At 38.7% G+C, this 133641-nt stretch overlaps 1 protein-coding gene across 1 annotated transcript; it reads left to right on the forward strand.

Annotated features, from left to right (window-relative positions):
* Positions 1–14572: 14572 nt before the first annotated feature.
* Positions 14573–105553, forward strand: LOC127227038 (E3 ubiquitin-protein ligase HECW1-like). The gene is given in 25 exon segments (XM_051191274.1): positions 14573–14645; positions 28781–28923; positions 32692–32792; positions 34214–34686; positions 34688–35558; positions 39660–39761; positions 44787–44937; positions 49999–50135; positions 51372–51493; positions 53778–53963; positions 61089–61223; positions 66790–66895; positions 69295–69391; positions 73621–73704; positions 74049–74158; positions 75939–76059; positions 76793–76906; positions 77947–78099; positions 90520–90618; positions 91153–91282; positions 92848–92994; positions 94427–94541; positions 96975–97150; positions 97152–97174; positions 105322–105553. Coding segments are annotated over 25 exon segments (4059 nt in total). The 5' UTR covers positions 14573–14594; the 3' UTR covers positions 105434–105553.
* The last annotated feature ends 28088 nt before the right edge of the window (positions 105554–133641 follow it).

Below are 133641 nucleotides of genomic sequence, written 5' to 3' on the forward strand. Positions count from 1 at the left end.
GAATTGATGACAGATCAAAGTAACCATTCTAATGAAGTCAACTTGACAATAAATAAGTTTATTGGGGTCACTTAAAAGAGCATGCACAGCTCACAGGCAGCTGCATCACTGTAAAGCCTACCATGTCATGGGTGACAACTCAAAGACAGCTGCATTTTTACAGAGCCCTCAGCAGGGTGCCCAGAGCAGCACAAGTTGGAGGTGCCTAAGGCTCACTGGGCAGAATTCTCTTCTCAGCAATTGTTTTCCGTGTCTATGATCTCTAGGTGGGAGCTTGTGGTTCATATGCGTTTCAACCTTGCAGGACTTGCAAGGATTTACTTCTAAGTGTCAGCTTCCTCCTCCTTCAGGAGGGAATGTTTCAATTGGAGGAAATTGATGAACATCCAAGAGTAAGTTACTTTTTAGTGTTTGTGACTCTATGGTAGTTCTGCAATATGTTGACAATGAGAAAACTAGGTAGGAATTATAGGAAATATTTGCCTTCTTTTCAGAACTCTTTTGTCAGCCTGAAATTACTCTGTCATTCAAAATGTAAAGGATATTGAAGTGTAAAGCGATACACAAAACTTCACACAATTCATCCAATTAAGTCATCTTCAAGAAAAACACAATGGCATAAAACCCAAATTCTACTGACCACAACTAGAAAACTGTGACCTTAGCTTATCAAACCAATGTTCCACACCATCTGTGTCATGGATCAGAGGTCTCATGAGCCTTTAAGGGAGAGTGAATTATCACCTGTGTGTGTGTGTGTGTGTGTGTGTGTGTGTGTGTGTGTGTATTCTTATTTTACATACTGATCCCAGTATCCTCTCCCACCACTCTCTCCCATGCCCCCAACCACCTCTCATCCCACCCACCCCCACTCCCACAGGGAGGGGATGATGCAGTCTAGGAGGGATCAACAAAATCTGTCAAGTCATCTGGAGTAGGAACTAGGCCCTCCCTTCTGCCTCTAGGTCACCTGTGTTTTTCTAGGTTGAAGTGCTCCGAATACAGCATCCCAAATATTGTCATGTGTCAATTCTAGATGGGAGGTAGGAGGAGAGGGAGGAAAATACAATAATTTTTATTAACCAGGGTAAAAGCTTGCAATGGTTACCATTTTCATGTTTCTACTGAAATGCTCAAGAAATAACATTTTCTGTCCTTATTTTCAAAAACAGTAGATATAAGAAATACCACACAAGAATTTGCCAGAAACCCAAAAGTCATTTTCTCTAACCAAAGCTCCTGTGGTTTCTTGGAAATCCCAGAAGGAGGTGGCTGGAGAGAGGGACAACATCTCTGTCCCTTAGTTCTCATTTGTCTTCCATGCAGATATAGGCCCTTAAACTTATACCAAAAAAAAATTCTCCATATGACTCAAATAAGGTGTTCTAGGTTGAATCATCTCCTGTTGCCCACAGTACATAACTTAATTATTCAGGATAACAGTTTCAAGCAATGAAATGTAACTGGGCTATAAACTCAGCAGCTAAGAAGGAAGCCTGAAAAGGTGACAGGTACATAATATTCAGCTTTAAGACATGCCTATGTTCATTTAACTCACTGTATCTGTCCATAATAAACATAAATACTATGCTAAGAAGAGGGCTCAGTGGGTAAAGATGCTTGATAGTAGGCCCAACTGTCTGATTCATGGATGGAGAAAACCAACCCCACAAGTTTCACTGTAACCTCCATACATATACCAGCTCATCACAGAGAGAGAGAGAGAGAGAGAGAGAGAGAGAGAGAGAGAGAGAAGAAAATGAAGGAAGGAAGGAAGGGTGGATGGAAGGAAGGAAGGAAGGAAGGAAGGAAGGAAGGAAGGAAGGAAGGGAGAAAAATAAAGAAATAAGAAAGTAAATACCAATGGAAATATCAAAATATACTCTGTGCCTTAAAAATAAGCAAGAGAAAGGTCACCTAATCCCTAACTAAAGGTGATGGTTAGTTTCTATTGACTTGGCATTGACTAGAGTCACCTTGGAAGAAGGATTCTCAATTGAAGAACTGCCTCCTTCAGACTGGCCTTTGGCCATGCCTTGGAAATATTTGTTGCTAGTTGATATGTGGTGAGTGATGCCATCCCTGGGCTAAGAAATCAAGCTGATCAAGCAATGGTTAACAGGCTAGCAAGCAGCTTCCCTCCATGGTTCCTGCCTCTGCTACCACTTGAGTTCCTGCCTTGACTTCTCCAGTAATGGACCATGATAAGGACATGGTGTTGGTGATCCATGTTTTAAAATTGCAACAGAGAAGCAAACAAGAACACTAATCAAAGCACTCAGAGTATCATGAAGCTGACCAAGATAGAAGATGGTTCTGAGTATAAAATAAGAGTCAAGGATTCTAACAAAACAGCCAGACAGCATTGAGATTGAGAAACACAAGGATGACAGACTTTTTCATGAAGAAATAATAGAAATTTTGACTTGAAGGATATGTAGAAAAAAAAAAAAAACCCCAAGAACAATTGAAGAGCTGTGTGTTCAAAGTAATCCTCCTTCTACAATATGAAATTACTTGTAATCAGTCATCTTAAGTTAGACAGGTCGATTGTCAAGGTCTCCTCTTCCTGACCCCATGGTTTCTCAAAACTCTGATCACTGATAAGTGCCTACCTCCATGGAGGCTGTGCTTACTTTTCTTCCATGGTTCTCTGCCCTTCCAAACCCTTTTTCTATTTATCCTTACTCGGTGAAATCACATTTATTGTAAAACTACTGCCCTTGGTTTTCATATGTCTTTATCTTGAGAAAAAACTTTATATCTTTGATCTAGCACATTTCCAGTTAGTTTTCTTCTGTGTCCATCATCCCCTTCCTCTTAATCCTTTTGTGGCGCACCAGCAATCCAGTCTAGTCAGGGCCAATGACCTGGACCAATGGTCCTCTCATAAAAAATAAAGTGTTCACAATACCAGTTGAATTGACATATGACAAGAGTTTATTTCCAAATACAACTTAACATATACCAGGAAATGTTCCAAAATAATTCTATGTATATACTCATCAGTCCTTGTTTGTAATAAGATGGAAAAATAGTCTAAACACTGTATAAAGTGTTCCCATGTATATCAGTTATTTTTCTGTTGCTGTAATAAATGACATTACCAAAAGCAACTTACAGGAGAGATATTTTAAATTTATGGTTCCAGAAGGAAAAGAGTCCATTGTGGCATGGAGGAATGGCAGCAGGTGGCTAGATCAGAAGCTGAGAGTACATCCTTCACAGTAGCACCAAGCACAGGCTAAGCTGAAAGTAGGGTGAGGCCATGAACTCTGGAAGCCTGCCCCACGTAACATCTTGCACCTCCCAAAGCCTGCCCAAACAGAGTACACCAACTGGGGACACACATTTAAAATATCTGAAACTATGGGGGACATTTCCAATTTAAAACACTGTATCATATCTTGGATTATTTGTTCTTGCCGAGGACCTGCACATACTCAACCTCACTGAAACATACTTAAATAAAATGTCATTTATTTTATAGATTTCCAGGCCATGGGGTTGAAGAAAGGGATGTTTTCAGCCCAGACCCTTATCTGAAGATCTCCATTCAGCCTGGGAAACATAACATCTTTCCTGCCCTCCCTCATCATGGACAGGGAAGAAGGTCCTCCATCAGAGGCAACACTGTGAACCCCATCGGCAGGCAGGGGGTGAGCATTAGGGAGTGGAGATGCTGAAGAAACAAGTGGTGGTGACCCACCCGTGCTTGTCTTCTTGTGAAGCATAGATTCTGTTCTTAAAATCATGGCCATGAGACTCAGGCCTTTGTAGGGAGTCATGTTCTCTGGGGGCTTCAACTCCAGGGTGCCTGGAATTATCATCCTAGTCAGCATCAGGTAATGCTCTGTGTGCTTCTCTGAGTGTAGTGGAAGAGATACCGTCCCTCCAACCCCAAAATTCAATTCAGGCATCCAGAGATTTAAAAAGAACAGGAGAGGGAAAGGGGAGGAGAGGGGGAGGGAGGGATGGAAGGAGAGAGGAGAGAGAGGAGATGGGAATCTTTTCTAATGCATGACTGGGGTCCTAGTCAATGCTCAACAGGGACGAGCCTTTATCTGTGCTTTTCACGGTTTTATACAAGAGTGTTATAATCTTATAGAGCTTTTATCTGCAGGTGATTTAGGTTCCTGCCAAAAGTTGCATTTTCTGAGCAATTATCAATGGACATTTTTCTACTAACAAAGCCATTTACTTATTCAAAGAGCTCGGAAATCAGCTCAAGACCTATAGCTGAGGATAACTGGCCCTTCCCCAGGGGCTGTCTGGCAAATGTTTACCTCTCCAGATGAGAGCAAGCAGCTTTGATGAGCAGCTGAGGTAAAGCAGAACTCAGCAGACCTTATCCAAGCTTAAGTCAAAAGTGTAACTTTAATTCATTTATCATCTTTTCTCTGTTGTCCAGGAGAAACTGGTTGGTGCATTACCTATCTTAAACTTATATCTGAGAAACAATTGAGGCAGAACCTTTCAGCTAAATTTCTTATGTCAATGTAACTTAATGTTACCTAAGCAAGCTTATTAGTAAATCCCTTTCAATCACACTTAATAGAGTTAGAACTTGTCATTTCTTCTGCCATATCACAAGTGGTTTCTTTCTGATTCAGAACAGGTGCCTGCAAACAGGAAAAGCACATTTAACATGATTAATGCCATTTCTCCACAGTTCTCCCGTGTAGTCATCACTGAGAGCTCCAACTATAAATGTAGTCCTCTGGGTGGCTTCCAGAGATATTAGAGTCATCAGCTTCCTTGTGCAGATAAACCAATGTCTCTAGGATGTTCCTGAATTGGTTACACGGTGCTCTTTAAATAGATTGTCAACTCCACCTTGGTGGTTTGAACAATGATATGCAGCTTGCTTACAGCACTTCATTGTGTCTGTAAAGGACCTTCTCTACTTGAGAGTGTCTCCTCTATAAGCCAGGAGTTGGGAGTTCTTCAACAAAGCATTATGATGATGGGTCTCACAGTAACTTCCTCTTCTAGAGAACATGCAGAGTCTTGTCTCAGCCTGTTTGGCTCCTTGACTTTCAGCTGGTCACTTGAGAACACAATCTGACAACTGTGGAGATGGAGGTGAATGAGCTGTAATGTGGAGGTGAACGTGTGAGCTCAACAGACACACAACTTGGTTCAAAGCCCATCTTGGCCTGTTAATAATTCTGTAATTTTGAGTCGTCAGTTATCTTTGCCTTGTAATATCCTCTCCCATCTACTTATGTCCACCTGTAATTGATGAATGTGTGCTCAATTTAAGGCACTTACATTAGATATATTTTTCTTTATTATTCAGAATAGACCATTCTTATCACTGGTATGTAATTTTCAAACATTGTAGACAAGTTGATATAGTTAGATATTTGGAACCAAACCTATTTCTCTCAAGTTGTACCACCTCCTTGCTAAATTCAATCACACCTTTCCAGGCTTCCCAGAAAGACATTTTAGAAATAGAAACCGGGAATTTTGAAATAGAAAATGGAGTTACACTTGAATTACTATAAACAGTCATGGACAGATTCTAAATCATTGAAAAATATCACTATTATAGAGTATTGAAGTTACAGTGACATGTCCTTCAATCCCAGATATTCTTACCAGTAATTTCTGAACTACTTTTGAATTCCTGGAGATAGCACAAATGCCACAGCAATTAGGTTGTATCTGAAAAAAAAAAATGAGCAAGCTTGCCTAATACACTGTTCCCAAAAGATACTATAGTCTTAGAAAACATTTTTTAAATCACACTATAAAAAATGTTTTGTTACTAAATATGTCAACTAGCTTTTCCTTAACACTATGAAATGTATGCATCTTAGCTTGAAATCACTTTTTCTCTGGCAATACATTGACAAATGTTCTTATTCTCTGTCCCCGGGTTTATGCATTGCATTTAAAGTGCCACAGCTGAAACAGTTCAATAAATCTCATCCAAGAGCATTAGCTTAGAAAGACATCACTCACCTATATCTGAGGCCTTGTGTTCTATTCCCAGTACCATGAAACATAACAAAATGAAACATAATTCCACAAAGCACCTGGCAACTTAATGCCAGCAGAATACTGCTTCTGCACCCATAGAAATCCTCAGTCATGGCAACCAATGCCAAATGGCACACAACATATAGATATATCCTGCTGTAACACATCTGTGCTTGTAAGACTCAGATAGAGGTAAAAATCTAGATACTGGCTGGCGCGAGATTTTATTCTCGTTTTTTTAAAAAAAAATTAATTCTTTGAGAATTTTAAACAATTCATTGGAGCATATTCACTTCCATCCCCAACTAGTCTCACCTTTTGCAACCCACAAGACTTGGTGGCCTTCTTTTCTTATTCCTGTCGAATACAATTTGTGCTGTTTTTATAGAGTTAGATGTGTTGCCATCCTCCCTGGAGGTGTGGTTGATTTATTAGGGACTTCATTCTTAAAGAAAAACTGATTCTCCCTCTCCCAGCAGCTACCATTGACAATAGTTCCTTGACTAGGGGTAAAATTTTTGTGCCTCACTCCCCTTCACCATGATAAGGTTTATTCTAGCTTGAACTGGAATAGGTCTCATGCTCATGCATAGTGTCATAACTGCTGTGAGTTCATATGTGCAACTCCCCACTGTGTTCAGAAGACCCTGTTTCCTCGTATTCACCCACCGCTCCATGTCTTCCACATGGAACCCTGAGGCTTGAAAGGAGGGGTTGATACAGATTCCCCATTTAAGCTAAGCCCTCCATGGTCTCTTGCTCTCCCCACCTTGACCAGTTGTGGGTGTATGTGTTAATCTCTACCTACTACTAGAAGAATCTGCTCTGATAAGGGTTGAGAGATACCCTGATCTATGGGAATAATGATAAGTTATTAGGAATTGATTAAATACTATGTCCCTTGAGCAAAGTAGTAGTATTAGGTTCCCTGATAGGGCCCATAGCCTTTCTAGCCACAAATTATTGGCCCACTAGTGCCAGATACGGGTTTCAACTTGTGGAACAGGCCTGAAATCTAATCTGAAAGCAGTTGGTTACCCTATGATGTTTATACCACTATTGTGCTACTGTCCAATTGCCATTGTAGCTTATAGGGTTCAAGGAGAGTGAGATGGTGATTGATTCTTTGCTCTGATAGCATGCATAACACCTTCCAGTACATGAAAGCTATTGAGAAAGGATGAAGCTTCCAAGTCAGTACCAGCCTGACTTCTCCATGTTTTACGATTCAAGTGTTTTATCTTAAACAATATGTTCAATGTTACGTTTTTTAAAATTTTCTCCACCAAAGAAATCAGTCCATTACCAAAGGAATTAGTCCATTCTTTTAACTTAGCCTCAATCATGATCTTAGATCATAGGCAGAGGGTAGCCATGTTTGCCAAAATATCACAAAGATGGCCTCTAACCCAGTTATTACTATTGTTCCCTTCTGAATTCCCTTTAGATGTCTGTCCAAAACCCACATTGTTTTCAACACTACTATCATTAAGGCTTCTACTAGAATAAAATGGCCCTTTAAATTCTGCATCCAGCAGCTTTTTTACTCCAAATTTTCATACTCTCTCTATGTTCAAAAACAAAAAACACAAACAAAATCACCGTGGTCAGGTGGTCAGTTTCTTAACAGAAATAGCCCACTCTCTGCTGCTACCTGATGGGAGATGTCATTCTGTATATGTTTCTCATACTGGTTAATAAATAGAGCACTGTTGGCCAATAGGAAAGGAAGATAGGAGGGACTAGGAGACAAGGAGGAAAAAGGAAGTAGGAAGGAGAAGTCAAGATGAGGAGTCTGGAGAGAGCTGGATGCCAGCTGCCTCCCCGGTAAGAGAAGGCAATGTGAAAATACATAGATCAGCAGAAATGGGTTAATACTTAAGACAGAGCTAGCCAATAAGAAACTAGTATCTGGCCAACAGTATAATATCAAATACAGAGTCTCTGTGTATTATTTGGGGCTGGCGTGGCAGCGGGACAAGACCAGCGGCAGGAGGAAAAGCCGTACACCTTACAGCTACCAACTTCTGTATCCATTTTAGATTACTGTGATAAAATGCCATTACAGGCAATTCAGAAAAAGAAGACATTATTGGGCTTATGGGTCCAGAAGGAGAGTCAATAATGGCAAAGGAGGCATGCCTGCAGGAAGCTCAGAGATTGTATCTTAAACTACCTAACACGAAGCAGAGGATGATAACTGGAAGTGAAGCCAGGTTTTGCCTCTCAAACCGTATTCCTAGTGACATACTTCCTCCCTCAAGATTGCACCATCCCAAACCCTGCTCTAACAGCAACACCAACTAGGGACCTAGTTTTCAAATGCCAGAACCTATAGAGTGTATTTATAATTCAAATCACCATAATTATTACCTAAATATATGCTCTGTATTGTCCTCAACCAAATTATGAATGATGGGGCAAAGAATGAGCTATGTTTTCAGCTAAAATTACATCAAAATGCAATACAAGCACAAGTGAAATTTTCAAGAAAAAATAATTTCTAAAGATGGAATTATTCCCCTCCAAAGATTATATTAAATAATACTAAATAGAAAGACTAAATAGAAAAACTAAATAGACATAGACTATTGCACATAAATAAAAATAATTTCAATGCTGTTTAAGATTTTGGGTGTTAATGTAATTAAGAATGCATTATTTTTCTTTTGAGGGCAAGTCATCTACACCAAAATTGGTTGTGAGTTACTTGATAGGATTCATTCTATTTCTTCAGATTCTTTGCACATGTAGAACATGACATCATAGGCCCTAGTTCTTCACAGACAAAAACATGTCTCCACAGACATGTTTAGGTGAACTTTGACATGGACTGCATAGGATCACTAATGGAACAACTATATTTCACAGTAACTTTCCTTGCTTTATGACAAGAAATTTATCTGACCAAAAAAAAAAAAAACAATTCAGGGGGTGATTATTTATAATGGCTCATTGAGAAAAATATAGTCTGTGGTGATATATTACTTCCCAGATTTGTTAAAGCTTACCTGAGGATTCAGAAAGCAAAGTCAGCCTCAAGCTATAGAGATCAGGCAGTGGCAGTACACATCTTTAATGCCAGGACTCAGAATTAAGAGGTACATCTCTGTTAGTTCAAAGCTACCACGGCCTACACAGAATGAAGAGTAACAGAGCTCATGCCCTTGATCCCAGCATCTTGGATCACACACCTTTAATCCCAGAAGGTATATAAGACAGGTATATAAGAAGGGAGGTATATCAGACAAGAGCAAGGTCTCAGAGCTGGCATTCATTCTCTAGCCACATTGAGAATAGGAAGACACTGAAGTCTCAGGATTCTCCAGCCATGCTGAAGAGAGGTTTGGTGGAGCCAGGGTTGTCTTTCATTCTGAGGTACAGTAAAAGGTAGTGGATTAGTAATCCAAGACTGTGTACTAAAATATGGCTGGTTTTAGCACTCTAGCCCAGTCCCAGTGGCTCTACATTTGGCATCATGTGCAGAAGTTTGCACAACCTCCCAAAACTGAGCCACCAACTGAGGATGATGGATTCAAACACATGAACCAGTGAGGGACATTGCAATCTTATCTGTAACACATATTTCTCTTTGTCTTGTTTCTTCCTTTTTCACTCTGATGTTTACTTAGACACTACAGGCAATGGTGCTAAAAGTAGATAGGAGTGAGTTGTCTTCATTTCTGTGTATGTAATTGGTAGCTTACATGACTTTCATCATTTTTTTTTCAGTGTGACTCTGGAATCATTTGCTGTATTTTTTTGTTTGTTTTGATTTTCTAGTCAGAAACATCAAATCACTTTCCCTTTTTGTTTCCTTTTGTTTCTATTTGGTTTTCAGGATTACCTTTTACTTTAAATTTAAAAACTGAAATAAAATGAAAAATACAAAACAAGGATACAGAGAAAGATAAATATATGATTTCTTCCTTGTTCTTCCCTCCAACCTCCTGATGTTTCCTCTTATTCCCTCTCAAATTCACAGCCTTTTTTGTTTTATCAATCTTGTTATGTATATGTGAATAAATATAAATAATACAATCTGCTAAGTCCATTTAAATTTGCATGTATGTGCATGATTTCAAAGATGATCATGTGGTACTGTTTAACTAATTAGGGGTTTTAATCTTGGGAACACAAAATCTTCCTCTCAGAAGTCATTTGTTACCCATAGTTCATGAAGCCAGTTTTCAGGGAAGGGCCTGACATCTTGCAAAATGAAATTGTGAGGCATAATTTGGTTGCATATAGTGCATTTTCAAACAGTCATCTAAGGGTATTTATTCTATGACTTTCTTTAAATGAATCATTTCCCCTTTCTGCAGCCTGTTAACACATCTTTACCTCATCTTCCTCATCTTCCTCACTCAGCAGCTACCAGCTGAAAATAGCTCCTTGTCTCAAGTTGAACTTCATTCCTACCTCCCTGTTCATTCCAGGACTTGATGTGGCTTGATCTTGCACAGTTCTTGTGTATCCTATGAGTTCATATGTACAGCTACCCTGCACATATGTCTGAAAGATGCTATTTCTTTGAAGTCATCCATTGCCTCTTGTGTTCTTCCTGCCTCCTCTTCCACAAAACCCCTGAGCCTTGGGGAAGGGGTGTGACATAGATGTACTACTGGGGACTGAGAATTCCAGAGTATCTCTGTGGGTCCCTGCATTAGTCAACATGTACTACAAATAGAAGCTTCTTTAATGAGGGTGAAAGGTGCATTAATCTGTGAGTACAAGGGCATGTCACTAAGAGTTCATATAATACTATATTATACTGTGTCTATTTAGCAGAATAATAGCTTCAAGTTCTTCACTAAGGGCTATGACTAGCTTATTTAACCAAAGATTCTTGGCCTGAGAATGGTACCAGGTATGGGCTTCATCTCGTGGAATGGGACTTAAATCCAAATAGAAAGTTGTTGGCTACTCCCATTTTTTTTCATACCACTATTGTTGCAGTGAGTATGTCTTGCCAGTCTAGTCATTATTTTCACTCAGTGTTCAGTTGGTTAAGATTGATGGTTACCTTTCATGTCTGGTAGTATACATATCACCTTTCAGACTATGAAAATTAGCCAATAGGGATGAAGCTTCTAGACCAATACCAGCTTTATTTCTCAATCATCAGTGACTAAAGTATATGACTTTCAGAAATAGTGTCTTATTCTCAACTCTAAAAGGTAACCAGTAGCATTGTCAATAACCTGTAAAGCTTGGATATCTATAGGATGTCGTTGTCCAAAAGAGGTAACTATTTCTAGCACTGGAATTGTAGTTTGTTAGCCTATAATGTTTCACTGTAACTGCCTTTTAACTATGTATGTATGTATAGTTCAAGAAACAGCCACATTAGCAAGTTTTCATATGACTTGTTTGAAAAGTCTTTTGGGTGATTATATGGCCCCATATTCCTTCCTCTATGCTGCCATAGAGGCATCCAATTCATCCAATTCAATTTAACTCTTCTTATTCCATAATTCTTCTTTGATCTCCCTTTCCTTGAAATCCCTGTTTCTCATTCCTATTGTACCAATATATCTTACAGGCTGGTCACTATTGTAAGTATCAAGGATTGTAGCTGGATGATATTGATTATTATTTTCCTCCTCTGATAATTAATCATCACAGTAACTTCTAGTACCACAAGGTTACTAATCATAGAAGTTGCTGGTCAGTAGAGCTAAAGCTTCTAGTTAGGCACCTGCTTGATCTTTTTTTTTTTTTTAATTTGAAACAACCTTGTTTTACATGTCAATCCCAGTTATTGCATCCTCCCATCCTCCCCTGTTCCCCCACCAATCCCCATCTCATCCCCTTTCTGCTCCCTAGGGAGAGGCCTTCCATGGAGAGTCTTCAAAGTCTGTCATATCATTTGGGGCAGGGCCTAGGCCCTCCCCCATATGTCTGGGCTGAGGGAGTATCTCTCTATGTAGAGTGGACTCCCAAAGGCCATTTTTATATTAGGGATAAATACTGATCCATTACCAGAGGCTCCAAAGACTGCCTAGTCCTCCTAACTAACACTCACATTCAGGGGGCGGGGGTTCTGGGTCTGTCCTATGCTGGTTTCCCAGCTGTCAGACTGGAGTCCATGAGCTCCTCTGTGTTCAGGTCATGTTCAATGATATAAGTCAGTGTTGTCTTTAGCAATGGGGTCTTGCCATCAAGTTGTGGAAAGCAACCAATAACTTTGTAAATAGCCTGTGATGGTTAGGGGTTCCATGGAACCTCTTTAGCCAAAGATTCAACAAGATGTGGCAAATTCCCAGTATTGAACGTTTTACTTGGTAACAAAAGATGTCTAGATGGGATATTGTCTTCCCGTATTATTTGATGACTTCATCTATATTATTTTAATATTTGTATATGTTTTATAAGCTTCTACAATAATAGGTTTTCATGTGGTTTTTTAAAATGCACTTTAGTATTAGCTGTCCCTCACTATATAAATCCTCCTTCACCCTTCTCTTCCATACCTTTCCTTATTTATCTTCATACTCTAGTTTCCTATTTGTCTTTCCATAACAATATATTCTATTTCCCATTCCTTGGGAGATCTTCTTTTTACTCCTTAGTCCCTTACTGGTACCTAACTTCTGTGGTTATTCAAATTATAGCACACATATTAAAAGCTTTAAAAGCTAATATCCACATATAAGAAAAACATGCATTTGTCTTTTGGGGTCTGGGTTACCTCACCTCAGATGACTTTTTCTAGCTCCATCCATTTACCTCTAAATTTCATAATTTTATTTTTAATAGTTTAATATTATCCCACTGTGTAAATGTATCACATTTTTTATTCTCCATTCATCAATTGATACACATCTAGGCTGTTTCCAATTTTGAGCTATTATTGACAGAGCGGCAGTAAAAATGAGAAAGCATCTCTGCAGTAAAATGTATCTGCCCAAGAGTGGTATAGCTGGATCTTGAAGTAAATTGATCCCCATCTTCCTGTTAAATCACCACACTGATTTCCCATAATAATTGTATCAGTTTACAGTCCCACCAGCCCCAAATAAACGTTCCCTTTTCCATGCATTCTTTCCAGCATGACTGACACTTGTTTTATTTATCTTGGACATTCTGACTGCAATCAGATGAAATCTCAAAGTAGTTTTAATTTGAATTTCCCTGATGGTTAAAGATGCTGAAAATTTCTTTGTTGCCAGCCATTTGTGTCTTATCTTTATTTCTGTATCCCATTTTTAGTTGAGTTTCCTATTTTCTTGAAGATCAGCCTTTTTAGTTCTTTTTTATATTCTAGATAATAGATGTATACTTGGTAAGGACCATTTCCTATTCTGTAACCTACAGATGATGTTCTTTTTCAGGGTTCAAGGTCCCATGAAAAAATTGTTGGTCATAGTTCCTGGCTATCAGTGTCATCTTCAGAAAGTCCTTCCTCTGCCTAAGAGTTAAGATCATTCCCTAACTTCCTCTAATATCACACTCTTATGATGAGGTCTTTGATCCATTTGGAGTTGAATTTTGTGCAGGGTGAATATATTTGCATTCTTCTATATGTAGCCATCCAATTTGATCAGTTGGAGTTGAATTTTGTGCAGGGTGAATATATTTGCATTCTCCTATATGTAGCCATCCAATTTGATCAGCACCATTTGTTGATGATGCTGTCTCTTCTCCAGTGTGTATTTTTGGCTTCTTTGTCAAAAATCAAGTGTTCATGAGTGTGTGAATTTATGTCTGGATCTTCAGTTCAATTCCATTGATCAAGATATTGACTTTCATATCAATATCATGCTGTTTTTATTACTATAGTTTTGAAATACAACTTAAATTCTGGAGATGGTGATAACTTTAGCAATTCTTTTCTTATTCGGGATTATTTTAGATAGCCTGGAATATAAAGTTGAGATTGTTTTTTCAATTTCTATGAAGAATTATATTAAAATTTGATAGGGATTGCAGTGAATCTATAGATTGTTTCTGATAGCTTCTTCAATTTCTTTCTTTACTGTATTGGTGTTCATATAATACAAGTTTTTCACTTGTTTGGTTAGAGGTAAACTAGGATTTTCTTTTTTTGAGGCTATTGTGAAAAGTATTATTTCTCTGATTTCTTTCTCAGTGTGTTTGTAGTTTGGACATAAGAAAGCAACTGATTTTTTTATGAGTTAATTTTGTATCCTGCTAATTTGATGAAGGTGTTTATTACCTGTAGAAGTTTCCCTAGTGGAATTTTTAGTGTCACTTATGTACACTATGGTGTCATGTGCAAACAAACTTCTTCCCTTCCTATTTGTGTCTTCTTGATCTCCTTCAGTTGTCTCATTGCCTCTAGCTAAGACTTCAAGTACAGTATTAAATGTGTATGGAGAGAAGAGGCACTCTTGTCTTGTTCTTGATTTTAGTGGAAATACTTTGAGTTTCTCTCTGTTTAGGGTGATGTTGGCTATGGGTTGGCTGTAAATTGCCTTAATAATATTGAGGTGTGTCCTTTGTATATGTAGTCCCTCCATGACTTCTATCATGAAGGGATGTTGGACTTTGACAAAGACGTTTTCTACATCTAATGAGATGATCATGTGGTTTTTATCTTTCAGTCTGTTTATGTGGTGGATTACATTTGTTGATTTATGAATTTTGAACCATCCCTGCATCTCTGGGATGAAGCCAACTTGATCATGGTGGGTAATATTTTTGTTGTCCTCTTGGATTCAGTTTGCAAGTATTTTATTGAAGATTTTTGTATCTATGCTCATAAAGGATATTGGTCTATAATTTTCTCTCTCTCTCTCTCTCTCTCTCTCTCTCTCTCTCTCTCTCTCTCTCTCTTTTGGTTGGATCTTTGTGTGTTTTTGTGTCAAAGTAAGAGTGGCCTCTTAAAAACAATGAGGAAATGTTCCTTTACTGTGGAATATTTTGAGGAATATCGGCATTAATTCTTCTCTGAAGGTGTTAATAGAAATCTGCCCTGGATCCATCTGACCCTATGATTTGGGGAGGCTTTTTCTTTAATTACTGCTTGATTTCTATAGGAGTTATGGGTCTGTTTAAATTGCTTACTTGACCTTGATTTAACTTTAGTAGACCATATATATCAAGAAACTCATCCATTTCTTTTAGGTTCACCAGTTTTGTGGCATACAAATTTTTTAATTATGTCCTAAAGATTCTCTGAATTTCCTCAGTGTGTGTTATGAAGTACCCTTTTTGTCTGTAATTTATTAAATTGGAACTTCTTTCTTATATATAATTTAACCAATGGATTATTAATCTTATTGATTTTCTCAGAGAACCAACCCTTCATTTCATTGATTGTTTGCATTGTTTTTGTTGTTGCTTCTATTTTGTTGACTTCAGAACTAAGCTTGATTATTTCTTTGATTATTTGATTATTTGCCATCTACTTTGTTACTTCTTTTTGTTCTAGAGCTTTCAGGTTTATCATTTTGTCCCATAAATTTGGGTATGCTGTGTTTTCATTTTTATTCAATTCTAAAATGCTTTGAATTTCCTTCCTGATTTCTGCTTTGGCCCATTTTTCATTATGTAGTGAGTTATTTAGTTTCCATGAATTTGAAAGCTTTCTGTTGTTCTGTTGTTGGTATCTAGCTTTAATCTGTGGTGTTCAGATATGATCCAATGTGTTATTTCAATTTTATTGTGTCTGTAAAACATACTGTTTTGAGAAAGTTGCATGAGCTTCTGAGAAGGAATATTCTTTTGTGTTTGAGTGAAAACTTCTATAAATAGTTGTTAGGTCCAGTTGCTTTGTGATGTCTTTTAGCTCCTGCATTTCTCCATTTAGTTTTTGTCTGGATTACCTACCTGCCTTTTTGTTAGAGTGAGGTATTGAAGTTATAAATATGTGATTTTAACTGTGGTAGTGTTTCCTTTATGAAATTGGTTGTCCTTGTATTTATTGCATAGATGTTAAGAATTGCAATATCCTCTTGGTGAATATTTCTTTTGATGAGAATATAGTGTTCTTCCCTCTATCTTCTTATTAATTTTGGTTTGAAGTCTCTTTTCTCAGATATTAAAATAGCTATACCTGCTTGCTACTTGGGTCCGTTTGCCTGAAATATCATTCTTCCATCCTTTCTCCCTGATGTGATGTCCATTCTTGATGATGAGGTGTGTTTCTTAGATGAACAGAAATATAAATCCTGTTTTATAATCCAGTCAGTGTGTGTGTGTGTGTGTGTGTGTGTGTGTGTGTTAAACTGGGGAATTGAGACCACTAATGTTGAAAGTTGTCAATGGGCAGTGTTTTTTTCATTCCTGTTATTTTGTTATGATGCCCCCTCCATTTTGATTTACTCATCTGGGATTATTTATTCCTTGTGTCATTTGTGTGTGCTTAGTCTATTCAGAGTGAAGATTTCCTTCTAGTGTTTTCTGTTTGTAGGGCTGGGTTGGTAGATGTAAGTTGCTTGAGTTTAGTTTATCATATGGTTTTCTTTCTTTATTGCTATGATTGATAGTTTTGCCGGGTATAACAGTCTGGGCTGGTATTTGTTTTCTTTCTTTTTTTTTTTTTTTTTGTTTTTTTGTTCGTTTGTTTGTTTTTTGTTTTTTTGTTTTTTTGTTTGTTTGTTTGTTTGCTTGCTTGCTTTTTTGGATTTTTTATTATTTTTCATATTTTTTATTTATTTTATATAACCAAGTCTATTTAAATGAAAACAAACATTTATAAACAATATTTGGGAATTTGGGTGTCATTCTTTCCAAACTACTTCCTGCTGGTAAGGGGCACTTACCATGGGGGATTCGAAGAAGATGCAGAAATCCTGGCTGTAATCTGTAAGGCTGCTTTGTCCAGCTGTTTTGAATGTAGGATCACCTGGTACTCTGTTTCAGGTGGTCTGGCTTGATCAAACCCAAATTAGTCTGGAAGGAATCCACATCTTTTCATTTCCTGTGGAAACAAAAATAGAAATCCTTTTCCCCAGTAACTTGTCCTTGAACTTAAATTTTGGAGTCAAAGCATTTTTTTAATTTAATATTTTACATGTCGATCCCAGTTCCCTCTGCCTCCCTTCTTTCTTCCCTCCCTCCCTCCCTTTTACCCTCTCTGCCCTCTCACATGCACTCTAACCACCTTCCCCTCCCATCTCCCCATCGAGTTGGGGTCATGTAGATCTGACAGGTCATGTGAAGTAGGGACTAGGGCTTCTCTCCTGTCTCTAGATTAAGGCAGTTATCCCTCCATGGGGGATGTGTTCACAAAGTCCTTTTGTGCGCCAGGGATACATCCTGGCTCCACTGTCTGAGATCCCTTAGACTGCTCAGTCCTTCTGGCTGAGACTCATATTCAGGGGGGCCTGAGTCAGTCCCATGCTGGCTTCCCAGCTATCAGTCTGGTGGCCCATTAGCTCCTCCTTGTTTAGGTAAGCTGTCTCTATGTGTTTATGCCGCCTGGTCTTGTCCTCTGGTATTTGTTTTCTATATGAGTTTCTAGAACATCTATTCAGGCCATTTTAGCTTTCATAATTTTTCACTGAGAAATCAGGTATTATTCTAATGGTTCTGATTTAATGTTGTCATCTTTTTCCCTTGGAGAGTTTTAATATTTTTTCTTTGTTCCATACCTTTAGTGCTTTGGTTGTTATGTATTGTGGGTAATTCTTTTTTCTGGTCCTGTCTATTTGCTATTCTACATGCTCTATGTACCTTTATAGATACCTCCTACTTAAGGTTTTCTTCTATGATTCTGTTAAAAATATTTTCTGTAACTTGGGTTTCTTCTTCCCCTTCTTCTATCCCTATTATTTGTAGGTTTGGTCTTTTCATAGTATCCCAGATTTCCTGGATATTTTGTGCCTGTACTCTCTCTCTCTCTCTCTCTCTCTCTCTCTCTCTCTCTCTCTCTCTCTCTCTCTCTGCCTCTTTGTCTTCTTTCTTCCTTTCTTTTTAGGTTTAACATTTTTCTTTGAATGTGATATTCATTTCTCCTACCTTATCTTTAATATCTAAGATTATCTCTTTCCTGTCTTGTAGTCTGTTGGTGAGGCTGACACCTACCTCTGAGGTTTTTGTTTGCCATCCTAAATGTTTTATTTCAGTTGGGATTTTCTTTAGTGATTATATTTCTTTATTAAATATTTTTAACTTTTTTATTACTTCATTCAACTGTTGTGTGTTTATGCTCTTCGTTGATACATTTATTCGTGTACATTTAAGGTCTTTGGATATATTCATAATTGCTATTTTGAAGTTCCGTCTTATGCTTCAGCAAAATTGCATTTTGCTAAAGGGCCTATTGCGATGGGGTTAATGAGTTCTAAAGAAGGCATATTATCTTGGCTATTTATGTTTGTGTTTTTGTGCTGGATCTAATCTAGACATCCAGAGTTTTAGTGTTTGAGGTGTTTCTTAGTGCTAAGATCTGGTCTTGCCTATGTTGGGTGTGTGTGCCATTCTTTGATTTATGTCACCTATTCTGTGTCCTAAGCCAGCATTGTAGTTATTGAGTCCCTGGTACAGAGTGCTCCTACAGGTCGAGAGGTGACAGAATAGAGTGGAAGTAAGCTAGGGGGAAAGGCTGAGGGGATCTGCAGGAAACCAGCATCCCCACCAGGAGGTAGAGTCCTCGGGAACAGAGGTAGGGTAAACGAAGCTGCACCAAAAAGTAATGTCCAGGGAATTGAAGTGGGAGGGAAGTAAGGTCTCCTGCCATCAGGCTGCTACAGGACTAAGAATAAGTCTGAAGAGATCTAAATGGCTGCTGGTAGAAAATGTTTCTGCATATTGACAGCTGACAGAGTCACCAGGGAATAGAGCCCATTTTTTAGAGTGTTTCCTAGACATTTTCTTTTCTTTCTTTTTTAAAGCATTTTCTATTCATTTCCAGGAGCTATTTTTAAATTGTGTTATTTATTTAATGTTTGAGTTTCTGTGTTCTTTCTGTATTGTAAACATTAATACTTGTTGAATATATAGCTAGCAAAGACTTTCTTCCATTCAATGGGTCTCAACCTATATATAAAGAACTAAGGAACCCTAGATGTTCGACTAAGGAATACTGTAAGTGGAGATGTAGTCTTCCAGAGGTGAAAGCACACCATCGGTTACTCAATACCAAATGGTCAGCCCTGAAAACATACATATAAGAAGTAACATTATACAGGCTAAGGTGGTTTCATTTATCTATATGAGGAATATATGTGTGTACACTATATGTATGTGAGGAATATAAACAAATATATATAAACAATTAATGAAAAAAGAGGTCATGACATTGAAAAGAAGGAAAGAGGGTATATGGAAAAATTTAGAGTGAGGAAAGGGAAGGTGAAAATGATGTAATTATATTATAATCTTAAAAAGGGGAAATATTTTATAATAATAATAACTTTTTTTAGGTTTGAATTTTAATATGAATGAGCACATTTTTATTTTATCACGGTCTGCTGAATTCCATTGCAGGAGCTCAGTTTAAAACCGTGATCACATATAGTTTTGATTTAAGAATTGGAACCAATTTTATTGCAAATCATGATTATTTAATGTAATTGGTATTCTTACATGGTAGCTAAAATCCTCTACTTCTGTTTATTCCTACCACTTGCAAATCCTCATTTGTGCACCATCCACCCGAGGCCTTCCTGAGGACTATGTGTGCCACACCTTCTACTCCCTCTTTCAGCTCCCCTATCTTCAGTAGGGATTCTAGCCTCTCCTTGTCAACTTCTGGCTCCCACTGCCTGAGATGTCCTGAGTCCTACCAGATTCCTGAAGATTGGTTTGAGATTCTTCTAATTTTTTCCCTTTTTTTTAATTTTTTTTATTTTACATATAGGTCCCAGTTCCATCTCCCTCCCTCACTCCCATACACCCCACCACCACCCTCCCATCCCACACACACCCCCACTCCACAGGCAGGGTGATGCTTTCCAGGAGGAGTCATCTAAATCTGTCAAGTCATTTGGAGTAGGGACTCTCACAAGCCTCACCTGCTCTCCATGACTGTTTCATACCCTCAAAACCGGTGCCACCTGGGAGACTCTTAAACACTACCAAGTTCAGCTGTTAGCATTAGGTACAGCTGTCATCCCCTCTATACCAAGGCTTCTGTGTGCTGACTCTTAGGAAGTATTCCCAGTGGATTGCATTTCAGGGATGCTAGTCTTTTCTAAATTGTCACTAATTTCTCAGCTCAGCTAACCAGCATCAACTCTCCCAATACAGAAAAGGTTTTACTTCAATAGTTCTTGTCTCTTTTTAATCACAGTTAACCCTTCAGCTCCAGGAGACCATAAACTGAAAAATATCACACTAAGAGCCTTAGTCAACCCTTTGCTTTCCTTTCTGAAACTTAACCCTCCAGGCCTGAAACACTAAAGAACACACATTCTTCACATGGGACTTTCTCCAAAAGAGACCACTTAGTAGGATAAAAATAAAGTCTCAACAAATATAGGAAAAATTAAGTCACATCTTAAATTCCATCTGACTACAGTGGAATAAAACTTAATATCATAACAACAGAAACCACAGAAAGTATACAGTCTTGTGGAAACTAAACAACACACTATTGAAGGCAGTTGAGTGAAAGAAGAAATGAAGAATGAAGTTTAAAAGTTCCTTTAATGGATCTGGGCAGTGTTGGTGCACACCATTAATTCTAGGACTTGGGAGGCAGAGGCAGGCGGATCTCTACAAGTTCAAGACCACTCTTGAACTTTACAAAGCAAGTTCCAGGACAGCTAGTGCATTACACAGAGAAACCCTGTCTCAAATTTTTTTAAAAGAAAAATATCCTTCAAATTAATGAAAATGAAAGCACAACATATCAAAATCTATTGGTTACAATACAGGAAACTTTATAGCACTGTGTGCCTATATAAAAAGTTGAGATCTTTCAAATTAAGAAAAAAAATGATGCACCTAAAGACCTTGGGAAAACAAAAACAAACACCAAAAGAAGTGGACTGGAATAAGTGATCACAATTGTGGCTGAAATTAAGTATATAAAAATTTAAAAGGTAATGAAACAAAAATTTAAAAAAAAAAAATGTAAAGCAAGATTAAGAAAGTTTTAGCCAAATTACCCAAAATGGGGGAAAAGTGCCCAAATAAATAATATTGAAGATAAAGGTAAATACTGCTACACATGCTGAAGGAAAATACAAAATTAAAATCTACATTCTAGCAAACTAGAAATTATAAAAGAAATAGGTGAACTTCTAGATATATGGACCTACCAAAGTTAAATCATGATGAAGCAAATAAGAGATTTTTAACACCCAGTGAGATAGAAACAGTAATGTAAACATCTCCAACTTTAAAAACCCAGATCCAGATGGATTTAGCACAGAATTGTGGTAGACTTTCAAAGAACCAACATCAGTGTTCCTCAAAATAGTTCACAGAACAAAAAAAGGGACCATCTCAAAATTCTTTTTTATAAAGCTACATCAAAAGCACACAAAACTCAACAAAAAAGGAAAAACTTAAGTCAATAGTCAATATCTCTGATTAACATAGATGTAAAACTTCCCAATAATACACTTAAAAAAAACAAGAAACTTGTAAAAAAAAAAAAAAAAAGAAAGAAAGAAAGAAAGAAAGAAAAGAAAAAGATTATCCACAATGATCAAGTCAGCTTCATCACAAAGATTCTGGGATGCTTCAACAAACATAAATCAATATACACAACCCATGACAAAAAGGGACAAAATGACAGAATTCACATGATCATCTCATTAGATACAGAAAAGACCTTTGACAAAATCCAGTATCCCTTCATGATAAAAGCCAGGGATTATCTGAGGATAAGGAAACATGCCTCAACAAATGGCAGTACACCTTAATCTCTCCACCAAAATCTTGCTACATGGAGAAAAAAGATCAAGCATTGCCACTTAAATCAAAAACAATACAAGGATGATTATGCTCCTGCTTCCACTCAATATAGAAATATATAGAATTCTCTATTGTCACTTAGAGAACTAAGATGAGTGAAGAAGTAAAGGGGATACAAATAGTAAAGAAGTGAAAGTAACCTTATGTGCAGGTGACAGGATTCTGTACATTAAAGACCCTGAAGACTTCACTAGAAATCCTCTACAGCTGAAAAATCCTGTCATCAAAGGGGAACAATACAAAGTTAATGCACACAAAAGAAGAAAACACAGTAGTATTTGTATGTACAAGTGATAAACTGAGAAATCAAGGAACTAATACCATTCACAATAGCCTCAAGAAAAACAAAATATGTAGGACCAAATCTAACACAGGAATTGAAAGCTTGTACAGTGAACATGTTAAGATAGTGATAAAATAGATAAAAGAAGACACTAGAAGGTAGAATGACTCCGGATGATCCTGGGTTGGTAGGACTAATATTGTGAGAACGCTATCCTACTAAAAGCAAGCTAGAATATCAATGCAATTCCCATCAAAATACCATCATAATTCTTCTCAGAAAAAATAATCTTAAATTCTATATTTACATATAACCCAATAATCTAAAACAACTAGGAGAAAAGAAGATATTACCCTCTGTATTTGGCTGACAGTGGGTGTCTTAGGCAGTTTGTGGGGTCACTAGCAGTGGAACCAGTATTTATCCCTAATGCATGAAGTGACTTTTTGGAACCCATTTTCTATGGAGGGATACCTTGTTCAGCCTAAATACAGGTTGGAAGGCCTTGGTCCTGCCTCAAATGATGTGAGAGACTTTGATGATTTCCCATGGGAGGCCTCCACCCTCTCTGAGGAGTGGATGGGGGGGGGGTGGGCGATGGAGAGAAGGTGGGGAGAGCAGGAGAAAGTGAGGAAGAAGAAACTGGGACTGGTATGTAAAATAAGATTGTTTTAAAAATTTAAAAAGTGAACTAGAAATATAAATTTTAAAATGCATCTTCAACAAATGTTGCTGAGTAGATATATGTGAAATAAAAGAAACTTGATCCTTATCTCTTGCCACACACAAAACTCAACTCCAGGTGTACCAAAGATCTTGACATAAGACCTTATAACCCAAACCCAAATCTGATAGTGGAAAATTAGAAAATATACTTGAACTCATTGGGGGTAGGGGGAGGGGATCAGCTTTCTGACTAGAACACTGATAGCAGAATTAAAACCACCAATTACCAAATGGGAATTCATGAAATTAAAAAATGTCTGTACAGCAAAGTATATCATCATTCAAGTGACGATTCAATCTACAACTGGAAAATCTTTTCCAGTCACATAAAGGGTTAGAATCTAGAATATACAAAGAACTCAACAACTAAACATAAAGAAAACAAACAACCCAAAGCTAGAGAGATGATTCAGTGGTTAAGATCACTTGATTCTCTTCCTGAGAATCCAGGTCTGATTCTCAATACCCACATGGTGTCTAACAAGCATTTATAACTCCAGTTCCAGAGGATCTAAAGCCTTCTTCTGGCCTCCATGGGAACTGAACATACATGGTAACACACACACACACACACACACACACACACACACACACACACACACACACACACACACAAAAACACACTCATAAAAATAATCATCTTTCTTAATCTTAGTGTGCACATGTGGGTTGACATGTGTGTCACAGCAAGTGTGTTGAGGGCAAAGGACAACCTGCAGAACAAAAGTCTCTATTCCCACTCAGGGATGGGTCTCAGCTCATCACCCTGCTAGCAAGAGCCCTTTCCCATTGAGCTAGCTCACCAGACCCAACTTTATAGATTTTTCACTACTTGCTTGTATTTTGTTTGTTTGTTTGTTTAATCCTGCAGGGTCAGTTGTCTTCCTACAAAGCCACAAACTTACTTATCTTGATGGAAGCCAAGCTAAACTAGAATGATACCATATGGACTGCCCTCTATCTTATTGTATAAATTACATGTCTGGAAGCTACATACAAAGAAATTTCATCCCAGCAAAACAATGCATCCAATCCCCTTATTTTATGTGACTCATTGCTATAAGCTGCAGGTAGTATTTTACTTTACTGCCCAGGCCATTTATTTTCTCTTTCAACATACCCAATAACACACACGCACATATATATACATATATATATATATATATACATATATATATATATATATATATATATAGTATTGGAGTATAAAGATACATATATATCTAAGGCAATGAGACCAACAATTACTAAATGAAACCTGGTGAAACAAAACAATAACTTCCAGACAGAAAGACAAAATTGTTTGAATAGAGATGCAGACTGCAGATTTTAAAAGAAAATCTTTCCTAGGGATATATCTCACAGATGGTTTAGTATCTAAAATATATAAGAAAAGAAAAGAAAAACTGCCAAACAACCTAATTCAAAAATGGAACATAGAACTAAATAGAGTTCTCAAAAAAATGAAATGCAAATAACTAAGAAACATTTTAAAATATTCAACATCTTAAGCCATCAGGGAAATGAAGATTAAATCCACCCCTACTTTACCTTAATTATAATGGTTAAAATCAAATGACAACAAATGCTAGCATAGATGTGGAAAAAGAAACATTTATTCACTGTTGGTAATAATACAAACTGACGCAGTCTTTACAGAGATCTGTGTAGAGGTTCTTCACAGGGATATAAATAGACCTACCAGATATATAGGTAGGTGGGTAGGTAGGTAGGTAGGTAGATGATTGATTAATTGATAGGTAGACAGATAGATAGATACATACATACATGCATGCATGCATAGATACATAGATTGTGTGTGTGTGTGTGTGTGTGTAATCAGTAACTGAAGCATATAAAACCTCACCAACAACTGTTTCAAAAAAGGTACCCTATTCTTGGAACTGGTTTTCTAATTTGTTAGCCTATAGTGTTATAGTACAGCAGCTTTTTAACCACACACACATATAGCTCCTCAGGGGTTGAACTTCATTCCCACCTCCCTGTCCATTCCAGGATTTGATCTGGCTTGATCTCGCATAAAGCCATCTTACCCTTTGGATTATAATATCACCTTCACACTGATGCCTTAGTTACATCAGCGAAAGACTATTTGCTCTGCAACAACCAGTCAAGACTTTATTCCATGATGCCATCTTTATATGACATCAAAAATAAAGCCATATCAATTTAGGGAAAAATAAATTTTATTGCCATATAAAAGTGTGCGTTGCATCATGGAGGACTCCAATTTAAGTGATAAATTAAACCCTTTCTTACAGCTATAGGTCAGTTTATAAAGTATAAATGAGAAAAATTCTGATATTTTTTCATGACTGGCTGTCATATATTATCATTTTTTAAATTCTTTATTTATTGAATTATAATATCATTATGTTATCTCCACCTCACATTTTCTCCCCTCTGAACCCTCCTATATTGCAACAGACAGAGACCATTACAGAGAACCACAACTGATACAACAGTACTACTCTCAGTCCTGAGGCTCAAGGATCATTGCAGAAGAGAGGGTGGGGAGAGCCAGAGGAACAGGGAGATTATTTCTTTTTTTTAACAGACTTAATTTACTTTATTTTTCTTATATAAAACCCCTTATGTGGTGGCCACAGCTGGAACCTGGGTCCTCTGAACAAAGACTCTGGTGTGAGCTTTCACAAGATGGTTAGTGAATTCCTGATAAGGAGACTTGGTGAACACAATCTCTTTCCAGAGGTCAGGGATCAGGTAGCTGTAGGTCTTAGAGATGGCACCAAAGGTGGTCTTGGCAAAGTTGTCCAGGGTGGCAGTGCAGCTCCTGGCTGATGTGTAGCAATCATCAGTACCAGCCATCATCAGTAGCTTATTAGGCACAGGAGCAGAGACGATGCCAGTGCCTCTGGGGGCAGGGATAAGACGCACCAACGCAGCCATAGCAGCCTGTCACTTTGCAGGGAACAGTATGGGGCTTGCTGATCTTATTCCCCGAGTAACCTTTCTGCACAGGGACAATGGAAAGCTTGGCCAAGATGATGGCCCCTCGGATAGCAGTGGCTACCTCCTTGGACACTTAACACCAAGACCAACATGACCGTTGCCTGTGCATCGGGAGGGCCCGGAGGTCCCAGGGACCCAGGATTAGGAGGCCGCAGCTTGCTTCCGCGGAGGCTTCAGCAGCGGTCTCAAGGGCCCTGGTCGAGGCTGTGGCCTTGGGCTTGTGGAGGAGTGGATCCCAAGCTGGGCCACCTGGTTAAGGACATGGAGATCAAGTCCCTAGAGATCTGTCTGTTCTCCCTGCCCATTAAGGAATCCAAGATTATTGACTGTTTCCTGGGCACATTCCTAAAGGATGAGATTCTAAAGATCATTCCAGCACAGAAACAGACAAGGGCTGGACAGCAGACCAGGTTCAAGACCTTTGTCCTTTTGGGGGACTGTGAGACTATTTCCCACAGCAATTTCAGAAGCTATACCTATAAGTCTCACCAGCATGACTGCCTAAAGATGAGTAAAACAAGGACAATAGAATTGCTAGTGTGAATAGAGGAAAACTTCTTTTTTAAGATGATGTTTACATTAATTTGTTTATAACTGACTAGTTTTGTTTTACTGGATCATGCTGGCAGGATTGTTATATTTTGTGTTTGTGTTAAAGATAGAATTTCTGATAAATCAGGACCACTTATATTTTGGTTATATGGTTATCACCATTTGGCTTTGGGGTATTTATAATCTGTGGTGCCCACTTTTGATTTTTATTCAGCAGTACTTAGGACGCAGAGTTTTCCAAATGATCGTGATCCACATGAATGGTTGATGGCTTCCTCAAGCCCTTCAGTCTTGTCAACTGTATCTCGTTACCTAGTGTGGAGCCTCATAAGATTTCTCCCACCCACTTTGGCAAGTCAATTGCTAGTGTCATTTTTCAGGGTTGTTAGAGTTTTGGGCTTTTTGTTTTTGTTTGGTTTTGTTTTTTTGGGTTTTATGGCAACCTTGTTTTTGAGATTTCATGGTGGCAACTTTCCTGTCACATATGAAGACTCCTCTTCAGCAATGTTCCCTGCGCTTTATACATAAGGCCTGAGTTGCAGACTACCAACTGGGCCTATAAACTCCATGGTCACTTGTTCTCTGCACTTGTCCAGTTGAGGCTGTCTGCAACGGTCTCTGTCTACTGCATCCAGAGGTTTCCTTGATGAGGCCCGAGAGGTACACTTACAGTATTTACACTGCAGTTAGAGGGTGCACTGGTTTAAGAAAGTGGCAGTGGTGGGTTCTCTTCTAGGTAACACCACCTCTCCAGCCACTAATTTTCAGAACCAGGAATGAATTCCTTCCTAATGAGAAGGCCTTAAGTTCAGTTAGCTGGTTTTGGTTACTACCAGGATAAAAGTGTCACTATTGCACTTTTGGAATAGCTTTCCATCCCAGTGATTTTTATGATTCATTGATGTTACAGCTGGATAGGACTGTCGATTGTTCCCCTCCCCGCCTTGGCAGTTTACAGAGCTTCTTCTGATACCATGAGAGCTAATCCTCAGGGAGGAAGCATCCAAGTTAATACTATCTGGATTCTTCCAAGTTTTGTGTCTGAAGTATGTGGTATCTTCAGGCAATGAAGGGCAATGCAATACCCTATATTGTTTGCATGGGGTCTTTTGGATCCCCTTGGCTAATAAGTTAAAAAGAGATTTTCCCCATACCTTGCATTGGTGTTTTATTATGTAGTCTATAAATTTTGGGGAGAGTACTATCACCCCAGGTGATGTAGCTTGAATTAACCTGTTATACATATTACTAATGTATATGATATATGCATGTATAAAATAATTAAATTACTACATTAACATACACAATTGTTAGTTATAGTGTATATGTATATTAAAGAATATACTATATATACTGTTATAATATATGTGTATATATGTATATATGTATACACATATATACATATATAGTGTGTGTGTGTGTGTGTATTAAAGATAGGCTATGAAGTTGAAAAGGAACTAGGGAGGCATTGGAAGAGTTGGTGAAAGGAGAGATGAGAATTGATGTTTTGAAACAGAATTTGTGTATGAAATTCTCAAAAATTAAAAAGTAAAATAAAAGTTAAACACATGTAATTTTAAGTAAAAATAAAGTAATAGGATTCTATGTCTCTTTCAGACAACTTTAATGATAATTACCCCTCTTCTCTCTCTCCTTAAATCTCATTCCCTGTTGCCCCACCTTTCCCATTTCTAATGTATGAGGCCCTGATAAATGATTTTTATTCAACTTGTGTGAAGTGTATTTGACTATCAAAGATTAACTACTTTTTATCTAATCAAATTTTGATATTATATAATCCTACCCATTTACCCAGAGCATATTGACCCCTCTCAATCCCTACCTTCTCTTATTTGCCTGCCAATTATGTCCAGCCCCTTTCCTCCACACCAATTTCTGCACTTTCAAGCCTGTTGATTTTAGGGTTTCGTTATTGTTGTTATTGTTGTTGCTCTTGTGACCCACTGGGTTTAACAACAGCCATTGTCGTGACCATGGGAGCTGTCCATTGGAACCTGGTGTGGTCAGCAGAGGATGTACAACAGAAAACAATGACCCTCCCTCTCTCAGAATCCACCAATAGCCAAAGTTCAGCAGTGAATGGTATAGTCTCACAAGTCCCTCCCACTTCCATGACTGATTGTCGATACATTGGCCTAGTGAAGGTAACCACTGTTGGTATGAGGTAATGATTTTCATGGTTATATTTAGTCTAGAGGATAGTGTTTCACAGCCTTTTCTCCTACCTTGATATCCAAAGGAGACTATAATTGTCATTTCTCATTTATTAATAAACAGGTCTCACCACATTACTAATGCCAAGGCACAGGTACTGGGAATTGGCCACCCCTAGAACCTCCCAGTTAATTAATATGATGTGGTTTCTCATTGCAGCATTTCAGTTTTGTTTCTTTGCCAACTGATGTGCTAGAAATTGAAGTGAAGGACAAGTTTGCCAAGAGCCGTCCCATCATCAAGCGTTTCTTGGGAAAGCTGTCAATGCCTGTTCAGAGACTGCTGGAGAGACACGCCATAGGGTAAACTGTGCCTGAGGTGGCCATGTTTCTACTTATAAGCTTTGCTCAGGAAGGCTTGTCAGCTGCTGTTATAAAGTCTTAGGGAAAGACAAACCAAAAACAGAGGCCCTGGTTGCTGGGCCTCTCCCATCAATATCATTTCCTGAGCCATGATAATCAATTAAATACTTCCCCTTCTTCTTAGTCATGTGCAGTTTGTATAATACATATTAAAGTGTATTGAAAATCATAAGACAATATTGAAAAAGCAATACACATCTTTCTGTATAAATAGAAATTTAAAGTTGGCCTTTCCTGTGGAAAGTATTTCATTCCTTTACCTGTCTTGTATGTAGGATTTAACCACATACTGCATTCCATTCCCAGATGAAGTGTTATATTTCTTGGGTAGAATTTCTCAAAATATGCTACTTGCAGAAAATTCCAGATGAAATATTGAAAGCGTGCACTTTCAAGGAATGACAGCAATTAATGTTGGTTCCAAAAGTCAATTGTATATGAGAATATGCTTTGTGTTTTAAATATTTTGCATTCATATTCATTCATAGTTTTTATTAAATGAACTATGATTATATCATCTCTTTATAGAATGTGTATTTCCTTAGCTAACAGTGCTACATATGAAAATATTAGCATAGGTCTTTGGTTATCAGTATATCATCAATATGCTATGAGTCACAGAGTAATACCAAAGGAATGAAAAATATTATGCAGACTTTTTGGGTATTTTAATTTGAAGTTCTCTTGGGATTTGTTTAGTACTTGATAACATGTGTGTAGCTGTATGCTCATGAAGATGCCTTAATTCCTCAAACAAAAGGAAGTTGACACATATGAGGTATTGCCACATGTCAGACTATGTTCCCACTACCCATATATGTTTGTGAAAACTGAACAACCCCCTGGTATTAATTGCCTAACATTATCACTGGCACATAGTAGGAACTTAAAAGGGATTGGTGTTCCTTATTACTTTTTTTTTTTCATTTGGTTCTCATAACACTTGTATAACTTAAGTATTATCACTTCTTCACATAAGAAAGTGAGACCTATGAGGGATAAGTCAAGGTTAAACACACACTTACCCCCCTCCAAAGACCAAGTACAACCTCTCCCAAACTTCCTGCAACTGATTGTCTAGTCTGTTATTGCCATACTTTTCATTCCTCTCCTACCCTCACACTGCTAATGCTCTGCCAGGTGTGGGGGATAAGAGGACAAAGAGAGGGGTTTGGTAAGATTTCTGATACTCCAGCAGTGAACACACCCCTGCCTACCAGATACTCAGTTGCTTCCTGCTGGCTGAACTCTCCAGCTCATTTCAGCAACACAGAGGGCTCATCCACTTTCCTATACTGAGTACATTTTTAGTATTGACTTGCAATGCCAGCCTTTCACTGGTAGGGAAAAAAAAAGTAATTGAGGTAGAAGAGGTTCTCCCCCTAACCTGACAGCAAGGTTAGTTTGATTTTCCTAGTATTCTTTCAACTTGGAGGAAGGGGCAGCATAAAGTACAGGCAACAATTAGCCTTGGTGAGATTATTCCCTACCACCCTCTGATGGATGACACACTTATCCTATTGGGTTTTAAAGCTCTCCATCTCCTACTCTTCCACTTCCTCCTGACACTCCACCTCCTCTTCCAAAGCCTGAAGCATCCATACCTGTAGAGACCACTTCTACAATCCTGTTCATTATAGATATTTCCAGTGTAAGTAGCAACAAATTACTGGGCAATGGACATGAAGCAGCAGAGCAGCAGTCATTTGGTTTGAGCCATGATACATCCTCAGAATGCACGCACACACACACACACACACACACACACACACACACACACACACACACACACACACTATTTCCAATCCTCTCTTCATTCCTTAAACTGAAGCACTATATTTCAATTGTCTTTTGGCCTCTAAACTCAACTCTAATCTTCCCTTTGGGAGTGTCTCTGACTACATAGGTCATTATTTACTGGTCTTCCTTTATTCTCCAACTAGTTGTAAGCTATTAAAGGCAGGTTCTGTGGGGGTAATATAGGCTTCAGCCTCAGGACACAAAGATAAACTTCAATACTTTTTACATGGCAGGGGCTCAGAAACTATTGGGTTTCTGAGTGGTTAAAAGCAAAGAAAGGAAATCTTAGAAAGTGAGTACAAAATATAGTGAACTTAATTACCATGTCACCATATGATCATCTTTAGTTCCCATGTCAATTCAGTTTTAGATTCAAAAAGTATTTCTTATGATCATAGTGGACATACCTCAAAATATTAACCAATACCCTTTCTAAATTGACAGAACTTTGTGGTCCATCCTATTATATCTCCATATAATATTTTAATTCTGACATACAATGAATTCTGACAATAAACACTATGCCATACTTTATTGAAGAAAATATTAAATTAATGGGTCATTGGACTATTTTGTTTGTTTTATAATGTCAATTTTTCTAGGAAATCTTTTAATACTGACATCCTATGACATATTTTATTTGAATATCACATAAACAAGTTAGTGTAATTCATATAGAGTTAACAATTGGTTATGGAGTATACCTTTGTTTATCCTTGGATCTCCCAAAGAACTACTTTCCCTAACTTAGCTAAGGTAGCAGGAAATTGCTTTGTAAAAACTGTATTGCTATGAAAATATGTCATTACAACTTTAGATTTATATCTCCATGGCTAGATTGTTTTCAGTACTTAAAAATTACTTTAAAGGGTATGGCACCAGAATCCAAAATAGTCAATAAGTGTCTCCATACTTGGTGCATATAGAAGTGACACAAACGTGTCTTGCTCCATCCTGTAGCAGGTGGCTTTCCATAGCTCAGCACAGGCTTTCCAATAACTATCATGGCATCTATTCTTATACATTACATATATTCCCTCCTACATATTTTGGCACATCCATTGCCAAGGGCATATTTAGAAATGGCAATGTCCACAGGGAAATCAAGTAAAAACATTTACAGTTTTTGTCCCTTTAATTTTGTACAACACAGATTATCAAACAGTCTGCAAAGGGAGTGATACTGTAGGATTTACAAGTCACAGTCTCTGTCTAAATTGTTTAAGTCTTCTGCCTTGTCAGTGTCTACAATCATAAGTATCGCTGAGCTCCAATAAAACAGAGTTGATGGACATTTAAATTTGAATTTTATACAATTTACTCTCATTTAAGTGTTTTCCACCAAATCTTTAAAAATAAAGCTCATGGCCATACTAAAACAAAATGTGATGGCTAAATATGAGCTGCAGATTTCTGACCCTTGAGTTAGAATATTTGATAAGAATTTCCTTGTCCTTGACCCAACACAGGTATCTTTTTATTTTATTTTATTTTATTTTATTATTTTTTGATAATTTTTTATTTAAATTTGAAACAAGATTGTTTTACATGTCAATCTCTGTTCCCGCACCTTCCCATCCTCCCCTATCCCCCCTCAACAATCACCATCCCATCCCCTTTCTGCTCCCCAGGGAGGGTGAGGCCTTCCATGGGGAGTCTTCACAGTCTGTCATATCATTTGGAGCAGGGCCTAGGCCCTCCCCCAAGTGTCTAGGCTGAGAGAGTACCCTTCTATGCCAACACAGGTATCTTAAGGTAGTAACATATGTCACCAGAGATACCCTTACTTTCTGTTATAGTGGTTTCTCTAAGCTTGCCTATCCCACCAGCTGGTATAGAAAGCACACTGTGGGGTCTTTAGCAGGATAGTGTATTACAAAATCTGTGATGGTGCTTATTTCCTTCTAGGGATAGGGTGGTCAGCTACACACTTGGCCGCAGGCTTCCAACTGATCATGTGAGTGGACAGCTGCAATTCCGATTTGAGATCACATCCTCCATCCATGCAGGTACTTTCAGCATGATCTTCATGTCGTGTTCCAGGCTAGTGTTCTAGTGTGGTTCTTTTCACTACAACACAAACAACCATAGTACTCTCCAAGTGCATCATAGGCTTTGTAGTTCTCTCGTCTCTATCTGAGTCCCAGAAGCCAGTGGCCTATTTTAGAAGCCAGGTTTGCTAATTCCTTGGTGAAAATGTCCCTCTTAACCCATATCACCCAAAGATAGAGGGTTACACAGTAGGATAAAGATCAACAATATGATACAAAACTGTGTCTTATTATTTTACTGCCAGAACCTCTCATTATAGATGCTCAAAAGCTGTTTAGTCACCCTATACATGAACAAATTCATTAATGAAAGAGTGGATGAATATGAAGCATCCCTTCACCTAGTAACTAGTTACAGATTAGTTATGAGCTAAAGAATGGCACATTTCTGAAGAACTACAATTATACAGTGACTTTCTTATAGTATTACAGGGAAAATGAAGATTATAACCACATTTTCAGAACCATCTTGTATTCAGTTTTCCATACCAAACCATATTTCCAAACAGTTATTATGAGAAGACGCCTCATAATCCTCTTTTTTCTTCTCCCACACACCCATACTAAATGTAAGCCATGCTGAGAAATGTTAAGTCATCTTGAACCAAATATATGAGTTACTACTAAAGCTAATGAAGTTTACAGCACCCAATTACTAACTAGGTTGTAAGAAGACACTTGTTTTATCCTGTCAGATTCAGCCTTTTGCTGTTCTAAGACTGGCCCTTCAGTGTGTACAGAAAGACACCTTTATGTTTTCTTCAAATGGGGAAGTGTGCTCATGCATTTGAAGGGGAATACCAATCTGATACATTCCCAGCCAAGTAAGGCAAAGTTAAACAGTGTTTGCTTCTCCTTGAACGGTGGTATGGTTGGAGAACTTTGTTTCTTATTGTTAAATACTGCAGATGACTTCCATCTTTGTTGCAGCTTAAGAGCCCGGCTTAGCTATTCTATCATCTTGCAAGATGATCCACAGGAAATGTTTTAAGCAAATGTAATTAACTTGCCTAGGGTTGTGAAGGAATTATAAACAATACTGCTGTCCTCATCTCTGAAAGCCACTGTATGTGACAAATACAGTTGATCTCAAGGTGGAATAAAAACTAGATTTGGGACATAAAACAACAACAAACAAACAAAACTCTTGGTAATCCCTTGAAAGGGAATTGTAAACTAATAGCCTTGCTGAAAGTATCATTAACATAAAGAGGACTCTGCAGAATTTTCCAGTAGCAATCTAGAGAGTGAGAAGCCCTCATCCACTCATCTACAGTATGTATTAGAGAACCTTTGCCGCATTTTACATGTGCCTACACAGAACACTAGCTTTCATTGCCCTTCTGGAAAGAATGACATAGTTTTCTTCTTGCCCACAGATGATGAGGAGATCTCTGTGAGCACTGAGCCTGAGTCAGCAGAAATACAGGACAGTGTCATGAACAGTGCGGTGGAAAGCAGCAATGGGGAACCTCCTGGAGATGTTCCAGAATATTGCAAGAACTTGAAGCCAGAGTCACCAAGTGAAGGGGATGGAGTGAACAACACAGGAAACCAAAACCAGGAATATGCCGGACCAGTTGAGGAAGCCGCGAGTACTTTGGAGACTGGAGATGGTGGCAATTTATCTGAAGGACCTGAAGAGGCTGGAGAGATTCAAGACCCAGAGCAACATGAAACTGAGCCCACAATGAGTGCCGAAGAAGTAGCAGAGGGAATTCACCTGGATGAGGATTTGCCACCATTGCTGTTGCCAGAAGAGAGTGCAGCTCTAGGTAGCAAGGTAGAAGAGGAAATAGTGCCAGAAAATGGAGCCAGAGAGGAGATGCAAGAGAAGGGTCAGGATGAGGAGGGGGGAGGAAGAAGAGAATGTTCCTGCCCTGGAACAAGCAGAGTCTGCACTGCAGCTGAGAGCCTCGGTGAAAAAGAAAAGCAGACCATGTTCCCTACCTGTATCGGAGCTTGAGACAGTGATTGCATCTGCCTGCGGAGACCCTGAGACCCCAAGGACACACTACATCCGCATCCACACCCTTCTGCATAGCATGCCCTCGGCTCAGAGAGGAAGCACCACAGAGGAGGAGGATGCCTTGGAGGAGGAAACAACCCTTAAGGAGTCCTCTGAAAAAGATGTGCTCAGCGAGGTGGACACAATAGCTGCTGACCCGCAGTCCATGGAAGATGGAGAGAGTGAGGGGGCTACTCTATGCATGGCGCCCTCTAATGGCTCTGGGGGCCACTTCTCTGGTTTATCCAAAAGCACTGGTGCTGGCCAGGATGGGGATGCACACCCCAGCACTGGGAGCGAGAGTGACTCCAGCCCCCAACAAGGAGCGGACCACAGTTGCGAGGGCTGTGATGCCTCATGCTGCAGCCCCTCGTGCTATAGCACATCCTGCTACAGCAGCTCCTGCTACAGCAGCTCCTGCTACAGCAGCTCCTGCTACAATGGCAACAACAGGTTTGCCAGCCATACGCGCTTCTCCTCTGTGGACAGCGCCAAGATCTCTGAGAGCACAGTCTTCTCTTCACAAGAGGATGAGGAGGAGGAAAACAGCGCATTCGAGTCAGTGCCCGACTCGGTGCAAAGCCCAGAGCTAGATCCCGAATCTACAAATGGGGCTGGGTCTTGGCAGGATGAACTGGCTGCCCCTGCTGAGAATGCAGCAAGAACTACTGAAGGTCTGGAGTCCCCCATGGCAGGTCCCAGCAATAGGAGAGAAGGTTAGACTGCAAACCAGATCAGTGAGAATAGGACCACCACGACAATAAAACACAAGTTACCACATATGGAGGTGGAGGGACCAGTGTCAAAGGGCTAGTCTGGACAATGTATGCACATATTCATGCAGTTGTCTAAGTGTGTGAATTTCTGACACAACATGTCTCAAAATCACACCAAGAAACACAGCTGGTAGGATGTGAGTGGCTACCTGCCTGTGTGTGTGCTGTTTTTGCTTTGACTAATGACCAGAACTGGTTGGTGTAAGTTAGCTTCCTGGCACAAAACCAGTATCAAGTGATATAAACAGCAAATAATAGCAGATATGCTTTATCATCAGCACTAGATAGCAAATATATTGGCTTCCTAAAACACATTAAGATCAGTGATGATAGATATGAGTAGTCGTTGAAGGACATAGTTTTTTTCCCTTGGCACACTCTGAGAGCTCTGGGGGGGTCTCACCTCCAGTTCGTCCAAGAGCACTGGCATTGCCAGCATGGCAATGTGCTCTATACGTTCATCTTTCTATTAGCCCAATTCCTGTTATAATGTTTGTTTTGTTGGGCTATTTTAGGTACTAGAAAGGAAGAACATCATTATGAACCAGAGTCACATGGGTCTGAGCCCGGGCCCTGACATCTCTAACAGGCTAGACTCTACTAACTAAAGACTCCATGAATAGTGAAAAGCAGAAAAGGGAGGTTGCCACATTGGAAAGAACTAAAAGGTCCAGTGGTACACATCAGGCCCATGTTTGGGGTCTTGACACAAGGTTTGGGTTTTAGTTATGCATAACTAAGTAGTTTACACTGTTAGTCCCACCCATCATCATTGTCCAAGTTTCCCCCTCATCATCACTGCCTCTTGGTTCTCCCTAAAGGAAGGTCTGACTAGTTGTGAGAACTGTCTGAAAACTCCCAGACACAATCTCTCTCTCTCTCTCTCTCTCTCTCTCTCTCTCTCTCTCTCTCTCTCTCTCTCTCTCTCTCTCTGGCTAGCAACAGATCTCAGCCTTTTTCTTCTAACATGGAATCCCTAGAGAAATTCTAATTTCTTGGGTCCATTGTTTCAATAGTCTGTTAGACTGGGAGGTATGATTATCTTTCTGGAAATCTTCATTTCTCCCAGTCCCAATGCAAATGCATAAATTCTCATGTTTCAAATAGGATTCTACTCCAAAGGCTGCCACCTTTGGTTCTAAAATGAAGTGCTCATTCCACATAAATCCAAACCGGCACCTATTAAACTAGCATTCCTTACCTAAGTCTTGTTTCCTTTCCTTCTGTAAAACTTTTACTTAAAACTCAATTTACAGTGGTTATCAGAAAACCTGTAGATAACTAAAAGACGCAGAATTATGCCATCATGAGTTCAGGCCCTGCAGGCAAGTCCATCCCTCACATACACCTAATTGCTTCCTAGTGTGCCAAATGGGTATAACTGTAGCATTGACCTCAGGAGTTAAATAAAAGAGTTAAATAAGATGAAATAGTGATGCACTCTGTTTCTCTCCTAATGAGAGTTCTCTCGGGCAGACAAGCAAGAAGGCTAATTGTCTAAATTACACAAGAGAAAACACCCTTTGAATCTATCCTTACCATGTTAGCCAAGGAAACGTCCATACAATTAAATGCTAATCACTTGCTTCAAATAGTTTTCTGGTAGCTTATGTTGACGCAAATATGTAGATTTCAATTCAAAGAGAATAAAATTTAGTTTACTCTGGATCCAAATATAGGTGACCATGACCTAAGAACACAAGCTGTAGGTTACCTAAGTTCCAGATTCCAAAGCAGTTGAATGAAGTTTCTGTAGAAAGATATACATAAATAATGACACTCCAAAAATGTATTGGTAGAATCTAAGGCCTTACTTATAAGCCTTAGATGCTGTGTTATGACACAGCCCTTTGATTGGTGGGAAACTCGGGTTTTGTCAAGTTTATTCACTCTAAAATTGTCTTGACATTTTTTCCATCTGTCTGGATGTTAGGCTTCATATATTAGTGACTGGATGCTAGATCTAACACAGAATGAAAGCAAAGAATGGCTATTTAGTAGGTGGACAATAGCCCAAGATGCTTTGGGCCTGTAACATTCCACCATTTCCACATCACCGAAATTCTAAATAGTTAGTAGTCTTTGCAGACACAGATTCTTTATAGGAAGTCTCTTTAATACATGTCTTCTCTACACTTTGGCCATGTTGGTTATAGTCAGAATAAATTTAAAGACCTCCTCTTATTCTTAGTTGAGACATACGATCCCTTCTTGAATACTTTATTCGAAGTAAAGGTGATTATGTGAAATTGGACTCTAGCACAGAAGAGAGTTGCTTGTTTCATTTAGTCAGCCACCATGAGTCAATCACATCATTGCAGTCTCTTGGTGCTCTCAAGAATGTGGGGGTGTGCTTGCACCAACAGTATTATATTTCCACAAACTTGGAGGAGTGATTAACATATTTGGTCGAATTCATTACAATGAGGTACGGTTTTTTAAGAAACAAAATTTAAAGTGCAGCAACTGATGATGATGTACCATCATTTTCATTTTCAAATTTCTAACCTTAGACACTTAGGAAAATAAATGTGAGTGTCATATCCACTTGAACACAGAACCTGTGTTTTGTCCACAATGAGTGGTATCCTGATATGAGAAGTATTTTCCTTGATTCCTACTGGTACCTTCAAAGAACCAAAGGATTTTAGTAATGGCTGGAATGCTTGGGAAAATGTATTTTGAATATTAAGAATGGCCTTTTGTTCTGAGGACATCTTTATTTTTAGTTGTCAGTTGTTTCTTAGAACTAAACTACTAAACTAAGCCCATCTAATGTCCTCCTACTAATTTATTTTCCGTTGTGCCTATAGAACTATAGTGGGAGCAAATCATGTTTCCATGCATGGATATCCTGGGAAATGTTCTCTATTTGAGGTTCCTCAAAGATCTTGACCATTACTTTTTACTTTCCCACCATTTTGACCCAATGGTTAATAAAATACATAATATCTACAATGGTTCTGGAAGAAAAAAGAAAGATGTCTTTTTGTCTTCTGGTTGGGGGCTGTCTGTGTTTTGGGCCCTTAAGGGTCTCCAGAAATTAATATAACCATTTCATACTGTTTACATGGTCAATCTGCACACCTCAGTAGATTTTGAAACAGAAACACTGTTCTGGAATTTTGTTTGGTTAATCATAAATAAGTCTGTGCTAATAGCATACAAGTAATATATATACTAACATGAGTCATTAAATCTGTAGATATATTTATTTCTATAATTTCTCTGTATGTTTCTTTTTCTTCTGTGTATTCTACTCTCTGTTTCAGATTTTATTGAATCTGTCTTCTTGACTTTTATCTGCTACCTTGTCTATTGTCCTCTTTCAAAAGCATGCTGGCTTTTCTAACTCCTTTTCCATATAATCTGGAATAACCATGACTTCCCATGACATGTTTAGCTACCCATCTCATCTTCTAATATCCTTTTATAGGAATTTACATTCTTGAACTACCACTTCTTTGATAAATCTTGGAAAAGCACTATCTGAGAGTTTCAGTCTCCCCATAAGTCTGAAAAACAGTCTTGTAGTAGTCTTCTGTTGTTTTAATTATGCAGCCCTCATATCCATATGAGTTTCTTATAATCCAAAAAAGCTTTTGGGAGACCTTATAAATACTTCACTCCCTTCAAATAAGCCTATCTCCTTTACTAGACTAAAATAAGGCTCTTTAAGTTTTCCCTTGGGTTCCTTCTGATGTCACCTTCTAATCAGGACAACTGAAGTGATTACAGAATCAGAATCTGATACCATATATTGGTCTATGTAGCATAGATCAAAGGTCAAAACATATTTGGATTTTTCTTTTCCTTTCCATCTTTCTCTTCCTCCTCTTCTTCTTTCCTCCTACTCTTCTTCCTTCTCTTACTTTTCCTTAACAATGTGTGTCATGATTGACATGGTTATAGTAAACTGACCCAAAAAATAGATTACCCATTTTATTTGTTGTTTCTTATGATGATCTCTGTTTTACAGTCATGTTTTTTATAACATTGCCATAGCAATGAATATGAATGTCTTGACTATCTTGTTCATAGGTGAATGTCCTATACTCCATAATTCACAGCCAATAAGCCAGCTTCCTTCCTTGAGGCCTGAACATCATCACTACCCAACAATCGATGAGCCTCTTCCACCAAGTAAGCTTTAGTTTTCAAATATATGACTTAACTCGTCCATCGAGTCTTAACAGGTCAGTGTGAACTCACATGCAAGCATCCAAAACTCTTTCCAAGTTCCATACTTAGCACTGTTACTAAACACCAATATATATGTACTATAAACATGCTTTTTAACAAGCTGTTTCAATATTAAAGTGATATTAAAGTGACAACCAAATGTTTTTAATGTCCCTAAGTTTCTGAGGGAGAAGAGAAACATAGGTAACATTTCTTTACAAGACCTATCTAGTCTTAGTTTGTGACCTTTCAGTCCTAAATTTACCATTTAAAATTTTCATTTGAAAATAGAAGTCTATTTCTCTCCGGTGAGTCAATTATCCACAAGTGTCTCCATAGAATAGAGCAACTTCAACCCATAGTGTTTTAGGAAACTTTCCAGATTAACATTTGCATCAAAGAATTAAAAAACCCAAATGTCTACTGTAGTTCTTGGGCATTTCCAGGAAAACTATTGTTTTATGGGTAGAATTCAATATCATTTTACCTAGTAGCTGTCCTATATTAATAATCCTTTAGCTAGACATTTGAGCTTAGGAAAGTCATTTAATCTCTAAAACATTATGCTTTATTATTTGTGAGAATAAAAGCTTGAATGTCCTCATCTGCTAAATTCTGAGTTTGGACTAGGTAGTCTGTACATGCCATTCAGGCTTAGCCTGTATTTAAAATGTTTAGAAGGAAATGAAGCTCATTTAATAAAACATATGTTGGTGAATTCTAGAACTTCCCTGTTTGGGTTCAAGATTTTTTTCCACACAAAGATAACTTTTAATATTGGATAGATTATTAAAATGAAAAATTATTTCTAAAATTCATATTTTTGTATGAGCTTGCATTAGACAGTTAATAGTTTTAAAAAGGTGAAACCCTTATTTAGAAATTCATCTGTTCTTGGTGACATGTTGTATTTTACATGAATACTGTTTTTCTCCTTATTCAGTCATATGTTAACAGTGAGGAAATTATAAATGTCTTTAATATTTAACCTCACCACATTCATTTCTCAGAGGCCAAGACAAACATTTTCTTCTTTAACTTTTGGTGGTTGATTTCTTTCTTCATTTATATACTGATTTATGATATGACTTAAAAAAACAATAAAAATAACATCATATTTCATATATGATTATTTGAAAATATATATATATATAACATATTATTTACAAGAAACAACCTTCTTCTCATAAATCAAAAACGTCCTGTCTACACATGTACTAGCCTGATCTCCAATCCATGCAGTAGCATAACTAGTTATAAGTAGAAGTATTATAAATAATTTAACAGAGGTCACCTCAAAATAATTGCTTATTATAAACCACTCTCAACAATTAAAATAGACTCTAAATAGGTTTTAATTTTTATCCATATAGCAATGAAAAATTAGAAAATTTGCTAATGAATCTGACAATAGGATTTTGTTAGGCAATCTCAAATAGTACACAAATGACTTCATTACTGATAGCCATTTTTTTATCAAGCATTTGCTGAATACTGTGTGAATGCTGTGGTGCTGTTTTAGGTAAGCAAAATGGACAATTATTCCAGCCTTCATGGAGCATCTCTATGCTAATCTGGGAAGTAGATGATAAATAATAAGATAACACATAGGAGAATGGTGTTAACTGGTGATAAATGCAATGAAAAGAATTTTAAATAGATGAAATTAAGGAGTCTTTTCTTGTATAGCAGACAACTGGTTTACAAATTTAGATCCAGAAATCTAAGCAAGTATCCCTAAAAGGGCAATAATGGATGAGATACTACAACTACTCAAAAAAAAAAAAAATGCTGAGGAAAAGCTTTCCAGACAAAGGAAGCAACCATAGCAGCTGCCAAGCTCTACATGGAGGCCTGATAATGAGCTTGAAGAATAAAGTTAATGTGTCTGAAGCCACAAAGAAGAGAGAGAGCAGCAAATAAGGTCAAGGAAAACAGCACAAAGTAATCACCTGAAGCTTTCTAGACTTCTGTAGTGGTTCTCAGCCTTCCTAATGCTGCAAGCCTTTAGTACATGCCATGGTGGCCCCCAACCAAGACATGATTTTCATTGCTGCTTCATAATTGTAATTTTTCTGCTTTGGTGAATTGTAACATAAATATCATAAATATTTTTGGAGATAGGGGTTTGGCAAGGGAGTCACAACCCACAGGCTGAGAACCACTGGAGAGGTTAGGCTTTTATCCTGAATGAATGGAACACACCACAGCATTTTGAGTAGGGAAGTGGCATCTCTGACCTGTCTTTTGAAAGGTTTTCACTGGGTGTAGTGCAGGAAGGGAAATGAGGTGGAGGGATAGAAGTCTGGCCAAGACAAAAACACTGGTGATTTGGATGAGGGCAGCAGCAGCAAGCAGAGTTGTTGATATAGCTGAACATATATTTTGAAGACAACTTTGATGACATATTGAGTACGGAATTGAGAGGAAATAAGAATTAAGAATGACTCATTTTTAACCTTGACTGATGGAAAAACTTTTTGTCAAGGAGGTTGAATGGGAATGATCTGAAGCTTGCCTTGATTATATTATGGTTGAGGTAACAAGTAGTGATATCAAGAAGACAATTAGATATATGTCTATAAAGTTCAAGAAACAATACATATGCAGGATATTTGCTTATTAAAATACTTAAATACACAGTCCAAAAATAAAGACAATGTATATTTAAGGTATATTTAGGTATAAATAATTCATTCTATCCTGAGACTCCACATGACTGACACCTCTGCAACTTGCCCAGTGTAGGATAGATATTGTTTTCAGGGATCTATGTAAATTCATGGCATCACACTGTTTAATCCTTCAAATAATGCTGAGGACTGAAGATCCATTCAGAAGTATTTCTTTGTTTATAAGATGTGTGAAAATAAATTCTTAAAAGCAACTCAGAAAACATATTTGAATTAATTATTTAATGTATATAAGATTATAAAGTTAACACTATGTGTTCAAATACATAATGTATTAATAAAAGAGCTTAGGGTCTTGATGACCATCCTTTCTAGGAGTGATCTGGAGATTTGAAACTTGCTAAGAATGTGTCATCAATGTTCCATTCTCCAGCCCCTTGGAGAATTTGCAAGGCTAATGGAAAAGTCTTTGCTTTACCTTGGAATAGGGATCTGTGTCATTTGTCTGTGTCCTTAGGACTTGACATAGCTCCTAGTTTATAGCAAGTGTAAGTGGACTTGTCTCACTTGAATTAGCACAGTGTTATTTGAAAGTTAATTTTTATGCTTTATTGGATGATAGTTCAAGAAAAACAATTGTTCAGTAGTTTTTATAAGATTAAAAACAACAGAAACTTCAAACTTTTGGAACAAGGTTATAAAGTTATAAAATTACAAATATATACCATTTTATCATCAATAAACTATTTTTCTAATAGTTGACATTTGAATTATCTAATAGCCTGCTTTAGGGAAATCTTCCTAGAATATATTTTTGTAATTCAACTACATTATTCCTTTCATTTGCCATATACATTAAATTTTCAATTTTCTGGTATTTGAATTTTCATTGGGCATTGACAATCCTCTAGGTTAGACATACGAAATTATGTTTCCAAACAGATATGTCATATACATATAAAACCATAAGGATCACAAATTTATCTTCCAATTAAAGATTGAGAGTCATTGTATCATTGTCTGAGTCATGAGTTTTCAAGATAACCGTTAATATCTAACCCACTTCCAAAACTATCATTTCTCACTTAAAAGACCAAATGGTTTTCCTCCTTTTGCAATTACATTTCCTATTTGTCTTAACATGCTTACTATTTCTTTAGCATTTTCAGCATGACACCATATTGGAGTTGTTTCCACCACATTTTTCTATGTGGACTACACAAGTCTTGCCCATTACTGTACATTATTGCTTTTATATGCCTAGTTCGAACACATGAAACACATTTAGTACACAGATTCAAGGGATTTATTCATGGATTTCAACCCACTTCTGCTTACATGTACATCACCTGATCATCTGTGCTTCTTCCTTGACTCCCTCTACTGTTTGTGATGGTTACTTAGCAACAAAGTATTTATAGACATATTTACATATAGATATATATGAGCATATATATACATCTATATGTATTAACAACAATTAATGATAAAAGAGCTCATATACTTAAAAAGGAGCAAGGAGGGATAAATGGGGAAAGTTTCAAGGAGAGAAAAGGATGAGGGAAATGATATAATTATAATTTCAAAAAAATTTTTAAAAGATTTTTATCTTTTTATCTTTTACTTATTTTAACTTCATTTGTATTAAAAAAATAATTGTATGACTTCCTCCTTCCTTTTTCTCCCTCCAGTTTGATGTTTGTTATATTGTTCTATTCATTTGGTCTAGTTTTGTTAGCCAACCATAGGTAGGTTCAATATATACTGCAAGTTTACATTTGATGACATGGACATTTTGAAACTGTAGTTATCAAATTTTTCCATTCACCCCCTTAAAAGGAACTGCAATTGCTTGAGCCTGCTCAGTTTAGAAAGAAGTTTTCTGAAGTTTCACATACAGTGTTTCAGAACTAAGTTAAAAGGGGCTTTAAATACAGAGTCCATTGCAGCTGCCCCTAGTCACCTTCTATTAGACTGAGTGAAGAACAGATTCTCCAGCATCAGAACACCAATGCTTACTTCAGGGTTTATTCAATCTTCAGTAACTGTTTCTTAAACAACCAGCAAGATTTTTAAAGCAGTAAGCAAATTTTCCTTAGACACTATCAAATTTAAGCAAATGTCATAACCAAGGAACCATAATTATCATGGCAAAGTAGTGTCTGAGTATATTAGCTCCTTTTTGGGAGTCTAACAGTCATGGAAAATGCTAGAAGACAAGAGAGGTGGGGTGTGGTCTTCATAATGAGCCACTGGTGAGTTCTGTCTTCAGAAGATCTGGAAATGGATCGTGTCCACATGGGTCGACGAGTAGTCTGTACTTGACTTTTCTTGTCCTTTTATTAAATATTAGACTGGGAAGCTCGAATTGACAGCCATGGACGGGTCTTTTATGTGGACCATGTAAACCGCACAACCACCTGGCAGCGACCAACAGTGGCACCTACCCCAGATGGAATGATCAGGTCCGGGTCTATCCACCAGATGGAACAGCTTAACAGAAGGTTGGTGATCAGTGTGGAACAAGACCCTATAAGCCTTGGTTAGATAAGAATGGCAAGACACCCCCTCTTCTGCTTTCCTGCTCACTGTAAAGAAGCTGAACAAAATTAATTATGTAAGAAATCTGTTCCCGGTAAGTATTTGGTAGGCCATGTTTGGAAGTTAATGAGGGAAAGCATGTTAAACTTGCGTGACATTTAAACTCAGGGTTTCTCTGAATGTCTTACTGGTACAAGCACAAAATCAGAAATTCTTTAACTATGTACTTCCCCCAAAAATGTGAGGATCCTCACAAACACTCCAAAAGTTACATGTAAAATTATATCTATGAAGGGGAGCTCATGGACCCCTGACTAATAGCTGGGAAACCAGCATAAGATCTACCCAGACCCCAGAACATGGTCTCAGTTAGAAGGCCTGGGCAGTCTAAGGGACCTCTGACAGTGGGACCAGGATGTATCCCTGGTGCACAAAAGGACTTTGAGAACACATTTCCCATGGATGGATACTCCGTTAGGCTAGAGACATGAGGAAGGGCCTAGACCTTACCCCAAATTACTTGACAGATTTTGATGATCCCTCCTGGAAGGCCTCACCCTCACTGGGGAGTGGGTGGGGAATGGAACAGGAGGGAGAAACATGGGAGGATGAGAGGGAGAAAGAACTGGGATCGATATGTAAAATAAGAAAAAAATAAATATATAATTATATCTGTGAACACATTTTTGGAAGATTAGTTTATGTCCATCATAAGATTTCCCCAAAGATACAAAACTCAAAATAGTTAACATTACAAGCATAGCTTCCACAAAAATAAAAATCATCCCTACAGAAAAATGCCTCATAAATCACTTGCAGACTTTGCCCTTGTCTATCATCACTGTGCACCCATCACTGTATAGTTTGTCCTCATCTCATCATCAGTGTGCATCCATCATAGATATTGCCTTCATCTCATCACTGAACACCCATAACTATAGAGTTCCCTTCATCTCATAGTCACTGCACACCATCACTATAGAGTTTTTCCTCTTGTCATACTCATTATGTACCCATAAATAGTAGTTCTTCAAAAGTTCAAAACTCTTTATCCTAAAATATTAAATGCCTAAAAACAGTTTTTGAAATGGCCTATAGTGGCTCACTTGTGTAATTCCAGATAGTTGGGATGCTGAGGTGGGAGAATCTCAAGTTCAAGAGATTCTTCCAGATTGATTTTGATCAAAAACTATACCTTCACTCTTGAACTCAAATAGATACTATTTGGGTTTGGATTGCAACTGTGGGTACTGTGTCCCTTGTGTTTCAGGCAACAACTCTATTTTCTTGTTCTATGAAGACAGAGTGAGCAATGGCCTCAGGATACTTTTTGTTCCTAGAAGTGTATGCATCAGGCTTTGGTGAGCACCTATACACATATTACGTACACCCACACAGATATACACACAGGTAAACACATATACACAATGAAAACAAGAAAATAAATCTTCCAACTGAATAAGCAAATAAAAATAAGTAACTGGGGAGATGGCTCAATCATTCTTACTGTGTAATCACCGGGACCTGAGTCCAGATGACCATATGAGATCTCCAGAACACATATAAAACCCAGAGGTGGCAGCATTCTCATATAATCCCAGATAGGGGGATCCCAAATCAGTAAATCGTCAGTTTTGTTGAAGATCTAGTCTATATGAATTGGTGGGTTCCAGCTTTAGTGAGAAATCCTGTCTTTAAACAGAGATCCATCAAGGAACACTACCTGGTATCAATCTTTGACTACTAAACACAGACACGCGCACATGCATTCACATACACACACTCTCTCTCTCTCTCAACTTAATTAATTAATTAATTAAAATTAATTCTGTTTATAGACAAGTATTCTTAAATGAAAGTCACCAGAGCATTCTTTTATTGCTTGAGTATTTAGAAGACGTTTGCCTTCCATTTTTCCATCAGTAGTTGAATGTCTAAGTCATTAATAAGAATCATAAAGTGGGAGGCAAAAGCAGGAGGATCTTTGTAAGTTTGAGGCCAGCCTGGGCTACAGAATGAGTGCCAGGATAGACTCCAAAACTACACAGAGAAACCCTGTCTCAAAAAAAAATATCATAAAGATTACAACATATTTCTCTACAATTATTTCCACAGGAACGAAGCATGTTGCAAGGAATTACTATGACCTGGTTTTATTAGACATAAATGCACCAAATGTCCATAGAACAGCCTTTTTCTGTTGTAAATCTATAGACAACAAGTTCCATCTGAAGCAATGTGCTGAATTGTTTAGCTAACTGAAAGTATCATGCTATATATGTAAGAAGTGTGGTTTGAACACCAAATAGTAAGCAAAGCACAAGGGATCAAGCCAACAAAGCAATACACTGGGAAAAACAAAATACCTAGACCAGTAACATAAAAATCAATATAAATTCATGGTGTTCAGACTACATAAGACAAAATTCAGTCCAAATCCATTTGCAGCAGACAGAAGCCCTTCCATGGAGCTGCACACACTAGGGGAAGCAGCCAGGGACCATGCTGAATGGAGAGCTTCATTTGAAGTTGAACAGATAAAGAAAAAGTAATTTTGCAATTAGAGAAAGTGCTGGTTTCTTGTAAAAATTCTATTTAGAAGCATTCTTGTCTTTCCTGTTATTTTCAAGTATTTAAAGGCTTCTGTGATCTGGAAACAGGCAGCCACAAAAAGTATACTAGAAGTACACTCACCTGTGATCATGCCTTGCTAATTTTTTTAATAACTTCCTGTTACTTAGAGAAATCTACAAAGATCACATTCTCACTGAAAAGTGGAAATTTGTGTTAGCAAGGAGGAGTCTTCCTTGACTTCCCACTACATGAGTGTGATGTTCAAAAGATACACCCTGAGAAATGCAGTCAAAAGTTGCAGTACCAAAAATTGCCTAGAACTCAATGCAAGATTATATTTGAATTACTTCCTAAAGTTGAAGACTATCTAGCATTAATTAGCTTTCACATAAATATATATGAAGAAAAAATCATGCTTTTTCATTTTCAATAAACTAAAACTTATTTTAGTTAACTTTATTAATTTATATTAAGCAAGATTTAAATTTAAATAGAAAAAAACTATATTCATATAACCCCAAAGCTTAAACTTTTAAAGAAATTTATCCAAGTTTTATTCCAATATATATGCCATGGTTCTTATATAGTTATGACATGGTAACAATATAATTTTATATTCATTTTCTCTTATTATATGTATGATAAGTGTTTTATATCACTGCCATGTTTTCAGATAAACATTTAGTACACTCAACTCTTTATGTTATTGAATATTTGCTTATCATGATTTTTTATTTGAAGAGCAAGGTCATTTTAAATATTGAGATTATCTTATATTGGAGTATTCCTTTGTGACTTGATTCCCAAAACAGCAGCAGGAAATAAATAGAGCTTGGGTATTTGTTATTGAAATCTAATTATTTTTTTAAAAATGTAACTTTATAGATTTCACTGTGCCAAAATTAGTTTTACTTCCATCTCATCTTCTGGTCTGTTTTGCTGACTTAGGAGATAATTTATATTTCTGGCATTTTGGTATGGCGTATATTTTACTTCTTAGAGGATCAATTTTTGCTGTAATCATTTCTTTAAGAATTATAATTAATCCCCACATGAATTTTCTGTTCTACAGCTTTTGGTTTGTTTGCTTGTTTGTTTGTTTGGATTGGCATGGTTTGATTTGGGTTGGTTGGTTTGGGAAGGTTTTTTTTCCTATTTTATTTAATTATATTTGCATGCATGGGCAATTAAGAATTGTATAGTTCAAATGACTGTATTACAGATTTCCTCGAATCTTTTATATATCTGTAGTTCTAAATAAAACAAGTACAGAAGGACATTCACAGGTAATTCCTGATGAAGTAGAAAATGGAAGGTTCACTGAATCTGTGGCTTCTGGGATCTGTACTTCCTCAGGCTTTCTGGGCTCCATCACAAAACTGTCGCCTATGTAATACTCAGTTCCCTCAGGGGAGAAGACTTTAATTCTACATCTTAAAGGGAGAGTGTTTAGCCATTTGGGGAAATATGACCTGTCAAATCCATTTGGTAATTGTCCAATAGCGGCTTCTGCAGTCTTTGGCGATGCTCCTGGTTAAAGTCAGAGATTTGGATAGCCTCTTGTCTCCAGCCCTGACTGCATTCCTTGCATTCCAGCAAGATCACAGTGGGCTGTCTTTTACCTTCCCATAACCTCCCTGCCACAGAGCAGTGAGACACAATCACACAATGCTCTGATCACTGCACGAATTCCACGCTTTGTTCTAAAAAGCCCTCTCAAGGAAGTCTCATAGTCACTGCTCTGGGCAAGAGTGTCTTCTCACAGATTATCAGAAGTGGATGATAAAATAAAAGGTAACAATCCTACAAACCTGTGAATCTCAAACCTAGATGTACAGGACAGTATCTCAACAGGCTCTTAGTTTTCTTTGGTTAATGTAAGCGAACTGATTCTCTTGCAAACAGTTTGGAGACCATGGTGGGGAAACTTTGCTCCTTAAGATCAGGAAAGGAATGGAGTACTGTCTCCTCCAGAAGACTACTGCAGAAGAATGAACCTGTACAAGACTGGATGCACTCCTCACTTCATCTTAAATTATACTTGCAGACTTGGTTATTTGCTCTCCTTCCTCCCCCTCTTCTGCAATACCCCTCCCTATCTCCTTCCTGAACGCATGACTCATATAACCTAGATTTCTATCATAACTGGGAGGAGCTGTGGGGTTTCAAAACTACACTTCCAGATGTAATCAAAACTACATTTCCAGAACTCCTCTCCCCTATCCACCACCCTCTTGTGTACTATCTCTAAGTCCTATGTAATAGATTTGTCCAGCTACCTAGTCAAACAATATGGTGATAGTTGTCTTATTGCTTGTTATGGCTATCTTATTGGAGTAGACATTTCTTTTCTGACTTCAATATATAGTTTACAGGTGTTTTCAATTGCATTATTCAGAGCATTAGCAAAGCACAAGTTGATTCTTGCCTTTCCATTTTCTAATGTACAGGTATCAAAACATTCAGAGAACCATTGCAACAGAGAGACCTGACGAAGATTCTGGCAACCAAAGCTGTGAACAAATACCAGATGGAGGAGGAGGTGGAGGAAGCGACTCTGAAGCAGAGTCCTCCCAATCAAGCTTAGGTATTGGAGGAGGGGACTCAACAGTGGAGGTGGTGTGTGATGACTGGGACTTAAGTGTGCTTCATGGGATAGGCATGTGATCCACAGATAGGAAAGCAACAAATATGGGCAAACAAGATGGAGGAATTAGAGGCATAAGTAAAGGGAGACAGCAAACCTTCCCTCTAGGAATCTTAAAAGGTATAGACTCCTGTGTTGTTAGGTGATGTGTTTATTGGTCCTGAGGATTTCCACTTATAAATAAAACGTGATAGATGTTCACAACCCATTTCTAATGAGTCTTGTGCAATGAGGATAAAATTCAATTCAACCAAGGAAAAACCTGTGCACAAAGGTTTTCTGGTGGTCTTCTTGTTCACAAAATCCAAGAGCATGTTGTTTTTACCATCTATCAAGCCTTATTTTCCTGTTTTTTTTTTTAATTTCTCTAAATGTAGCCAATAATGTTATTTAAAAAGAATGAAACTGGCTTCTACTCTTTGTACCAAAAACAACAAATATGATTACCACAATGAAATCCCAGTAAGCCACTTTCTCTTTGAATTGGGTTAAATGGTGACATATTTTCCAAAAAAGACCCAGAGACAATCTAGACAAGTAGGTATTTTAATTCTCATTCTGAAAGGTCATAGCAATTTGTGGCAACACAGATATTTGATTTCTTTCTTAAAATGTTTTAAATGTTTGATAGTTTCATACATTGATATAATGAACTTTAATCAATCATTTTAGCCTAAATTGCCTGCTCCCATCGCCCCCTCATTCTGTCTTGCCAGAACCTTTCTTTATAATAGGCCCCCACTCTGCTTCCATGTTATCATTATGTGTGTGGCCCACTGAGTTCCATAGTTAAAGTTTCTTACCTGACCGTTGGTAAGAGGTTATTTACTAGAACAAGACAAGTTATCAGTGGCTACACAAGTAAAGGAAATGACAGGACATCCCTTTCCCCAGTAACTGTTAACTACCCTCATGGATGGTCTTAGACTTGGGATGCTCCCCCATCCATGACGAATTGTGGATGGGCCCAATCTTGAGCAAATCTTGTGCAGATAAACACAACTATAGTCAAGCATTTTGGACAAGGAACACTTGACATTATTGGCATGGTCATGTCACTATGAGAAATCAAGAGTCTATTGTGGGGATCTATGTTCTGCTATGGAAAGAGACATACTCAATGTGGGAGGATTTTCCACCCAACATATTCCATTGATTTGCTTATTTTTTTTCCAGATCTGAGACGAGAAGGGTCACTTTCTCCAGTCAACTCACAAAAAATCACCTTGCTGCTACAGTCCCCAGCAGTCAAATTCATCACTAATCCTGAGTTCTTCACTGTGCTGCATGCCAACTATGTGAGTACTCCAAAAACAGACAAGGTAGACCTGCTTCCTGAAAACCCAAAACGAGCTTTATGCAGTCATTTAATAAGACAAAGGAGCTAGAATTTTACTCTGTGAGCTTAGGAAAGAAGGAATCTTTAATTATTTCATTATTATTATTATTACTATATCATTACATCATTACCCCTTTCCCTTTCTTTCCTTCAAACCTTCTCATAGCCCTTTTTCTCTTTTTCAAATACATGGCCATGTGTGTGTGTGTGTGTGTGTGTGTGTGTGTGTGTGTGTGTGTGTGCATGCGTGTGTATGTCTCTGTGTCTGTGTGTGTGTGTGTGTGCGTGTGTATGTCTCTGTGTCTGTGTGTGTGTGTCCATATGTCTGTGCCTCTGTGTGTGTTTTGTGTGTGTGTGTGTGTGTGTGTGTGTGTGTGTAGAACTTAAATCTTTCTTTTCCATCTGAGTCTCCCAGTAAAGAAGGGAAGATTCATAAACATCAGGATCATATCAGCGAAAATTCCTTGGAAACAAATACATGTTGTTTTTACTGATCTTAAATCTAAACAAACAAACAAAAAAAAAACCAGGAATATAAAGAAGCCAAATATTCTCCATCCTTAACCATTTTAGAAAATCATCTTCATTAAAAATATTTAAAGATAATACCTACATTAGTTTTTGGTATATTTTTAAGATATATTGATATTAACTGTGATTTGGTTTTACATGTATGTTTTTGTTATTGAATTTTTGAAGCATTTTCCATAAAGCAATTGCATAATTTAATAGTATTCATTAATTCTTCTAGTTCACAAACTTCTTTGTAATGTGGGCACAGACCTATAGACTGGAATCACAGAAACAGGATAGAGAGACACCTAAACATCAGTAGATGTCTATTTTGTGAAGACAAATGTGTTAGACAATCAGTCTTATGAGATAGGTCAAGCCCAAACTGAGAGCAAGCAGAGTGCTGGGGAGACATGAGGCAGGAGGCAGAGGCTGAATTGAGTCTTTCATGTGTGTTAGGAAGGGTGCAGTGGCCAGGATTACAAGGTGGCTACACTGTGGGTGGCAGACATGGAAGAAATACTGAAGACTCAGCAGCACAGCAAACCGAAAAGGTCCCCAGCCTACTCAACTGGCCATAGGAGCCCATGTTGCTCTCAGACCCTAGCTCTGAAGACTAGGTAGTTGGATGAAGTGTTTCTCTAGCAGAATCTCAGAGAAGTGCTGAGAAGTCCAAGACTAAAACCTGATTCAACCAATCAAGTAAAAGTTGATCAAATCCCAAACTCAATAAGGTGCTGGGAGACTGGGGAGAAATAGCTTAGCTCAGAGGGATTGTGTGAGAAGCCAGTCAATGGTGTTTGGATATGATATGTAGTCATTTAATAACACAAAGTGAGTAACAGATGAAGACTCAAGGGATACTGTGGGGTTTCTATTTCAGGCACTGGAGTTAGTAGGGATTCTTTGAGGCAGGTTCAGTATTTTGATGCAATGATAAAGGCTGTGGCTGGAAAAGAGGAAATAAATATGTTTAGTTAGAGCAAATCCTCAGTGATGTAGTGGGGAATCATAAAGGGTAACAAGTATGCCAGACACTGAAGCCTCTGAACTATATATTGGGCTTCTTGTGGGTCTTGGGGCTGTGGGAAGCACTGCACCAACTTTCTCTAACCTCCTACAGTGTTCTTTCATCACAATACATGGGCACATGTGAGTACTCATGTGCCCCTCCCAATACTATCTAGATAGCTTGATGAATTTTTGGCAGTCTCAGAGAGATACTGAAGGGAATGAGACTCCTGCTGTGAGTACACAGGTATGTATGTAGCATAAAATTATAATTTGACTGACTTAAGATGGTCTTTTCTTCTCATTCCCTCACCTGAAGATGTTACATAAGATTTGCTAGAATGATAGGCTTCTGAAGTCCAACTTCAATTATGATAAATTGTCGTGTGTTAAATATATAAAAGGATCAAAAGCACAGCTCTATAGTCAGAGAAGAAAATGGGGAGAATAGTGATGCTCAGAGATGTACAGTGAGGCCTGACAGCGCCAAGTGTGGCTGACAGGAGAAGGAAGCTCTCTAACAGTTAGGTAGACTTGGCCTACCAAATAGGCCCATGGATGCTGAATGCACATTTCCATGTGGAGCACTATATCTGCTTCTAAAATCTCCATTGTTAGCTCACACAAATCACCTCCAAGTTGGACTCAATATATCATGTTTGAGCACAGTGTTTCCTAATTTCACATCTTCTTCCTTTGTTTCCCCCAAACTGTCTCAGAGTGCCTACCGGGTCTTTACTAGTAGCACTTGCTTGAAGCATATGATTCTGAAAGTCCGACGAGATGCTCGCAATTTTGAACGCTACCAGCATAACCGGGACCTGGTGAATTTCATCAACATGTTTGCAGATACAAGACTAGAACTTCCGCGTGGTTGGGAGATCAAAACTGACCATCAGGGAAAGGTGAGAATAATCAATGTGTGGGGCTTTCAAAAAACACCCTGGTTCACCAGTGCAGATGTGGAAGAAAGTGGGGGAAAGACTATGGAGAAGAGGCTTACATGTCTCAGGGATGTAATATTGGCCCCAGGGAAGAAGGGAGGTGGTGACAGTCAACATCAGGTGTCTTACTCATTCTGCAGTGCACATACACTGCATTGTGAGATAATGTAACTTCTTAACTTCTTCCTTATAGAAGTCAGACTGTGCCATTGCTGTCTAGGAGAATAACAAACTGCTTAGTTGAGGATTGCTATCCACTTTACAACTTTAAATTTTCTATTGAGTGCTTTTGTTCAACAGCCTATTTCTTAGTTACTTTACTATGACCAAGCTAACTTATAAAAAGGAAGTGTTTAATTGGGGGCTTGTGGTTTCCAAGCATTAGAACCCATGGTTATTACTGCAGGAAATATGGTAATGTGCATGGTGCTAGAGCAGTAGTTAGTTCACATCCTGAGACAGGAAAACACTAGGAATGGCACAAGTCTTTCTAAACCACAAAGCCCACCCCAAGTAACACCTCCTCCAACAAGGCCACACTTCCTAATACTTCTCCTTGTCACTTGTTCTACTGCTGTGAAGACACCATGACCAAGGCAAATCATATAAAGGAAAGCATTTAATTAGGAGCTTGTTTACAGTTTTAGGAGCTTAAGTCTATTATCATCATTGCTGGAAGCATTGTAGCAGGGAACATGGAGGCAGGCAGGCAGGTGCTGGAGAAGTGGCTAAGAGTGCCATCCTAATCTGTAGGCTGAGAGAGAGACTGGGCCTGGCATAGGCTTTTGAAACCTCAAAACCTACCCCCGCCAGTGACACACTTTCTCCAACAAGCCCACACCTACTCCAACAAGACAATAAATACCTCCTAGTCCTCTCAAGCTTTCCTTGGATCCAGAGGTAGACTCTCAGCTACACCACCATGCTTCCTGATATGATGAAAATGGACTAAACCTCTGAAACCCAAGCCAGCCTAATTAAATGTTTCCCTTTATAAAAGTTGCTATGGTCATAGTGTCTCTTCACAGCAATAAAACCCTAAGACATAAATTGATACCATGGACTGGGGTGTTGCTATGCTAGGCCGACTGTTATTTTGTTTGGAAGAATATGCACTTTGGGACTTTGGATTCAGAAATAGTTGAATGCTTTAAGAGGGGCTTAATATGCATGGAAGACAGTGGTACTGAGACTGATTTGAATGGTAGTGGCCCAGCCTCAAAGGAGGGGAATATTAATAGGTGCCCTAGAGACCCTTCTTGTTACATTTAGCAAAGAATATGACTGCTTTCTGCCCTTCTCCAAATTTTTAATGTTTTTTTCTCTCTCTCTCTCTTTGTGAAGAATGAGTTTTCAATTTGAATTGCATTGAGTAGGCAAGAAACTTTTGGAAAAATGGTCATTTTTCTCCTATTAAGGCTGAACAAGGCAACCTAGTAGTAAAACACGACACAGCAAAACTTTTGGAATACATTGGAAGCAGTCCTGTGAGGGAAATTTATAGCTCTAAGTGCCTATGTTAAGAAGTCAGAATGAGCACAAATAAACAACTAATGATACAACTTAAAAAATTAGGTCAGGGATTGGTAGCACAGGCCTTTAATCTCAGCACTTGGGAGGCAGAAACAGGCAGATCTCTGTGAGTTCAAGGCCAAGGCTACTGGGTGGGTTCCAGGACAGGATCCAAAGCTACAGAGAAACTGTCTCCAAAAAAAAAAAAGAAAAACAAGAACAAACCAGACCCAAACATAAACTGTAAGAATTAATAAAATCAGAGCATGTATTAATGAAAAGGAAGCAAAGATTATAGGCAAAAAAAAAAATCAATGAATGTAGAGATGGTTCTTTGAGAAGACAAGAAAGATGGACAGACTCTAAGTCCAACTAACTGGAAGAAAGACAGGACCCAATTTAACAGAACCAGAAATTAACAAGGAAGCATTAGAGCAGACCACCAATATTAAGCCAAGAAATCATCAACCCAAACAGCCCCATTACAAATGAGATTGAAATGGTAATACAAAGCCTTCCAGCTAAAAGAAGTCCAGACTCAGATGGATTCACAGCAGAATTCTACTGGACTTTCAAAGATCTACCTACAGGCAAGAATAATGCCTAGCATATAACTGGCACTCAAAAAAAAATTATATGTGGATGACTAACTTATAGAGGTTCCTGAAGAAGAAAGAAGAATAAAAAGAACAGCAGAAACAATTGAATATTAAATGTTAACATCAATTAAAGAATCAAATAATAAGAACAAAACCTGGCTAATCTAAAATAAATTCTTTAGGTACAGCATGAGGATGCATCCCTACAAGCTAGGCATTAATTTGTCATGAATTTGAGGTTAGCTTGAGCTATGTAGTAAATTCTGTCTAATAATAAAGTGTTCAAAGAGGCAGACTCATTGGGTTCATGCTGTTATTGTAAACCTAATTAACTTATACATTATAAAGATGTACAACTGTTTCATGAATTTTAAAAACAATAAGCAAAGTAGCATCAATTCTATATCTATTCATTTTCTAGACTATTTTTGACAGTTTTGAAAGCTTTATCGGCATGCAATCATCATAAAGTAACTTATAACAGAGTAAATAAAAATTAGACACCTCAAATTTCCCATCCCAAAGTGAAACTATAGAAATCATCACAGCAAGGACTATAAGACATGGATGAGAAAAGGTTGTAGCCCAATAGTGCTACTGTAACAATAGTGTTATTGGGCTCTTGACTAGTTTGTTTTCTCTGCCAATTAAACAATTGAAAAGTAGGAATAATATCAGGCACTGCATTCAAGACATGTTATTAAAAGTGAAGAAGTTCTCATGCACACTTTTGTTTGCACGAACTTCTCACATGTGGAAAGAGGGATTCAGAAAACAAACTCTAGTCTCTTGAGAGTACTTGGGTCTTTTAAGTAAATCCTGTGGTCTACAGTATGTCTTCCTCCCCTTGGTCAATTTAAACAAAGAAAAGGGAACTGATAAACTCATAGCTTCATGCAAGCTGAGACATGCCCAGGATAGATGCTATGTATTTATGAATAGGTAAGCCAGATGGGGAGCCCCAAAAGCAGAAAATGTATGCCTGTGATGCCTTTGTGTTGGGTGTAGAAACAGTAGGAAGTCTGCATCTTGCTGTTTGCCCATCGCTTCTTTCCCTATGAATCTGGTTGTGAAGAGGCTTTTCTACCTTCTGTATTAGAAACAAACTGTGGTCACCCATGGACAATGACTGAGTTCACCCTATCCCTTTACCCAACTTGGTCAAATACTAAAATCCTTTCTCCTTTTGGATCACTAATGAAACAAAATGAGAAATCAAATGAGAAAAATCTTAGTAAGAGAAAGACAGTGGTGAATATTGAAATTAATCAAATGAGGAGATATAACAATTTGTGTAATAAAGCTTTAAAATACATAATTAAGTCCAAATAAAATACAGAAAATATGTATGAAAAAGGCAGAAAAGAATATGGCAAGACTGGAAATAAGATAATGAGAAAGAAATGAGACCAAGAAAGGAATGTGTACTTGTCAACTTGAATAATTTGCAAACAATGACTAAACACAGTTTTCATAACTTAAAAAGAAACCGTTATCTTATACTCTTTAGAAAAAAATCCTACAAAAAGTAAAATAAGTCAAACATAACAATTATGCCAACAGGTAGACACAGCGGCAAACTCACATTTCCATAGGCAGAAAAAACTGGGTAAGCTGTTATCTCCATAGGTGGAATCCAGGAAAACTTACATAACTAAAGTGAAAAACACCTTTGAAATGGGTTACCAACACTGAATGGAGCTTACAGAAAAAATCTAAACAGTAATTCAAAAGTTTTAAAATAAAATATTAATATGATGAAAATAATAACAGCAAAGTCAAAGAATAGTTCAAGTCTATAATTATCAAATAGGGTCAGAGAAAAATTTATACTCATAAATAATATGATTAAAAAAATAAAGATGCAATATAGGAGGCTGGAGTGATAGTTCAGCGGTTAAGAGCACTTTCTGCTCTTGCAAGGGACTATGGTTTGGTTCCCAAAACCCCATACAGTGGTTCATAACCATCTGTAACTCTAATTTCAGGGAACCTGACTCCCTCTTCTGACCTCTGTGGGCACCAGGCATGTGTGGTGTAAATATATTAATGCAGGAAAGACATTCTTGCACATAAAAATTTTAAAAATCTCAATAAACATTTTAAAAGATTCAATACAATTAGGTGTGTTGGCACATGGCTATAATCTCAGCACTCCAGGTATTATTGAAGCAGGATCATTAGTTTAAGCCAAACTAGGCTACATAGTGAGATATCTTTAAAGAGAACAAAAACTATGGGCATTAATTAGAGTAGTGACCTCAGACACAAGCTCCAACATTAAAAGTAATGCATACTTCTGAAGTAGGAACAGCCACAAGACATTTCGGTGTAATAAATGAGAAGGAAGAAATGATCTGGGGAACAGAGCCCTTTGAGAACAGTACCAGTTACAATCTCATCTTCTACTTAGTTCAGAAAACAAACCGAAAATAACACACTTTCAACTGATATTTGGAGACCAGTGACTGAGAGATTTGAAATTTTTTTTAATCTAATTTTATTTTTTATTTTACATATCGAGCCCAGTTCCCACTCCCTCCCTCTTTCCCTCTCTCTTCTCCTCACATGCACCCCGACTACCCTCCCCTCCCATCACCCCCCCACACTCTACATGTAGGGTGATGCCCTCCAGAAGTGGTCATCTAAATCTATCAAGTCATTTGAAGTAGGGACTAGGACTTCTCTCCTGTCTCTACGTTAATAGAGTATCCCTCCATGGGGGATGTGCCCGCATGTGCACATCCTTCTGTGCACCAGGAATACATCCTGGTTCTACTGTCTGAGGTCGCTTAGACTACTCAGGCCTTCTAGCTGAGACCCATGTTCAAGGGGTCTGAGTCGGTCCCATGTTGAATTCCCAGCTATCAGTCTGGGGACCCATTAACTCCTCCTTGTTCAGGTCAGCTGTCTCTTTTGTGTTTCTGCAGCATGGTCTTGTCCTCCCTCTCTGTATCTGGATTCTAGTGTTTAGTTGTGGGTGTTTGCTTCTGTTTCCAACAGGTACTAGATGAGGGCTCCATGATGGTGGATAAGTTATTTGCTGATCTCACTATCAGGGAAGGACATTTATGGTAGCCTTTCCACTCACAGAAGGGGGAAGGGACAAGTTCTCCAGAGCACACGATGAGTGGGGGAGGAGAGTCAGTGAGTAGAGAGGGAACTAGGAGAAAGAGAGGGGGAGGAGAGGAAAGCACGTGGGACTAGGAAGATTGAGGCAGAGGAGGAATAGAAGACAGGAGAGAGAGAGAGAGAGGGGGAGGGAGAGGGAGAGAGAGAGAGAGAGAGAGACAGAGAGAGACAGAGAGAGAGAGAACATAAAAGAGGGAGCCATTATAGGATTAAAGAGAAAACTGAACCTAAAGAAATGTCCAGAGACCTACAAGACTGACTCCAATTAACAATTTGAGAGATTTGAATTTTGTAAGTAAAATTTTTAAAGTGTAAATTAGAAAATAAAGCAATACTCAAAGGCAAAATAACTTATTTATTTATTTTGGAGGGGAGAAAGGGAAACACTTTTCTGATATTTTATCTTCAAAATAAAAATTCAAGGTTAAAAAAAAGACATGCAAGAATGTTTATTGGTTCATGATTTTAAAGCAGTGAAAGAACATCTAATGAAGGGGACTGACTTACTATACAACCATTGAATGTAATACCATGTGCTCATTCAATTTTGTGTTAGAAGATTTTTTTATTTATTTATTTTTTATAACCAAGTCCATTTAAATGAAAACAAACATTTATAGACAATATTTGGGAATTTGGGCGTCGTTCTTTCCAAATTACTTCCTGCTGGTAAGTGGCGCTGTCATGGGGGATTCTAAGAAGATGCAGAAATCCTGGCTGTAGTCTGTAAGTCTGCTTTGTCCAGCTATTTTGAATGAAGGATCACCTTGTATTCTGTTTCAGGCAGTCTGGCTTGATCAAACCACATTAGTCTAGAAGGAATCCACAGCTTTTCATTTTCTGTGGAAACAAAAATAGAAATCCTTTTCCCCAGTAACTTGTCCTTGAACTTAAATTTTTGAGTCAGAGCATTTTTTTTTAATTTATTATTTTACATGTCGATCCCAGTTCCCTCTCCCTCCCTCCTTCCCTCCCTTTTACCCTCTCTGCCTTCTCACATGCACTCTAACCACCCTCCCCTCCCATCCCCCCACCCCAATTCCATATGTAGGGGAATGCCATCCAGTAGGGTCATGTAGATCTGATAAGTCATGTGAAGTAGGGACTTGGGCTTCTCTCCTGTCTCTAGATTAAGGCAGTTATCCCTCCATGGGGGATGTGTTAGCAAGGTCCTTTTGTGCACCAGGGATATATCCTGGCTCCACTGTCTGAGGTCCCTTAGACTGCTTAGTCCTTCTGGCTGAGACCCATAATCAGGGGGGGCCTGAGTCAGTCCCATGCTGGCTTCCCAGCTATCAGTCTAGTGGCCATTAGCTCCTCCTTGTTCAGGTCAGCTGTCTCTATGTGTTTCTGCTGCCTGGTCTTGTCCTCTCCATCTGCATCTGGGTTCTAGTTCGATTCAGTGTTTATGTATGGGTGTTTGCTCCTGTTTCCAACAGGCATTAGTTGAGGGCTCCATGGATAAGTTAGTTGTTGATCTCACTTCCACGGAAGCTCAAACTGTTAGTTGGCGGGCTCAATCTTCCTGGTCGCACATGTTTTCCTTTCCTCTCCCTCCTTTTCTCCTACTTCTCTCTCCATTTGCTGCTCCCCCACTTCCCCTGTGCTCTGGGAGACTTGTCCCTTCCCGGTTCTGTGAGGGACTTTATATGAAGTGTTAGAAGATTTTTAACGACTTGAAGAAATGCTCACAAAATTTGAAATTTTCTTATAACCTTTTCTCCCTTAAGTTGTTTTTTTTTCTTCAAATATTTTATCACAGCCATAGAAATCAAAACTAAGAAATTGAGTCCTGTAAGAATTCCCATCTCTCACAGTGCATTGTCTTACTGTCCATCTGCAGTCTTTCTTTGTGGACCACAACAGTCGAGCTACTACTTTCATCGATCCCCGAATCCCTCTTCAGAATGGCCGCCTTCCCAGTCATCTGACCCATCGACAACACCTCCAGAGGCTCCGGAGTTACAGTGCTGGAGAGGTATGATCTCTGTGCCCCTGAATCCTTGTCCCCAAGTCTTTTCTCTGGGGCCAGAAAGAAATTCTAATTTCTTAGTTTTCATGATATAGGGTTGCCTGTCCTGCGAGAGATGAAGACATATGCATGTTTTTGCAATGGAAGAATTTGTGGGGGCCTATTTAGTTACTTAGAAATGCCCCTCTTCTTTTCCTTCCTCTGTCCAAATCACCAATATTAAAAAGCTATCTGATTTAGCCAGGCAGTGATGGACATGTCTTTAATCCCAGCACTCAGGAGGCAGAGGCAGCCCTGTGAGTTTGAGGCCAGCATGGTCTACAAACCTATACAGAGAAACCCTGTCTCGAAAAACAAAAAACAACAAAAAAAAAATCTATCTGGTTTAAAGGAAACATGTCAAGAGATCTCTACATATATATAGGAGATCCAAAGGCTCCTATTGACAACTGAAAATGCTATTAAAAGTCCAAAATCGCTGATATTCAGTATATGAATGACTTGGAATTTTACCTCTCCATAATACCCCAGAGAGAACTTCAGTAATACAATCGTGAACTAAGAATTGAGAGAGAAAAGGAGGGGGGAATAAGATGATGGAACCAGGCCCTATGAGTTCTCTGTCCCCGTCCTACAGTCTCTTCCTGGTTTTGTCTTCGTATATCACTTATGATTACTTTCTGTGGAACGATGAAAGGCTGCTGCCTTTCTGAAGGACCATATCCATTGCCTTTACATGAAAACAGTGCTGCAGGAGGGACCCACCTACCTATCTGTTCCACAGAGTGTCCCTCTAGATAGACCTTCCATGGCATCTGCTGGGAAGCTGGAAAGGGAGCAGCCCATCTAACCGCCACCTCCAGAGTGTGTGTTTAGAAGAATGGCCGTTCTTCCCAAGAATGCTTTCTTGGGAGAAGGTTCTCATGGGCTTTGAGATATACAACTGTTTTCCACCAAGGAAACTCAGGGCTTAATGCCTGTGTGGCAACTTGCCTTTTATAAGACTTCTTGGATGTTATTGTTTTAGGAAACTGCTGAATGCAGTTCTTTTTTTCTCCCTACACATAAAATGAGTGTGTAGTTACATGAAGAGGAATATTATATGTCTCCAAACCTTATGCAGCTGTCAAGACCCTTAATACTCATGCATATTCTTAGACAACAGAAATCAATATCCCAGCTTCCTAATTCAGTGTATACAGCATCCCTCCCTGGTGGTACTTTAATAGCACTTCAAAGGGTAAAGGTTATACTGTCTTGAGATTATAGAGGATAAATTAAAACTTCTGCATCAACTTGTAATATTCCATTTTAATTTTTTAAAATACCCAAGGCTTTTAATTCCATTGAGTCAAAGTCTGTAGTAATATGGAGAAACTGCATGTAGTAAGAAAACTGGGTCCTACGGAAAAAATGTGGTAGTGAGGGAGGGAGGGAGGGAGGGAGGGAGGGAGGGAGGGGGGACTGGGATCGACATGTAAAATAATAAATTAAATTAAAAAAAGATACAGATCTCTTATAATTACAAGTAATTATCTGAAAGTATAAATACTAAAAATGTTTGTGATCAATAAGATGGATTTATCAAGAGGTGAAGCACCTGTGCTCAGGTCTGATAACTGAGTTTGATCACATATCCTACAAAGTGGAAGGAGAGAACTAACTCAATAGAGTTGTCCTATGATTTTCACATATGCATTGTGGCATGTGCCTGTGTACACACTCATGCACATACATATGCACACACACACACACACACACACACACACATACATGCACACATGGACGAATTCACACACACACACACAAAAATAAGTTGATAAGTAAATATTTTTTGAACCTTTTCTATTCAAAAAGAAAGGCTGACCAAGGGTACCACTTGCTTTTCTTATTGTAAGAATTGTATGTCAGAATAGCTCAAACAGTTCAGTTACTATCATTATTAGTGGAAAACTGTCATCTTTATCAGCCAAGAATTAGCTGAGAGATTATCCATGGTAATAAAAGGGAGTTAACATGCACCAAGCACCTTTCTGTTTTCTAATTTATCTAATCCCAGTGGGTTCTATTTATCACATTTTCAAGCCTCGCCCACTTATCTCCTTATCCCATTTCCTCTGGTAGATTTGCCCCTACCAGATGTGTAGATGTGTAACAGGTGGAAGCTTGGAAGCAGAGAATAGCTGGTACAAAGGCAGCACACCAGAAGAAACAAAGACTCAGCCTCTGAGGACACAAGAACTCCTACAGAGTTCATGATTTAGGGGCTACGGGGATCCACATGAGTCTCCCTTGAGTGTTAGTGCTTTGGTGCTCCCAGCATGTTGGCTCATGCTAAGTTCTAACTTAGTGTTAGTATCTCAGCATTCTTTACTCTTCAAACTATTATCCTCTTCCCTTAAGTCCCCTGGTCCCCTTACAGTAGAGGACTACTTACATCCAACCACTCTGTTGTCTAGCTCAAGCCTGTAGCCATCCAGTACCAACTCTTGGCATTCCTACAAGAGCGCCTACAGGGCCTGCATTGTTTGCACATCGTTGGCCCACAGCACGTGCATCTTCAGCCATTTGCCTTTGGGATGTCTGAAATTCATCTGACTTCTTAAACTTTTCAATCTAGGTTAATTTTCCCAGTAAGCATGTGAGGTCAGATGGAAACACCATTTTTCTCTGAAGCATGTACCCATAAGACTAATTCAGCATGGATCCAGAAATAGGAGGGAACACTTTCTGTTTAACAGCCTTATTCATTTCAGTGAAACACACAACATTACAACACCTTCATTTAGAATGAGAAAAAAGGAGTCTCCTGCATTCAGTCACCCAGTCTTCTCAAGCTCAAATTTCAGATGTATCTATTTCTACCATTTCTGTCTGTAACTCATCCACATATAAGTGGTCCTCAAGAAGTCAACCATTGATGTATCTAAAACACACATTAATGTGAACAGGAATAATTCCCTCAAAGGAAAAGAGCCATATCACTTCAGTCTCAGAAAAGCTTATTAATTGATGAAGAATTCATCGATGAAGGGACTAATACTGGATAACCATTTTAACAAAGCTCATCCACTGCTTTGAGTTGTGTCCATTTACTTGAGATTGGCATGTGCTGCTGCAGGGCCAGCTTTGAAGGCTGGTTTCTGACTACAAAGTGAAAAGTCTGCCAGTGTGGCACAGAATCTAATTCCTCGTCTCTCAAGTAAGCTATGGGCAATGGGAAGGACCACAAGGGGGAAAGCGATGGGTTCACAGCCTGGCTGGAACAGGAGCCAAGAGCACTGTGGTCAGATACTAAACTGGCAGCACACTGCATACCAGAGCACTGTTGATGTCACTACAGAGTATGGAAGTATGGCTTAAAGTTGTACTAGCAAGTGCCACATCTTGGGTAACATGGCTCCTTTTGTGACTGTTTAATCTCTTTTTAAGTGTTCTTTTCAACTTTCTGAAATATATTAAGGTCTAATTACCATACTTTTCAAATACTACATTATAGCCAGTATACCTGATACATATTCCAAAGTGGAAAATCTACACTGCCTTGGTCTCATTTTTCTGTTTGTTTACTTTGTTTCTGAGAAAGGGTCTCACACAGTAACCTGGACTGGTTGAGAACTAGGCAAACCTCCAGCTTCCCATCCCCTGCTTCCATTTCAAGAAATCAAGGGTTACAATCATGCCCCACAATGCTGGGCTTTAAGGTCTTAAGGAACAAAATACATATGGCAGAAAATGGATATTAAGCTAAGCAAATATATTTGTCACAGGAGGTTTTGTCAAATTTTCCAACACAAACCAAGGTATTGGATGCAGTCTGGTAGTGGGGTTTGATATAAACAAACACCATGCAGTCAAATATTAGTTAAAATCCCTGTTCTCACTCCCTCAGTTTAAAACTTTGGTTAAATTTACCTTTTTTTGGAACCTTAGATTTTATATTTATAAAGTTGTGGTAATCAAAATACAATGTAGAAAAAAACCAGAGTAGTGATTGAAATAATAGATACTAAACTAAGAGGGCTATTTGTGGATAGTCAACATTACGAAAAGAGCAGGTACATCTCGTGTTTAATACCAAATCTCCAAAAAAGAAAATCATAGACCTACATTTCTATTTGTGCTAACAGAGAATTTATTTCTCTGTTTCTGGTCAGTTCATTGATTAATATCCATAACATTTAACACAATCACTTTTTTTTTTTTTTTTTGCCAAAGATACAGTTTGCTTACATGAAACATTTATTGGGTCATATGATAAAAGCTTGTTACATTACAAAATTTTGTATGGGCTACATGGATTGCTAAGGAATTTCACTAAAAAAAGATTCTAAAGAAGTTAAATTTTGCATTTATTATTTTATCAAGTAGTTAATGATAATCGAAAACAGGAGGACATAAAAATACTTCATATTGGTCAAAATGTATTATTTTAAGTGATTTGAGAAACTAATATATGAAGAAACCAAACATAAGTGCTTTGTGACATTCTCTTAATATATAGATGTTACCAGGCATTATTTTGCTGAGATATAGAACTATCTCAAAACACAATTGTAGACATAAAATTAAATAGCTCTAAATGATGTGCATTAAAAATCCTTTTGTTAGATTGATGCCAAAGGCTTCTTTTTCAGGAATATTCACATGTACAATTGTTAAACGTGAGGTTTTATTAAGGCAGAAGTATCTACAAATTCATGAATGTATATAGTAGTCGGAGATCTTCATGGTAGCTGCGTTGAGAACACTTGCTGCTCTTCCAGAGGACCTGAGTTCGATTCCCAGCACCCATATCAGGCAGCTCTCTACTATTCAGAACTCTAGCTCCAAAGTCTCTGATGCCCCTTTTGATCTCCATGGGCACACACTTTACAATGGAAAGATTTATCACTCATATTGGTTTAATAAAAGCAGCCAGGCAGGAACTATAGGTGGAGGCTACCAGATTGGAAGAGTTCTGGGGAGAGGAAGGAAGAGAGTGAGTCACCAGCCAGACACAGAGGAAGCCAGATGAGAATGTCTCACTGAGAAAAGGTACAAGCCATGTGACTAAACATAGATGGAATTATGGGTTAATTTAAGTTGTAAGAGTTTGTTAGTAATAAGCCTGAGCACTAGGCCAAACAGCAGTTTAAAATTAATATAAGTTTCTGTGTGTTTACTTGGGCAGAATGGCTGTGGGAACAGGCCGGACATAAATTTCCCTTCACAATACACATGCGCACACACACACACACAAATCTAAAAACAAATCTTAAAAAAAATCTTCACAGTAAAAATCTTTTTCATAATGAGATCATACAAGACAGCAAGCCCTCCAAACAGTAACAGGACCAAGTTAAGATTTATAACACAATCACTTTTACAGAACATAATTTAACATATCCAACATTCCACTTACTCAATTTCTAATATTTACTTGGCTTTTATCACTTGAAGGATTTTAACTTTATTTTCTGAATGTAGGTGATGCCAACATATTTTAACTTTATGCAGGAAAAAAATGGCTTTAAAGGAAAATCTGTAATTGATGACAGATTTCCAATCTTACACTTTTATTTTAAACTAGGCCTCAGAAGTCTCTAGAAACAGAGGAGCATCTTTGCTGGCCAGGCCAGGACACAGCCTAATAGCTGCTATTCGAAACCAACATCAACATGAGTCATTGCCATTGGGTATGTATCCTAAGTTGTTGAACCTCTAGCAATCCAATTGTTGTCCCTATCATAAGTCCTTTAATAGTGCTGAATTTTCTTTCTCTCTCTTTTTTTTTTCTTTTGAGACAGGTTCTCACTATGTACACTTAGTTATCCTGGCACTTACTATGTAGACTAGGCTATCCTAAAACAAACAAGATTCATCTGACTATCCAGTCCACCAACATGCCTGGCCTCTCCTCGTTTGTAACACTTCCCAAATTTTACTCTCTTCCTCCTCACTTCCAGCAGTCTTGTCTTCTAGATCGCCATGCCCTTTCTTCTTCATTTTATCCAATAGTCAATTGGATAAACCCAGGAATACAGGACTTAAGTGAAACAATTGATTCATTCTCTTGTTGCTGTAAGCAAGGTTTTGCTTTGTTTTGTTTGTTTATTGCTGTTACACTAAGGGTTGCATGTAGAAGATTATATGCTAGGCAAATACTCTACCATTAAGTCATATCTGCATATTTTATTTTTTGTGACATGACCTCACTAAGTTGCTAAGGCTGGACTTCCAAGCACTGAGTCATCATGATCTCCCTGTCTTAGCTACCAGAGTATACCTTTGCCTCTAAGCCCAGCTACCTGTAGGTGTTGGTTTTTAATGTAGTGATTTTATCTTTAAGAAGTTTGTACATGTCTAAATGTGTTTTGTTCATTATCTACCTACCAGTCTCCCCTCCAGCTCCTCTCAACCCCTTCTCATGTGTCACCCAATTCATGCTGCCCAGATACACATGGGTGTGGGGCCACCTGCTGGACAATGTACACCCTACCAAAGCTCACACTACTGAAAAATTGACTCTCCCTCTTCTACCAGACAACAATGGCTAATAACTCTTCAGTTAGGAATGGGGCCTCATGAACCCCCTCACCATGCATGCTGAAATGTTGACTTGCTTGATTTTATTCAGATCTTGTATAGGCAACTACAGCTGCTGTGAGTTTGTAATAACCCTGCATATCCAGAAGACATTGTTTTGTCCTGTCTTTTCCAACCTCCTGTCTCTTATACTCTTTCTGCCCCATTTTCTGTGATGTATCTTGATCCCTGAATGGAGGGAGTGTGTTACAGAGGTCCCATTTAGGGCTGAGTGCTCCACAGCTGCTTATTCTCTGCATTTTTAACCAGTTGTGAGTCTCTGTACTAACCACTGTCCACAGCAAAAAAGAAGCTTCTGTCCAAACAGAAGCCACGTTCCTCTGTGAGTCTAAACATAAATAGTAAAAACACAGGTGAGAAAGAGAGAGAGAATAAGAGAGGGAGCCATTATAGGTTTGAAGAGAAAACTGAATCTAGAGAAATGTCCAGAGACCTATAAGACTGAGCCCAACTAACAATTTGAGCAACAGTGGAAAGGATACCATAAATGCCCTTCCCTAATAATAAGATAGATGACTAACTTATCCACCATCTAGTCTGGTATCCCTGGTGCCAAAAGGACTTTGGGAGCACTTCCCCATGGGGGGATACTCCCTTAACCTAGAGGTAGGAGAGAAGGCCTAGTCCCTACTCCAAATGACTTGACAGATTTAGATGACTCCCTCCTGGAAAGCATCACTCTACATGTGAAGGAGGGGTGGGGAGTAGTTGGGAGGAATGGAAGGATAAGAGAGAGGGAAAGAGGGAGGGAGGGGGGAGGGAGAGGGAACTGGGATCAATATGTAAAATAAAAAAATAAATAAATAAAAGAATACCAGACTAGAGTAAAGCAAGTCCTAAATCAATTTTATAAAGTGGTTGACGACACTCTGTCATGTTCATGCCACTATTGCACCAATGGGAATTCTTGGTTTACAGCTGAATAAGATGGTTGTTCTGTGTACTCTTTAACCTAGCCTCCCTTCTTATGTATGCACGAGGGAAGCTTGCATAGACATCATTCCCAACTTCAACTATTGAACTTCAAAACACTCATACTCAGCAAAATGGAGTGAGAGAGTTTGAATAATGTGTATTTTCATCCCTGTGACTAGAAAATCAGCACATAGCCATCAACACATAGCAAGTGTTCAACATTCAGAAAAGGATTTCATTGAACTCACAAAGGATTTTTGTCATAGTAACTTTGGAAAAGAACTACGAAGGCTAGATAGAATAAATACAGCTGTCCTCACAGGAGAGCTGTTCTAATCTTCATCTGCCATCTAGATGTGGATGATGTAACACACTACCTGTGACTTATAGATTCCTGCTCAGACTGAGCTCTTCTACTTATCTTTTAAGATAATAATTCTATGTTGTCCTATTTTTATGCATGAGCTTTGTTTCCTTAAAAGAACTCCAAATGTCTACATTATTCCTTAGGATCAAGTGGGAATTTTATAGACATCTACATCAAGTACTGTTCTGCATTTTTTTTCTGTTTCAGCATATAATGACAAGATTGTGGCATTTCTTCGCCAGCCAAACATTTTTGAAATGCTACAAGAACGTCAGCCAAGCTTGGCAAGAAACCACACACTCAGGTAGGGTTCATTTCCCATCCCTAGAACACTTCATCCTTCCAGTCATTTTCCAGGTTGAAAAGCAACACTATGGAGAGGGACCCACTGAGGATGATGACACCTTCCAGTCCTGTGTAGAAGTTTTAACTTGAATCCTGAAAAGGAAGGGCCCAGTGTTCTGGAAAATTTCTCAAAGAAGACAGCCCTATCCAGTTATATAGTGTTAAACTTGTTTGGAGGAAAAAAGGAAGGAAACCAGATAGTTTTCACTAAAGGTTGTTTCTAGGAAGCATCATCTAAATTATTTTTTGTTTTGAATTATACTTGTTTAGTGATAAAACAATTAGGTAGCAACTCTCAAGAATAATCAAACACAAAGTATTATATGTAAGCTATTTCAATCCTATTATGTATGTCACATGTAATATTTTTAGTTTTGAGATTATAATATAATTACATCATTTCCCTCTTCCTTTTCCCTCCCTCCAAACTCACTAATATACCTCTTCTTTCTCTTTTGGGTTCATGGCCTTATTTTTTCATTATTTGCTGTTAAATACATATATGTATATACATACATATTCATAAATACATACTGTCCAGCCTGTATAATATTACTTGTATGTGACTTCATTTTTATTAACATGGTCTTATCTTACCAGAAAATGCCTGGGTATCTTGCTCCCTCAGCAGCTACATGGCATCTGTCTGGGGGCTCCTCTCTGCATCCCCTCCCCAGAATTCTCCTCATCTGGTAGCCCGGCCCATATTTCCTGCCTGGCTATTGGTCAATCAGAGTGTTTTATCCATCAGCCAATAGGAGAAACATATATACAGAAGGACTTCCCCCATCAAATAATCAACCACAAATGTGTTGTCTTTGTACATAGCAACTAAACATTCATTTCAGAGTTATCTAACAAAATTGTAGTATTCTCTATCAGAAATTCTATTATCTGGTTTGAAAAGGCTTAAAGCTATATATTCAGGCATTGTCATTCTGCACACTTAGCATTGTTAGAATCATGTTAGGAGTTGAGTTATCTTTAGAAAAAATCTGTCTCACTGAGTAGGATGAAAAGTGAAACATGGAAATGAACTCTTAATAACAATACAAGATAAAAAGATAAGCTAGATCAGAGTCAATATACAGTAATAATTAATAGTGGCAGGCACATTTTGCAGAACACAACTTTTATTTGTGGATAGGAGTTCATTCCAGATAAGATGGATTCTTTCTACAGCTTGCTATTTTTCTTCTGCTCTTGCACAGGTAGGGTAAATCCTAAAATATGGGCAGTGTCCTCTAAGCCAGTGGTTTTCAAACTGTAAAAACATTAATCAATTGCTTGGAGATCTTGTCATAATGCAGAATTAGATTCATAGCTTAACTTCCAATATTTGTTTTTACTTAAAAAGTTATGTGCTGCAAAAATAAAAAAATCATAAATGTACACTTATACACCAACTTATGCATATTGGTAGATAGCTAATAGTATTCTTCCTTACGACTTTTTCAAGCATCTTACTGTTATTTTAGCCTCCTTCTGTATTTATCTACCTCCCCCTTCCCTGAGCCTTCTTGTCCTTCCCATTTCCCCCCCATTAGATCATTTTGTTTTTCCCCTCTCTGTTGTTCACTCCCACCCCAGGTCCTTTTTCCTTCCCTGGTTTCTGCAGTTACTACAGACGTATGTACTCCCATCTAAAGATCTAGGCTCGGAACCTCAGATGAGAAAGAACAGGCATCATTTGTCTTTCTGGCTCTGGGTTACTTCACTCAACATGATCTTTTCTAGTTCCAACCATTTACCTGAGATTCTCATGCTTTCACTTTTCTTTAAAGCTGAATAGTATTCCATAGTGTGTAATTGCCACACTTTCATTATCCATTCATCAGTTAAATGAATGACATTGGGCTGTTCCCACTTTCTAAATATTGTGAATGGGCAGAAATGAAGCTGAGGAGTAGGGTGTTCAGCCCTTTGGCCACAGGCCAAGCATGGTATAACTGGGTCATATGGTGAACTTGTTTTTAACTTTCTGAGAATTCTCCACATAATTTCCAGAGTGGCTAGACCAATTTACAAGCCACCAACAGTGGATACAAGTATCCTTTCCCCCATAGTATCTCCCTCATTTATTGTCAATTGCTTTCTTGATCTGTACCATTCTGACTGGGGTAAGATGAAATCTCAAAGGCATTTCCCTAATTGCTAGGATGGTGAACCTTTTTTAGAGGTATTCTTTATCCTTTGTCTTTATCCTATATACCATATACTATATTCTTTATCTTTATCCTTTATCATATATCTTTGTAATTTTGAGAATTCTTTGTTCATGTCACAGGCCCATTTTTAATGGGTAATGGGTTTTTTTAACTGTTTAAGTACTTTATTTTTTATAATATTGAACCTCTGTAAGATATATAACTGTTCTCTCCCATTCTGTGAGCTTTCTCTTCACCCCAGTGATTATCCCAGAACCATTTCCCCCTTGTTGAGCAGGTCCAATTGTAAGTCCAACTACATAACTCTTGATTACCACCAAGATATGAATGGCCCATGACCTTCTTGGGGTTATAATGCCATGCTGGTCTTTGTTGTAGTTCACAGGCATCATAACTGGGTAGGGCTGTTGGTTGCTTTCTTCCTTTGGAACCTTGCATGGTACTTTCTGGTACCATGGAAGCTATCCCTCAGGGAGAAAGCTTTCAGATCAGATCTATCTCAAGGCCCTAGGGTCCACATTTTAGAAGTACATGTGGTATCTTTAAAGATTGGGGCTTACCTTCCATCTCTGCAGGACAACCAAGGGCAGTAGCAATCACCTTTGCTTTGGGATTCTCTTGGACAGTCCTGACCAGCAACTCAAAAGAGGGCTTCTATGCCTGTTTTAGATGGCCTTTGGCTCTTGAGGGAACATTGTCAGCACAAATGAGAAAATTCCCATTTGAACTGTATATCCATTTTTATACACTGACTTACTTACATGTATTATAGGTATTTTGGAGTAGATAGTTAAGGAGATAGGCTTCCGTCACTCCCTGAAAAGTATGTAGACCAGCCTGTTTTCTTTTCCAAAACCCAGTTAGAGAAGCCACTGTGAACAGCCCTCAGCTTTTGCTTATAGCAATCAATGCAGTGATACTTTATCTCTATAGAGGATGGACATTAAGGCATGTCCCTGTCCAGCAACATTTTGCATATTTTAGTAGAAACCCCTTATCTTAAAAAATATATCCGTTCTACAATAATAGTTAAAGAAAAAAGTCTTCAATTTTAGAAGGAGTGGAGCCATAGGAAGTGGAGAGTGGTGGAAATGATATAAATACGGTACTTATATATGAAATTCTCAACAAAAAATAAAGAAGTGAAATTGAAAGCTTAAATAAAATGCCCATATATATGAAGTCACTGTCGGGGAGAAAATAATGTTGCTTTGGCAATATTCCCTACTGGGGCAAACTGAGTGAAGTTTATAGAAGATCTCTTTGTGTTTCTATTTTATTTTATATCAAAATAAAATTTTATATCAAAAAGTTAAATATTTAAAAATAAAATCAATCCTTAAATTTTCCCCAAATTTAACTGTGAAAAACAAAAGTTAACTCATTCGAAGCATGCATATATAGAATAAAGGCTGAGAGTAGTAGTGTTGGTATTTTCAGGGAAGCAAATTGAGAAATCAATTTGAGCAAAATAAATACTTCTTACCTATAGACTTACTTGAATAATTTTCCAAATTAGAGTTGGAGATCAAAATGGGTAACTTGAGTAACCAAAGATAGAATGAGCTCTATGCTTTGATTAAACCTGGATACTCTTCTCACTCAAAAGGCTAGGCTCCCTCTGTTTCCCGTGTGCCATTACATATTTTCTGTCAGGTACAAGATTTCTCTAGAGACAGCCTTCATTTTGTTCTCTTGTGCCTTCCAATATACCTTTAGCCAAGAGAGGTCTTTTCACAGCTCCAGCTGGCCTTACTGTGCTCTTGTCTATCTCAATCAGACTCTGACTTTACTGTGCTCCTCAACTTCTGACTCTGTGTGAGTCTCAGAAAAGCCACCACTTATAAAGCATCCTGAGAATTCTGACAACCTTTGAGCATGATGAAATGCACCAGATGTCAGAGAATGCTGTTAGCCATTTGCAAAGGGGGATAAAAATAAATCTAAAAGTACTTATTTATTCACTCCTTAGCTTTTGAGTTGATATGTAATTCTCATTTCTTTTCAACTTTGATTCTAGGGAGAAAATCCATTATATTCGGACAGAGGGTAATCATGGGCTTGAGAAATTGTCCTGTGATGCAGATCTAGTCATTTTGTTGAGGTAAGGGGCTGGACCTGAGACCTTGAAAAGCTACAATAGAGCATGGGTGGAGAGCTTAGAGAAGGGTTTGGAGCTACCCTGAAAAAGTTGAGAATCAAACACTTTCCATTTGTTCTAGAAGATCTTAGAAGTAGAGCTTCTGTCCTTGATCAACAGACCTTGCTATGCATCCTTCTCTCTAGATTTGGGGACTGTAAAGTTATTGATGGAGATTTTTGTCATAAGGTTAAGCGAGGATTAAAGAACCAGAGAATTTGCAAATGGCAGCTCTAACTGCTCTTACACAATCGTGCATACTTTTTCATGGGGTAAACAACTAACTTTCCTCTTTCAAACCTTTACAGTCTCTTTGAAGAAGAGATTATGTCTTATGTCCCCTTGCAATCTGCCTTCCACCCTGGGTATAGCTTCTCTCCACGCTGTTCACCCTGTTCCTCACCCCAGAACTCCCCAGGTAACTTGAAATTCTGGTCTGGTGTCACCTAAGTGGTCATATGTGTTTTCATCGGCTGAAAGGAAATTCAAAATAGCTCTCTCTCTCTCTCTCTCTCTCTCTCTCTCTCTCTCTGTGTGTGTGTGTGTGTGTGTGTGTGTGTGTGTGTGTGTGTGTGTGTGTGTGTTTTCTTCGTCCTTTTAAATTGTCTAAATTAAAATCAGGTATTAACAAACTGCTGCCTGTTTCTATAGTTTCCCCTAAGCTACAATGGGACTTGTTTATGTTTCTAAATGATTGATAAAGAAGATGAGATAGAGCTGAATTGGTTAGCCCAGGCTAGCTTCAATCTCATGGGTATCTTGTTCTAGCCACCCAGATACAGACATTACAGGGGTATTTTATTATGCCCAACTGAAGCACTAAAATCAAATCAAACCTCAGTATTTCTAAGTAGTGATTCTAGGAGTCTTCCCATGTTTATTCATATTTGTATTTTCTGTGGGTGCTTTGATACTAACAGCAACAGAGATGAGCAATACTAGGAAAAAATAACTGTGTGGCCTGAAAAGCCTCAAATATTTACTCTATGGCCCTTTTCAGAGGTAAACCCCACCTTAACTTGTTATTGAATCGTGATGGCTGTTCCAAGCATTTCAAATGCATTTATTACAGGTGAAAGAAAGTTTGCACAGTAATTATGCTAACTATCTGATATTGTGAATCATACAGTGTGTCCAATGTTTTTCAGAGTTGTCTAACATTGTGGTCTCATAACTGGCCTTTCTAAGAATGTTGCTTTTACAAATAAATATGACAGAAGACTACTTGTGGCTATTTCAGAGACTATGGACATTCTGTTCTAACCCTAAACCCATATTCATTAAATGAATTTTTAATGAAACTCATGGAAGGCTTTTTTAAATCAAACACTCTAAACCAACTCAATCCAAAGACATATTAATTTGATATTTATATACTGAGGAATGACAGCAGGAAAATACTGAAGTCTTTATTTTCTGTAGTTGAATCTTTGTTTCTTTAAGAATTAAAAAAAAATCTGTACTTGAGCAATAACACTGTAATTCATAGTATGCAATTGTCTGCGATGTTGAGGTGGTATTCATTGGCATCACATGTCATGACAATGAGCACAGTACAACATGTGCAAGTGGTATGTTCAGACCAATGCTGCAGTGAGGGTCTGGAAAGCATGGGAGAGAACTGCAAGATGCACTAGAGATTTGTTTGGTTTTAAATTAACTTTTGGTTGTTACATGTTCAGAAAATATTTGACAGCTTTCACATTCAGTTACACAGTTTATGATATGTTGATCTAATATAAACAACTAAGTGTCTGAGCCCTAGTGTATAAGCATGTTTCTTTTCTTCCAGCATAAGTATCAATGCAGAAGCATGGGAAATATGCACACTAAGGGCCTATTGCCTCTTGCTGCCTTCAGTCATTTCTTATGACTGCTTACAAGGAAACTTTTTATTTAGTTTATTTTATGCTAATACTCTCAAATTATTCAAGGACTAAGCAAATCAAGGCAATTCCCATGGAAGGGCTTTTATACAAACACAACTTAAATAATTTAAGTGGAAGACATAAACGTTCCCATCATAATCCATTTTTCTTTTTACTATTTAACTTCAGTGTAATATAAAAGTAACTGAAAGTAACTTCTTAGATGCCCACAAAGGCTAGGAACATGCTTCGGTGGGTATTTATTCTACTGTCACTCTGTACATTCATTCTTGGTTGAAAAATTATGACATAGACTGTTTCTCTCTACAGGTTTACAGAGAGCCAGCGCAAGAGCCCCTTCACCATACCGAAGGGATTTTGAAGCTAAACTACGCAATTTCTACCGAAAACTGGAAGCCAAAGGATTTGGTCAGGGTCCTGGTAAAATTAAGTGAGTACCTAGTATTTGCCCCTAAATTAAGGGAGTAGCCTTACTCATCTGTTCACTTTTTGCAACATCAAATATTGGAGATACTAATATGGTAATACTGATAGCCTGAAAGAGAGGAATGGGAAAATTAGAAAGTTGGAAGAGAAAAAGGAAAGTGTTCAAGTAATTGGAAGAAAGGGAAAAGACAGGAAAGGGGAAGAAAAAGAAAAATAACTGTAAATTTAAGACAAAGAGGTACACGGCATCAACAATAGACTGTTTTAGAAAACAAAGACCCTTAAACAGAACTAAAATCCTCTACTTATCTCATGTCAGAGTAATCAAGGGAAATTTTAGTTCATTTCTCAGATTTGTGGACTCTCAGAAGCTTTGCAATGAGGTCCAAGTAGAAGAGGTGTTACCTGACCCCTGGGTTTATTATTTCAGTTGAAAAGCTGAGCTCAAACTTAAAATCCTAACTGAAGATACCTCCTAACCTAGAAGACATAATACCAGTTGACAGGAAAACGGTTTTAAATATATGTCCAATTATAAGCACACATGTGTTCTTTGTGTGCCAGTAATTTGAATGTGTCAAGCCCAGTGCCGGACTGATAGAACCCTACCTTGTCCTCTCCTCTCTCATTAGAGAAGCCAGTGAGTGAAGATGTAATATTGAGCACCCATGACTCGCATTCAGCAGTGCTCAGCACCCACTTCCTTGCTTCCATTCACCATCACCTTTCATTCTCAGGCTCATTATCCGCCGAGACCACTTGCTGGAGGGGACCTTCAATCAGGTGATGGCTTACTCCCGGAAGGAGCTCCAGAGAAACAAGCTCTACATCACCTTTGTTGGAGAGGAAGGGTGAGGCACCATCAGCTTCATACAGATAGATCAGTGTGGGGAAATCAAATCCCAGGAATGAGGGGGAATTTCTCTCAGGGAAGGATAGAGTAGCTATAAATACTGGCCTAATGTGACTCCGAGCATATCTTATCAGTAAGCTTTTCTATTCCCCCCGCCCCCGACATTCTCAAATCTTGCTCTTTAAAGAAAAAGAAGGAGAAAGAAAAGCAAATGTGAGTTATTGGCATGTCCCAGAGTCTGAAATCCCATGATCAAAGTATAGTACAAATTAAAATCCTCAAACACTGAACATTTTCTTTGTAGGTGTTGTAAATTCCTGGGTAGGGGGAACCTCTTTTTTCCAAAATACATATATCAAATTATATATTAAAGTTTGCAGATGCTTTTTGTGATTTCATGAATCACTTAAATGTGAAATGTAACTCCCTAGAAGGAAAAGGAAAATGTGCTTGTAAGCTTGTATACACACACACAAACACACACACACACACACACGTCCATAAATGCACATACTTTTGTAGGAAATGTTTCTATGTCCACAATAAGGTCTTGTTTGTAATGGTTCAGCTGTGTGTTTTGTCCTATAGATGACTTAAAGGGGAGAAAGTTTAAAGACAACTACCATAGCAGTTCATTCATAGACATTTGGTTTAAAAAAAAAAAAAAAAAAAAAAAAAAAAACCTCAAATCATGGCTCAGCAATAGTGGCCCACACCTTTAATTCCAGCACTTGGGAGGCAGAGGCAGGTTCAAGGCCAGCCTGATCTACAGAGCAAGTTCCAGGACAGCCAAGGCTACATAGAGAAATCCTGTCTCAAAAAACAAAAAACAAAAAAAAAAAAAAAAACAAGAATAAGAAAATATTTACTACACCTTCGTTTTCTACTATAAATTGATACTTCCACTTGGAGTTCACTATAAAGAGGAGAGGCTGCTTGCTTCCTGCTTCTCAGGTCCCATACCTGAAAGATCTTACTAGGATCTGGATAAGAAACTATCACAAAGGTGAACTTCCTGGACCTGTGTTTCCTTTGCAGCCTGGACTACAGTGGCCCTTCTCGAGAATTCTTCTTCCTTTTGTCTCAGGAGCTCTTCAACCCTTACTACGGACTCTTTGAGTATTCTGCAAACGACACTTACACAGTACAGATCAGCCCCATGTCTGCGTTTGTAGAAAACTATCTTGAATGGTAAGGCCTCTAATTTTCTCTTTCTTGTATTTAAAACTTGTTATATTTCTTAGTCAAAAGTCAGCATCATTTCTCTCGAGTAAGTATATTTGGAGCAGTTAACTAGTTGGATGATAAGAGTACATAATGGAACCACAGAATCAAGAATACGGAGGATATAAGATAAATTACTGACATTGTAACAACCATCAGTTGGGATCAGATAGAATAATTGCCTACTTAAAACACTCCTAGAAGACACAGATTACAAAATTTTAGAATTTCACTGAAATCACAAATGTGCCACTGAATGCATCTCAGAGCTGTTCGTGATTTTAAAATTCCCTTACCTTGAACCAGTATGCCTTTAACACTGGATTTGTACCTTACAGTAAATAAAGTTCCTCGGTCAGATGGCCATTATGCATCCTTATGATTTGAAAATTCAGTGTTATTTTCATTGGCTTCTCATGAGGAATTCTATTCCCAGTTATGCATATGTATGTGCAGCTCTGTGGACTCAGTCCTTCCTTCACGTGTTGTTATTGAAGCCTCCAGAAATCCATGTAGAACTCTTAGTCACGGATAATTTCCTGCTGCATCACCCCAGGCCTAATTTGAAAACCTCACTGGTGTCACAAGTTCTTTTGGGGATCTGCAGATGGCTAACACCATGCCTTTCTGAAGCAGATCTTTTGTACAATTATAGAAAGAATCTATTAAGAATTCCTAGCTGTATTCATTATTTTTCTCATTGTTATTACAAAACACCAGGTAAAACAACTTAAGAAGGAAAGAGGGTTTGTGCTCACAGCTGGATGATACATCCCATCTCAGGGAAGCATGGTGCAAGAGTGTGAGCCCTTTGGTCGTGTCTCTGCCATCAGGAAGCAGAGAAAGATAAACGCTTGTACTCTACTTGCTTCCTCCTCTCTAGTTAAGTTCAGCAACACTCACATTCAGATTGTGTCTTCCCAGCTCACTTACATCTCTCTAGGAATGCCCTACAGATAAGCTCAGAAGTCTGTCTGCCAGACCATTCAACCATTCAAACTCCTTCAAGCTTATCCTCAGGATTAGGAACACACGTCTACTCCTTGTCAATTAACACCCAAATATAACCCTTTTATATTCCTAATATATTTAATTTGCAATTTTTTTCATAAAATATTTCTTTTGTTTTCTTCTTTAGTGCTTTTTCTAGTTTTCTTTTATTGAAAATAGATTTTTTTCCTCATACAATATATTCTGATTATGGTTCCCCATTCTCCAACTCCTCTGAGATCCTGCCCCCACCATCCAAATCCACACTCTTTTTGTCTCTTGTTAGAAAACAGACACCTAAAGAATAACAATAAAATAAGATAAAAATAAGAAAAACCAACCAAAATTGGACAAAATAAACAAACAAGAAAAAGAGCCAAAGAAAAGCATGAAAAACACATAAGACCAGAGACAAACATATTCATAGACAAAGGAATCGCATGAAAACATAAAACCAAAAGCCATAATATATATGCAAAGTATCTATAAGGTTAAAAAAAGAAGAAGAAGAAATGTCCTCACAAAACATTGTGAGACAAAGAAACTCCAAAGATACTACTGAGTTCATTTTGTGCCCTTAAGAGTGGTTTGTATCCCTTGTGAGACTTTTTTGGCGATAAATAACTTATTTCTGAGTGGTTTTCAATTGGAGCTAACTTCTGCATTTGGGGTGTAAGCTTGTGTCCACTTCTCTTAGCACTAGGACCCCATCTGGCGCAGACCCATACAGGCTCCATGCATACATATGTATGTATACATGCATGTGTGTGTTTATATGCACAAATACATATCAATACAACCTGCCAAGTTCACCTTTGTAGTTTGTGTATAGTTTCAGGCTGACCACTATGCATTGGACAACTGATAAGGAAAGGAAGATCATCCCTAGGAAAAGATAATTCTTCTTTAGTTCTTCATTCTGTTAGTTCTTTATCTAGGGATGAGATCCCATGAATTTTCCCTTTCCATGTTAATGTATTTATTGATATTATCATTGCTCTGGTATTGTTTATGCAATCATTTCTAGGAGAGATTGATTCACACAGAAATAGCTGACATGAGCAAGTGGGAGCTCACAGACCCCAGTCTGACAGCTGGGGAACCAGCATAAGACTGAGCAAGGCCCCCTGAATGTGGGTGTCAGTTAGGAGGCCTGGGCAGTCTATGAGGTCTCTGGCAGAGGAACAGTATTTATCCCTAGTGCATGAATGGACTTTGGGAGCCCATTCCCTCTAAAGGGATACTCTCTCGGCCTAGATACATGGGGGGAGGGCCTAGGTCCTCCCCTAAATGATGTGACAGACCTTGATGATTCCCCCATGAGAGGCCTCACCTTCCCTGAGGAGTGGATGGGGGAGGTGGGATAGAGGGAATGGAAAGACAAGAAAGAGAGAGGGAACTGGAATTGGTATGTAAAATAAGATTGCTTTTAATTTAAATAAAAGTTATTTTTAAAAACAAAAATGTTCTTATGATTCTGTGACTTCCCTTGGTGTCTGTTGTAGTGTTTCTATTTTCATCTCTACTGTTATAATTTTGGATAATCTTTCTCTGTCTTCTAGATAATTTGACTAAAGGTTTGTAAATCTTGTCAGTTTTCTCAAAAAGCCAATTTCCTTCTTGATTTATGTCTTGACCCAGTTTTCACTCAGTAATGAGTTGTCCATCTGCCATCAGTTTGCATACTTTCTGATGTTTCTATTGTTGTTGCTATACAGCTTAACACATGGTACTCAGGAAAGATACAGGGAATTATTTCAACTTTCTTATACCTACTGAGACTTGCTTTGGGTTCCAATATCAATTTTGGAGGAAGTTCTATGGGCTGCTGAGAAGAAAGTATATTCTCTTTGTGTTTGGGTAGAACGTTCTATAGATGTCTGTTAGGTCCATTTGATTTATGACATTTTTTAACTCAAGAATTTCTCTATTTAGTTTTGTCAGAATGGCCTCCCTATTGAAGTCATCCACTATCACTGTGTTAAGGCCATTCATGTGATATTAGCTGTAGTAGATAGAGTCCCCTTTACAAATTTTGGTGTCCTTGTGTTTGGCACTTAAATGCTTGGAATTGCAAGGTCCTCTTGGTGGATTTTTTTTAAATGAGTATGTAGTGAGTGTCCTTTATCTCTCTCACTAGTTTGGTTTGAATCCTATTTTTTCCAGAATTAAAATGGGTATGCCTAATTGTTTCTTGGTTTCATTTGGTTTGGGTACCTTTTTCCATCCTTTTATCCTAAGTTGATGTCTACCTTTGATGATGATGTATGTTTCTTGGATTCAGTGGAAAGATGGATCCTGTTTCCTAATCCAAACTCTTGGTCTGTGTCTTTTTATTGATTTAATTGAGGCCATTAATATTAAGAGTTGTTACTAAGCAGTGTTTAATAATTCCTGATATTTTGTTCCTATGATATGTTTTTCCTCATCTTTTTATTAATTTTTCTGGGATTATTTATTCCTTCCTGTCTTCTTGATGTAGTTATCCTTCTCTTCATACTGAAGTTTTTCTTCTACAGCTTATAATTTGTCCTTATTATGAAATGTTTTTCTTTCTCTGATAATTGTGATTTTTAGTTTTGATGGTTTAGTCCTCTATAACTTGCTGAGCATCCCTTCAAGTCTTCCTGGCTTTCAGAGCCTCTGTTGAAAAGTCAAGTGTTATTCTAATGAATCTGCCTTTATATGTCACTTGGCCTTTTTCCCTTGAAGCTTTTAATATGATTTCTTAGTTCTGTACATCTACAGTTTTTATTACTATGTATCATGGGGAGTTTCTTTTCTGGTCCTATCTACCTGGTTTTCTGTATGCCTCCTCTCCTCTAATAGGCATCTCTTTCTTTAGATTAGAAAAATTTTGTTCTATGATTTTGTTAAAAATATTTTTCTGTGCCTTTGACCTGGGTTTCTTTTCCTTACTGTATACCCATTATTCATAGGTTTGATCTTTTCATGGTATCCCAGATTTCCTGGATGGTTTTAACTTAGACTTTTTTAGATTAAACATTTTCTTTGACAGAGCTATCCACTTTTTCTACATTGTCTTCAAGACCTGAAATTCTCTCTTCCATGTCTTTTAATCAGCTGTTGAGGCTCACCTATGAGCTTTTCGTTAGACTTTCTGGGTTTTTCATCCCGAGAGTGTAGCAGATTGAAATCATCCCTGAATTGTGCTTGTTTCTGTTCACTGTTATCAGACCCCAGGGTAGCTAGGTTTTAAGTACTAGGCTCCTTCTTGGGGAGGAGTGTTATGAAATGATGTCCTTTGGACATGACTTGTCCATTATACATACAAATTCACAGCAACTCTGGTTAACTGCCCAAGACTTGCATAAGATAAGCTCACTAGAAATTCTAGTGTAGAGATGGGATGTATTCCCAAGGCATAACCCCCCAAGCTGAGTAGCTGTTGGTAGTTGATTGCTTTTCTTTGAGGTGTTGCTCCATGAAGGATGCCACGAGCCCATAATCTCATAGTCATGTACACATGGACTCAGTGATTTTGTGTATACATGTATGTGTATAACAACAATTAATGGAAAAGAGGCCATGGATTTGAAAAACAGCAGGGGGCAGGTACATGGGAGAGTTTGGAGGGAGGAGAAAGGGAAGGGGGAAAATGATGCAATTATATTAAAGACCTCTTATTTTTCTTTTTAAAATTATTTCCTTCTTTGAAATTATGAGCTTGAAGGGGGATATTCTAGAAGGAGGAAGTGTGGGACACCCATGATTAAGATGCATTGTATGCATTTATGAAAGTTTCAAAGTATAAAAATAAGATAAACTGGTTTAACAACACAAAGATAGAAATGAGCCACTGACCTCTGGTAAACTTCCTTCCAGTGTTGACCCATTCCACCAGAAAAGTCAGTGTCAACAAGAGCCACATGTGGACTTTGAGGTTTGTCCTGTGGTAACAATTGGATTGTGAGTATCTTCCCAACACAGTGACTGCATTGCCTTAGACAAGGCGTTTCCCCCCTCTCCTTATTCAGGAGCTGGAGCGAGGCTTAACTTGGCTTCTTTCTCTTCAGCGCAACTCTTTTCTGTCCCTCTGTCCTTAGCAGCGGTCTGTTCTATCCTTCTGAGCGTTTCCAAAGGCCTTTCACATTTTCTTTAAGTCCACATTTTTCTTCTTCTGATACTTTTCTTTTATGATTCACACACTGATAATTCTAGTTCTCTGTCTTATCTAGAATTCAGTGGGCAGAGTTTTCTTTGGCTTTGATCAAGAAAGACTATGTTGGACCTTGGGTAACCTTAACAAAGCAGTTATGTGGGAAGCCATAGCCCCAAGATGGTGCCTGGCTAGATGCCAGGTAGTCCGAGCTTAAGTATAAACAAGCCTTATTTGGAAGTGCTTGTGGATCTGGTGCGCTTCCTCCTTCTATGGCCTATCCCGGATCGCCAGGTGGCATGAGCTGATTGGGCAGTGATCACACATTTAAGGGTTTGCTGGGGCTGGGGGAGGGAGAAGCTGATGTACAAGGTTCCTGAATAAACTGCTTGAAGAAGAGTCGTGGTCGTGTTTCCTTGCTGGCCGAGGTAGATACGACACAGTTACACTAGACTCATTACTTTTTTTTTTTTTCCTTAACCTGTTCTTGTGCCTTGTGACAAATGAACTGACACAAAACTCAGTTGCTTTTCCTGTGCCCATCAGTACTCAAGAGCCCTGGGTCCATTGTTTAGCAAAGGATGGATGACTGAGGGACCTCATCATATCCAGATGGAGTGGGTCTTTGTCTTACACAAAATGCCTGCAGCAAATGAATGCAGTGACACCTGCCTGAAGACCTGTCACTGTCATATTTTTAAGGCAGAAGGTCCAAGAAACCAAGACACCATAATTAGGATTCTCAAATCTGACCTATGAGCCTCTAACAGAAAGGGTGTGGCTGCTGCCCTCCATTATTTCTCACTTCATGAAAGTTCATCATGGATTCATATGGGCCAAAAGGAAGAGACTCATCATAGCCTGTATATCATTCATAAGTAAACAGGACTAATGGTTACAGGGCTTATCATCATGGGCACAACCCTGTTTGTCAAACCAGTTATTGTCCCTTGATTCAAAGACCTACTTGGGCAGAGGAAGGAAAGGGACATCCACTCAGATCTGTTTCTTAAATCTGGAAACAGAAATAAACATTAATACAAACCATAAATACACCTGCCAAACACTGGTAATCAGTGCCAGATTGATTATCACTTGGAATTGAAACATTAGTTGTGTGGGCTGGAGGAGGTATTTTGAACTGGTTGATTCATTTATTTTCTGTTGTAGCTTCATGTCCTTCATTGACCTTCTTTATTCCATGTCTTTGCTTGCTTTGTCTAATTCCGGTCTGGAAAATATTCTCTGAAAGAAAACAGCTTTGCCGTATAATATTGTTTCTTTCTTTTTGTGAGTTCAATGATGTCCTAGTTTCGTTTCTGTCACTGTGATAAAATATTACAACAAAAACAGCTTATGGGATAAAAAGCTTAATTTGACTTATATTTCCAAGTTACAGTTCATTATTGCAGGACTGTCAAGGTGGCAGGAAGTTAGACAGCTAGTTATATTACATTCATAATCAAGAGCAGAGAGAAATGAATTAACTGCTTAATACTCAGGTAACTTCCTATACTCTTAATAGAATTCAGGATCCCAAGCTGCCCCCTTCAGGCTGAATCTCCCACATTAAATAAGGCAATCAAGGCAATCCTCATAGGATAACCTGATCTAGACAACCTCTCATTGATATTGTCTTTGCAAGTGATTCTACACTATGCTAAATTGACAATTAACCTAACCATAACAGTAGAGTCTCACCAAGTAGCCCATTTTGGCCTTGACCCATGATGTCTCCCCAATGCTGGGATTGAAGTCACGTGTCACCACATCAGATTTATCTGTGGTTTTAAAGTCCTCACAATGCCAATGGTAACTGTGAGTGTCACTTAGGGATGTTTTACTCTGGGGTCCCCTCTGGGCTGTTACTTACTGAACAAGAGAAGGGGTTGTTCCCATACCCCACAATGTATGAATTTCCCATCTGTTTTTATATCTAATACTATCCATTCTTCTGGCGTTTCGCTCATTTACTTCTTCATGTAACAAAATCTAGCTTTAGTAATCATCATCAAAACTATTTTTACCATGGGCAGCAGAAAACAGCCTAAGTAATAAATGTAGTATCTTTGACTTGATAGGTACATTCTGCAAAGATACAAACTCTACTTGAGGCTCTATCTGAATTCTGAGGTCCCACCATTACTTCGTTCTATTTATATCTTGATTGTATGGAATAAAGATACAGTGGCACAACCATTATAAATGCAATATACTCAGGAAATACCTTTACACAGAGATAAATGTGATTTTTGCCATCATGCACTTGGAGTTGAACCCAGGTCTTGAATATGTTAAGCAAGTACTTTATTACTGACCTATGCCCAAGGCTTTACTATTACTATTTTGATTTAATTCTCTTTGGTAGGTTGATATAATTTTATGTAAACTATAGAAAAGTAGACTGGTGAAATGGCTCTGTGGGTAAAGGCCCTGTCACCAAGCCTGGTGAGCTAAGTTTGAGCCTGAGTTCTATTGCTGAGACCCACGTGGTAGAAGGAAAGAATTGACTCCAGCAAACTGTCATCTACCTCCACACATGGCCATGGCCTGCCTCCTCCAAGTGAATAAATAGTAGAATGCAATCAATGCTTGTTTTAGGAATTTCCTCCAAATCAAATGTATATTCCAGTCTTTCTTAGGATTCACACTCTTTTATGCAAATATCTACTAGACATCTTTTTGCCTTCTCCATTCACCTCTCCTGTTCACATAAAGCTCCAGGTCCTGCTGATTGACCTCTAAAATATTTCTCAAAACTCTTCCTAGGAATTTTGTTTGAAAAAAAAATCTTCATTAGCTCATTTAATTCATAAAATTTGGTTTCAGTAATTTCCTAGTAAGAAAACTTCTAGAAATGGTGACATAGGATCATTTCCCTCTCTCACTCTTCCTGTTTTCCATATCTAGCCTTTCTGCCTTCCTATGTTCTGGAAAGAACTCTTAGCAAAGCTGTCAGTCAGCTTCCTGTCCCTGTGACGAACTGAGATGAACAATTTAAAAGGAGTTGGTGTTTATTTGGATTTGTGGTTTCAGTTCACAATTCCTTGGCCCTGTTGCATTAGCCTGTGACCAGGAATATATCATAGGCAAGGTTGCAGGAGAAAGAAACTGTTCTCACAAGGAAGCAAAAAGAGAGAACAGCACCCCTTCATGAGGTAAACCCAAAATGTCCTCAGTAGGTCTCACTTGGTTCTACTTTCTCAAAGCACCACCATCTCCAGATATTGTCATAAGTTGACAACCACACTTTTAAAATACACCCTTCTGGGGAACATTCAGAAGCTTATCTCTAATTGTCAGATCTTTTGGAGACTCAGAATTTCCATTACCTGGTCTCGGAGGAATTTGATAGCCAGTCTCTGCCTCCTTGTTCAGACATACTTTGTCACAAGTCCTGATTCTTCTTTCACCTTACTGCTGGTTCTCTGTCACTTTACTTTGTCATTGGCCCTCATCTTTCAAGTCCCTGAGTGCTACATCAATTAAGATTCATCCCTTAGTCCACCGTGATCTGTATGAACTTCCTTGGTGGTCTTGTCCAGCTACATTAGCTTAGCATGTATAACATGACCCTGTTCCCAGAGATATTCTCTTCAATATGATGGCCTATTCTATAGCTTTAGTCAGATATTTAATAAACTTAAAAACCTTAATATGTGCACAAGATAATTCTCAACATCTCCTCCCACAGTGCTCACTACTCAGTAAACTGTTCCATCATCTCCTCAATTGCTCTGGCCCTAGAGAGAAGACTGATGCCTCTTTCTCTCATGTCTCTTGTGCAGTACCTCACCAACATTTCCGATTGTATTATTAAAATACCTGCTGAATTTGATTCCATCACTTACATCACCACTGCTAGTGGAAGCCACTGTCATCTTCATCTGAACAAAGCTTCTACGCTTCATCTGTTTCCACTCTTGCAAACCCCAGCTCCCTTCATGTCCAAAGCACTCACTTTAGCACACTGTTCAGTTCATTCTGTAGATCCCACATGAACCTTCCCATTGATGGAGTCTCCTCCCATTCAGAAAGAATACAAAGTCTATCCCATGGCCTGCTGTGCCCTGTATAACCCATCTCCTAGGTGTCTCTCTAAACTTCAACTGCCCCTGAAGTATCCTCCCCCTGGAGCCCAGCCTCATTGGCTTCAAAGAATCCGTGCATACTCATTCCCAGCTTGATGTTGTACTGTTGTTCTACAAAGGCTTCCTCCTTCCTCTTGATTTGGACCAGACATCATTCTCTCGAAAGACTGGTGCTTTGTGGTGCATCCAGGGAACTCATTCTCATTCCCCATTTCTTCAAGAAAAAGGCACAACCAAAGTTCTTGGTGGAAACTTTAAATTATGTTAGATGAAGGAGCATGCTATCCCTGAAGATTTGAGAAGTGATGAAAATGCCCTGATCTGTAGACTGAAGCACAAACCCTGAGTTTTGGGCTCTCATTGCCTCTGAAGGGTGCAGATACCCTTTCACAGTTTTCAAAATGAAAACTGCCTGTGAGTCAACCAGAAACAGCCACCAGCCCAAAAGCCTCCAGATACTTTGTGCTGTATCCCAGGAGTTCTGGAGCAACAATAACTTTTCCCTGCCACTAGCAGAACATATTTGGCAAGATCAGGAGATAGTAGGAGACAGTATAGGGAGTTGTACTAATTATATCTAATGAGTTAAACAGCCAGTGTTGTTAAACATCTGAAAGTACACAGGACTTCAAATATCAATATTGCTGAGGTTGAAGAACTTGTTTATTCCATTTTTAAAATTTAAATTCTAATTTTATTTTAATTAAATTTTTGTGAATTTGTTTTTAATGAAAATGTAGTTACATCATTTTCTCCTCCCATGCTTCCCTCCAACCCTTACCATATCTCTCCCCTCCAATGACTTTGTTGCCCACCTCTCAAATCCATTGCCTCTTTTTTCTCTGATTATTATTATTATTACACATAAACATATCAGTACAACCTGTTGAGTGTCTTTAATGTTGCTTTTAAATATCAGATTCCACTGGCATTGCTTAAACAATTAGGGGACTCACACCTGGAGATACTTTTGTTTACATTTTTTATTTCTGATTTGATTCATCTTAATCATCTCCACCTGTATGTTCATGTCACCAACAGATGTGATAAGCACCATTTCTGAAGGGGCCAAGGCAGATGCATGAACACCTGCCAAAGAAGTTTCCGCAAAACTATGCACACTGTTTGCAAACACCATAGTATCTTCAGGAGTTCAAACACCTGTCAAAATCGGCTGCTAACAAATTCTGAGGATTTAACAGCATTTGCAACAGTCACATAGCTAGGCAGGAAGTTACTGTGACCTCAATAGGGCATAGACACTCCTAAGCCATAGTGGTCATATCCATCTATGTACCACCTACGTCCTCTGGAGCCAGAAAAGACCATGATTAGATGAAACCTAATTAAACAGAAAAAAAAATTATACCACAGTTTTGGAGTTAGGTGCAGAAAGTGCAAACCCTTTATAGCAAGTAAGCCAAGATAGAGTAGACCAGGCAGACAGAAGCTTCATAGAGCTGCAGGATCATGTGGACAGGCTCAGGTAAACTTGCTACTCAGACAGGCAGTTCACCAGAAAAATTTCTAGGAAACAAGTTGCTTCAACAGACACTGAAATCAGTAAGGATCTTTATATCTGTAAGTGGCCAGGTCTACATGACCAGTTCTTCCTAGCAATGGCATTGTTCTTTTTTTTTTTTTTTTTTTTTTTTTAATTTTACATGTCGATTCCAATTCCCTCTCCCTCCCTCCCTCCCTCTCCCTCTTCCTCCCCTCCTCCCCTTTTTTCCCTCCCTCTTTCTCTCCCTTTTACCCTCTCTACCCTCTCACATGCACTCTAACCACCCTCCCCTCCCATCCCCCCACCCCAATTCCATATGTAGGGGAATGCCATCCAGTTGGGGTCATGTAGATCTGAAAGGTCATGTGAAGTAGGGACTAGGGCTTCTCTTCTGTCTCTAGATTAAGGCAGTTATCCCTCCATGGGGGATGTGTTCGCAAAGTCCTTTTGTGCACCAGGGATACATTCTGGCTCCACTGTCTGAGGTCCCTTAGACTGCTCAGTCCTTCTGGCTGAGACCCATATTCAGGGGGGCCTGAGTCAGTCCTATGCTGGCTCCCCAGCTATCAGTCTGGTGGCCCGTTAGCTCCTCCTTGTTCAGGTAAGCTGTCTCTATGTGTTTCTGCTGCCTGGTCTTGTCCTCTCCATCTGCATCTGGGTTCTAGTTCGACCCAGTGTTTATGTATGGGTGTTTGCTCCTGTTTCCAACAGGCATTAGTTGAGGGCTCCATGGATAAGTTAGTTGTTGATCTCACTTCCACGGAAGTTCAAACTGTTAGTTGGCGGCAGTCTTGTAGTTCTCTAGCCCTTTCTTTGTGTTCAATTTTATCTTCAAACCAATTTTGGCTCCCTCTTTTATGTTCTCTCTCTCTCTCTCTCTCTCTCTCTCTCTCTCTCTCTCTCTCTCTCTCTCTCTCTCTCTCTCTTTCTCTCCTGTCTTCTATTCCTAACCAGGCTCAATTTTCCTGAGCTCAGGGGAAATGGGGGGGGGGGGGCAGCGAAGAGAGAAGTAGGAGAAAACCAGGGGGAGGAAAGGCTTTGTTCTTTCATTGTGTGGCTGACAACACTGAATAATAATGGTTGATCAGGTTATCTGTCATCACATTGTGATTGCATGGAGCTGTTTCCCACTGCCTTTAAATACTAACTGCCATCTGTGATTGATATTCAAGCCTCCACCTCCCAGCAAGGAGTAACATTATAAAATGTCTAAATAAGCAAAGACACATTGTTCAGAGAGATGGGTTTCCGTTTTCCTGAGTCTAGGTTCTCTTGGGGTCTAACTTGGGCTTTATATTTCAGGTTTCTGAATTTCTCTTCCTCAGTATTTCCTCTTCTTAAATAATGATCATGGAACATAGAAGGTTTTGTTTAGGACATATCAACCACATGACCATTGTTTATGGTAAATAATATGAAGAATTGATGTCTCCTCGTGTCATCATCAATGGGCAAGTTCATTGAGCTATTTAAGATGACAACTATACAGAAACTTATTGAATTGGGCGAGGGGATGATCAATGATACAGCACATGTTTTAGGATATGTGATGCCCTTGATTCGACCTCTAACACATAAAGCTTAAATAAAAATACAAATTAAAAAAAAACAATACAAATAAAATACTTAGTAGTGTAAATTACTATTAACTCTTAAACCTCTTTGCCTTATCTGTGTTGCAGGTTTAGATTTAGTGGTCGTATCCTGGGCCTGGCTCTAATCCATCAGTACCTCCTGGATGCTTTCTTCACAAGGCCCTTTTATAAGGGACTCCTGAAACTGTGAGTGTACTGTAGGATTATTTCATCCAGTCTTTCTGGGGATAACAACACTGACCTTTCTTATGTCTCTAACACTTTTGCCAATTTGGCTCCAACCATTTCTAACAAATTTCCACTCATTTCTTGTTCTGAGTGCATATACATCTCCCATACATTTTAGTGCAATAAAATGGCATTGGGAAACTTTATGTAGGTGTAAATCACTCTATTAGCAAAGCTATATAATGGACATTAATTCATTTGTACAGAAATCATAACATTGAGAACATTATACTACACCGTTGAGTAGAATTAGCTCATTTTTTTGGTGAATCAATAATTATTTCATGATTATTATTGAAACTTCAGCAGCTCCTTTCAAAAGGAAACTATTAAATAAAACTATTGAATTACTGCTTCGTCGATGTATTCAGAATTATCAAGTAATTATGAAACCTATTATGTTTTATTGAGAAGCAGCATAGTTATGTTTGAAATGAGGTCTGGAAGCCATTTGTTCACTCAGTTTTTCTTGCTGCCTTTGAATTCTCCCAGGCCTTGTGATTTGAGCGACCTGGAATATTTAGATGAGGAATTCCACCAAAGTTTGCAGTGGATGAAGGACAATAACATCACAGATATTCTCGACCTCACTTTCACTGTTAATGAAGAAGTTTTTGGACAGGTTTGTGTGATGTGGACTTGGGAAAGACATTTTGTTGTTTACTATGGTAAATGCATAAAACAAAACTCAACCATCTTAGAGCTCTTTAAGTAAACCCTACAGTAGAGTTAAATGCACTCACGTTGTTTGGCATCCAATCTCTAGAACTTCTTGGAAAACTGAAACTCTACCAATCAAACAACATAACTTCTGGGAAATTCCAAACAATTTTTACTTTTCTGATTTTGACTCTAGGTAGTTCAAATAAGTGTCAGTTTCTTTCATCCTTGTGGTTACTGTGAATGATGTTGCTATTGACATGAGTGGACTGGTTGGCCCCTACTACCAGTTCTTTTGGATTACATATACTCATATATGCAATTTTAGGTATAGGAATGCTGAATCATATGTTAATGGGATTTTATTTTTTAATTAAATAGCAAGAATCTCATTGGTTCAAACCAGGGTCCTCTGAAAGAGCAGCAAGTGCTCTCACCTGCTGATCCCTCTCCATCCCCAGGACTTCTTTTTTTTTTTAACAGCACTGCTAGAATCTCTACCTTCTTTCTATCACTTTGATATGGTTCTACAAAATGTATGGTTCTACCCTACCCAGGGATTTTGAAAATCAAATGTAACCATGGCTCAGAAAACATTTAAAGCATGCCGTAAGATCCAACGTATTTCTGTATCTTCAAAACTACATAGTAGCTCTTTCATTACAGGCACTTAGTCCTTAGATCTCAGTACCACTTAACAAGAAATTCCCCTTGTGTTTTATAGGAGAATTTACTAACATAGTATTTAATAAGTTGTCCAAATGGGTATGAGACTCTCCAGCCATTCAAATCATATATTAAATCACAAAACACAAATAAAGTACACTGTTAGCAGCAAAGGATGGATTAATGATATCTAAACTGATATAAGATTTTACATATATTTTCCAGAGAACAGAATATATGCTATATATGTATATATATGTGTGTGTGTGTGTGTGTGTACATATATATGCTTATAAAAGTATGTGGTGTATACTTTTATATTCTCTAGCATGTGAAAAGCAGCAGACAGATCCTAGCCCCCAGCTGATGACTTTATCATTAGAAGCATGAGCTCCATGCTGAGCAGAGATTTCTCTGCTTCCTCGTGTTCTGCTCCCTAGCCACATTTACAGCCATCTTAGAAAACAAATCTTTCTACTTTACTTCTCTTTAGGTGCACAAGTAAGAGCTTGCCACATAGCAGCTGCAATCTGTTGTTCTAATTGAGATTCAGAGGTATCAATTATCTGACTATAGTGTTAGGACATTTGGCTCCCTCTACCTTAAGGGACAACCCAGAACACTCCCCTTTTGTTTCCATTACACCCCTTGAATTAAAGAAATATGTTTCCTTTTCGTATAAAAAATAAACAAATTGTAGTTCTTCCAAGATGTTTAAGAATGTGGTTCAGAGGACAAAAACTTTCCTAGTGACTTCCAGGGAAGGAAAAAAGTCCTTTTGTGTGGTCGTCCTAAATAAGAACGTCTCCTCGGAAGACCAGCTGAGTGATAGGCATCATGATTCTCCTATTTACTTGCAAGGTAACAGAAAGAGAGCTGAAGTCTGGAGGCGCCAACACGCAGGTGACCGAGAAGAACAAAAAGGAGTACATTGAGAGGATGGTGAAGTGGCGGGTGGAACGCGGAGTGGTGCAGCAGACCGAGGCATTGGTGAGGGGCTTCTATGAGGTAAGACCCCAGGTGGCCCAGGAACGTGGGCCATAACCCTGGGTGCTTGCAGTGGTGCCTGAGCTGTTCCTGGAGCTCAGGCAAGAGCAGGACCTCAATGGCTCAGAACACAGAGAAAGAAGCAAAGGAGGCAAGGTGTATCGTCTCCTGCCCAGAGTGGGTGGGAGGGAGGTCTGGGCTGAATGGATGGAGGGCCAGACTTCTCCATGAATACAAGTCCTGTCAGAAGTTAAAATATTCTCAATAAATTGTCAGTGATTTGGCCCTGTTGTACCAGGTGAGGAAGCATCCCATGTTTTTTGTGTAGCTTTGTGGATGTGACATTTCCTTCGGTCCACTCAAACAAAGAAAGCAAAGCATAAACACAGGGAAGTACTAGCCACTCCTGCTGCGTGTCCATTTATTATCACTTTGCTGTCTGACATTGCATCATGCTGAACAGTAAATTGAGAATACAGACAGCTGCTAGACTTCCCATGCCCAAAAATGATATCTTTATACCTCAATTTAGAAATTCAGTTTAGAAGTTTATTTCCTAATTTGTTTCCCACCATTTGTTGGTCCAAAGCAGGAAGCACTGGAGACATTCAGTAGCACCTGGCACATCTGGCGGAAGATGTGAAGCGTGGCACTCGCCCAGAAGCCCTTCCCAATCCTTAGAGAGGAGGGCAAGGAAGCAGTGTAAAGAGGAAAAGGAAGGGAACTGCAAGATATGAGTAATAATTTCATGGGAAAGACAAGTCATATAACTTGAAAACTTAAATGTGACTTCAGAAAATCAAGTTGGGACTGTTTGTGAAGTTAGGAAAGATCTGAAATGCTAAGAAGTCTGGGATTTTTTTTTTTTTTTTTTTTTTTTTTTTTTTTTTTTTGTCTCCTCTATTACCAGCCCAAAAAGGACTATATTCTAAAACTGCTAGCTCAGTGACTTGGGGCTTCTATAATAAAAAAGCATATATCGGGCATCTTCTAAGCATCGGGAATCCATTCCTCTCAATCTTAGAGGCAGACAAGGGTCTTGTCCAAGGTCTAGACACTGGCAGGATCAGTGATTGATAAGGGCCAGTTTCCCCGTGGCAGTTTCTTGCATCATGTCAGTGGGAAGGGCAAGGATTGTGTATGTCTTCTCTAAGGTCACTAACCCTATCTCATGAACTCGTGATCCAATTGCCTCTTTTTAAAAAGTATTCTGAGATTATAATACAACTACATCATTTAAGGCTCCAGGGAGCTGGGGATAAATATTATCCTCATTATCATTATTGAGTAGGATGAGAGATAAAAGCATTATGACCACTGCTATGACTTTGAATTTGAAAATCACTGCATGTTGAAAAGGTGGTTTATAAATGAGAGTTACTTTCCCAATATGACAAGCAACAGTCATAACCATGACTATAACCTGCTGTGTGTTGATGCTACTATCTTTCAGGTGGTAGACTCAAGGCTCGTCTCAGTGTTTGATGCTAGGGAACTGGAGCTGGTGATTGCTGGTACTGCCGAAATTGACCTGAATGACTGGAGAAATAATACTGAGTACCGGGGAGGTAAGTTAGCAGCACTTTTGATAATGTATGTTTTAAAGAAAAATTATTGAAGTACAATTGATACAGTGTAAAATTGGTCGTCCTAAAATTAACAATTCAATAACATTGAGTACATTCAATTTTTTTTGTGTAACAATGACCTCTACCTGGTTCCAAAGGGAGGCTTGTTACCATCAAGAAGTTGTTCTCCATCCCTTGTCTCCATCTTCTAGATTTATGGCATCCATAAATCTCTACTCTGTCTCTGTGGACTTACCGATTCTAGAAATGTCATATAAACACTGTCATACAAAATACAGTCCCTGTGTCTGCCTTCTTTGACTTAACATGCTTTTTTGAGATTTATCCATGTTCTGGCAGGTTCTAGTATTTGATTCCTTTGTATAGCTAAGTAGTAACCCATCACACAGTTCACTAGAGTTGTTATTCCTATTATTTCCAATGGTGATGATTAGACATACAGCCTGGTGCTTCCTTGACAAATGCTATACCACTAATGAATATCCTGAGCCCTGTTTTTCACTTTTGTAAGCCTCCGAAGACTTGTCCTTACTTCAGTACAAATAGTTATTTGCCCAGCTTCTAACTGAACTTCTTTCAGACAAGAGTAATCCCTGGTGTGGCTACGAAAAGGCGCACAGACAACAACCCTTCTATACATGAGCTCTTGAGCAGCCTGCACACTGTCAGAGAAACATCTCTTGCTTTGCTTCCTGTAGAATTATAGCACTCTTTGCTTCTTTTCATGTTTGCTTCCACAGGGTTCTAACTATTCTCCCCGACCCCTCTCTCTTTCTCTAAATAATATTTTTTTAAAAAAAAAAATATTGACTGTGAGTCATTTGTGAGCTTTCCTTTGTTCTGCATCGAAATTAATTAAATTCTATCTTAGCGATACAAATTGTGATTCTTACAATATGAATATTTTATGTTGACTCTAGGGAATATTGCCCCAGAACATCTAATGTTTTGGACTAGCCGTATATAGTAGAAAAAGAATGTGAACCACATGTGTAAGTCTGAATTTCTTTCTGTCTTATTTATCTGTTTGCTTTTTAATTGAGATACAGTCTCACTATATAGCCTTGACTGGCCTGGAACTTGCTTTGTACACCAAGCTTGTCTCAAACTCACAAAGACCTACCTGCTTCTGCCTCCTAAGTTGTGCACATGCCACCACACTTGGCACTAAATTTCTAATAGCCATATCAGAAAAAAGTACAAACAAGAAACTATAATGTATGTCTTTTAATTTAATATATCCAAAATACCATCTCAACATGGAATCAGCAAAGAAATCACAAATGCAGAATATGGACAGTTCAGTAGCCTTGCAAACATTATTTTCACCGACCAGACTACCATCTTTCCCCCAAAATACAGCCTTATTACTTACAGAAGACTTTGTTAAGAGTTTAGCCTTTAAAATCCTTTCTTTGGGAAAATATTAGACAGAGATCCCAACCAACATTAACAGAGGGGAAAAGAGCAAAGAGACACCAAGTCAGCCTCCTTCATCCACTCAGCTGTAAAACCCTCTTGGAATGACCATGCAGATCTGTTAAGAAAACTGCTGGCCTAAGTATTCTGCTGTACCAGTAAGATTCCTAATGTCCCAGTATTCCCCTGACCCCCAGGCTCTACAGATAGATACCCATCTGTGTTATCTGACTTTCTGATGCCTCATGTTTTCCTCATTTTCATTATTTATTTCTTCTTCTAAGACTGTCCTCTCTCTTTGCTCTACTACACAAATGCATCCCATATTAAATTCAAACCTTGCTTCCTTCACAAATCTTTCTCAGTTTCTACCCTCATCATCTCCCCTCTCTTTGAATGCCTCTTCCCTTGTCAGGAATAGTCATCATCTCTCTAGATTGTTTTTTTTAAGTCTAGCTTCCACAGTGGTTCATTAAAGCAGCTCTCCAGCCCAGGGATGACTTAGAGAACTGTGTGATGGATACAGACTTTTCCTTGGAGGCAGTCATTACTGCTGAGAACCTCTACCTACATGCTATTACTGCATGCTACCTCTATCTGTTCTTAAGCCCTAGACTCTCCTTGTGTTGTATTGTTGCCAAGAGCTAAGACATCAGAACAAAGCAAACATAGATGGTCTGTCTTTGTAGAGCCTTTTGTTCTTTACACTCATACAAGGCTGGGATATTTTAGGTTGTATTCCAATTGTTTAAGTAGGAAACACCTCAGAAGAAACTTCTCAAACACCCAGTTCTTTTGTAAAATTGCTGTTATCTAAATCTGCTTGTTTTAAAACTTGACCAAGTCATATAAGTTGGTTTAGACCTGCCTGTTTAAATGCCATGATCAGCAAAATCAAAAGACTCCAAGCTATGGCTCAGTTCACACATCTGTTTCTTCCTCCTTTCTCCACATTCTCTTTCTGTCCAACACCACATCTTCTTTTTTAACTAGGCTATCATGATGGTCATCTTGTGATCCGCTGGTTCTGGGCTGCAGTGGAACGGTTCAATAACGAGCAAAGACTGAGATTACTCCAGTTTGTGACGGGAACATCGAGTGTGCCCTATGAAGGCTTTGCAGCTTTGCGGGGAAGCAACGGGCTTCGACGATTCTGCATAGAGAAATGGGGGGAAAATTACATCTCTTCCCAGGTACAGAGCTCCCACCAACCTTCATGAACTCATCTCAGTGGCAAAGCATGTTTTGCTGTTGGAGTTTAGCTGATCATCTTTTAAGATAGAATTTTTGCTTGTTACTCAAAGTATTGATTTTTGAGTTACTACTTAAAGATGTAAGTAAGGTGCCTCTAAGACTTGGATTGAGGCTATATTCTTAGTGAAGTTTTAGTTGTTGATCGTATTGGACTATAATGTCCATGTGCCAGTAATGGTGGACTGCCCAATCCATGCAAAACTCAACTTTAATGCTCTTTAGAGGTATATATATCTAGCATAGAAGGAGGAGGCAAGGTCATTACTGTAAAAAATGGAAACCCAAAGTTATCCCTCCAACATATAGCATAAATCTATAGCACATACTTGGTACTTCATAGGATAGTCTTGATATTTGTATATTCATTGTATTTCTTTCCAATGAGTTTTAAAATATGTGGAGATGGCATCATGTATATTCCTGTGTTTCTACAGTGATTTCTTCACAGTACTCTATCAAAAACCTATTGTTATAAATTCAAAAAAACAAAGGCAATTTAAATTTCCTACGCCATGAGTTTCAGTGCCAAGACTTCTCTGGTCCTTTTTATTCCACTCTGGATAGCATATTCTTGGTCAATAAAATAGGCATCACTTCTGGACAGCCATCCTAGTGACAAATGCTGCTTCGGTAAGCATAAGAAAATATGGAATCTTTGGTGGTCAGAATGAGAATGGCCCTCATAAGCTTATCTGTGTGTTCCCTAATTAGTGGAACAGTTTAGAAAGGATTAGAGGGTGTGGCCTTGTTGGAAGAAGTGTGTCACTGGAGCGGGCTTGACAATTTAAAAAGCCCATACTAGGCTCAGTCCCACTCTGCCTCTCTGGCTGCTGCCTCTGGATCAGGATGTAAAGCTCTCAGTTACTGCTCCAGTGCCAAACCATGATGAAATGGACTAACCCTCTAAAACTGTAAGCAATCCCCAATGAAATGCCTTCTTTTATAAGAGTTACATTTATCATGGTGTCTTTTAATAGCAATTGAACAGTGACTAAGACAGATTCCCATTATCAGTTTTTCATATTTTCTAATTAGAAAAAAATATGTATTTGATATATACCTACCTCTATATGACCATCTATGTTAGTAAGATTTCCATTGTTACAATAAATTCTTGAATAAATTAATTTTACAGGTTTTAGTCCATGAATGATTGACCCTGTTGTGTTGGTTTAATGAGGGTACAATATATCATGACAAGAGAGTACAGTGAGAAAAATCCTGTTTACATCATGCCTTAGAGAGGTGGGAAAGAAGAAAATAAAAAGAGATAAAAATAGTCAAGGGTCTGTTTGAGGAAATTTCCCCAATGATCTAACTTCCTCCTGCTAGGCTCCACATCTTAAAGTACTATTGTTTCCCAATAGCATCACTGCTGAGATCAAATCTTCAACACATAGCCCTTCAGGGAGCATGCTATATACAAACTATAGCAGCACCAAAATACCTTTGCTAAATCCATATAGATGAAATATTTAATGAAGTATAGTTTTCATCTAATTTCCCCAGGTTTCTTGCTTTCCTGAGGATAGTTCATATGATGTTGCTGAGTGTTGAGTGATTCTATGCCTGAGACGAGCTGACCAAGTGTCTGCTCACCCCAGATAGAGAACTGAAAACAGACCAGAATAATGGTCCCACCAAAGTCCAACTTGTGAACCAATGACTTTCATTGGAGTTATTTAGAGCCATGTGAGTAAGAGGTTACTTAGAGGAGCAGAAATAACTCAGACAGGTGCATCACATAAAACACCCCAGAATAGCTCACCAAAGCTAGAAATGTGACGTACACAACCTGCATGCCACTCATTAGGCTAGAAAGTGTCTATTCCAGGCAGCTCAATTAGTCTGAGCCTCTTTGAGGTATCTTGACCAATCTGAGAGCATCTCAGCAGCCCTTACTGCTTCCATGCATCAGTTGCAGGGAATTCCTGAAGCTTTTAAATTGTGTATTTCCTGAGTTTTAAAGATTTTCCTTGCAGAAGTGAATGTATAATCTCCCTTTAGAATTTTAATTTGATTTTTTTTAATTAAATCTTTCCCTCCTTCCCTTTTCTTTCTCCATGTCCCACCCTTCTCCCTCTCAAATTTATAATTTCTTTTTCTTTGTTACTATTATATACATACATATACATATACATATACATATACATATACATATCCTCCTGAGTTCATTTGGTGTTGATGGTGTGTACATGACTTCATGGCTGACCACTTGGTATTAGATAATCAATTAGAAGTCTCATCCCTAGGAAGACTAATTCTTCCTCTCTCAGTTCTTAGTCGCATATAGTTTTTGGTCTAGGGGTGGGTCCCAGGACCTTTCCCCATTCTGTGTTACTGTGTCTATTGGTATTGTTCTTGCTCAGACCATAGCTTCCTTCCGTAATAGAATGTTTTGTTTTAGAGAAAATTGCTACAGAACAATGAACACTAGTACTTATTATCGATTATTTAACAAGTAGTTGAAAGTAGTTCTCAGGCTTGCCTACACTAGTTCTAGTTCTCAGTACATCTTCAGCCCCAAATGTATCAGCCTCATGGTGCTACTGAGAGCTGAAGGACCTGAAAGAGAGAATTAGCACAAATCTAGCTTAATGATAGTTTCTGATAGTGAAGTTATTTGTAAACATATGCTTTCATTTTAGGAAAAGGTAGTTTGGGCCATCGTTTAATAATAGCTTACCCCTATAAATCTGCAGCATGAGAAGAGGGTGAGATACAAGACACCTGCCCATAAGATCTTATAGTAGAGGGAAACAGACCAAAGATAAATTACTACAACGTAAGGGAGAATTGGAATTCAAGGTGCTTAATGCAATGTGATGTGAAAATGTGATTCAGAGTCTTAATCCTGATTGAGATATTCAGAGAAAAAGCTTCAAAGCAACTGGCATTTGGTGGGCATTAGGGGATAGAGAAGACGGGAAAACTCAGCTAAGTAAGTAGCATGACATAGTCATGGACTCACAAAACCCCAGCATATGCTCAGGGAGAAGTAGAGTCAACACTGAGAACAAATGTCCTGGGAAATGTCCAAGAATGGAATGATTAATACTGACTAGTTGACAACTTGAAATCACCTAAAAGACATGTGAGGAAGTTTCTAGATAGGGTAACTGAAGTAGGAAGACACACCCTAAATATAGATAAAAGGTAATATTTAAAATAAAAAACATAATATTTTAATCCCCAGAACTATAGTTCAGGAAGTCCTGGCCGGGTCACAAGGCAGGCTACCCAGGACAGTGAGCCCCAGTGTGTGTGGTCCCCACCTTCAGGAAGTGACCTGAAGCTGCTTTCTTTGGATCTTCCCTCGACAGAAAGTAAGGAAGAGCAAGCCAGGTACAGTGGTAGAGAGATGCAATCCCAGCACTTTGGAGGCTGAGATGGAAGGGAAACACGTGCCAGACAAGCCTGGGCTTTGCCATGGTTTGCAGAGCAGCCTGAAACGTCGTCTCAGGGAGAGAAGAAGGGAAGGAAGAGACAGAGGAAGTGAAGAAGGAGGAGGGAAATAAAAGACAACTGTTTCATCAATAAACATTCTGAATAGTGTCACAGAAAAATAAAATCAACAGTAAAAACTGTCCCACAGCCCAGACCCCCCCCCTCCAAAAAAAATATCCTCTAAGTCCAATTAATCATATGAAGACTTAAAAGGACATTGAACATTATGGTCCCTAGGATGTAATTTTCTGATGAAGAGACTTTACATGTTACTATGAATGAAGTATGAAAAATGTAGAAATGGTCACTGGGTTGAAAGTCATAGAGAAGTGAGACAGGGATGTTAAACTGGTCATTTACGTGGGCTTGGCAACTACAGTCTGGGAGAATATTTGAAAAGGAAAGTTTAACCAAAAATTCCAGAGACTCTATGGGTGTGTGTGTGTGTGTGTGTGTGTGTGTGTGTGTGTGTGTGTGTGTATGTGTCTGTCTATCTGTCTGTCTGTCTGTCTGTCTGTCTGTCTGTCTGTCTGTGTTGTATGGGGTATATGTGTGGAGTGAGTGGGTAGTATGGCACTATGTGCCAGAAGGTTATAAGGTACTGTCTTCTGTTACTCTACCTTATTCCCTTGAAACAGGGTCTTCCATTGAACTGGAAACTCACCATTTCATTGAGGCTAGCTAATGAGCAAGCTCCAAGAATCCACCAGTCTCTTACAATGCTGGGTTTAAAGGCATCTGCAGCCACATCAGGCTTTTATGTAGATTCTGAGCATTCACACTCAGGTCCTCAGACTTGCACAGCAAATGTTCTTACCCACTGTGCCACTACCCTAGTTCCCCAAGCATTTAGTAAGTGTAATTAGCTACAAGTTCAGAGCATTAAAAGGAACAAACTAGCACCACACTCATATATGAATACATATGTGTTTACTTGTGTGTATATATGTGAAATTTCCTTACAACTAGATTTTACTCTTATTCCCTGCAGTGGGCACTGTATTCTATTTACTATAGTTTATTAAAATAAAAGTAATAGACAGATTCCTTGAGTTAAATAATGTAAATGGCTCTTAAAATCTTTCTACCCTCTCTTCCCCATAGATCCATGAATGTTGTGGGAAGGGATTTGATGAAGACATCTCATTTAGAACTGAGTGCTCTGTACACATTGTCCAGTTTTGAGTCTGTGTGTGAATCTCCATATCTACTGCTAGAAGAAGTTTCATTTTAAGAGCCAGAGGGGGTGTAAGATGCGGCAAAGCAGTGTCTTCCAAGCACAACAAAACTGATACACATATGAATTCACAGAGATTGTGACAGCACACACAAGACTTGCACAGGTTCAAATCAGATGTAGTCCCAACACAGAGAGAGGGAAGTAGACATGGGTCCCAACTCTGCCCAAGAAGGTATTTTCAATACCAGCTGGCAATGTCTTATTGGTTTATTGTTTATTTTTTATTTTGTTTTGTAGATTTTTTTTCAAAGAGGGAGAGAGAAATAATATAAAGTTGTTTGGGTAGAGAGATAGGGAGGATGTGGGAAAAGTTAGGTTTAGGGGAGGGAACACAATCAAAACATAAAGCTCCTTCATGAGGTAATCAAAAGGTTGTTGACAAACCTGAACAAATCATTTCAGCAGGGAGTAGGACAATACCCATTTGAATGGGGCTACAGACAGGCCATGGAAGATGATGTTCATGAAGACAAGATGTAGATTGCATAGCCGGGTTCACAACTAAACCTCCTTTATTGGGTTTTATCATCTCCAATGTGGTGTCTAGAAGGCAAGAGCAAGACCTTCTTTGGCACTATTTTGGTTAACATTTTGATTGATAACTTAGAAAACTGAGAAGATACATAGAAATCAGCTGTGTAGATGACTACTAGAAAAATGAATGAACTCAATAGCACAGCCCAAATTCCAAACCACCCTGAAATTCTACACCTTTAAGTTGATTTGAACAGAGTAAAATTTGAATGTTCCACATCCTGTGGAGTTCAAAACATTGAGTATGAAGTGCAAGTGGTTTACTTCCCAATAAATCATGTGAAAATAGATAAGGTCTTTAGTCACCATAAGTTCAATATATGTCCTAAAACAATTATCACAATAATAGTTTTTAAAGAGACTTTTCTCAGGAGGCAGAAGCAGACAGATAACTGAGTTCAAAACCAGCTGAGCCTACAGAAGAAGTTTCAGAACAACCAGGACTACACAGAGAAACTCTGTCTCTAAAAGTAAATAAACAAACAAAATAAGCTCTTATATTGAAATGATGAGTCACAGTATGAAAAGAGTTTAATAATGTTTTATTTTTGAAGCGCACACAGCATGTGTTATTATTCCCATTTCACAGGTGAGGAAACTGAGATTCAAAAAGATTAACTGACTTTTCAAGATCATAAAGTTAACATGTAGCTAGCCTGAAGTCAAAAGAGGAATCTCCCAAACCATGGTTCCCTGCATGATGCACTAACCAACACCTGCCTCAATACATAGTCCAATATAAAAGCAATGACAAGTACCATGCTGCAGGAACCACGTCTGAAGCAAGACATGGTGGTGTGGGTCTTTAATCCCAGCACTTGAGTTTGAGACAAGCCTGGTCTACAAAGCAAGTTCCAGGACAGCCATGGTTACACAGAGATACCCTGTCTCAAAAACTAAAAACAAACAAACAAAAACAACAACAAACAAACACACACACATACACACACACTTGAAATATGAGGAGCATACAGGAACACTGAGTCTAGCTGAATTCATTGTGGATACTAATTAGACCTTATCTAGGGAAGTTAATCAAGGTGTTGAAGAACTCAGTAGAAGCAGCCAGTGAAGACACTGAGCATTCAGAGTGCTGCTCTCTAATGCTGTTTATTCCCCCCAAATTATCTTCATAGAATTAATATGATTCTAAGTACTTTCTAAATATGAGAGTCTTTTCTACATTGCACTCACAGTAGCCATAAAAAAATAACCAGAGGAGGAAAACCTAAATGTCTGATCATATCTTCCTTCAGGCTAGCATCTAGCCCTTCATCTAGGATCAAAAGCATGCTTGTGTTCTTACTGAACCACCCAATTATGTCAGCCGCAATCCAGTGGTAGACTACTTTCCACATTTCTAAACATCAAGAAGATCATTGTAATCCTTGCCCTGTCTAACCCTTTGACTTTGCTCTTACTTTCAAATATTATGATAGTAACTACAACATCTCAGTTGTCTTCTTTGGACACCATCTAGGCCTTCCTGATACCTAGGTAAATACAGAATTCTGCTAATATCTATTTATTTTATATTTTCTCCCAATCAAATCCCTAAAGCCCCCAGTCAGATATTCATCTGTCTTGTGCAGACATCTGGGGTTGGAAGTGGAGGGAGACAGGCAGGAAAGGATGGTGTTGAGTGAACACAGAGTAAGGGAAGGAGTTGTTACCAAAAGCAGGATTGGATTCAGGGTAGACCAAACACCAACACCCTCCTCAGATTCTCCCTCAACAGAAAACCTCGCCTTCCCTCATCCTTCATCCCCTTCTTTATCTTCCAAGAATCTGCGCTATCCTGAATGCTGAGCCTACAGTGTCCTGACACTCTAATTTATGTAATTCAGAACACCAGTATAGATTGCAAACACTTCCCCAGGGGATCTTGTGATTCAAATACTTAATGTCCCTAATAAAATTCTAATGAGGAGTTTACTTTTATTTTGTGGGTTGTTTTATTTTGTTTTAGCTTAGTATCTTTTTCTGTGCTGGTTGCTATATAAACACTACTTCAGTATACCACTCACCCAACCCGGGAGAAAAGGGCATAAATTAACTTCCAGCTATACCAATACATTCTTCTCCCCACTTTGTCAAAGTACCACATCAGGTTTCTATAGAAACAAAGAATTCCTGCAGGAAACAGCTAGGGAAGTATCTGTGTGGTTATGCCTCCTCCACTCACTGCCCAATATCCACAAAGATGTTTCCTATACTTGTGTTATCCATGAAAGTAGGGAAGACATTGCCAGTCTAGGACAGACACTGGTAAGTGTGGGCCTGCAGAAAGAAGGCTAGTCTGAGCAAGGCTGCAGGAATGGCAGTGTTGGGAAGATATCCCAGGCTTGAGAGAGGACTGTCTCATAAGCTCAGATGCTCTTGGAAGTGGGGCACTTAAGCTTCAGTTGATATATGTTCTACTGGTGCAGAGGAGCTGAACTTATTTCCAGAGCACACCCAACTTGGAGAACTGGATCTCAGAACTACAGGGCATTATTAGCTCTTCAGTAAGGTCCAGAACGCAGAGCTAGGCAAGGATGCTTGAGAATGAGCCATTAGCACAAATGTTTTTTTCTGCCTTCTTCATATTTAAGTTCATATGTAAACTTCAAATCAGGATAATAGCATAGAGTAGACCATCGGCTTGCTACTGTGGTTATAGTGTAGTGTAATTTTTTTACAAATAGCAATTGTTTCTAGTTCTTCAGTTTCCTAAATTTGTTGTATCTCAATGGCCATGCTTTAGCATTTGCAGTGTTTTGTGATTGTCATTTGTCTGGCCCACTTTTGATTCCCCTTTAAAGTCATTGATGCATCCAGAAGCAGTTCTTAAAATACTCTGACCAGAATTCTCTCCCCATGCAGGGCACATACATGTTTCAACCGATTGGATCTCCCCCCATATCCTTCATACTCCATGTTGTATGAAAAGCTGTTAACAGCAGTAGAAGAAACCAGCACCTTTGGACTCGAATGAGAAAGTGGAACTTTGCCTGACATTGTCCTGAACGGTGACACTACCCTTTCTGGGATGACTTCCTTTCCTTCCTTTGACTTTGGTATTCCATGATTTTTATTTCAAAGCAAATTAGAATTGGTTAAAAAAAAAAGCTGTGCATGAAGAATTGCCTTCTTCTAAGATCTAATCTTCAGGCTTATCTTCTCTGTTTCCAATGAACTGCTAGCCTGTATGCAATACTACAAACAGCTGTCTCAAGGTCTGTGCATACCTCCACATACCTCCATTCCTAACAGTGAAGTATGAGTGCAAGTTATGCTACACTTGACAAGATGGTAATAAATGTTTACTTCCATTTCTATCATTTAAGGATAATTCAAGCTATAAGCATTCCATGCTTCTATAGTCCCATGTCTTCCAAGCAGAACCACCAGTTTTCATAATTTCTAACAACCATTTCCAGACCTAGGAGCTGACTGATATTTGTTCCTCTCTATCTCTGCATTTCCTATGCATTCTATCCATTCAATGGACAGCCAAGGCCACACAGATTTTTTTTCCTTCATTCAACTCATGATTCATAGGTGGCATCAGTCCCATCGTCCAGAACTAGCCTAGACATATGGTGCAAATATGAAACTTCCAGCAATTAACAACAGCAAGATAAAAGGTTATTATAAGTCCAATGGTTATAAGGTCTATGAACTCAACTTGGGACAAGTATAGTGAGGGAGCAGCCCTAGCGAATACTTACCACACAAGAAGCACAAACTTGTGCACCACGTCCAAGGAGGAAATCTTAATTGCTGTAGATTGAAGGATGAGCCTTTAACTCCAATTTTGCTACATAGAAAGTGATAAGGCCAACAGGAGAAAGGACAGGACATATGACATTTATTTAAATACATGAATTTTGTTTAACCTATTCTCACACATGGTCCAAATAAATCTCATGGCTTTTGTGGAAGCCAGGTTTATTTACTTGACTGGTAAACCTTTTGTTTCTTCTTAACTTTGATACTTCTCTCATTCTTCTTCCTTTTCTTTCTTTCTTTTTTTTTTTTTTTTTTTTAATCATGGCATTCACATTCTGTCACATCTGATCTTCACAGAAACCACATAAGGAGCTGCTGCGGAGAGTGACGGTGCTTGTTAGGGACCACGGGCAATATAAACTCCTTTATCCATAGCAATTTTTTGAAGATACACTGGCTTGTGTCCAAAAAACCATTTTTTTAGCATTTATCAAAATAGCTAAGAAAATGTGTTTTAGGAAAACAATTTCAGGCTCCACAAGCAGCCTGACACCTTGATTACATTTGAGATATACCTAACCATAATGGTCATTTGCTATTTTTGTAACCATGTTATCCATGTTGTCTGAAATATGACATAAATGAAAGTGTTTTTACTTCACTGGGAAAAAGAAAAGCTAACTAGACCCAACTATTTAAATATCCATTGTTGTAATCGACACATTAAAACAAGGGGGAAAGTCTGAGAGTGTAAAATTAATTTAAGATAAAGCCATGCCACATGGCTCCTTACATCAGTGGATTATGTTCTTGAACTCTAAAATAAAACATTTCCTTAGTAAAAGTTATTCACAATGCCAAACACTCCTTGCTCCTGTAAGTCTGCTGCCAAACAGAAAGTATATGTAACAGAATCTTAGCTTTTTAATGTTGTCTAAATCCAAGTTTTACTAAAAATGGAGTACAAGTTGTATGATACACAGCTTAGGCATGGGTAAAATTTGGTCCATACTTCAGTATCTGAAAAATAATGAATTCCAATGGAGCTGTTCTTTTTTAATGAAATCAGAGCAAAAAAACTACAAATCACTTTCACTAAATCTTTAACTCTTTGACCAGCATATTTAGAATTTATTTATTTATTTATTTATTTATTTATTTATACAGTGTTCTGCTATCATGTATGCCTTCATGTCAGAAGAGGGTACCAGATCTTATTATAGAAGGTTGTTAGCTACCCTGTGGTTGCTGGGACCTCTGGAAAAACAGCCAGTGCTCTTAACCTCTGAGCCATATCTCCAGCCTCAGCAGTAGTATTTTCAATATAATATTTTTTTCATTAATTATTTGAGAATGTTTACAATGTGTTTAAATCATATTCATCCAACACCCTTCTCCCTAATCCCTTCTAGATACACTTCTTAGCCTTTAGTTCCTTCTTAATTTCATGTCATCTTTTCCTTTATAACCCATTGAGTCCAATTTGTGTTGTCCATAAACTAATTAGTGTGAATCCACCCCTGGAGTAAATAAACATATCTTGTGTGTAAAATAGAAAAACTGACTCTCATAGCTGGGTTGTAGTAGCACACACCTTTAAGAACTTGGGAAGCAGAGGCAGGCAAATCTCTGTTGACAGAATGAGTTCTAGGACATTCAAAGTGACATAGTAAAACTGTTTGGAAGGAGGGAGGGAGGAAGGGGGAAAAAGAAGAAAAGAAAAGAGGAAAGGAAAGAAAAGAAAAGGAAGGAAACTGACCCTGAAAAGCCATGAGCTATGAATAGTCCTTCAGGTAGGGTTGGAGACCTTATGCATCCCTCTCCAAATAACAATAGTATTTTAGGATAATGAAAAATGGCATTGGTACCAACACCAAAGTTATTGAGAAAATGTAAAGCTTGCTTCATTGAGCCCAACATATGACGTGAGCCTTGCAAGGAAGAAGGAAATCAAAGGGAAGAGGAGTTCAGAGATTAGTCATAGAAAGACACTTTTTAAGTCATATATTAGACTGATTTTAAAATTACATATAATTTCTATATATACACATATAAACATATAACTATACATCTAACTATATGTTTATGCGTGTATGTTATACACATTCATAAGGAAATCACTGTAGAAATAATTTTTCTATTAATTTTAATGGTTGGAGATACAAATCACCTCAAATCATATAATTCTTTCAGTAACACAGATCTTTTGTGACCATATGTAATTCTTGAACTTTTTTTTTCCATAAAGGCAATTGCAAAATAATCACTTATAAGTCATAACACTCCCTAAACAAGATTTTTATATCTAGTTTTATGAGTATAATATCCTTTATTGGGAGACAATATTCAGTTACATGAAGATGATAATCTCCCCAGTAGAACTGAGTCTTCTGGAACTACTGAACTCTCTGTGACATCCTGTGTACATGAGCTGGAGGACATTGTGATAAGTTTTTACCTCCATCACTATTATAGCACAAATATTTTGGGAGAGTTATTGAAAAAAAATAAAATGCTAAATGGTATTTTGGCAAGCTTTTAAATATTTTTCCACTAATAATGAAGCTACATCATCCAACAGTCAGAGTGTTTGTACGGCAAGCCAGTGAGCTGAGTTTCCCACGTAACTTCTAATAATATGCAATCTCATTGTCAGTCCATGGATCAAGCCACATGTCTAAAATTTGGGGTCAGAAAATATCTAAGTTGCCACAAAAATTTTCCCAGTCAAGATGAAACACTTTCAAATGAAAGTAGTTAGAACTTTACATAACAAAATGTGGTGCTTTATTACTATTGTTGTTGTTGTTGTTGTTACTATTATGTCTTTCAGTGTTCGTTATCAAAACTACTGCAATACTGTATCATAAATGTGCAGGATGACTATTCCAGCTATCACAAGGTCCAAAAGAGAAAGTATTATTTTCCTGTTAATGACATGTAGTCCCTTTGTTCTAGTAGATAAAAGGTGCCTAGAGGTAGTATGTAGAGTAAATATTGTTCTATTAGTCTACTTCCTGCAGCTTCCATTATCTAAGGAAATGTCCATAACAATTTTGTTTAAAAGTCTTTGTTCTAGTCAATAACAGGAGATGTCCATACTACTGGGCTGATTTTGCTTATATCTACAAAAGAAATGTCACGTGATACTCAGGCCTCGCTTTCCTCTTCCATCATACACCTTCCAGGAATGTCAATAAACTCACTTTGGTATGGCACTGAGTGTGTTCCTTATTGCAAAGAGAAGTCCATGGTAACACACGAAAATCTCTATCAAGCCTGTGTACTTGAAGAATAGTGTAAGCAATGAAACAACACAGAAGGGTACGAGCTTCTAGGGCAAACAACCCTTAAAACAAAGACATTATTGTTACGTTACAAATCCATGAATAAAGGAGCATACCTTAAACCAATTTCCTTGAACATGCCTATCAGGATGCTACACAAACATATGAGCTTCATTTCATAAGTGTCCTTTCTACAGAACAGGAGTCACTGGTTTGTAGGAAATCCTACCTGCTGAGATGTTTCTATGGAAACTTGAGCATGGCCCTCAGAAGCTTACCTCTAAGCAAAAGCCACAAATAACCAATATAAACATCTTTCAAAGCCTGCAAAATACCAACCATGTGGTTCTCATTATATAAGCTTAATTGATTTATTCTTTAAGGGAGAAAAACTTTTGTTTGAAAAGGGGTGAGGAGGAGATAAGAGAGTGGAAAAGAGGTAGGGCTGACTATATGTGTCAGTGAGACATGTTGATAATACATTTTCACACACATGCCACACTTCAGAGTTTTCCTAACCAAAGCTAATATTTCTCTTCAGGTGCAAAAGAACTCACTTAGCCCATAGTATATGGAAAGGAGTGGGCTATGTTAATGTGTCTTAATCTGGCTATCATCCTAAAATCAAGATTACATTTCACAACTTTCAACTTCTATGGTCATATTTTCCACACAGTGCAACAATTGTTAATTTTGTACGTTAAAGAAAAGGTGACATACTCAGCTGACATTAAAGGTACAGTTTTCTATAAGGAAATATTCTATAACAGTATACATGAAGGAAATTAGGGAAATCAGATCTCTATCAATGCTCCAGAAACATTAATGCTATGGTTGGGGTAGACAAGTGTTTGCCTGGCTGGTTATCTTAAAGAAGAATCAAAGATAAGGAAAACTGACTTGCTGAAAGCCACTGAGCTTTATCTGGGGGCCAACAGGATGCTCTGCCACAAAATACCCTTTATGGCCCTGAGCTTCTGAGCAGGCATCACCATTAGAAACATTTCCAGTAGGATAGGATGGTATAGAGAAATGAAAGCTGAGAATGTGTCATTGGGAAACCAAGAATGCACAGACAATATATTCAAAGACAAGCATACCACAGCTACTCTTTGGGAGTTTGTGAAGTAATGCAAAATCAGTGGCTTAAACTAGAGCCACAGTGGATCAAAGTTGTCAGAAAATCGTTTCTTTCTCATGGTTGTGAGAATTTATTCCTTGTCTGTCTCCAAGATTCTGGTAAATGTTGACTTGTGCATAGTTCTCTACATGTATTGCATGGTATTCTCTCTCTCTCTCTCTCTCTCTCTCTCTCTCTCTCTCTCTCTCTCTCTCTCTTCCTCCCTCCCCCCCCTCTGTGTGTGTGTATGTGCGTGCAAATATGAGTGTGTGTGTGTGTGTATGTGTATGTGTACAAATCTTTCCTTTTATTGTGACAAAAGTCACAGAGAATTAGGACTCATCCTGATAACCTCATCTGAATGTAATTAACTCCAAAGGTCACATTCTAAGATAGCATATCTTCTTTAGAAGACACAATTCAATCTGTAACATTGTATCCTAAAAACTTCTAAGAGTAATACCATAAATAATATCAAAACTACCATTTTCTTTTTTATTTGTTTGTCCTAGAATTCACTATGTAGATAGACCAAACTGGCATTAAAATCACAGATATCCATCTGCCTCTGCCTCCTGAGTGCTGGGATTAAAGGTGCGTCATTTCACCCATCTTGCCATGATTTTAATGTATCACTCTACTTTTATATCCCCAATTTAAGCTTGAAACTAAACAAAAGTTAACTTGCTCCAAGTTACATGAGTAGTAAATAAAACAAGATTTTCCAAGCACTCACCACTATCACTCATTAGCTTTATTCAAATAATTATTTATTGAACATAATAGTCCCCCCTCATCCACAGAAAATATGTTCCAAGATCCCCCTCCCCCAAATGCTTGCAACCAAAGATGACTCTGAACCTTATCTTTCTGATAAACTAGAAAGCTATTGAGTAACTAAGGGCAGACAAGGATATGCTAAACAAAGCAATGTATCACAGTGCTAGACTGAGCAAGACACTGCCAGGTTTCATCACACTGCTCAGAATAAAGCATACTTTAAAATTTACAGATTGTTTCTAGGTCTTATAGAATCTCCCATCTGATATTATGGGTTGTGCTTGACCAAAGTTCTCTCAAGGTAAAGAAAGTGGAACCATAACAACGGGAGACTGTTGTTACCTGTTGATTCCTGAGCAGGAATGATGGCAATCCTTGCCTTCATGGAGTTCACTGTCTGACTTGAGATCTGGCCCATGATTTTAAGGTGAGTCAGTTATGCCCTTGCTCCTGGGAGTTAGGTGCCTGAAGATGGCCATGTAAGAGTGAATAAGCAAGGAAGGGTAGAACAAGATCCTTGGTCTCACTGGAGACTCCAAAAACCAAAACACAAAGACAAGAAAAGTAACTCCTTCCTAAGATTGTGGTGTATTAATTACAAGAGCCTCAATTCTTACCTCCTTTCTGAAACCACACCTTCATCCTCTATCCTCTGTCTCTTACAGTTGGATGATAATATGACCCACATGCTTTGGACATTATAATGCAAGCAGTATCATAAAAGCCTTGCACAGTTGAGTTTGACTCTCTTTGATTTTGCTGTCATCATGACGAATACCTGCTGGAAGTGAGGCAAGTAGACTGGAGACCAACATCCAGTTAATCACTAGATATTTTACCAACCCAACCAAAATCACTACAACCACATCGCCAACCTCAACCTGATTCTAGAGACATGTGCAATAGACATATGCCAACTATATGCCTGCGGTACTTTTTGATTATATGTTACTATGGCAATGAATAACTGCTCTGAAGACTACTGAGACTTCTTTGCTTTTAAAACAACCTCTGCTGGGCAATGGTGGTGCACACCTTTGATCCCAGCACTTGGGAAACAGAGGCAATTGAATCTCTGTGAGTTCAAGGCCAACATGGTCTACAGAGAGAGTTCCAAGACAGCCAGGACTGCTACACAGAGAAATCCTGTCTCAAAAACAAAACAAAACAAAAAAAAAAAACAACAAAAAACAAAAATGCTTATTTTAGTTTTTCTATTTAGAAATTTATTCTTTTAGAATTTCATGCAGTATATATATTTTACATTTGAATATTTTTATTTTATTATTTTATTTTATATAACAAAGTCCAATTAAATGAAAACAAACATTTATACACAATATTTGGGAATTTGGGTGTCGTTCTTTCCAAACTACTTCCTGCTGGTAAAGGGCGCTGTCATGGGGGATTCGAAGAAGATTCAGAAATCCTGGCTGTAGTTTGTAAGGCTGCTTTGTCCAGCTGTTTTGAATGTAGGATCACCTTGTACTCTGTTTCAGGCGGTCTGGCGTGATCAAACCACATTAGTCTGGAAGGAATCCACATCTTTTCATTTTCTGTGGAAACAAAAATAGAAATCCTTTTCCCCCAGTAACTTGTCCTTGAACTTAAATTTTGGAGTCAAAGCATTTTTTTAATTTAATTTATTATTTTACATGTCGATCCCAGTTCCCTCTCCCTCCCTCCCTCCCTCAGTCCTTCCCTCCCTTTTACCCTCTCTGGCCTCTCACATGCACTCTAACCACCCTCCCTTCCCATCCCCCCACCCCAATTCCATATGTAGGGGAATGCCATCCAGTTGGGGTCATGTAGATGTGACAGATCATGTGAAGTAGGGACTAGGGCTTCTCTCCTGTCTCTAGATTAAGACAGTTATCCCTCCATGGGGGATGTGTTCACAAAGTCCTTTTGTGCACCAGGGATACATTCTGGCTCCACTGTCTGAGATCCCTTAGACTGCTCAGTCCTTCTGGCTGAGACCCATATTCAGGGGGGCCTGAGTCAGTCCCATGCTGGCTTCCCAGCTATCAGTCTAGTGGCCATTAGCTCCTCCTTGTTCAGGTAAGCTGTCTCTATGTGTTTCTGCTGGCTGGTCTTGTCCTCTCCATCTGCATCTGGGTTCTAGTTCGACTCAGTGTTTATGTATGGGTGTTTGATCCCTGTTTTCAACAGGCATTAGTTGAGGGCTCCATGGATAAGTTAGTTATTGATCTCAGTCTCCGGGGAAGGGTATTTATGATAGCCTTTCCACGGAAGCTCAAATTGTTAGTTGGGAGCAGTCTTTACATTTGAAATTTTAATGAGAGAAATTATACAACTCATGTCATGATAATTTTAATAAGTTTTAGTTCTACTTCATATTTAATGAACAATTAAACCTACTAATTATTATATTAAAAATTTGTATGTCTTGTAAGTCTTTTTAAAAGTTCTTTGACCTTTTTGTACTCTCTTTTTATTAAATTAATTCATTGATAATATTGTACATGCATAGAATGCCTTGAAATTACTCTTACTCCCCCCTAACCTTTTTATCTCTCTTCTGTTCCATCAGCACACCTTCCTCTCTGAAGGCCCTTTTACTGACTTCATGTCCTTTTGTTTTGTTTTCTGACCCACTGAGTTTAACTATGGCCATTATCATGACCATGAATGTAGAGCTATACATTGGAGCTTGGTGGGTCCACCAGTGGATACATAACTCAAGACAATGAGTTTCCCCTTCTTCTCTAACATCCATCAATAGCTGAGAGTTGATCAGGGAAGGGTATGACCTAATGAGTCCCTCCCCTCCGTAATTGATAGGTCCAATCTTGTGTAGAACCAGTATAGGCAATGAAGTTTCTGTGGGTTCATGATTGAAACGGTGTATCATGTCAGGAGAATTTTTTCAGTCCTTCTTCCTATCCCCAGACTCTCACATTACTTCCTGCCCTCTTTTTTGTTTGCTTGCTTGCTTGCTTGGTTTTGTTTTTCAAGACGGTTTCTCTGTGAAACAGTCCTGGCTTTCCTGGAACTTGCTATGTAAACCAGGCTGGCTCTGCCTTCTGATTGCTAGGACCAAAGGCTTGTACCACCACCAGCTGGCCTGCCTCCTCTTCTACAATATTCCCTGAGCCTTAAGAGAATGATGTGAGTGAATGTCCCCTCCTTTTGGGGGGAGCACTCAGTAGATGACTGTTACCAGGTCCTTGACTAATCTTGATTTTATTTTATCTTCTTGAATGTTATCATCAGTTCATAGCTAAATTTAGGGGACAGTAGGGGCACTATATATATATATATATATATATATATATATATATATATATATATAATCTTCCACCTATTATCACCCCCACCTATTATCAATTCCTCCTGTGGCAATAATATCTTTGTCATGATTATAGAACCTGTATTGAAAACCCATAATCATCTAAAGGCCACAGTTGGCTTTAAGGATTTATACATCCCATGGCTCTTGGCAAATTGAAAACAGACATAAATCCACTGTGTTATATTACATACAGTATATTGACTGACCTAAAAATCCTTTTTGCTCACCCTAAATTTCCTTGACTCACCATTCCAAATTTTGGCAAACTGTCTTCACAGTTTCTAAAATGGCACACCGAATCACAGAGCATTTACCTTTGTGAAGTATCTTCTTAATAATACAGTAAAATTACAATCATCAAAAAGAGTGTGTTAGTCTTATTGCCTGTTTTATCTGGTCCTGTTTAAGTACATCTCCTCATTTTCCTCTATGAAGTTCAGAGTATCAGATCTTATTTTGAGGACACTGATCTATTTGGAGTTTAGTTTTGTGCGTGCTGAGAGATAAGGATCGAGTTTCATTCTTCTTCATGTAGCTACCCAGTTAGAGGAGTACCATTTGTTTAAGATGACTTTTTCCCCAGTATGCATTACTTTGTCAAAACTCTGGTTGCTGCAGGATGGTGGGCTTATATCTGGGTCTTCAATTCTATTCAATTGATAAATATATCTTTTTTAAATGCCAGCAGCATTGCTATTTTATTACTACAGTTCTGTAGTATGGCTAGAAATTTGGAATGGTGATACCTCCTGCAGACTTTTTTTTTAGTTGTTCATGATGGTTTTGGCTACATGTATTTTTATATGAAATTCAGAATTATTTTTCAATTATGAGAAGGTCCTTAAAAGTACAGACATTAAAGCCAACAACTAATAAATGGAAGGAACCACATGAAACTAAAAAGCCTCTTGCAGCAAAGAACATCATTATTTCATTCAAGGAAGAGTTAGTCCATGGAAAATATTCATCAACTATATGTTGGGTGGTAGTTTAATATCTAGAAAATACAATAAACCCAAAGAACTAAATGCCAAGAAAAAAAAACCCAGTTTAAAATGGAGCTTGAAACTAAGAGTTCTCAAAAGATGAAATGCAGATTACCCAGAAATATTTCCAAAAGTTCAATATCCTTAGTCATTATGTAAATTTAATTAAAATTAGTTTGAGATTTCATCCTACCCCAATCACTTGCCACTTGATGGCAAGTGCTGGAGTGGATGTGGGGATAGAGGAACACGTATACACTGCTGCTGAGGTGCCAACTGCTACAGCTGCTATGAAAATCAGTGTGTAGTTTCCTCAAAAGATTAGAAATAGATGCTACATAACCTGGGTAATCATTTTCTTGGACATATACCAAGTAACTGAGTACCCTACCAAGTGACTATAACCCTACCCATCCAGGTTCATTGCTGCTTTATTCAGAGTAACAAAGAAATGGAAACACTCCAGATGTTCATCAACTTAAAAAGAAAATGTTGTGGTTTTTATTATTATTATTTTATTTTTATTTTACATATCGATCCCAGTTCCCTCTCCCTCCCTCCTCCAGTCTCTCCCACCCTCATATGCACCCCGACAACCCTCCCCTCTTACCCTCCCCACTCCACATGTAGGGTAATGCCCTTCAGGAGGGGTCATCTAAATCTGTCAAGTCTTTTGGGTAGTCACTAGGACTTCTCTCTTGTCTCTAGGCTAAGGGAGTATCCCCCCATGGGGGATTTGCCCACAAGGTCCTTTTGTGCCCCAGGAATACATCCTGGTTCCACTGTCTGAGGACCCTTAGACTGCTCAGGCCTTCTAGCTGATACACGTGTTCAGGGGGTCTGAGTCAATCCCATGCTGGATTCCCAGCTATCAGTCTGGGGTCCATTAGCTCCCTCCTTGTTCAGGTCAGCTGTCTCTAGGTGTTTCTGCAACCTGCCTTGCCCTCTTTCTCTGCATCTGGATTCTAGTTTGGCTCAGTGTTTAGTTATGAGTGTTTGCTTCTGTTTCCAACAGGTACTAGATGAGAGCTCCATGAGGTTGGATAAGTTAGTCGTTGATCTCATTATCAGGGAAGGGCATTTATGGTAGCCTTTCCACTGTTGCTCAAATTGTTAGTTGGAGTCAGTCTTGTAGGTCTCTGGACATTTCTCTAGATTCAGTTTTCTCTTCAATCCTATAATGGTTCCCTCCTTTATGTTTCCCCCCCTCCCTCTCTCTCTCTCTCTCTCACTATTTCTCTGTCTCTGTCTGTCTCTCTCTCTCTCTTTCTCTCTTTCTCTCTCCTATTCCTCCCCTGACTCAATCTTACTAGTCCCAAGTGCTTTCCTATCCTACCTTTCTTTCTCCTAGTTCCCTCTCTACTCACTGCTCCACCCCCATTCCCCAGGTGCTCTGGACAACTTGACTCTTTCCCTTCTGTGAGGGACCTTATATGAATCTCTTAGAATACACCTTATATCCTAGTTCCTCTGGCAGCATGAATTATAGGCTGGTGATCCTTTGTTCTAGGTCTAAAATCCATATATGAGTGAGTATATACCATATTCCTCTTTTTGTGATTGGGTTACCTCATTCAGGATGGTTTCTTCAAGTGCCATCCACTTGCCTGTGAAACTCAAGATTCCATTATTTTTTTCTGCAGAGTAGTATTCCATTGTGAAGATGTGCCACATCTTCTTTGTCCATTCTTCAGTTGGGGGGCATCTAGGTTGCTTCTAGGTTCTTGCTATTACAAATAATGCTTCTATGAACATAATTGAACACATGTCTTTGTGATATGGATGGGGATCATTTGGGTATGTGCCTAAGAGGGGGATTGCCAGGTCCTGTGGTAGACTGATTCCCATTTTCCTGAGGAACCACTATACTGATCTCCAAAATGGCTGTACGAGTTTGCACTCCCACCAGCAGTGGAGGAGTGTCCCCCTTCTCCACATCCTCTCCAGAATAAGTTGTTATTGGTGTTTCTAATTTTAGCCATTGTGGCAGGGGAGTAAGATGGTATCTCAAAGTTGTTTTGATTTGCATTTCCCTGATAGCTAAAGATGTTGAGCACTTTCTTAAGTGTCTTTCAGCTTTTTTTTTGATTTCCTCTATTGAGAAGTCTCTCTTCAGTTCTGTACCCCATTTTTTAATAGGGTTATTTGGTGTTTTGTTGACTAGTCTCTTGAGTTCTTTGTATATTTTGGAGATCAGCCCTTTGTCAGATGTAGGATTGGTGAAAATCTTTTCCCAGTTCTGTGGACTGCCATTTGGTCTTGTCAACTCTGTCTTTGCCTTACAGAAGCTTCTCAGTTTCAAGAGGTCCCATTTAGTATTTGTCGATCTCAGTGTCTGTGCTACTGGAGTTATGTTCAGGAAGCAGTCTCCTATACCAATTAGTTCAAGGGTACCTCCCCATTTCTCTTCTAAGAAGTTTAGTGTGGCTGGATTTAAGTTCAGGTCTTTGATCCATTTGGACTTGAGTTTTGTGCGTGGCAATAGACATGGGTCTCTCTGCTGTCTTCTACACACCATCATCCAGTTGTGCCAGCACCATTTGTTGAAGATGCTTTCCCCCCCCCCCCCCCCATTGTATACTTTTAGCTGTTGTGTCAAAAACCAGGTGTTCATAGGTGTGTGGGTTACATATCAGATTTTCAATTCGATTCCATTGGTCTACCTGTCTATTTTTTTTTTAAAAAAATGTTGTGTTTTTATACAATTGAATATTATTTAGCTGTTCAGGCAAGTGAATGGTACTGGAAACAATCATTCTGAGTGAGGTAACCCAGTCCCTGAAAGACAAACAGTTTTCTCTCATTTGTAGATATTAGCTTTGAATCTGCAGGCATATATTTTATTTGGATTACCTACAGTGATGAAGAAATTAGTAAGGGCCCATGTTGGGTTGGGGAGCTCTCAAGGGAATATAGATAGAATGTGATGTATATAGTGCTAAAAGAGAATGGAAGATGAAGGGTTAAATCATGGTGAGGATGGAAGAGCAGTGTAGCAAAGGAAGTATGAGGGGAGAGATAACACTAAAGGTTACTTGAAAACGTCATATAGAAACCTACTATAGAAAAAAATATGTGTATGTTTATGAGTTAAAATGGAGTTACCCTATAACAAAACAATGTCCGTACTAGACCTCAGGCTAACAGATAAAAAGCCCACGCCAGGAATGGACTTCTTTGACCAATGGAGGTCCCCATAGAACCCATACATTACAAGCTATGGCCTATCCTTTTGGTTACCCTTTAGAACCTGTAGGAAGAGACCCTATGACTGAATACATCATATACTTAAGTCATCAAACATAAAGAAATCAAGCTGGGAGCTTCATTCATACTAGCAAGCTCCCGTGGTGCTATGATCTTGTGAGCTACAATAATGGCTGGCATAGTAAGACATACTCATTGGTGAAATAGTGGTACCACTTTGAGGGGTAACCAACCAATCTCTGGCCCAATCCACAAGGGGAAACAGTATGAAACACCACTATTTGGGCCAATAACTTGTGGCCCTAGGTCATGTGTCCCAGGGGGAAAAAATCTACTACTATTATCCTGGTAAGTAAATATAGTATTAAATAAACTCCAGTTTACCATAGATTACTGCATCACTCAACCTACATCAGAGAAGCTTCTCTTTCTGTGGATGAAGATTAACCCAAAGACCCACAAGTAGTCAGTGTGCAGAGAAGAGGCTGAAGAATTCTCAACCCCAAATAAAACATCTGTATCACACTCCCTCTTTCCCAGGCTCTGGGATTGTTGTGGGAAAAGGACAGAAAAAGTGGAAGATGCAGAGATTTACTAGGTACACAAGGAAACCATGTCCTTCAGACACAATATGACTCACAGCAGTATTGACAAATGCATAAGTCCTACACAGGCTGCGTGGAGAGATGAGATGGGTTCAAAGCCCATTTCTAGGCAAGGAACTAAATTTACTTTTTACAGTAAGTGTTATTTTTTTATAAATTTTAAAAAATAAAATATAATTACATTCTTTTCTTCTCTCTTCTACCTCCAGTCACTCTCATGAAACCCCACCACCCTGGTTGCTCAAGGTGCTATTGACAATTGACAGCTACTGGGAGAGGGAGAGTTGGGTTTCTTTAAGAAATCCCCTGGTAAGTAAATCATACTCTGATGCTGCAGGTGCACAAACAGGCATTCTGTACTGAAACACGGTTAGGCATGCAGGTGGGTGTGCCCTTGTCACCACAGGGACACAACAGATGGACAAGCAGGTATGCCATTCCAATGTGTAGTGGCACTGGGTTAGAGCAGTTGTACAAACAGGCATGCCCGCACTGCCTCACAGAGGTCCTTGGACATGACAGTTGTGCAAATATGTGTGGTCATGCTACCACATGGTAATGCTGGGACACAATTTCCATGGCAAACCATTGGTTATCTTGGCATGACTCTTTGCATAACTACCATGTTCCAGCATCAATATGATGACCTGGTCATGTCTGTAAGCTGGCCTGCCATGGTCCCCTCTGGCTAACTGGCAGCCTGGACACACCTTTTCATGTGCCAGGTGTGTCCCCAGGCTGCCACACAATGGTGTGTTCATACCAGTTTGCTCATTGGTCACGTCCCAGTGCAACAGTGTGGCAGGCTAGGGATACATTTGCACATACCAGCTGTATTCCAGGAGTGCCATCTTGCAAACGGAGCTCACCTGTTCACACACCAGCCATATGTCAATGCCACAACATAGAAGCATAGGCATGCTTCTCACATACCTACCACGTCCCAGTGACGCCCCATGGTGGCCTTGTCATGTATAATTGCACACCTGGCACGTCCCAGGGCTGCCAATTGGCAGCCAGGGCACACTGGTTCACCAGTCTGCTGTGATCCCATACTGCTGCTTACATACCTGCCATGTACCTGGGGACATTATGTGTTGGCATGGTCATGTCTATTAGCGTACTTGCTATGTCTCAGTGCAATCTTGTACTAGCCTAGAAATGTTTTTTTTTTTTTTTTTTGCATACCATCTATGTCCTAGAGCCACTATGCAGCAGTCTGGACTCTTCTGTTTGCACATGATTCAGATACCAATGCCTCCACATGGTAACACAGACATGCCTCTACACACACATGCCATGCCCTAGTGTCACCATGTGGTAGCCACATCATGCTCATTCATACACCTGATTTTTCCCAGTGCTGCCAATTGACATCCTGGTCAACCCTGTTCATATGCCTCCTGTGGCCCAATACCACCATATAGCAGTATGGGCCCAACTGTTTAAGGGCTTTCCGTGTCCCAAGGACACGATGTGGTAGCCTAAGCTTGCCTGTTTGTATATATAATGTGGTCAAGGGCTGTCAAGTGACATGTTTTTTGCATGGTTGATGTGTACTAATTCTGCTATGCAGGAGCCTACTTGTGCCTGTTCATATAGCTGCCATGTCCCAGAGAACAACTATTCAGATATTTCAGATATTTGGCATGTACCAGCACCAACATGTGGTAGCCTGGGAACATATGTTTGCATGCTTGCCACATGGAAGGGCCAAAATAGTAGCCTGAGAACACCTATTCACATACTTGCCATATTCAAGAGCTGCCAGGTGTCAGCTTAAGCACACACACACACACACACACACACACACACACACACACATTCTTGCTGTGTCCAGTCTAGGGCAAACCTGCTCATATGTCTACATCCACGTGTATCAGTGCCACCATGTGGCAGATTGGGCATGCTTGTTTGCACATTTGCCATGTCCCGGAACCACTATATGGCTGTCTTGGCACACCTATTCAGCCTGTTCTGATGTTTGATGTGTCCCATAGCCACCATGTGGCAGCCTAAACCTGCCTGTTTGCACACTGCGGTGTCCCAGCAGCAAACACAGGTCAGCCTGAACAGTGCTTCCTCAGCATTTGCAAAGCCTGGGCTCCATCTCTAGCACTGAAAAGGCAACCATCTTCCCTCAATTTTTTAAGGGAAGGAAAGGAAGGGAGGAAGAGAAATGGAAAAAAGGATAGGGAGGAGAAAAGAAGACCAGGAAGAAAAAGGGGGAAGGAGGAAGAAAAAAAAAGGGGGCATGGACAAGAAATGTCCATGATCATGGGTTCAAGAACTGTTTCCTCACACGTGTGTGTGTGTGAGAGAGAGAGAGTGTGTGTGGGTAAGTGTGTATGTGACTGTGCGTGAGAGTGAATGTGTATGTGTGTGTGTGTGAGTGGGTGTGAGTGTGTGAGAGATAAAAAAAGAAGTGTGTAGTGTGTGCGTGAGTGAGTGGGTGTGAGTATGTGTGAGAGAGGAAAAAATAATGTGTGTGGGGGTTTGTGGGGTGTATGTGTGGGAGTGGGGGGTGTGAGTGTGTGAGAGAATGTGTGTGTGAGTGTGTATGTGAGTGTGTGTGTAAGAGAGAGAAAATGTGTGTGACAGAGAGAGAGAAGTGTGAGAGAGATGTGTGTGTGAGAAACCGAGAGAATATGTGTATGTGAAAGAGAGAAGTGTGGGGTGTGGTTTTCTCTCTTTCTGTGTTGTTTGTTTTTATTTTATCTTTTTGTTGTTGGGGTGGTGGTGGTTTTGTTGGTTGGTTTGTTTCTGAAACAAGGTGGAACTGTGTAGTCCTGGGTAGCTTGGAACTCATTATGTAAACCAGGCTGGCCTTGAACTCAAAGACCCACCTGCCTGTCCCCTGTCACCCAAAAACAGCATTTCCCAACATTATTTGACCCATAATAATTTCCATAAAGAATTCTTCATATGAATAGTAATTTGATTGTCACATTCATTCTAGAGATGCTAACATTACATGAACTATAACATTTTTTTTATTCAACAAATATTAGTGAGCACTTACTATCGACCAGGCACTTTCTAGATCCCAGTGATACAATGGTGAACAAGAAAAGTTCTTATTCTGAGTGAACTTTACTGTCCAGTCAAGAGGAGAAATAAATCTATTCAGTGGAAGAAACAAAGGAAAGTGAAGTAACCTAAAATTACTCAGCTTACACTACCTTAATGACTAAGTGCAATTAAAGAAAAACCACATAGGGCTGGCAAGATGTTCAGCAGGTAGAGGCCCTTGCCACACCATTTCTATCCTTTTTTTTTTTGTTTGTTTTATTTTAAAAAAATTATTTTTCATTTTACATACCAACCCTAGTTCGCCCTCCCTTCCCTTCTCCTGACCCCCACCTTCCCACCTTCCCACTCCCCACCCACTCCTCAGTGTGGGTAATGCCTTCCTTGGGAGCCAATAAAGTCTGGTATACCATGTTGAGGCAGGACCAAGCCCTCCCCGCCATGTCAAGGCTGAGCAAGGTATCTCACCATAGAGAATGGGCTCCAAAAGCTGGTTCATGCACTGGGAATAAATCCTTGTCCCCACTGCCAGGGGCCCTCCCCCAACAGGTCAAGCCACATACTTGTCACCCACATTCAGAGGGCCTAGTTTGGTCCCATGCAGGTTCCCCAGTTCCATAGTTCATGATTTCCCACACGCTCTGGTATCCTCTGTGATTTTCCCCATCATACTCTTGACATCCCTTGTTCCATATGATTCCTCCTCCCTCCCTTCAGCTCAAATCCAGGAGCTCAACCCAGTGTGTAGCTATGGGTCACTGCATCTGCTTCCATCAGTTGCTGGATGTAGGTCTATGATAATAAATAGGGTAGTCACTAATCCAATTAAAGGGGAAGGCTTCTTCAAATACCCTTTCTTCTACTGCTAGTAGTCTTAGTTGGGCACATCCATCTTTGTGGATTCCTGAGAATTTCTCTAGCACCAGATTTCTTCCTAACCCAACAGCTCCCTCTATTAAGATATCTCTTTCATTTCTCTGACCCTCCATTCCTCTCAGTCTTCTTGATTCTTCATGTTCCTGATGGGAGATGCCATTATGTATATATGTTTCTCATACTGGTTAATGAATAAAGCACTGTTGGCCAATAGGAAAGGAAGATAGGAGGGACTAGGAGACAAGGAGGAAAGAGGAAGTAGTAAGGAGGAGTCAAGATGGAGAGTCTGGAGGAGGCAGAACTGCCAGCCGCCTCTCGCTGGTAAGACCACGTGGAAATACATAGAAATGGGTTAATACTTAAGACAGAGCTAGCCTATAAGAAACAAGTAACTGGCCAACAGCATAATATCAAATACAGAGTCTCTGTGTATTATTTGGGGCTGGCGCGGCAGTGGGACAAGACCAGCAGCGGGGCGGAAAAACCTTACTCTTTACATGTTCCATTTCCCATCCTCTCCCTTTTTCCCCCCTCTTAGTTTACCCAGGAGATCTTAGCTATTTTCTCTTCCCAGGCTCTCCATGTGTGTCCCATTTAGGGGTTATAGATTATAACCTATGAGCCTTTGCTTTATGTCTAATATACACTTATGAGAGTGCACACTGTGTTTATCTTTCTGGGTTACCCTCACTCAGGATGGTTTTTCTAGTTCCAACCATTTGCCTGCAAATTTCAAGATGTCATTGTTTTTTACTGCTGGGTAATACTCCATTGTGTAAATGTACCACATTTTCTTCAACCATTCTTCAGTTGATGGGCATTTGGTTGTTTCCAGGTTCTAGCTACTATAAATAATGCTGCTATGAACTTAGTTGAGCAAATGTCCTTGTGGTATGAGAGTATATCTTTTTTGGATGTGCCCAAAAGTGGTATTGCTGGGTCTTGAGGTAAATGGATTTCCAGTTTTCTGAGAAACCACCACACTGATTCCCAAAGTAGCCGTACAAGTTTGCACTCCCACAAGCAGTGGAGGAGTGTCCCCCTCTCCAATATCAGTGTTTTTTATCTTAGCCATTCTGATAGTTATAAAATGGTATCTCTGAGTTGTTTTCATTTGCATTTCTCTGAAGGCTCAAGATGTTGAGCAATTCTTTAAATGACTTTCAGCCATTTGAGTTTCTTCTGTTATCTATTTAGTTCTGTACCACATTTTTTATTGGATTATTTGGTATTTTAGTGTCTATTTTCTTAAATTCTTTATATGTTTTGGAGATCAGCCTTCTGTCAGATGTGAAGGTAAAAAAAAAATCTTTTCCATTCTGTAGGCTGCCACTTTGTATTATTGATCATATCCTTTGCCTTACAGAAGCTTCATTTCTGGAGGTTCCATTTGCTGATTGTTGCTTGAAGTATCTATGCTACTGGTGTTACATTTTAGGAAATGGTCTCCTGTGCCCATGTGTTCAAGGGGTACTTCCCACTTTCTCTTCCATCAAGTTCAATGTAACTGCATCATGTTGAGGTCTTTGATCTGCTTGGACTTTAGTTTTGTGCATGGGGATAGATATGGATCTATTTGTATTCTTCTCCTTATCAACATCCAGTTATGCCAGCACCATTTGTTGAAGATGCTTTCTTTTTCCCATTGTACAATTTTGGTTTCTTTGTCAAAAATCAGGTATTTGTAGGTGTGTGAATTAATATTAAGGTCTTCAATTTTATTCCATTGATCCACATGTCTATTTTTATGCCAATACCAAGTTGTTTTTATTACTATAGCTCTATAATAGAGCTTGAAGTCATGGATGGTGGTGCCTCCAGAAGTTCCTTTATTATAGAGGAATGTTTTGGATATTCTGAGTTTTTTGCTTTTCCATATATAGTTGAGTATTGTTTTTTCAAGGTCTGTAAAGAATTGTGTTGGGATTTTGATGGGGATTGCATTGAATCGTAGATTGCTTTTGGTAAGAATGCCAGTTTTACTATGTTGATCCTACCTATCCAAGAGCATGGAGATCTTTCCATTTTCAGAAATCTTTCCATTTTCAGAATTCTTTGAATACTTAAAGTTCTTGTCACATGGGTCTTTCATTTGTTTGCTTAGAGTTACCCCAAGATATTTTACTGAACACCAAGTAGACTGGACCAAAGAAAAAATAATCAAAATACTAACATACAGAACAAAATAATAATTAAAACACCTAACCTACAGAATAAAGAAAGAATATTAAAAGCAGCAAAGGGAAAAGGACAGATAACATATAAAGGCAGACCTATCAAAATTACACCTGACTACTCCATGGAAACTCTAAGGGCCAGAAGGTCCTGGATAGAATCTTGCGCTACAAGTACTAAGAGTCCACTGATGCCAGCCCAGGCTACTATACCCAGAAAACTCTCAATCACTATGGAGACGGAGAAACAAGATATTTAATCACAAAGCCAGATTTCACAAATACGTATCTACAAATCCAGCCCTACAGAAAGTTCTAGAGAAAACTCCAACCCAAGGAGTTAACTACACTCACAAAGACATAGGCAATCAGATAATCCCACTTCACCAGAATCCCAAGGGTAAAACAGGACAAATATATCCACAATACCACTGCCAGCAACAAATCTAAAACAAACAAGCATTAACAATCAATGGTCTTCGTCAGACCTACACGACCCCAACTGGATGTAGCATTCCCCTGCATATGGAATTGGGGTGGGGGGATGGGAGGGGTGGTTAGAGTGCATGTGCAAGGGCAGGGAGGGTAAAAGGGAGGGAAGGACTGAGGGAGGAAGGAAGGGAGAGGGAGGGAGGGGAGAGGGAACTGGGATGCGACTTATGTAAAATATTAAATTAAAAAAAATGCTTTGACTCCAAAATTTAAGTTCAAGGACAAGTTACTGGGGAAAAGGATTTTCTATTTTTAGTTTCCACAGAAAATGAAAAGATGTGGATTCCTTCCAGACTAATGTGGTTTGATCAGAAGCCAGCAGACCACCTGAAACAGAGTACAAGGTGATCCTACACATTCAAAACAGCTGGACAAAGCAGCTTGTACAGACTACAGCCAGGAGTTTACAGAATCTTCTTTTGAATCCCCCATGACAGCGCGCCCACCAGCAGCAGGGAAGTAGTTTGGAAAGAATGATGCCCAAATTCCCAAAATATTGTCTATAAATGTTGGTTTTCATCTTAAAATGGACTTGGTTATATAGAAATAAAAAAAAATCACAGATCTTTACTCACCCTCAATATTAATGGTCTTAACTCATCTATAAAAGATAGAGCCCTAACAATGGTACGAAGATAGAATCCATCCTTCGCTGCAGACAAGAAACACATCAAAGCTTCAAAGAGACCACCTCAGGGTTTAAGGGCCGGGAAAAGATCTTCCAATCAAATGGAACCAAGATGCAAGCAAGTATAGCTATCTCAATATCTCACAAGTTAGACCTCAAACCAAAATTAATCAAAAGAGATGAAGATGGTCATTTTGTATTCATCACAGGAGAAATCCATCAACACAATGTCTCAATTCTGAACATCTATGCCCCAAATACAAAGGAATCCACATTTGTAAAAGAAACGCGACTATAAAGCAAAAGCTCATATAAAAGCTCAAACACTTATAGTGGGAGACTTCAACATGCCACTCTCACCACTACACAGGACCACCAGTCGAAACTTAACAAAGAAACAAAAGAATTAACTTGTAAGTTATTTCTCAATTGGGCTTAAACTAGACATCCATAGAACATTCCATCCAAACACAAAAGAATATACCTTCTTCTCACTCACATGGAACCTTCTCTAAAATCGACCACATACTAGGTGGCATAACAAACCTCAACAGATACAAAATTGGAATAGTCCCATGTGTCTTATCAGACAATCAGTGCTTTAAAAGTGGAATTCCAACAACAACATAAATCGCAGAAACCCTACAAACTCATGGAGCCGAACAATGTGCAATTGCACACGATACCTGGGTCAGAAAAAAAAATAAAAGAAAAGAAATTAGGGACTTCCTCAAATTCAACGAGAATGAGAACACAACACCCGAACTTATCGACACCTGAAAAAACAGTGTTACGAGAGAAGTTCATTCACTAAGTGCCCATATGAAGAAAACAGAGGATAGTCACATTAGGAGAATTAATGGGCGCAACTGAAAGCCTTAGAACAAAAGAAGTAAACTCACCCCAGAGGAGTAGACACCAGGAAATAATCAATTTGAGGGGCTGGAAATCGATAAAATAGAAACCAGAAAACAATAAAAAAAAAATCAATGCAACAAAGAGTTATTTTTTCAGGAAAATCAACAAGATAGACAACCCTTTATCCAAACTAACAAAAAAAAGCAGAGAGAGAACATGCAAATTAACAAAATCAGAAACGAAAAAGGTAGACATAACAACAGACACAGAGGAAATCCAGACAACTTTCAGGTCATAGTGACAAAACCTGTACTCCAAAAAATTTGAAAATTCAAAGGAAATGGACAAATTTCTGGATAACTCATTACTTACAAAAATTAAATCAAGAACAGACAAACAACTAAAATAGACCCTATAACCACTAACTTGAAATAGAAGCAGTCATTGAAAACCTTCCAACCAATAAAAGCCCGGGCCAGATGGCTTCAGTGCAGGAATTCCTACCAGAAATTCAAAGAAGAGCTAATACCAATACTCTTGTCAAATTGTTCCACTGAGTAGAAACAAAAGGTGCATTACCAAACACTTACTACGAGGCCACAATCACCGTGGTACCCAAGCCACACAAAAAGACAAAACTGGAAAAAACTACAGACCAAAATCCCTGATGAACAGTGATACAAAAATACTCAATAAAATACTGGCAAACCGAATCCAGAATACATCAGAGAAATCATCCATCATGACCAAGTAAGCTCCATCCCTTGGGTTGCAGGGTTTGGAATTAACATACCAATATCTATCAACGTAATCCACCATATAAACAAACTGAAAAAGAAAAACCACATGATCATCTCCTAGATGCTGAAAAAGCCTTCAACAAAATTCAGCACCCTTTCATGATAAAAGTCTTGGAGAGATCATGGATAACAGGAAAATATACTTAAACATAATAAGAAACATACAGTGAACCAACAGCCAACATCAAACTGAATGGAGAGAAGCTTAAGGCAATTCCCTACAATCTGGAACAAGACAAGGGCTGCCCTTTCTCTTTCTCCATATCTCTTCAATATTGTACTTGAAGTTCTAGCTAAAGCTATAAGACAACGAAAGGAGATCAAGGGGATCCAAATTGAAAGGAAGAAGTCAAACTGTCTCTATTTGCAGATGATATGATAGTTTACATAAGTGACCCAAAAACTCTACCAGGGAACTCCTACAGCTGATAAACACCTTCAGCAAACGAGCAGGACAAGATAAATTAAAAAAAAAAAAAAAAAAAAAAAAAACCCAGTAGCCTCACTTTATTCAAACGACAAAGGGGCTGAGAAAGAAATCAGATAAAACATCACCTTTACAATAGCCACAAACAACATGGAGTGACCTGGGGTAACACTTGCCAAACAAATGAAAGACCGGTATAATAAGAACTTTGTAGTATAAAGAAAGAAAGCAAAAAGATGCCAGAAAATGGAAAGATCTCCCATGCTCTTGGATAGGTAGGATAAACATAGTAAAAATGGCAATTCAAAAGCAATCCACAGATTCAATGCAATCTCCATTAAAATCCCAGCACAATTCTTCACTGACTTTAAAAAGAATAATAACTTTATATGGAAAAACAAAAGACTCCATGATAACAAACAACCCTGTACAATAAAAGAGCTTCAGGAGGCATCACCATCCCTGACTTTAAGCTCTACTACAGAGCTATAGTCCTAAAAAAATACCTGGTATTGGCACAAAATAGACAAGTAGACCAATGGAATCAAATCAAAATCCTGATATTAACCCACACACCTATGAACACTCTATTTTTAACACAACAGCTAAAAAGTATACAATGGGGAGGAAGCATCTTCAACAAATGGTGCTGGCACAACTGGATGATGGCAGTGTGTAGAAGACAGTAGAGAGACCCATGTCTATTGCCACGCACAAAACTCAAGTCCAAATGGATCAAAAACCTGAACATAAATCCAGCCTCACTGAACTTCTTAGAAGAGAAAGTGGAGGTACCCTTGAAAAAAATTGGTTAGGAGACTGCTTCCTGAACATAACTCCAGTAGCATTAGACACTGAGATCGACAAATACTAAAATGGACTTCCTGAAACTTGAGAAGCTTCTGTAAGGCAAAAAAGGACACAGTTGACAAGATCAAACGGCAGCCAACAGACTGGGAAAGATTTTCACCAACACTATATCTGACAAAAGGCTGATCTCCAAATTATACAAAGAACTCAAGAGACTAGTCAACAAAACACCAAATAATTATTAAAAATGGGGTACAGAACTGAAGAGACTTCTCAATAGGGAAATCAAAAAAGCTGAAAGACATTTAAGAAAGTGCTCAACATCTTTAGCTATCAGGGGAAATGCAAACCAAAACAACTTTGAGATACCATCTTACCCCTGCCACAATGGCTAAAATTAGAAACACCAATGACAACTTATTTTGGAGAGGATTGGAGAAAGAGGAACACTCCTCCACTGTTGGTGGGAGTGGCAAACCGCACAGCCACTTTGGAGATCAGTATAGTGGTTCCTCAGGAAAGTGGGAATCACTTTACCACATGACCTGGAAATCCCTCTCTAAGGCATATACCCAAATGATCCACATCCATGTAACAAAGACATATGTCCAACTATGTTCATAACAGCATTATTAGTAATAGCAAGAATGCAGAAGCAATCTAGATGCCCCTCAACTGAAGAATGGAAAACGAATATGTGGCACACCTACAGAATGGAATACTACTCTGCGGAGAAAAACAATGGAATCTTGAAATTTACAGGCAAGTGATACGCCTCAAAAACCATGCTGAATGAGGGGTAACGCAGTCAAAAAAGAGGAATATGGTATATACTCACTCATATATGGATTTTAGACCTAGAACAAAGGATCACCAGCCTATAATTCATGCGCCAGAGGAACTAGGATAAAAATTGGATTCTAAGAGATTCATATTAGGTCCCTCACAGAAAGGGGAAGGGACAAGATCTCCAAAGCAATGGGAAGTGAGGGGGCAGTGAGTGGAGAGGGGAGCTAGAGAAAGAGAAGGAGAGAGGAAAGGATGGGACTAGGAAGATTGAGTCAGGGGGAGGAATAGAAAACAGAAAAGAGAGAGAGGGAGAGAAAGAGGGAGAAAAAATAAAGAGGAGCCATCTGAACCTAAAGAAATGTCCAGATACCTACAAGACTGACTCCAACCAACAGCCGAGCAACAGTGGAAAGGCTACCATAAATGTCCTTCCCTGATAATGAGATCAACGAATTAAATCATCCACCATCATGGAGCCCCCATCTAGTACCTGTTGGAAACAGAAGCAAACACCCACAACTAAACACTGAGCCTCTAACTAGAATCCAGATGTGGAGAGTGGGAGGAGAAGACCACGCTGCAGAAACACCTAGAGACAGCTGATCTGGACAAGGAGAGCAACAGGCCCCCAGACTGATAGCTGAGAATCCATCATGGGGACTTACTCAGACCCCCTGAATATGGGTCTCAGTGAGAAGGCCTGAGCAGTCTAAGGGGATCTTCAGACAGTGTAACCAGGATGTATTCCTGGTACACAAAGGGGTCTAGATGAAGACTCCCCATGGAGGGATACTCCCTTAACCTAGAGACAGGAGAGAAGTACTAGTCCCTACTTCAAATGATTTGACAGATTTACATGACCCCTCCTGATGGCATCACCCTACATGTGGAGTGGGGGAGATGGGAGGTGAGGGTGGGTGGGGCATGTGAGGTGGGGAGAGAGGGAAAAGAGAGAGGGAGGGAGGGACAGAAGGAGAGAGGGAGGGAAGAAGGATTGTGTGGCAGAGAGGAGGGAGGAGAGGGAACTTGGATGGATAAGGGAAGTAAATAAATAAAAAGTCTGCTTGAAAGGTTCTCTATTATGCTTAAAATTGACAGTATTACATAAATATTTATAGTTCAAAACATCTGGATTTGAGATTTCAGATTATTTATATTAATTATAGTATTGTCTTGATCCAGGAAATAATACCTCACAGAGATGTACAGGTTCAAATACATTTATTTGTGTGTGTACATGCTGTATATGTGTGTGTATGTAGGCTAGAGTTCAATGTAGATTCCTCAATCATTTTTTATCTTATTTCCTACACACACACACACACACACACACACACACACACGTATGCATGATTTGCCTGCATATACGTCTATGCAACATCTGCATGACTGGTTCTCAAGGATACCAGAAAATGATGTTGGATTTCTTTCCTGGAAATGGAGTTCCATATGGTCTAAGTGCTTGAAACTAAATCCCATCCTATGAAAAAAGCAACCAATTCTCTTAACCTCAGAGCCCCTATTCTCTTTTTAAAATTTATTTTTATCTTTAAAATTGTGTGTGGGGGGAAGGGGATATGAATGTGACTGCAACAGACTACAGAAGCCAGAGAGGGCAATTGATTCCATGGAGCTGGAATGGAACCTGCATGGGTTCTGACATACAATTTTTAGCTTTGGCTTGGGTTTTGGTTTTTGGATTTAGATTTGACTTTTGAAACAGGACTATCTATATAGCCCTGGCTGTGTTGGACTCACATATCGACCAGGCTGGCCTCTAATTCACAGAGATCTGCCTTCTTGAAGTACTGATATTAAATGTGTGTACCATACCTAGTCCTAAACTTAAAGTTCTAATATTTGTAAGGGAAAAAAGAGGAGAAATACAGGTTCACTAATTGCTTTATGTGCCTAAATGAGCAGCAAAATTAATGTTGCAAAAATTTAGAATTATGCACTATTCACTTGTATTCAATTTTTATAACTTACCTGAAGGTGATGCTTAAAACAGGTCAAGTTTCTGTTAAACAGACTAAGGTAATACTCTGTGTTATTGATAAATCTTCACTGTTGTTTGTTAAACTCATATTAATGGATGGCATGACTTCTCCGGGTTGTGGCGGTTAATGTTGTAATTTAAGAAAAAGCAGCACACAAGAGGAAAAACATCATATTGTGTGGTTCAAACACAGCGTTTTTTAATTAGGGAAAGGGGGAAGGGAGGAGAGACCGGCCTCTGGGGACAGGAGCAGGAGAGAGGAAAGAGGACTGAGAGAGGGGGGAGAGAGAGAGGGAGAAAGAAAGAAAGAGAAAGGAGAGAGGAGGATGGGAGGTGGGCAGGGCCATTTTAAAAGTGGGAACATAGTGTAATATTCACAGGTGGTGCTCCTAGTGGCTGCAGCTGAAGATGTATCCCATCAGAACCCCAAGGACAGGCTGGTACAGATGTCTGAATACTAACAGTTAAGGAGAAGGTTTTTATTGTAGATATGAAAGAGAAAACAGCCAGAGGCTTCTGGAAGAATCCAGAGCAAAAAGAGAAATATAGGGGAGAATAGCAGGAGATGGAGAATAAAGAAAATATATATAGTGAGATAAGCAGGAGCAGAGCAGAGCAAGAGCAAGCTTGAATGAAAGACAGAGAGAGAGAGAGTTGGGGGGGACAGGGGAGCTAAAAGGAGCATGAGTAGCTGTGTAGAAGCCTGTAAGCCAGAGGGTAGGAGAGAGAATGTGAGAAAGGCTAGGGTGCTAACATGTGAGTTGTTGGAAATGATAATAGGTACCTGTGACACTGAGGGAGCCTAGAGACAAGCTTGATATTCATATGTCCCTTCTTCCAGAGACAATGGAAAGACTCCTTTGGTAGGTGGGAACCACTCTTACAAGTTCCCAAGGAATGGTGGTTTTTATCTAACTTTCAGAAACTCCTCTCTTGTAGTTCAGGTTGAACTCATTAGACAGCCTTTGGAGTTTGGGGAATTGGAGTTTCCTTTGGATATGACAAAACAATGTGAAGGAAAAAATAAACAAAACAAACATACTCCCAAACCCTACAGTATATTAATGGATTGTCATAACAATTACATGTTGCACCACTTCCCAGGATATTTTCTGCTTTGCCCTACAGTCATTCCTCATACAAAGAAGTGCATGAAATCAAGATGACTTTTTCAAGTTTATGGCTTCTTATTCCTTTTAGTTTTCAAAACTGTTTAAAAAAAAAAAAACTTTTCGGTCGTCCCAGTAGTTCTGAAGCTGGAGGTAAGATGGTTTACATCTCGAATGG

Source organism: Phodopus roborovskii, unplaced genomic scaffold (genome assembly GCF_943737965.1).
Source record: "Phodopus roborovskii unplaced genomic scaffold, PHOROB, whole genome shotgun sequence".
NCBI classification, from domain to species: domain Eukaryota; kingdom Metazoa; phylum Chordata; class Mammalia; order Rodentia; family Cricetidae; genus Phodopus; species Phodopus roborovskii.